Raw genomic sequence first — 144,179 nt, forward strand, 5'->3', positions numbered from 1 at the left:
TCGATCAAAGTTCAATGTCCAATCACTGCTGTTAACCCCTTAAATGCCGACAGCAATCTTTGACAGTGGCAGGTAAGGGGGGTGAACCTTTGCATATGCCCATCGGTTCCCTGTGACGCGATCGCTGGGCGCTGATGGGTTACCAGTGCCTGTACCCCTGCGAAGCCCGTCTGTATACTGCAATACTCCTGTATTTAATTAGTTTGCTTCCTGATATAGCGCCATCAGTTCCACATCACTCTACTGACATCACCTTGTATTGCAGTATATCAGACAATTGCAAAAAAAAAGACTAATCCTACCAATTGTTTTCCCTCATTAAAACATGCATGGCATGGGAGGGACTTCATCACTGCAGGACCATTGGACCGGGGGAGTATCAGCCCCACAGCAGGGACTGTAGCGGTGGTCTCACATATTACACACTGCTGCGTCATAGGGGACTGTAGGACCCCCGTCCTCGGGATAACTGGAGGGATTCTCCGCGGTACAAGCATACATTTATGATGATAAACCCTGATATAGGCAATCACCATAGTAGCTGCCCAGAAAACCACACTGCTCTGCCAATAAAGGAATCATTAATCTATAATGTAAATGTCCTGTGTGAGTGACCCCGGGGTGAGCGCTTCTCCCACGGCCCCCTCCCCCGGTCCCTATCTCTGCACCCCTCCCCTGACCCCGTCTTCTCCCTCTCCTGTCCCTCCTGTGCCCCTCACCCCTCCCCCTGTCCCGGCTCGGAGCTCCCCCAGCCTCACACAGCCCAGAGCCTGTAATTACTTGGCCATGCGGGGAGGGAGCGGGCAGCCCCAGCCGGTGCCGAGGCTTTTCCTGCCGCAGCTGCAGTACAGGGATGTGTGCACCGCGCCGCCGCCCCCCCGGGCTCATCCTGCTGCTCATCCTGCTGTGCCGGAGCCCCGGAGCCTCCACCTCTAAGGTAACAGCCTCCTGCAGTGCCCGCCCGCCCGGCCGCCGGAGCTGGTACCCGGCACGGAGGAGGGCAGAGTCCCCGCTCCTACTGCCCCGCAGTCCGGCGATGGGGGGACACAAGAGGCACCTGGCGGTATACAGGACGTGACAGCAGGGGTGACTGTATCCCACCCCATCCATGGCCACAGGGGCAACTATACAGCTCCATGTCTGCCTGCCTGTCATCTATCTATCTATCTATCTATCTATCTATCTATCTATCTATCTATCTATAATCTATCTATTATCTATCTATATATGGATATATCTATCTATCCAATATCTATCATTTATCTATTATCTATCTGTTATCTGTTATGTCTATATTTTGTCTGTATTTCTGTTCATCTCTCTGTAGTGGACATGTCTACAAGAATGGCACAATGAGTAGATATAGGGTCTACAGCTGAGGACGGCTCATCACAAGCAGAATATGACATGATATATTATAAAGCACATGCTGGGTGTTATTTATATAGCCATGTGTCTGCTCAGTAAGTGCCTAGAATGATCTGGCCGTATATATAGTACACTGACTCTATATCTGTATAGTATGTAATTATATCAGGCCACACTATCTAGCCAACTATACTTATTTTCTATCTATCTAATCTATCTATCTATCTATCTATCTATCTATCTATCTATCTATCTATCTATCTATCATCTATCTATTATCAATCATCTATCTATCTATCTATCTATCTATCTATCTATCTATCTATCTATCTATCTATCTATCTATCTATCTATCTATCATCTATCTATTATCAATCATCTATCTATCATCTATCTATTATCTATCTGATTTATTCAAACATGTATTTTCTAGAGAATCTGCCTTATGAGAGTAGTGTTTGGGTTTCTATGGTGGATGTCCAGATTGAGCCGCTGCTGTAAATATTATATCCACATTAATAAAATTGATCATGGCATTATATAGGGAATAAGAACGCTGCTTTTTATGTTACTGAGATGGGACAATTGTTTTTTCTAAGATTCTATGTAGAAGGGAGGTGGGAGGAGCTCTGCCTGTAGCTCCTCCCTTCTCTCTTCCCATCTGCATAGATTCTTATCAGCACCAACTGTCATCTCCTATCTCAGTCATGTCACCACCTGCCTTCACTCAATACAGATTTTACCTAGGAATTGAGAATTTTGAAAATTATCCAGGGTGAGAAAGATGTAGATTTGTCTGATAAGATATATTTCAAAGGTGCTGATTTTCTTTCAGGTGTGCTATTGATTTATAAAATGAAAATAATCTCTTTAAAGAGCAACCATCACTTTAATTTTTATTTCATAAATCAGTAGCACACCAGTAAATGAGAAAGTTTGTAATATATATTATCAGACATATCCAATTCGTTCTCCTCCTGGACGGAGTTTTGATTCTTCATTCACAGGTAAAATGTTTCTTCAGTGAACGCAGATTTTCCCATTACTGAAATAGGAGATGACAGTTGGTGCTGATAAAGTTCCATGGAGAACAGTAACGGTGTCGGCCTCTAGCTCCTCCCATCCACATCGAATTTTATAAGCTCCAACTGTCATCTCCTATCTCAGTATTGTCAAAATGTGATTTCACTGGACACAAATTTTACCCATGAATTGAGCATGAAATAATAATTCAGGAAGAGAAAAAAAAAGCACATTTGACTAATAAGATATATTTTAGAGAGTCATATTTTTACGTGAACTATTGTTTCATGAAAAAAAAAAATTTAGAGGAGGATTACTCTTTAAGAGGTGTGCACCTTTTAATGAATTTAGTGCACTTTTTAGCAGTGATTTGTCACCGCAAGAAATATTCTAGTTAGGGAGCGGTGGACATTGTTCTTGTTATTTACGCCAATATTTTGGCTTATGTTATGATGAATTTGTTGGCCGTGATTGGTCACGCTCCCTCTTAGCTAAAATCTGCCCTCTTTTTATAAAGTTGGCAAACCTGTCTAGGACTGGAGGCTGAAAGACAAAAGTGGCAAAAAATATTGCGCAATTATGAGTTGAGGCAAAATTTTAGGACATTTCAAGCAGTTTTACACCAGAAAATTGGCCCAAACTGTTTGATGAATGAGGGACTAAGTCTGCATACAGCTGATTACTGTATTGCGTGGTTTTTGGATAGCTTTATCGTTGGTCACTAGGGCCACTCTTTAGCTTTTCCATGTGAAATCTATGAAAATAAGTACCGTAACCTATTATTTCCACGGTGCATTTTTTTCAGCAGCACAGATGAATGTCCATGCTGAGATGTTCCAGTGCATGTGACCGGGGTTGCAGAAAGCCATTCACATACATAGGATACATAATGCCGTCTTATTTTCATGCGGAAATGAAATCTGAGGTGTGAACGGGGCCTTATAGCATCACCAAAATCAATGGCTTTTCTGGTGTAGTACTGCCCTACTCTCGGAGTCTCCATAGATTCCATGAGTCAAATACTTTGATAATATCAATGAGTTGCTTGTACTAATAATTTAGTAGAACTTCATAACTTTAAAAGTAGTTTTTTATATGACTCCAGATAAGACCCTTGTTCTGAACAGTACAATGGGCAAAGGGAATCTGTCAGCAGATTTTTGCTATGTAATCCGAGGGCAGCATGAGGTAGGGTCCGAGACAATAAACTCGGTGATGTGTCACTTATTAGGCTGTGTGGTATTCTTTCAATACAATAACTGTTTAAGGGGTTGTCCACTACTAGGACAACCTCTTCTTGATCTAAATGTTTGGCCCCCATAAAATAATAAAGCTGATACTCACCTCCCGTGCCGGAGCCATTCCTGCGGTGTCGGCATTCGCGGTCCTTGGACTCTCTTGCGGATGTTGCGACACGTGACCCTGGCAACCAATCAGCGCTGGTGCCACTGTCCCCGCCTTTTGCCAGATTGAACGTGAAGAGGAAGTCCAGGCTGCAGCTGATCTCTGACTTCCTGTGGGAATATGACATTCTATGGGGCTGTGCACATGTCTGATTTATTCCTCGGACGGAGTGGTCCACGGAGAAAATCGGAGATATGTCCAATTTTGATCCAATCAAAATCAGCAATGCGAGTCTATGGGGCAGTGAAAAACATCGGACTGCACTCGGATGACATTCGAGTTCGCTCTGATATTCATGGACTGACAGAACTGAGAAGGTGGAGAAACTTTTTTTTTCTCTCCACGTCCTTAAAAAACTGATGCCACGCTGATCAAACTCTGATCCGAATAAGTGGACCATTTTTCTCGGATGTGGAGAAGACGGCCGTGGGACCCTACCCTTACTGTCACTCTTATAGACAATTAATATTGAGGCAGGGTGTATGTGCGACCTGACGCTCCATATAAAACTCATTGAGAGTAAAACATCGCGCATATTGGATGTCAGCATGCCTGATCCTATTTCTCCCTGACATCTGCTGAATTAACATTAGATGGTCGGCTGTTCCATCTAAAATTTGGATAATGTTAGTAGAAACAGCTGTGTTCACACTCAGCATGAATGATGCATTTTGTTTCTGCTGCTTTTTATCCCCATGTTTTCAGCAGGTGTTTGTACCAAAATACATAATAATAATAATAATCTTTATTTATATAGCGCCAACATATTCCGCAGCGCTTTACAGTTTCAAAAACAACAGTCATAAGAAACAACGTTGGCAATACAATAATTAATTAATACAATTAATTAATTAATAATTAAAGCGAATTAAGACGACGCTGCTCGTGAGAGCTTACAATCTGCAATGAGGTGGGGAGATACAAAGTACAGGTGTGTATTTACAATGATGGTCCAGCCATCTTCCGGGGGTGGGGGTAGATGGAGATAGCGAATGGGCTAAACACACACACAAACATAAAATGAGTTTGATTAGGGAACGTGATAGGCCGCTCTGTACAAATGAGTTTTGAGCGAGCGCCTAAAACTATGCAAGTTGTGGATGGTCCTAATATCTTGGGGCAGAGCATTCCAGAGGATTGGCGCAGCACGGGAGAAGTCTTGGAGTCGGGAGTGGGAGGTACGGATTAGAGCAGAGGTTAGTCTAAAGTCGTTTGCAGAGCGCAGCGGTCGGCTAGGCCGATAGACAGAAATGAGGGAGGAGATGTAAGGGGGTGCCGCACTGTGGAGAGCTTTGTGGGTGAGAACAAGTACTTTGAATTGTATCCTGTAATGAATGGGCAGCCAGTGTAATGACTGGCAAAGAGCGGACAAGTCCGAGTAATGATTAGCCAGATGGACGACCCTGGCTGCTGCATTAAGGATAGACTGGAGAGGGGAAAGTCGAGTGAGGGGGAGGCCAATTAATAGAGAATTGCAGTAGTCCAGGTGGGAGTCGATCAGGGCGACAGTGAGGGTTTTCGTTGTTTCCATGGTGAGAAAAGGGCGGATTCTAGAGATGTTCTTTAGATGTAAGCGGCACGAGCGGGCAAGAGATTGTATGTGGGAGGTGAAGGAGAGATCAGAGTCAAACATAACACCCAGACAGCGTGCCTGCTGCCGGGGTGTTATTATGGTGCCACCCACGGAGAGGGAAATGTCAGATTTAGGGAGGTTAGTAGATGGCGGGAGCAGCAGAAGTTCAGTTTTGGAGAGGTTGAGTTTCAGATAGAGAGCGGACATGATGTCGGAGACTGCAGACAGACAGTCAGTGGTGTTCTGTAGTACAGCAGGGGTAAGGTCAGGGGATGACGTGTATAGTTGTGTGTCATCAGCATAAAGATGGTACTGAAAACCAAATCTGCTGATGGTCTGTCCAATTGGGACCGTGTAGAGGGAGAAGAGAAGGGGGCCAAGGACTGAGCCCTGAGGTACCCCGACAGTGAGAGGAAGAGGAGACGAAGTGGAGCCGGAGAACAGAACACTGAAGGAGCGATCAGAAAGATAGGAGGAGAACCAGGAGAGAGCAGTGTCCTTAATGCCTAGTGACTGGAGCCTAGAGAGTAGGAGAGGGTGGTCAACAGTGTCGAAAGCTGCAGAAAGGTGGAGAAGAATGAGCAGAGAGTGGTCACCGTTACATTTTGCTGTCAGAAGGTCATTGGTCACTTTGATGAGTGCAGATTCTGTCGAATGTAGGGGGTGGAAACCAGACTGTGAAGGGCCTAGGAGGGAGTGAGTGGAGAGGTAACGGGTAAGGCAGGAGTATATCATGCGCTCCAAGAGTTTAGAGATGAAGGGGAGATTGGAGACCGGTCTGTAGTTGTTTGTGCAGGATGGGTCGATGGCGGGTTTCTTTAGTAATGGAGTAATGATAGAGTGTTTGAAGGAGGAGGGGAAAATGCCTGAGGAGAGGAAGAGATTAAAGATTGTAGTTAGATGAGTTGTGATGACTGGAGAGAGAGACTGGAGGAGGTGTGAGGGAATGGGGTCGGTGGTGCATATAGTCGGAGGAGAGGAGCTTGGAGACTTCTTCTTCTGTAATGGGATCGAATGTAGAGAGTGAGCCAGGGGAGATGCAGGGAGGGATGGGAGTCATTGCACTTGGTGTCTGGGAGCGGATTTCCTGATGGATATTGTCTATTTTCTCCATAAAGTTGGAGGCCAGGTCATCAGCACAAATGTCTGTGATAGGGGCTTGTGCTTTTGGCCTGAGGAGGGAGTGAAAGGTGTCAAAAAGTTTCTTGGGGTTGTTGGATAGTGAGGAGATCAGGGTGGTGAAGTAGGTCTGTTTGGCGAGGTGATGGGCATTGATTATTACTAGTGATGAGCAAATATACTCGTTACTCGGGTTTTCCCGAGCACGCTCGGGTGGTCTCCAAGTATTTGTAACTGCTCGGAGATTTAGTTTTCATTGCGGCAGCTGAATGATTTACAGCTACTAGGCAGGTTGAGTACATGTCTCATGTGGGGATCCCCTAGCAACCAGGCAACCCCCACATGTGTGGTAGTCGAGAAAACCCGAGCAACAAGTACACTCGCTCATCACTAATTATTACATTTTTGCTACTTCTTTTTCATGTGCTTTCCCGGTAATTTTACACATTTTTGGTGCAGATTTCAAGCAGTTTTTTTTAGTACAGAAAAGCTTTAATTCTGCACTTATAAATGCAACTTTGTTTTCTACATGTCTTTGTTTCCCGTCGAAGCCTATAGAAAAAAATTCAGTTTTTTTGGGGAGGGTTTTCATGAAATCGGATCCACTGTACTTAGATGCGCTATTTATGCTATGTGGTATTTTTTAAAATATTTTTGGGAATTTGAATTTTTTTGTATTATTTTTTGGGGGCTTTTATTATTAATAATAATACTACTACTACTACTACTAATAATAATAATAGGGGCTTTTCTTTCTTATGCTCGAATTACTCTTAACCCCTCTCTGGATGATCACACTTCACCTGTTTCTTGCACAGAAGTAATGGGATTCTATCCTCAAATGACAACACTAATCCCTTCGGTGCAGTATGTACTTCTATTCCTCAGAAACCATGTAAATTACATTCATTAAAAGAGAAAAAATGACTCACTTGGCCCGGGGGGCAGCAATGTTTTAGGTTCTGCACTATTGAGCCACGTGATATTCATTCTTATATGTTGTGCAAAATCATGATGGAATTTGCAAAATCAGTGGTTTGTGAATTGCGAGACCTCAGGTTACCCCTGGCATAGAAGTCACATGACTTTTTCTTTTTTTTTGCAGACCCCCGCCTCCCCCCCTTCGATTTCAGCTACTTTGCACTGAAGATGCATGCATTAACTCTTTCTCATTTTCTAACATGCAATATTTCACTTTTCTTCATTATTTTGGAAGGAGCACCCATAATCCAGCTGTGGCATCGGTGCTTCATCTGTCAGCATTTACTAAGCATCTTTTTCAGTTTTTTTTTCTCATCCCCCCATCTATCACTTCACACCATCTTCTTAATCCTTTCCTTCTGCTCTTGCCCCTCCAGCACTCCAGGGGTGGAACCTCTAACTCTGCTGGCGTCCCTTTTAAGTAGGAGATCAAACGCTTTTGCTAGAGGAGAGGTTTACAGCTTCTAGCACCACCAGGCCTGGGGGTAGTGGAGGAAGAGAAGAGGGAGAAGACAGATGACCTACACTTAGCTGGCTTTTCTCCTTACCTCTAAAACAAATCTTAATATTATGTTCTTTCTGGGAATCCTGTGTTCTATACGTCTCTCAGCCCCCTATAATTGTTTTCTAAATTCTTGGCATGTCTTATGGATGTCTCAGTTCCTTCCCACCATGAAAGCAGCGGAAGAAAAGAGGTAGAGGTTGGGTTGGGTTCTTTGTGAGGGTCTCCATCCAAGAGCTATAACAATGGTTTGTTACAGTCCCTACTTGGATTATGAAGTTACTTTGTGATCTCAAACTGGAAAGTATCATTGAAAGTTTTCAGTAGGTCAGATGAATAAAACGATGGGTGAATTCATGTAGGGGTCTATTTGAAATGGCTTTATGTGTAGAGGTGCAAATTAAAGACGGTGCTGGTGAAATTCTTTCTTCTTAGACACGTTAATGTCTTGAGGGAAACTGGAACCTTCAACTGTTGCAATCAAGAACTGACCCTTGTCTGCGTCAGTCGTTCACATTGGTTTTATCGTTGGATACCAGTCAATAGCTGTTCTGCATTATCCATATGGCATGGAGGGCAGATAGAAGAACCAATGGGTGCCAATATGGCCGCCCCTATAACATACAAAGTGATGTATACAATATGGATTAAGTTCTTCAATGCTGTTCCAACTTTTTATTTTGTATTGCAACCCATGCGGAATAAGGCATGTTATTGTTTATAAGATGGTACTAGGGGTCTCTTAGTGTTCAGGACCCCAGTGTACAGTAGGTACATAGGATAAGTCTAATCTTGTGTGGAATGAACATGTAACTTCAAGTTTTTTAAATTGAGAGTCTAAGGGGGAGCGTTTCTCCTGGCGGAAACAAGCTGTTGTTCGTAGGGTTGTTCAGCACAATTCTCTTGTGCCCGATGGGGAGTCACTGCTGCACATCAGGCAGGACAATTAATAGGACCACTATCTGGCACCCATCAGGTGTCCTGCGTTTGTCTTATTAATCAAAATAGAATATGTGTAGGATACCCATGATTACCTCTGCAACTGTCCCCTGCATATTGCAGTGACTCCCCACAATCGTTGTGGAGCACCATTCACTTGCTTCTGATGGGTTGTCAGTGCTGCACATCAGGTGGGACATTTGCTGGGACAACTCTCTGGCACTCGTCTGATATTGTGTATGTGTCTTGTTACAAGTAGTTTGTGGGTGACCGGCGTTGCTGATGTGGAGTCAGAATCAGGCCAAAGTATTGGTACTGCAGTTTATTTTCGACGCGTTTGTGAAGTATTCCAACTTCTTCAGGGGAACCACAGGAGAACCTAAAGAAGAAGCTGGAATACCTCGAAACGCATAGAGAATAAACTACACTACCAATAGTTTTACCTGATTCTGACTCCTTGATTGGATATGGAGCGGCCCCCAGACGCAGGACGACGGGGTACTCGAATCCGGGTCTCTCGGTTCTGGGGATGTCACGGTGGCCCGACCCGGTCCGTGGTCCTGCTAAGGGGCGCCCAATAAAAGGTGTAGGTGGTGGTGTAGGTCGCAGTAAATAACGAGGACACAAGGTTGCAGTCTCTTTACCTTTGTACTGAAGGCTTCGGCATCCGCAATCCAGAGCACTGCTAACAGGGCTGGCTGAGACCGGCCAGTCCGAAGGCACATCCAGAGTTCCCTTTACAGGTGGAAATCAGTAGCCTACCTACTAGCGCCTGGGTGTTGTAGTACCTCCCTGCTGAGCACCACGGGATAGTCCTCACAACTGTCGTGTATGTTTCTGTTCTTTCTCTTCGTCCCCCAGATGATATGGATAGGACGCACCCGTATGACGGGGGTAGGCCTGGAGTTATTTTATAGGGACCCTAGAGACGCCCCTCTCCCACAATTGCCTCCGTTGTCTTCATTAGGTGATTTAGGTGAGGCAGCCAACCTAAAATTAACTGCCCGGCCGTAGTTCAAAGTAATGCGTAGAGTCTCTTACTTCCTCGGCGTTCCGGCCGCCGGCTACGCGCCTCAGAAGGATGTTGCTGATCTTGAGGCACGACTCCTACTGGTTCTATCTCCTTTGTGCTGTGATCCCGTTTCTCACTTCTCCACAATATGCTTCGCTTCGTGTCCTTTCTTAGGAGTCTGCCGCTATAAGGCACAGCCACGGCTCCGTAACGATCTGTCCTTTTCTAGAGCTCTGTCGGGATCCCACCCCTGACAGGTCCTCTCTCGAGCTCTCCCCAGCTACTTTCTCCCTGACTTCCTATCCAACCCCCAGTTTTACCCATGTGTGAGGAGTGGCCTAGTAGATAGGACCTTTTGCTCCCCCTGGCGGGCGGAGTTTGAAGTGTAATGTGTGTCTGTGATACCTGCAAGGTGAACTCTTTTAGTGCAATCAGACGTACCATCACTCCCCTTAGTGGCGGAGCGACAGTACTGCAACGACCAGGACTCTGGGGCGCTGCAGATATACACCAGCAGCGCAGGTCACCCCCTATCTCCAAACTACCTGCATTACCACGTTGGACATACCAACCAGCAGCAGCAGCTGGAACCATGTTGATACCATTTACAGTAAGTGTTGTGTCTCACGCAACCCCACCAGGTGAACGGAACTGCCTTTTATCACCACCTTGATCTGGATAAAGCTCAATTTGTTTGTTCCATTAGCCAATTCCTTATGGGTCTTATTAATGAAGATTGGTTATGTGTATGATACCTTGGCATCTCATGGTCACCTCTGCATGTGCGGTGACTCCACAGCCAATGTCAGGTCAGGTGGAAGAGAGAGCCGCTGCAAAAACCCCTTAAGATGTTTGACAGCAGCTTCACTCTCTCACTATTGGAATATATTGTGCAGGTTTGTGGCAAAGTTTTACTAAACTTCATTGCAAAACAATGGATTGGACATATTAAAATTGAAGACAAAACATGTCCAACCTTCTTTTTTCGATGATTTGCCCATGTATATTGGCTGACATTTTAGAAATGTTTATGGAGTGACTTGGTCTTATGGGATCATAGTATGAATTAATTTTTGTATGGGACTCCTGTTATTTTTCTGTGGGAAATGCTGACTTTTAGAAAGGTCAGGTGATGAAGCGGGAAGTCCTGTTGGGGGCGCAACTCCCCTGCATCACTGTGGCACTGTATTCTGCTGAAACATTGTATTGTGCTGACAGATCTGCAAGGAGTTTGGTATTTTCGCCACTGTCCTGTATTTATACAAGATGGCTACGATCTAATAATAAGAATATACCAGCTGCATTTTGCAGTCTTGGAATATTAAAAAGTGTGTTACTTTGTATTCTTTTCATTACTTTTGTATAATAAAATACCACAGAAATATAAAGATTGAGCTACATTCTAATCAGGTAACTGATGAAGTCAGCGGAATTAGATCTACTGCAAATTGGAAATGTTCTTTTAAAAGATGAAGACTATAAAAGAACAGTCATAAAAAATGTATATACGGTATTTCACAATTACACAAAAAAAACCACAATTTGTTATATCACACTTTTAATAATAATAATAATAATAATAATAATAATAATAATCTTTATTTTTATATAAAAAAATGTCATTATAAATTACTTAATAGTAACAAACAATTAATAATTTTGTAGTGTAGCGTGGCTGTTCTCTTTGCTGACGTTCTCTGGTCTTGTCAGGACAGCAGTGAGGTGTGGGATGAAGATGTGACCGAATGGTGGGGAGAATGGAGTTCGTGGTCCACGTGCTCTCGAACCTGTGGAGGTGGAGTAATGTCTCGAGAAAGGCACTGCTTACGTCAGCGGTAGGTGATCTTACATTAGTACTCTAGTTATATTTACAATGCTGCCTCCATATAATAGATTTTGGTTGCTATTTTAATTAAAAAAAAATGTTTTCTTTCTCTTAAAGAGAACCTGTCATCAAGATTTTGCTAAGATAACTACAGGCATTGTCAGGTTGGCGCTGTTATTCTGATTAAAATTATACCTGGGTTGAAGAAGTCCGTCTTGTGGTTCTTGTTTAATCTGTGTTTGAAGTTTTGAGTTAATGATATGCTCTTCTTTGGGGGCGGCCTGTGGGCAGGTCTTTTTTTTGGTGCTCTGGCCACCGACTTTGTAGGGTGGAATTGGCCCCCTGGGACAGAAGTATCCCACAGCGTGGATACCAGAAAGGAGATCCAGGGGATGGCGCTATCTTTGCTACCAAGTGAGATCAAGGTGCAGGAACTTCAGATTCTGAATCTGAAGTTCCTTTCTGGCAACATAAACAGTGGAATAACAAGAGTCCGATGGGCCCCGATGCATAATTTGGATTTGGGCCCCCACCAGTGTGTTGACCAGATGTACGGACAATTGTAACTTTTTTGATCTTATAAAGACATATGTGCCCCCCCCCAATTTAAAAAAAGGCTATACATGAAATATATAAATCTCATAAAAACACAACAATAAGATCATTTACCAAGTAATACTTGTAAATAGTAGTCATACAGTTACAAAATAAGAAATATTGCCATATTGTATAACAAAACTAATGCACTGACGAGCAAAATGGTAACAATGTTTTGAACTTTTGACTTTCAGGCTCCATACCTCACCATCCACTACTGCCTCGAACGTAAGACTACTATCATTTTATAGACAATCTTCTTGGATATCGCATACATTAATTTGACTTGTAACTATTTAGCATATGATTCGTTAGATTCTTGTCATATCAGTGGATTGTTACTGTTTTGCTCCTGGTGGTGGAAAAATATTCGTTCTGAATACTACAAAATACAACCTGTTCTCACATTCCCCAATAGCTCAGTGTGTTATTAGGTTGCTTCCCAACCGAAAGGTCACTGGTTTGAATCGAGGAGCAGCCATGAAGACGATTTCCCAAGAAAAGAGAAACAGCATCATGCAGCTCATCGATAGCGTTTTTCGGCCAAGAAAATTGCCAAACTGCATCATGTGAGTGCCATGACAGACAAAAGAATACAACATTAAGTCTGTCCATCCATTCAAAAGCCAAGAGGTGGACATCCAGGCAAAATATCGGGAGTCAACAAGTCGGCTCTTCCCCAGGGTTTATCAGTTCAGGCGGGAAAAAAATGGCAGTGGAGGTGGCTCGTGCAAGGGTTAATCACAGTTTACTGCATTGTAGGAGATTTGTGATGTGATATTTGATCTGGCCAATAGAGGACAGCAGCAAGAGGCCAGCGTTGGAGCGTGGGGATTTTTGGCGGCTGGTGGACAGGTGGGAGGAGTTGAAGGGGAGTCTGGTGGAAGTGAAGCTGCACATCCTTGGAGAAAGTCTGGATAAGGTGGAGTGACTCTGGATCTGTTGTTGGTGACTCTTAGACACGTTGCTTCATTTGACATGAGCCATCTCGGTGAGGATAACCTAGTACACAGCATCTTGGGCTAGGCCACGTGAGGCCTTATCGCTAAGGACTTAGGGAAGCCCTGCGTTGGAGAGATCGGCATTCCCTAAGATCTTCAAGACAGCGTTTCTGATTATTCGGGACTCAGCCAAGCAAGGACCCTTCTACTTCAGTTTCAGGACGTACCGCTATCATCTTACATCTGAATATATATGTGCATATATAAATAGCCTTATAGAGGTCCAGTTATGTAGGAGAAAAGGCCTCTTCTGTAAAAGACACCACGAAAACTGCTGAGTATGCGATTACTAAAGTACTTGCACAATACTGTAGTTTTGTTGATTTATGCATAGAAAGGTATAATTGTGTTGTATTTTTCTCGCATATAACAGTTAATTCTGCTTAAGTGTACCTGCATATACTCTTAGTCGGTGTTATTGAGAGTAACTGCTGACATTGTATTTGTTACTTATACTCTGTATACCTACCATCCTTTCCTTTGTTTTATAATCTGGTTAGTAAATATTCATATAAAATTATCTAATTTTCGTACGTATCTGCTGATTGTTGCTATACCCCGAGTCCTGTGGCCATCCCTCATCCACATTTCAACTCATATGCTTCATAATAGTGAGAAGTCCAAGCAAGCACCGTGCGATGCACATAACACTAGTCTGGAGCGGTGGCCGGAAAAAAAGTGAAGAAGCCTCGATTTCAATATTGTCATAAATAGTGTAAGCTCAAGTTTGCAAAAAGTATAAAAAGTGGACATTAGAAGATTAAAACCAGGAGATGTGGAGCGATGACACCAAAGTCAGTAGACTAGGCTCTGATGGGTGCAAATGGGTCTCAAATAAACAAGGTAAAAAGGGGCTAACAGATCGAGAATTGTCAAGTTCGGTGCAGGAAGCCTGATGAGATGGGGTTGTTTCACAGCCAAAGGCGTTGAATACTTAACCCGGATCGATGGTGGTCTCAATGCTGAGATATATGTGAGTATCCTACAAGATGAATTACTTCCTACACTCGAGTACTATGGGTAAGAAAAGGATGAAATAGTGTCCAACAGAACAACACGAAGCATATGTCGAAATTGGTGAAGAAATGGTTCAATGACAATGAAGTAGAGGTGCTGGACTGGCCTCCACAGTCCCCAGACCTTAATCCCATCAAACACTTGTGGGTAGAATTGAAGAAAAATCTGTATACATACCCAAGTGAGTCAATCGGTATGCACAAACTTTGGAAATGTGTAGAAGAGACCTGAGATCAAATTTTGATTGACACATGTTTGAAACTGATCGAGAACAAGACCACCAGGATTTAGGCAGTGATGAAAGCCAAAGGTGGATTTACAAAATACTAACAAAATAATAAAAACTAAGATATAGATTTTTAGGCGCAAAACAGTAACAATGCAGTGACATGACAAGACTCCGCAAAACTAAGCATGTGCTAAATAGTTGCAAGTCAAATTTATGTATGAGATAGCCAAGATGATTGACATACAAAGGAAAAATATCGCCACACTGTGATCGGACCATATATAACCACCACATAGTAACTATATAATAGCACAATACTGATCATTATCAAAACCACAGTGCTAACACTAATATTACCACCAATGACATTGTACACAAGGGTTCTGTATATCATATAATGTACGTGGTAAATCCAGTGTCTTACCAGTAATGCCTCCAATTGATGTCATTTATTTTCACTTTTCTTATTCATCCAGCACCGACTGTTGTGATTTCTTGCAGCCATGACTCATCTCTGCAGAAAATAACACATACATCTATGATTGTTCACTTCTACATCATCAACACTTTTCCCCCCACTTCTACGCTGCACCAGATGAAGAAGAAACTTGCACAGTAACAGTACTTCCCACGGTATCCGCAAACATAAAATCCATTACAGTAGTGATATCTCCCTTTGTGACCCCCTCACAGTAGAATTGTCCCTCTCTATGGCCCCTATACAATATTAATGCATATGTTCCCTTTTTGTGGCCCCTGTGCAATAGTAAAATTCCTTTTTATGCCCTGATATCAAAATAATCTATTTTTGTGCTCAAATACAACAGTAATGCCCCTTCCCGATTGGCAACAATACATTAGTAATGTACACCATTTCTGCTCCTACGCAGTAATAGCATTCACCTTTGTTGCCTTGATACAGTTGTAATATTCCATATTTTGTCTCCATAAATTTATAATCCTTGGACCACAATGTGGAATATTATTAATGTCTTCCATTGTGAAGTAATAGTGTCCTCCATTCTGGCCTCCATACAGTAATATTGTCCCACAATTGTCCCCATAGAGTAATATTGTTCCCCAATTGGCCTCCTGCTATGTGCCACACTTAGTACCATAAAACTAACAAGGTTTATTCCTCAATCTGGCCAACCATACAGTAATTACATCCCCATCCTGTAATAATGTCCCTGTCCTGGCCCCATTCTATAATAATATCCCCATCCTGTACTAATGACCCCTTTTCTGGCCCCATCCTGTAATAATGTCCCCAGTCTTGTCTCCTTTTTTTTAATATTTTCCGAGGGTGCACATCCAGTTGAAGTTTGGACTGGCGTCGGCGGGCCCCCACCCGCACGGACCCGGTCGCAGGCTCAACATCTGAGACCGCAGTCGTTACCCACCTGACGGGAGGAATACAATTCATTTCCTCCCGGCAGTGGAGGTCTAAGTTCCGGGCAGGTCCACAACGCTATTAACTTACAGATTAACCCCATATCTGCAGGTCAATAGCGTTTTTTCATGTGGCAGGTTCCCTTTAAACAATTCTCTCACATGTCCCCGCTCTCAGATAACATAAAGCTGGTGACAGATTCCCTTTAAGTTACCCGTAAGTGAATGAGGAAAACCTGCAATCCCCAAACAAGAGTGGTGTATTTCTGAAAGTAAAAAGAAAAATAAACCCAAAAAATTCTCTAAACTAATGCAATGGCTTTAAATACTATAATGTAGACCAGAAAATAAAGCTGGACGCTCGTGCGTAAGTGCTACAGGTGCGTATAGATACATTGCATTGGTACCTCTGGGACTGTGATGACAATCACAAACTGACCAGGGCGTTCTGCTGCATTCTTTATTAATATATTGTATGTTAATTACTATACTGTCATCTAACCTGATCAAAGACATTATAGAATCATCAATCAAAAATGTCCCCATAGTTTAAACTGTCGGCCAAATGTTCATTCAGCAGCCGCTACCTCTGCCGACTCCACCATACTCATGAGTTCTCGGCTCAGCCGAGCGTTCCTGTGGAAAGTGGAGAAAGCTGCTGTCAGACTCCTCTGGCAGGGGCATTCTTTCCCCGGAGACAGAAGAAAGGATCGGGGGGTTGAAATTCTGAGTGCACAACACTTCTCCCCTCCAACATTATCTGTTGGGGGAGAGTCCTGAGGCCCCCATACATACATGCCACAACACATGCAGAGATTACCTGCTTGTTAGGCCATGCCTGCATGTGTCGAACAGCCACGGGACGTGCCGCCACGGGGACTGGAACATATTTTTCGAGCACGCCGAATACAGTCGGTTAGCACCCGAGCATGCTCAGATAACACCTTATTTCTCATCACTATTGCTTATGTTTGTGGTCTGAAGATGTCTCTTATCTTCCACAGACTCCAGACAGTTGCAGGACTGGATAACACTGTATGCCGGGGTCAGGCCAAACAATATCAGCTGTGTCAGAAACAGGTAAGCAACAGACATTCATTAATTGACAAAGATTATGGCAGAAATCATTCTATAGACTTCTGAGCGCAGATTCCTGTGCATTTATCTGTTTCTTCCTAGAACTGGGACTTGTTAGTTGAATTCTGGAAAGTGTTCTCTTACATCAGCCACATGTACTCACATGTAAAGCGCCATGGAATAAATGGCGCTATAATAATAAATAATAATAATAATAATAATAATAATTAGCCACTGCACAGCAATCAGATGTCGAAAAATCCTAGAAGCTCAGCTATATGGAAGAAAAGTGTCTGTATATGTGATCAATCATTAATCCAACATCTAATAATTGTGAAGGCAGTTCTGTAAATTAATAATCTGACATGTCACTTAAAATCAATATGAGATTGGTAGCACCGCTATTATACTGTTATGGTTTTGATTTTTTTTTATAATCTTCTCTTTTATTAGATTAAAACACAATAACAAACCGGCTTTTTACAGATTTCTTATTCTTATTATATTTCTTTATTTGGCATTTAATAGCAATGCATAGTGGAGTCCTATATTGATTTAATTGTGGTTTTATGGACGTAATATATACATTGTGATTGATCGGCTCACTGGGCTGCACACAAAGGTAGACAAGGGAACACTGCAGCTGTAAGGTGCCCTTGGTTTATTAGATACGGCATAAACCAAGTTTAAGCACAAAATAAACATGGCCCACTGGGTAGAACAGCAAAACAAAATGGTAGCACTAGGTACAGAACTTACATTAGTGGGAATCAGCCCACTTAGGGTAAGCAAGACCCACGGTTTAGGCATAAACAAAAGCACAAAACAATTGTCGGGAGTGTTCCTCTCCCGACACTGAACACTGCTGCCTTTGTAGGCCAGCTACTTAAGCTCCAGACCACACCCTGGGGTGGAGATAAGATGGACATCCTCCCACCTGCTCTATGGATGTCCACGTAAATCCGGATCCGCCCGCCTAGGAAACAAAACAAAAAGAAGGTTAAACTTTCCTTATCATCAAACACAGCTCTGGAGCTCTGATCACCAGACACCCCCAACACTGGATGAGTCAGAAGGCTGTGTATTTACCGTCTGGCCTCCACACTGGGGTGTAGATATGCTGAACAGCCTCCTACCCACTCTTCGGCTGTTCACTAAACCTAGCCCTAAACATGGCCAATTAACCCCTCTCAGCACTTAGTGTGCTGGAGCGTTTTCTTAGGTTCATATCACTGAAGCTAATAACCTCAGTGATACATTTCTCCCCTACAGTACTTTCCCAGTGACTTTATCACAATATACACAGTCAAACCAGAAGATTGCATACACTGTTTAAAAAGATACATATGCATGTTTTACTGAATATCTGACTTGAAATGAGAATAAACCTTTTCTGTTTTAGGTCAATTAGGATTACCATAATTATTAATATTTGCCAAATTAAAGAATAATGAGGGAGAGAATGTTTTAAGTCATTTTCATTACTTACTGCAAAGTCAAAATTTTATATACACTAAGATTACTATGCCTTTAAACAATTCTGAACTGCCCATATAATGATGCCATGTGTTTGGCAGCTTCTGGTAGGTTTTTTGGCACCATCTCAGTTATTAAGAGACACACTTGGATGCATTTTAATGCACACATGAAGCATACTGCTTTGTGTAGCATCATGGCATATCTAAAGAAATCGGCCAAGATATCAGGAAGAGAATTGTGCACTTGCACAAGTCTGGCTCATCCTTGGGTACAATTTCAAGATACCTGAAGGTGCCTCATTCATTTGTACAAACAATTATGTGCAAGTACAAACAAGATGGGAATTTCCAGCCATCATACTGCTCAGGAAGGAGACGGGTACTGTGTCCCAGAGGTGAACGTGCTTTCGTCCGACATGGGCATATCAACCCAAGGACAAAAGCAAAAGAGCTTGTGAAGATGATGGCAGAAGCTGGTAAGATTATGTCAATATCCACAGTGAAACGAGTACTGTATCAACATGGACTGAAAGACCACTCTGCCAGGAAGAAGTCATTACTCCAAAAGAAACATTTAAAATCCAGATTAATGTTTGCAAACATACACAGGAACAAAGACCTTAATTTTTGGAGACATGTCTTGTGGTCTGATGGAATTAAATTGAACTTTTGGGGCATAATGACCATTGTTACGTTTGGAGGAAAAAGGGAGAAACTTGGAAGCCAAAGAACACCATCCCAACTGTCAAACATGGGGGCAGCAGTATCATATTGTGGGGTTGTTTTGCTGTAGGAGGGATGGGGCACTTCACAAAATAGATAGCATCATGAGAAAAGAAGATTGTGTGGCAATACTGAAACAACATCTGAAGGCATACTGCCAAAATGGTAACAAAGTGGCTTAAGGATAACAAAGTCAATGTTTTGGAGCAGCCATCACGAAACCCTGATCTCAATCCAATTGAAAATTTATGGGCAAAACTGAAAAGGCCGGTGCGAAAAAGGGGACCTACAAACCAGGATCAGTTAAACCAGTTTTTTTTCAGGAGGAATGGGCCCAAATTCTGACCAACTACTGTGACAAGCTTGTGGAAAGACATCCCAAACGTTAGACCCAAGTCATTCAGTTTAAGGAAAATGGTACCACATACTAAAGAAATGTATGTAAACTTTTGACTTTGCAGGAAGTAATAAAAATGACTTAAAACATTCTCTCTCATTATTCTGGCATTTTGCAATTATTAATAAATATGGTAATGCTAATTGACCTAAAACGGGAAAGGTTTATTCTGATTTCTTGTGAGATATTGAAAAAAACATGCAGATGTGTCTTTTTATATAGTGAATGTAAACTTCTGGTTTCAACTGTATATATATTGTGTGTATATATATATATATATATATATATATATATATATATATATATATATATATATATATTTGTATAATAGTCATACCTCGTGAACTTTTCTACATTTTTTCATGTTACACTAGCAAACGTATCTGTATTTTATTGGGATTTATGTGATATGCCAACACAAAGTAGCAAGCATTTGTGAATTGAAAAGGTAATGATCCATGGTTTTCTTAATATTTTAAAAATATTAGTCTGAAAGTTGCAGCTTGTGTTTCTTTTCAGCCCCCTACAGTCTGAGTGACTAATTGCCTCCAGTAGTCACAAAATTAGTAAATCAAGGAACACACCAGACAGGTCAGGGATAAAGTTGTGGAGAAGAGAAAAGCATGGTTAGGTTATTAAAAAATAGCCCAAACTCTGAATATCTCCCAGAGTTTTGTTCAATCCATCATCCAAAAATGGAAGACATATGGCACCACTTAAAACCTACCAAGACATGGCCGTCCACCTAAACTGACTTCCCAAGCAAGTAGATCAGTTATTAAAGAAGCAGCTAAGAGGCCCATTGTCACTCTGGAGGGGCTGCAAATATCCAGCGCTCGGGTGGGAGGATCTATCCACAATACAATTATTAGTTATATACTCCACAAATCTGGCCTTTATGGAAGAGCACCATGAAGAAAGGCATTTTTGAAAGCAAGCCATATGAAGTCCCATTTGCAGTTTCCAAAAAGCAATGTATGTGATACAGCTAGCATGTGGAAGAAGGTGCCCTGGTCAGATGAGACCCACATAGAAGTTTTTGGGCTAAATTCAAAACGCTATGCGTGGTGGAATACTAACACTGCAACTCACCCTGAAAACACCATCCCCACCATCAATCATGGTGGTGGCAGCATTATGCTGTGGGGATGATTTTCTTCTGCAGGGACAGCCAAGTTAGTCAGCGTTAATGGGAAGATGGATGGAACTAAATACAGGGCAATCCTGGAGAAAAAACCTGTTACAGTCTGCAAAAGACTTGAGACTGGGGCGTAAGTTCATCTTCTAGCAGGACACGGACCCTAAACATACTGCCAGACCTACAATAGAAGGTTTAGATCAAAGCATATTCATGTGTGTATGGTTCAGTCACAGTCCGTACCTAATTCCCATTGAGAATCTGTTGTAAAATTGCTGTTAACAGACGCTCTGCATCCAATCTCACTGAGCTAGCGCTGGTGTGCAAATAAGAATGCGCCAAACATATAACTTCTAGATGTGTAAAGCTGGTAGAGACATGCTCCAAAAGGTTTGCAGCAGTAGTTGCATCGAAAGGTGGTCCTACAAATTAATGACTCAGGGGGGGCTCAGGGGGAGTGAATACAAATGCACATCACAATTTTCAGTTTTATATTTTTAAACTATGTAGAAAACCATGTATCATTTTATTTACACGTCACAGATACTTGCTGCTTTGTGTTGTTATATCGCATAACATCCCAATGAAATGCATTTAAGTCTGTGGGTGTAATGTGAAAAAATGTGAAAAAGTTCACAGGGTATGAATACTTTATAAATATATAGCTGCCTTCTTCCAAAAACAGCATGGCACCTGTCCACAGGGTGGATGTCATATTGTAGCTCCACGCCATTCTCTGTAATGAAGCCGGGCTGCAATACCAAACACAAACTGGTGGGGTGCTGTTTCTAAAAGACATCTCTTTAAAAAAAAAAAAAAAAAATGACAATAGCAAAAAGTTAGTTAAAAATGATGTACTTTACCCATTTGTGGAATTTGTTTGTGACATGCTGTTGTGTAGTAATTTTAGGGACTTTAAATTTTGTTGTGCAAAAACAGCCGAATTGCAGACAGGTGGCATGCGAGTTCTGCGGCAGACGTAACGCAGTAGGTGGTAGGTCACAATTTGACCCCATTGGCAATCATCGTAATTGATCTTTGCTGGTGTGATTTTTATTTATTGATCTATTTAGTTATTGAATCTATTATCTCCTCCATTCTCCGCCCTCCTCTCTACCCTCCGATCTCTCGTGCTCTCTTTTGCTTTCGCCCATTATTGCGCCCACCAGTTCAGTGGTAATAGTGTCTCTTTAAAACATAGAAAATGCCTATGGATTCTGACAGTCATGTGCCCCTTTATAGTATCTCTGTACTTGTTTTATGACCCCTCCGACCACATATAAACTATACATAGCGTGGGCTGCATTCCTGGTCACCCAAAACAGAGTTATTTTTGTAAGTGCCAAACTTTTCTGCAGAGTAGTGTTTTGGAAGTTGGGTGGTTATATTGAAATGTGAGAGATATTACAGTGCAGGAGTTACATATATATCACTAAATAAGCAAACAGTCTGGGTCCAATGTGCACTGCAGACAGCTATTAGTACATGATCATTGTAACCCGGTACAATGAATGGGCCAATGGAATGTGATTGTTACCCATTACACTTACTACAGAGCTGTGATGCGGAAACCTGTAATTATCCACACATCGCCCTGTCCTTACTCCACGTAAAGCATGTAATTACCCTCATAGGATCCTGCCAGACTCATATATCATTCTTCGGACACCACATAACTACGGCTAGCTCATTCACAAGCATGTGTAGCCTGAAGGCGCGCCATACGTTTCTGCAGGGTCTTTGAAGTGGACTATGTTTTGTATTAATTCCCCCATTTTACAGAATAGCAAACTGTGCGGTACCAAAACCCGTATAATGGTGGTAGCATGTCTGCTTTGCCTTTTTTGCATGCATTAGGTTTTTTTTGTTTTTTTTTATAAATATCCACCTTTTAATCTATAGGGCATATTTATTAAGCAAAATGGTGTCATTTGTTCGAAAAAAATGTGCTTTTACCATATTTATGGTGTCTTTTAAACACTTTTTATGGCTTGTCCCACTAGCGGGCGTGACCTCAATGAAAAGTGGCATGGCTTAATTTGTAACATAATGAGTAAAAAAAAAATACACCAAAATTTTGGCAGCCATCTCTGGTACAAAGTCAATAGATGGTGCAAATTTATACTAGATTGACTGATTTTTCCTGCAGGATATAGGATTATGATGCACGGTATTTTTCAGGCTGTAAGATGCACTTTTTCCTCAAAAAGTTTGGAGGAAACTGTGTGTGGGGGGGTCTTATAGTCCGTCTGCGGCCGTGGGGGGTGGGAGAGCGGCAGGCATATGTAGCTAGTATATGATTGTTATTGGGCTGTATAAATACCAATCTCCCTACAAAATGGTCTTAAGGCTGTGGGATAAGAGTTACCCAGTTTTGATAAATATGCCCCAATTGTTTCTTTTTTGTGCTGTTTAATTTCTTGATTTGTTTTTGCTATGGCCAGAGCTTTACAGTGTTCCAAATTTTGGGCATAGTATTCCCCAATATTCAGAAATTTAATAATTTAAATATTAAAATGTGCCTGTCATTTTAGATGACTTTTAAAAATAGGTTGTTATGCGTGGTTACATAAGGAACACCACTATTTCTGGCCATACAAGCCTGTATTTTGTCTTTTTGTACCAGTTTTTCTTTCTGTAGGCTTTATCTCTAATTTGCTTCTGAGCTAGAGAGAGGACACTAGCTGCTATGATGTCTCCCATACACAGCACACACATGATTCCTCATATCCTGTATTTATGTAGCAGATAATCAGAAGCAGCAGCAACATGGAGGACATTATACAGCAGTACTGAGCAGTGCAACTGTGAATCCAGCTTTAGGGTGAAATAAAACACATACAAGAAAGGAGAATGGGTCTATGTGTTTGTGCCTCTTCCTTTCAATCCGCTTTTCACTCGGTTTTTCTCCATAAACTTCAATAGCCAGCTGTAAACTAAAAGAAAGAACAGAAGTCTGGGATCGTATTAGGACTAAAATGGATTTTATATGTTTTTGAAGCATGGTGAATGGAGAAAAAAGTCATATTTCTCTTATAAGATATTACAAAGTTTTTATATTACTATGGTTTTTATTTGTACATGGTGTTGTTAAAAAGACAGTGACAATTTAAGAAACCATGAAAATGGGACTGCTACTCAATACAGTGAAGGCAAAGAAATTAACTACTGCCAGGTATGAATGACTGGGACACTTTTGAGATGCATGGCGACAAACTGGACGTTGCAAAGGACTTTCACCAATTCAATACCTAGTCAATAGGAGAATAGCTATGGACAAATAAACAGTGAAGTCACTGGACAAGGCCTTCAAATCAAGGAACATTTCACTGGCGATGAAGAGATGGCTCCTACATAGTTTGGTCTTTTCTGTGGCAACGTATGGATGCTGTAGCTGGACGATAAAGAAACAAGACAGATGAAGAATCGAGTCCTTTGAAATGTGGTATTGAAGAAGGATGTTATCAATACCATGAGGAACAAACAAATCAGTTTTGGATCAAATCTGGCCCGACATGTCACTCGAAGCAAGAATGACCAAGCTACGACCTGCTGACTTTGGGCATATTGTCACGATTTTGCCTATCAGTGTGTCTGGATGCAGCAAGTGACAGTTCAGCTGTCCAGTCTAGGCGTATTGGGCTGTTAGTATGGTGATGAACAGCTCAGCTGTCCAATCGGGCTGGGATGTGCTGAGCTGTCATTGTGTTGGGTGACAGTTCAGTCATCCAATCAGGGCCAGGGCGTGTCTGGGTTTCCGATATGTTTCTCCTGTTCAGAGTAATTACCTAGCTATTTAGCTGTCTCTCTGCCTCCAATTACTGCCAGTTGTAGCTTAGCTTAAGTGGTGTGCTCTTGCTGTGTACTGTTTGTTCCTGTATTTGCTCTTTGGTGTCTGACCTTGGACCTTGCCTTTGACCATCCGTTTACCTTGCTCCTTTATCTTGATCTGCTACCTTTCTGGAATTCTGACCTCATACTGTGACAAGACTACACCTTTACCTTATCCCTTTGTTTATGATGAGCCCTCTTGGTATCTGACCCTGGTATTCTTGACTACCCTGCCTCACAGCTTGTCCTTGAGTAGAGACTAGCGTCACACACATCATACGAAGAGAGGAATCACTTGAGAAGGACATCATGGTTGGAAGAGTAGGAGGAACAAAGTGAAGAGGTAGACCAGCAACCCGATGGCTTGATACTATCAAGATAATGGTGGAGAAGGTCCCTGGTGGACCTATCTAGGCTTGGGCAAGATTGATCTTCCTACAGATCATTCATCAAGTCATTATGGCTCGGGACCGAGCTGAAGGCCATTTAATAAATAAAATAAAATTCTGCGTAAGCTAGGAAATTAGTTCACAGGACTAAAATTAAAAACTATAAATCAGCTGAACTTTGCCAGTGGCCAGGTTTCATTGTGAAAGTAAATTCTATGTCCCTAATACTCAAGGAAATTTTCTGATTTGGTATGATATACTGTACATTTGAAAAAAGTCTTATTTCATCTGTCATCAACTTCTTGCATTTTTCTCCTAACTAATATGTCCAGCTTATTTTTATTTGTCATATGTACTCATTAGATAAATAGATTATAACTTTATCAAAAGAATATTGTACTTTATTTTTTGTAAGAATCTCTGAATATAAAGGTCCAGATGTCTGTAATGACAACATAGAGCTAAAAAATATTTTGTTCTTTCTCTTCAGTTTTGTCCAGCTGGATCTGCCAGTTTCAAACAGTATCAGTGCTCAGCATTTAATGCTAAGGCATTTGGGAAAATGTATCACCGTTGGATACCACTATACCCTGGTAAGTAAACGGGAACACTTCAATGGGTATGTTTCATGGTCTGAGTTTGGACTCAATGCTCGTATTGGCCAATGATCTCCTTACCTGAACTATCAGCCTTGTAGGCATATACTTGTATATATAGCTAGAAGTTAAGGTCCGAGCATTCCCAGTTGGACCGGCATTGTAGTATGTATAGGGAGCTTAACCTGTTTTCATAAAGTATTACATATTTATGAATGCATTTCTACATAAAAGTCAGAAAAAGTTGCATTCTCTAGACAGGCCATAGCTGTCTTAAAAAGGTATAGAACAAATATATTTATTTTTATTTATATATTTATATTTGTTTTTACAAATTTATTTTTAATATGCATAAAAAAAAAATCACAATTTGTGGATTTCTGGGTCTTATCGGACATTGGGAAGTGTATAACTATTCTTGAAAAGTTCGATTTGAGCAATTTATGCCAAATTTATAAGTAAGGTGCGGCAGTGGGGGAGTTGAAGTGAGTACACTTAGGATTTGCAGAAAATTACCGTACATCATGTTTGACAAATGTTGGCTATTATGTATAATAATTGATATAAAGACAAATTTGTATTATTGCTAATTATGAGTTTCGGGCAAAAATTACTTTTATCTGCAGCACTTGTTCCTTCTATTACATAATGATAGTTAGATCCTAGTACTGGTGGATAGATCTTGGTGGAGTCTTTCTTGATGTTATTTTCCAGTTAATATTTTACCCACTAAAATTCAGTTGCAGTTTTTATTGGTAATCACTTTAATTGGCAGAATCTTAATAATGTAATTTTCTCTTTATTAGATGATTACACCAGCATTTCCAGTAAGCCTTGTGATCTTCAGTGCACCAGTACAACCAGAGAGAGGCAACTCTTGGTACCGGCCCATGATGGAACTAGCTGTAGAGACAGGACATATCAGGGAGTTTGTATCAACGGCAAATGTGAGGTACCTCTGTGGCTGTATATATCACATGTATACTTTGTAAATGATCATTCTTGTACTATACATCCATATAGTACAACCTGTCTGTATATTGAATGTTTATGAAGATTCCAATATTTTAAAATTGGCACAAAAGCTTTTCAAGTAATTTTCAGACCGGACAGTGCATCCTATATACTCAGCTCTGCTTGTATCCTTACTGTTGGCACATAGTCCACAAGCCCTTACACAGGCCAGATATTTGATGTGTATTTCTTTATCATAATTGGTTCGTCTCTTGATTAGCTGAATCTGGTGTTTGAGACAACATCTATTTTACAAATTTGCAGTGGTTTTAGGGATTTATTCAGGGCGGTGAATATTTCTGAGACTGATAGTAAGTGGTAATATATGTGACTCCATGTTGATCAGTTGGTGCTCGAGTAGGGTGCCAATCCGTGTACATACATATATGAAAAACTCGGCACTCAAAGAGATAACGTAAAGTAAAGAAATATTTATTAGTTCAATCCAGAAAAATATTATTTAACGTTGCGACCCTGAATCTGGACTGTGACGCTGAGTCACTTCTCACGGACAAGCCATTAGTCGGGATACTCATGGAGTCTGAGGTCAAAATCCAGGAGGGTATGTCATAAACAGAGGGAAGAGACAAAGGTATAGTCAGGTAACGGTTCAAGGTCAAAATACCAAGAGGATAGTGGATCAGAACAAAGGAATTAAACAGACTGAGAGCCAGAACGAGGTCCAAGGTCAGGCAATGAAAGATCATCAAACATAACACTAGGCACAGAGAAAACTAACCACACTTAGCTGAAGCTACATCTAACAGCTGCGGCTAACAGCCCAGCTAAAAAGCTGGACAATCACCTGGGGCAATAAACACCTGGAGACAGACAGCACCTCCCAGTCTCAGATTGGATGGCTAAGCCGTCAATCAAAATGCCAACAAATCAGCACACACCTGCACCAGACTGGACACCCTGTCTGTTAATCACAGTACTGACAACTTCACTTTGTCCCTGTACCAGATTGTACGGCTGAGCCGTCAGTAACTGCATTCCATACACACTGAGGGATGGAACCCTGACATGGACCTTCATCAGAATGGTGCTGTAAATATAACTACGTATAAGTGAAAAGCTGTATACTTAATAGAACAAGAACAAAAAAGAAAAAAACAATGAAAACAATGTAATCCTTTAAGAAACAAAAAGATTTGTCATTTGTTTTGTTTCTTAAAGTATTCCATTGTTTTCCTTTTTTTTTTGTTCTATTTTGTATCTATCTATGCACTTACATGTTTGTTCTACATTTTATTCAGTACCATTCTGATGAAGGCCCAGTTTCAGGGTCGAAACGTTAAATAATATGCTGGATATATTTTCTGGATTGCATGAATCATATAAATTTTTTGCTCTTCAAGTGCCAAGTTATATATATATTTATTCTGAGACTGCAGTAGTCAATTAAAAGTGTTATTTTGTGTTGAATCTGTAGATGCCTGTTGTTTTATTAGTTTTGTTGAGCAATTTAAATAGTTTTTGTTTGACTGGTTTACTGAAAACAGCAGAAGGTTTGTAATATTTTACTAGTAAACCTAACTTGCAATAGGGGTTGAATAATTTTAATTGCAACTGTAGGTGAGACGTGTAAATGTGCAGTGCAAAAATGAACTTACTGCATAGATATGGTGTCATAAACAAGTCTAGAACATAGATGAAGCAATGGCACCAAGTTGTACCAACTAGCAATTGTTCCCAGACAGGCCGTACACATTCGTCAGTGACAGCCACAATATATTTATACATTTACAAATCCAAATGACCCTCAAAGGGTCGGGGATTGTAAAATATTTTAAACTCTGTACCAAAGCTGATTTCTATATTTTAGGTGTATTGCTCTATATTCTTGTCAATATTAGGCTATTTATGGTTTTCTTGCCTCCAATAAATGTATATTTTTATTTGCAGCCAGTAGGATGTGATGGAAATCTGTATTCATCCAGATCACCAGACAGATGTGGTGTTTGCGGTGGTGATGATAGTACATGCTATAGGGTATCTGGAAGCTTCAGGAAATGTGTTTTGGGTAAGTTTTGTAATCATGTCACCATAAAGTAGTAGTTCAAGAGAATCTGTCAGCAGGTTTTGGCTCCCTCATCTGAGAGCAGCCTGATGTAGGCAAAGAGAAGCTGAATCCAACCATGTATCACTTAGTTTTCTGGGTGCTGACGTTCTGATGCAATCGGAGTTTTTAGATTAAGCAATGCAGCAGAGCTGAGGAAGCTAACCCCGCCCACACCACAGCTAACCCCGCCCACACCAGACTCTGTATATACAATGTCCATAGACAATGAGGTGCCATAGAGCTTGATAAGAGGCATCGCTGAAATCTGCGTTTTAACCCCTACCTCATTCTGCTTTCAGATTACATAGCAAACACCTGCCTACAGATTCCCTTTAAGGGCTGTGATGTAGTAATACTTTTGGCACATTAGTTCTGATCTAGACTTTCACTCCTAAGTAGGACGTTTCCTTGAATATCTATTTCTAGTCTTACTAGCATGTTTTCTTATACAAAGCCCCAAATCTCCTCCATAGACATAATGTTAAAGGGGCGAACCACGTTTTTAAAACTGATGATCTATCCTTAGAATAAATCACTACTATTATATTAGATCATTGCAAGTTTGATAGATGGTTCTCCAACGGATCATCCTCAGTGCTGAGTTATATCACCACCAATCTGATAGGCAATCAACTTAAACAAAAAATCTAGATGAACCCTTTAAAATATTAAAATCTCTCTGCTTTCAACCACAAAAATTGCACTTTGAGGAGCTAACTACGTACTGTTCTGTTTGTAAATGTAATGGGATCAGCAAAAATTAGGCTACACAGATATATATGTCACATGACTTATTTTTCGCATTGCTGGCTCATACAGGGGTCTATGTGAGAGCTGGAATACCCTGTTACAATGTAAGCCTACGAGGACTCGTTTTCAGGCAAAAAATATTGTTAGAGTCAATGATACACTCAAAAGTAAGAATGTGATGGTATAGCTGACTGCAGAAAAATGCTTTTTTTCTCCACTTAAAAACTCTTCCCCCTCCCTCCTGCACTATTCACTTTGCCTAAACTTCCTGATCTATACACAGAAGTTCATACATGGAAGGATCAGATTAGAGGTGATGCCCATAGATTCTATTGGGAGGGAAAAGGGGAGGAAGAGGGAGATACTACAGTAGAGAGACAGAGGCAGAGACATTCACGCAGATGCTGCTACTAGTTATAAGTGTTTTATCTTGGCGCAACAGATAGATTCACAGCTAGACTGCTCAGTACTGTTGCTTAATGTCATCGGTTCTATTGCTCTTCTCAGGGTGTGTTACAGAGAAATAGGGGAGCAAGCTTTTCTTTATTTCTTTGTGTGCCGTTTATGGGGGATATCATAGAATCTTGTCTCTGCCTACTTTGGAGCCACGCTCAGGGACAGATGATAGTCATAGATTTCAGAGAGGTAAAAGTGCTAACTAAAAATGCAGAATACAAGTCATACAATGTTAAGGGTAAGTTCACACAGGGCGTTTTTGCGGCGTTTTTTATGCTAATTTTCAGCTGCTTTTTACAGTACCAGCAAAGCCTATGAGAAATCTCATGCACACACATTGGTTTTTTGTGTGATCAGTATTTTGTGCTTTGCTGCGGTTTTTTGGACATAGAGCATGTCACTTCTTTCAGCGTTTTTGCTGCGTTTTTTCACCCATTGACTTGAATGGATGTTGAAAAAAACGCAGCAAAAACGCAGGTATCATTATTTGCTGTGTTTTTGCTGCTGAAATCCAAGGACATTAGCATGGACAAAGAGAAAAAAAAATGCACAAAAAAATGCACCAAATACGCAACAAAAAACTCACCAAATACGCAACAAAAAACTCACCAAATACGCACCTAAACATGCATTTTTGTCGCAGCTTCTTTCCTGCCAAGAAGATCAGGTTTTTGCTGCAGAAAAAAAAAGCAGCAAAAACGCCCTGTGTGAACTTACCCTAAGAAAGGTTTTTTGTTTTTTTCTTCCTTTAAACATACATGCCATCTCATTCTATTTATGTCATTTTTTTTTCTCATAAATTCCAGGTTATGCACTTATCACAACAATTCCCACAAAGGCGTTTGACATCCTTATCACAGAAAAAAGAAATACTGAAAATATTCTAGGTGAGAATGAGAAACTACAGTCCTTTGCTCATTTCCTAACAGTGTGATCTGTCAAATAATAATAAAAAGTCTTTTGCGCATTCTGGCTGCATCTTTTTAGTATGCATATTGATATCTCCTTACCTGAAAAATAGTAAAAATGTAGAGAAATGATGTTTCTCCTATACAGATTTATAGCTATGTATGAACCATCCAATTATCGGTGTGGTGCGTCCTATATCACATTTTGTGATTAAACTGATAATATTTTTGTATTTTATATCAGTATTTATAAGCCAAATTTCTGAGTTAACATTTTGATCAGAATGTGTAAGCCCGCTGCTATATTACAGTGGGTCCCTAACCTGGCAGACCTCTGGGATAGGTGATAGGTTACCGATTAGTGACAATCCAATTTCTGGAAAATGAACTGATCGGCAGATTGGGGATTTTTTTCTCCCAACAGGACACTTTTATCCCCATTACTAACTGGAGCGGCAAGTTAGATGCCCAACTGCTTCTTCATTCATTCATTCTACCTCATAGGGAATAAATGGAGCTGTGGTCGAGCATTAGCACTGCTGCTGCATTCTAATGGGGATAAAAGTGCCCCATTCTGGTACCTGATGTTGGGACCCCACTGATCAATAAGGTATTATCTATCCTATTTATAGGTGATAACTTGTTTTAACTGGGCAAGACCTTTAAATTAATGTCCTTGAAAAACCCCCATAATCCTAAATGTGCATCACAGGATAAACTCTGAGCCGGTACATGGGTGGGTGTAATCATACCACATTACAGTCACTGATTCTTTTTTTTGTAACACATATATTTTTCCCATTTTTATTCTATTTCATATCCTTTTTATTTCTCCCTAGCTCTTGCAGACTCCGCCGGGAATTTCTACATTAATGGAAACATGATGATGGATAATCCTCAGAACTTTCGTGTTGCAGGGACCTTGGTCAAGTATCGACGACCCCCAAATGTCCACAGCGAGGGACTGGAATACCTAACTACGCCTGGACCTACCAACCAGTCCCTCAGTGTCATGGTGTGTGTGTGAGACCCCAGCCCATCTGCATGCCTATACATACATAGTTATTAAGGTTGAAGGAAGACTTTAAGTCCATCTAGTTCAACCTATAGCCTAACCTAACATGCCCTAACATGTTGATCCAGAGGAAGGCAAAAAAAACCCATGTGGCAAAGAGCTTCACATTGGGGGAAAAAATTCCTTCCCGACCCCACATACGGCAATCAGACTAGTTCCCTGGATCAACGCCCTATCAAGGAATCTAGTGTATATACCCTGTAACATTATACTTTTCCAGAAAGGTATCCAGTCCCCTCTTAAATTTAAGTAATGATGAATCACTCATTACAACATCATACGGCAGAGAGTTCCATAGTCTCACTGCTCTTACAGTAAAGAATCCGCGTCTGTTATTATGCTTAAACCTTCTTTCCTCCAGACATGATAAACATCATGTAGTTATCTACTATATAATTGTCTAAGGGTCACTTCCGTCTTTCTGTTTGTCTGTCAGTCTGTCCTTCTGTCTGTCACGGATATTCATTGGTCGCGGCCTCTGTCTGTCATGGAATCCAAGTCGCTGATTGGTCGTGGCAAAACGTCCACGACCATTGCCACGACCAATCAGCGACACGCACAATCCGGAAGAAAATGGCCGCTCCTTACTCCCCGCACTCAGTGCCCGGCGCCCGCATACACCCCTCTGGTCACCGCTCACACAGGGTTAATGCTGGCGGTAACAGACCGCGTTATGCCGCGGGTAACGCACTCCGTTACAGCCGCTATTAACCCTGTGTGACCAAGTTTTTACTATTGACGCAGCCTATGCAGCGTCAATAGTAAAAACATCTAATGTTAAAAAAACTAAGAATGAAAAATCATTAGATGCTCACCTTCCGCCGCCTTTCCCGCTCCTTGTGATGCTCCGGCCGGTCCATGCAAGCGGCACGTTCCGGTGGCAAGGATGGTCTGGGAGAAGGACCTGCCATGACGTCACGGTCATGTGACCGCGACGTCATCACAAGTCCTGCGCGCCTGCGCGAGAAGGACCTGCCGTGACGTCGCGGTCATGTGACCGTGACACGGTCATGTGACCGCGACATCATCACAGGTCCTGCGCGAAAAGGACCTGCCATGACGTCACGGTCACGTGACCACGACGTCATCACACCCTGGGACCGGAAGCTGCCGCCTGCACCCCACACAGGCGACAGAACTACAACGCACCTGCGGAAGGTGAGTATATGTTTATTTTTTACTTTTTTTAATCTGTGACATACGTGGCTGGGCAATATACCACGTAGCTGGGCAATATACTACGTGACTGCCCAATATACTACGTGGCTGGGCAATATACTACGTGGCTCTGTGCTGTATACTACGTCACTGGGCAATATACTACGTAACTGGGCAATATACTACATGGCTGGGCAATATACTACGTCGCTGTGCAATATACTACGTCACTGGGCAATATACTACGTGGCTGGGCAATATACTACATGGCTCTTTGCTGTATACTACGTAACTGGGCAATATACTACGTCACTGGGCAATATACTACGTCACTGGGCAATATACTACGTCGCTGGGCAATATACTACGTCAATGGGCAATATACTTCGTCACTGGGCAATATACTACGTCACTGGGCAATATACTACGTCACTGGGCAATATACTACGTGGCTGGGCAATATACTACGTTGCTGGGCAATAAACTACGTTGCTGGGCAATATACTACGTCGCTGGGCAATATACTATGTCCCTGGGCAATATACTACGTGGCTGGGCAATATACTACGTGGACATACAGTGGGGCAAAAAAGTCAGTCAGCAATAGTGCAAGTTCCACCACTTAAAAAGATCAGAGGCGTCTGTAATTTACGGTACATCATAGGTAGACCTCAACTATGGGAGACAAACTGAGACAAAAAAATCCAGAAAATCACATTGTCTGTTTTTTTATCATTTTTTTTGCATTTTATGGTGGAAAATAAGTATTTGGTCAGAAACAAAATTTCATCTCAATACTTTGTAATAAATCCTTTGTAGGCAATGACAGAGGTCAAACGTTTTCTGTAAGTCTTCACAAGGTTGCCACACACTGTTGTTGGTATTTTGGCCCATTCCTCCATGCAGATCTCCTCTAGAGCAGTGATGTTTTGGGCTTTTCGCTTGGCAACACGGACTTTCAACTCCCTCCAAAGGCTTTCTATAGGGTTGAGATCTGGAGACTGGCTAGGCCACTCCAGGACCTTGAAATGCTTCTTACGAAACCACTCCTTCGTTGCCCTGGCGGTGTGCTTTGGATCATTGTCATGTTGAAAGACCCAGCCACGTTTCAACTTCAATGCCCTTGCTGATGGAAGGAGGTTTGCACTCAAAATCTCACGATACATGGCCCCATTCATTCTTTCATGTACCCGGATCAGTCGTCCTGGCCCCTTTGCAGAGAAACAGCCCCAAAGCATGATGTTTCCACCACCATGCTTTACAGTAGGTATGGTGTTTGATGGATGCAACTCAGTATTCTTTTTCCTCCAAACACGACAAGTTGTGTTTCTACCAAACAGTTCCAGTTTGGTTTCATTAGACCATAGGACATTCTCCCAAAACTCCTCTGGATCATCCAAATGCTCTCTAGCAAACTTCAGATGGGCCCGGACATGTACTGGCTTAAGCAGTGGGACACGTCTGGCACTGCAGGATCTGAGTCCATGGTGGCGTAGTGTGTTACTTATGGTAGGCCTTGTTACATTGGTCCCAGCTCTCTGCAGTTCATTCACTAGGTCCCCCCGCGTGGTTCTGGGATTTTTGCTCACCGTTCTTGTGATCATTCTGACCCCAAGGGGTGGGATTTTGCGTGGAGCCCCAGATCGAGGGAGATTATCAGTGGTCTTGTATGTCTTCCATTTTCTAATTATTGCTCCCACTGTTGATTTCTTCACTCCAAGCTGGTTGGCTATTGCAGATTCAGTCTTCCCAGCCTGGTGCAGGCCTACAATTTTGTTTCTGGTGTCCTTTGACAGCTCTTTGGTCTTCACCATAGTGGAGTTTGGAGTCAGACTGTTTGAGGGTGTGCACAGGTGTCTTTTTATACTGATAACAAGTTTAAACAGGTGCCATTACTACAGGTAATGAGTGGAGGAAAGAGGAGACTCTTAAAGAAGAAGTTACAGGTCTGTGAGAGCCAGAAATCTTGATTGTTTGTTTCTGACCAAATACTTATTTTCCACCATAAAATGCAAATAAAATGATAAAAAAACAGACAATGTGATTTTCTGGATTTTTTTGTCTCAGTTTGTCTCCCATAGTTGAGGTCTACCTATGATGTAAATTACAGACGCCTCTCATCTTTTTAAGTGGTGGAACTTGCACTATTGCTGACTGACTAAATACTTTTTTGCCCCACTGTATATATTCTAGAATACCCGATGCGTAAGAATTGGGCCACCATCTAGTACATTTATAAATACACTACATCACAGGTAGCCCAGGATTAAAGGGCATAATGATAAATCTTAGTGGGCCTACGTTGTCTTGTATATTATGGACATAAATGGTTATTTTCTTGGTACTAACTTTTTTACAAACTGCAGAACATTCAAAAAAGGTCATCTATGCTCCCCCCACAGCACACAGATTAATTTCTAACTTTTCTGGGTGCTTCAATAAGTGTTAAAGTTTGTGAACCTCCTTGTGATATCAGAAAAATTAGTTATTAAAATAATTTGCATTCTTTTATGTTGATGCTGCGAGCGAGTAATGGCGACATTTATCAAAACAGAGTAAAGCTGGCTTTGTTTCCCATAGCAACCAATCACAGAGCAGCTTTCATTTTCCCAGAGCAGTTAAGAAATGAAAGCCTAACTGTGATTGGTTGCTATGGGCAACAAAGCCAGTTTTACTCTTAGACACTTTGCATAGAAGTGGCCTTAAAAAGAACTGAACTTATCAGTGCCGTAATTAAGAATTGACAGTTGGTGCTCTTAGGCTTTGGTATTCTGTCAGTAGAAAGTAAACTGAGTAGGGTCACACTGCTACTACTGTATCCATAAAGTTGTATTAGTGTGCTGTTTTTGTGCTTTCTTTATATACGGTAGTTTTGTGTCTTGTTAGATATCTTAGATTTATACTGTATATATGTTGATTTTAGAATTTGTGTCATAAAACAGATAGAAAAAATATACATGTAGCATATACAAACGGGTCATATCACAACTATGGGCCTGATTCATTGTTGCATTTGTGCCTGTTTTTTTTCTGCAAAATTTTTTAGTGTTTTGTGCCTTTTGTTTTGTTTGCGCCATATTAATTTTTTCAATTTGCACCTTTTTTTAAGGGCTATTTAATATGTAGTGTTCTTTTTATGTTCACCACTGTGGACATAGTTTAGGGTTTCTGCTTGATTCATTATTAATGACTTTTTCAAAAATGTATCACAAATGTACTTTAGTCCTCCCATGAAGTTATCTTATATACATCAGATATTTTGGCACAATGTTTACCCCATTTATTGAAATGTGAGACTGTTTCTGCTAAAAATCACCAAACAGGTCAAAGACAAAAATAAATATATCTTTTTTTGTCTGTGTGCAAAATTCATGAAGCCATTTTGAAGAATTTGGTGCCTAAAACTACAATGAATACCACAAGACAAAACAGAAAAGTGACTTAAAAAAATGGCAAATCATGAATCTGGGACTATGAGTTTTGCAACTAAGTAATAACTTTAGTGTTGGACTATGGACATCTTGCATACCAGAGGAAATGATTCTGAGCTCCCAACCAAAACAGTTTTTTGGAGATCAACCCATAAAGAATCCTCTGGTGCCTCTCTGGTGTCACTTGGCTCCATAGATTTTGAAAGATGCAAAAAAAAGAAACAAATCATAAAGTTAAAAACAAACAAATTGCTTCACTGCAAACTCCTGTTGTTGTCTACAGGCCACCTGTGATGACATGACATATCAGTAAATATAACGTCTGACCAATGAGGCAAGTGATTGGTTGCAGCGGTCAAATATCGGTACAGTATGTTATCCCTGGCAGCCTATAAATGAGGAATGGCAGTTGACCATTGGAACACTTGCGTTAGGCCAGGGTCAGATGAGCATATAAAAACATCATCCAATTTTCAGGTCGGTTCATTACAAGGTCTATCAGTTCAGGTGCGACAAACACGGCATTGGAGACGGCTCGTATACTTCATAATAGTGAGATCACAGATGTCAATGCAAGCACCGTGTGACGCACATTTCACAAGTCTGGAATGGTGGCACGAAAAAAAGGTGATGAAACCTCAACTTCAATATCGTCATAAGAAGCGTCAGTTCGAGTTTGCACACAAGTATAAAAATGGACATTCGAAGATTTGAAAAGAGTGAGTTGGAGCGATGAGACGAAAGTCAGTAGGCTAGGCTCTGATAGGTGCTAATGGGTCTTTAAGAAACAAGGGTAAAAGGGGCTAACGGATCGACAAATTGAAGGAAATGTCAAGTTCAGTGGAGGAAGCCTGATATGAGCTTGTTTCACAGTCAAAGGCATTGGAAACTTGATCAAGATCGATGGTGGACTCAATGCTGAGATATATGTGAGTATCCTACAAGATGAGTTACTTCATACACTCAAGTACTATGGGTATGAAAAGAACGACGGTAGTGTTCCAACAGGACAATTACACAAAGCATATGTCGAGATTGGCAAAGAAATGGTTCAATGACAGTGAAGTAGAGGTGCTGGACTGGCCCACACAGTCCCCAGATCTCAACCCAATTGAAAACTTGTGGGTACAATCGAAGAAAAATCGGTATACATACCCAATTGAGTTGACCAGTATCCACCAACCGTGGGAACGTGTAGAAGAGACCTGAGATCATATTTTGATCTATACATGTTTAAATCTGATTGCGAACAGAGGATTCAGAAAGTGTTGAAAGCCAAAGGTGGATTTACAAAATACTAACAAAGTAATAAAAATTAAATTTAGATCTTTAGGAGCAAAACAGTAACAATGCAGTGACATGGCAAGAATCTGCATAACTAATCATATGCTAAATAGTTGCAAGTCAAATTCATGTATGAGATGGCCAAGATGATTGTCTATAAAGTAATGGTAGTCTCAAGTTCAAAGCTGAAGTGGATAATGAGATTTGGAGCCTGAAAGTCAAAAGTTCAAAACGTTGTTACCCTTTTGCTCTTCACTGTATGTTTTAATACAGTTTCCTAGGTTAATAATGGCAATCTATCCATAAAAATCAGATACCATAAGGAAGGCTCCATATGGGATAAAAAAAAATGTGCGCACCCATAGACTTAAATAGTCAAGTCTTGTCCGAGATACAGAAAAGAGTAGTGCATGTAGAGAAAATATTTTTCACCTGGTGAATTACAGTTGTCAGTGTGCTGACCTTAGCAGACTTTTTCTCCTGACTCCTCCATGCTTTTTCAATGAGGAGAGAGGAGAAAGCTGTCACAAGACTTCTGGCGGTGGCTTATCTCCTCTTAAAGAATTGGCTGTTGAAATTCCAACTGCCCCATTCTTCATACCCTCAACATCATCTGTCAGGGGAGAGTCGGGAGACCCCCATACACATCAAATAGAAGTCAGTGGGTTCGGGATAATTTAATGTACAGTATATGGGGGTATTGAGATTGGTGAGGGGCTGAAGAGTTCAGTACTGTTTTTGTGCTTCTTATTTGTTTTTGTTTTTTTACACTCTCTTATAATCCCTTATAAATTGTTGGTTTAGCCAAGCACGTATAGTCATATAGGGATAGGTGGTATCAATTGCTATGTAAAATATAAAAAATTGGAGTCCGGCTCAACAGGACTGGATTTTCCATTTATTTTTATTTTTCAAAAGAAAATATGGTGCATACAAAAGAAAAATGTACATGGTCGACATGACATGACCCAGTCGATGCTTTTTGTTTTCTTACTCATGAGTAAGACTGCCTAGTGCAGTCGAAACGCGTCGACTGGGTCATGTCGGCCATGTCAACTTTTCTTTTGTATGCACCATATATTCTTTTGAAAAAGAAAAGGAAAATCCAGTCCCGTTGAGCCAGACTCCAATTTTGTCTATTATCCTTGGCCGAGGCCGGTGTCTGAGCCCCAGGTGTATGAGCATAGAGCAACTAGGTGAGCTGGAATCAAGTTTCTATAACTGCTATGTAAAATATGGCTGTAGGTTTGCATCTCAAATAATCAATGACAAGGTCCAGCCCGCACTTCTCTGTAACTTGATTGTGTCATCGTAGAATCATCGAATGTTAGAGTTGGATGGGACCTCCAGGGTCATTGTATCCGCCCCCTGCTCAATATCTTGTAGTAGAAAAACAAATGTGCTTGACAAATGTTTGCTACCATCAATGCTCTTAAAAAAAATTATTAATTATGCTATTTTTTTTTAGTATTATAATTTCAACGGAAAGATCCCACACATTACCTATGAATACACAGTACCTCGTGCCCCAGAAGCACCGCTGCCTCTTCTTTCCGAACCAATACAACCTATTCTTCAAGCTCCAAGTAATATGCAAAGTGGAGCTCAGATTGAGTCTATGGACACTTTTAACTGGGGAAATGCTGAGGACACAGAAAGATCCTTTGTACCCCAAGATGGCGCTGCAAAAGAACAAGTGATTGTAGAAGACCAAACAGACAGTAAGCTCAATGTCCATTGATCCTTCAGTGGTGCTATAATGGAGAATGTAGATGTTTCTGGAGATTGCTAAACCTGGAGATATTGGAATTAAAATAGGAACATAGATTTTCTCGATTTGTTGTCTGTTACCTAATTGATGAACCCTCTAGTTTGGATTGAGTAAATTATTATCAAACTGGTGCTAAATGGAAAAAATAGATTAAAATTGATTCAATTCATCTTCAGCAGAACTATATAATATGTATAGGGGCGTCAAAACTATCTCCTGACATATAATGTTAGGACAGAGAAGGATTAGTCATGTTGATTTACACCACCAGATCCTTTTCCCAGAAGATAAACTTAGTGCCAGAAATGTAGCCCATTAAAAACAAATGCATGCTCAGCCGGGCTGAATGTTTATGCATATAGGGGACTCAGGAACCATGGCTGTGGTGTATAGACAAATTAAGGGGGTTGTCCATGAATAAAGTACGGTACATAGATCTTGAAATAATAATACGTTTCACAATTAGATGTGTTAAAAAAAATGTTCCTGTATTGGGTTAATCTTATTAATAGACCGCTACTATATACTGTGTAATGGACATGTCTGACCATGCAGAGCTGCTCCAGTTCATGGCTGGCTCATATAACAGCTCCTACTCGACTAGCTCGACTACTGCAACACCCTCCTCTGTGGCCTCCCCGCTAACTCTCTTGCACCACTCCAGTCTGTCCTCAACTCTGCTGCCCGGCTAATCCACCTCTCTCCTCGCTACTCCCCTGCTTCTCCCCTCTGCAAATTTCTTCACTGGCTCCCAATTCCCCAACGAATCCAGTTCAAACTACTAACACTGATCTACAAAGCCGTCCACAACCTGTCCCCTCCCTATATCTCTGAACTAATCTCCCAATATCTTCCCTCATGTAATCTCCGATCCTCCCAAGGCCTCCTACTCTCTTCCACACTTATTCGTACCTCACACAACCGCCTCCAAGATTTCTCCCGAATATCCCCCATCCTCTGGAATTCCATGCCTCAACACGTCCGACTATCCACCACCCTCAGATCCTTCAGACGGAACCTGAAAACCCATCTCTTCAAGAAAGCCTACAGCCTGCAATAACCATTCTGCCGCCTCGCCATCGCCAGAGCCGCCGCATCGCCATCGCCTCGCCCCCTACCTTCTGTCTCTTCCACACTATCCCATAGAATGTAAGTCCGCAAGGACAGGGTCCTCTCCCTTTTGTACCAGTCTGTCACTGTAAATGTGTTTACTGTAAACTATATCTGTAACTCTGTATGTAACCCTTTTCTCATGTACAGCACCATGGAACTAATGGTGCTATATAAATAAATAATAATAATAGTAGTAGTCAGGAGAGGAAGCATAAGTCACTTATGATAAGTGAGTATACAGCCAAAATAGCAGGGACTCGCAGCTGCTCCCCTCTGAGGTAAAACATTTCCCTGCCTGTTTTTTCACAGTGAGTGTTTCTGCCATGTGACTAATATTGTGAGCTCCTCATAAATCAAGTCAGTGACATATAAGCTCAGTGGTCACTGGAGTGACTATGTCACTACTTTCATTTATGATGAGCTTAAAGGGCCGTAGAGAGGTGGCAGAAACACTCTCTCCTGTGATAAAACAGGCAGGAAAATGTGTTACCTCAGGCAGGAAAATGAATTACCTCAAAAAGCATCAGCAGCAAGCCCCTGCTATTTTGTCTGTATACTCACTTATCATTAGCGACTTATGCCTCCCCCTGTCCAGAAGTTGTGGTATTTTAACTACCATGTACTGGAGCAGCTCTGCATGGTAAGACACAGCCATTACACAGTTCATATCAGGGGCACATTTATAAGATTATCTCAACACAGAAAAACATTTAACACATCAAATTGTGGTGTCCATCCTATCCAGGAAGACACAATAGGGTAATAAACTGCATTATTGAGTCCGTCTGACAAGACGGACACCACCAGAATGCAGATGAAACATAGTTCAAAGTTTTATGCTTTGGAGTTCGTTTAACTGAATCATCTCAATGACTCCATCTTGGTCACATGTTATTTTGGGGGGGATTTACAACAGAAACCCCAAATTGAGTCATCAATGGGCTGCAGATTGACTTGCTATACCATTGATCAGCTCGTTGATCATCTCTCGTTGCGGGTAACTTATCTGCCCGTGTACAAGGACCCACATACAAATTTCTGGGTTGAGCAATGCAAATCAAGCCTCATATGCCTTGTAAGACATTGCTCAAATGAAGCATTTTCAACATGCTGCCACTTCAAGTGAGATCTTTTCTGACTGATTGTTAAGTGAGGACTAAGTTCTTGCAGCAATGCTATTATAAATACATCCACATGTTTATCTGCAAGCCCAACCATATTGTGTATCTCAGCTCCTCTGCAAGAAATAAAACACACATGCTGATACATTTGCGTAGTCAAACACATTTTGCTTTAAGACGTCAGCTTTACAGTTCTTGGGTTTTTAATTTTTTTTTTTTGCGGAATGATTCACCCTTCTCCATATGCAATGTCAAATGTTGTGTAAATGTCATCACTACTCCATTTCCCTGTTTCAGGCCTCCAGCCCAGCACAGATGCTCCTCAGGGATTACTGCCGAGTGAATTATGGAGAATTTGTGATCAACATAGCCACTCTGTTCTCTGCCAGTCTCTCTTTGGTGGCAGTCCTGGGGGTCCGACCCTTGCAGAGTCCACACAGGAAGCAGAACAACTCAGGGACAGTTTGATGTTGCCAGCTGCTTATGAACATCTTGGATCAGTTTCCATGACACAGCCGCTCCAAGCACCCGGGTTCAGCAGGTACGCCTCTGTGCACTGTGTACTTGGACACAAATTTGTATTCTCTTAATTATTTATTGTTTTCTGCTGTTAATCAACTCCGTATTAAAGGTACTACCTAGGGATGGAGAGGAAATTAAATAAGAGCAGCAAAAGCTGGTCATTTTTGATCTGGAGAGAGGTCCTCTTTAAGGTCTACTTCCGTTGCTCAATATGTGTTTTGCAATGTAGGACAGAGGCAAGTGTAAAGAATTGCGGTGATGGAGGTGGCAGTGACGATTGAGTTCTTTAGCCCGCCTTTGTAGCCACATGAAAGCGCCAGTAAAGTAATAACTTGTATAATTCAGTCATTTTTTATTAGAGTTGGGTTACCAAATTCTTCTCATAATTTGGGATTAGATATTGTCCCATTTTAAGTATAACGTAGGAAGATGTGACCTGTGGTAGAGCGGTTGTCCACTCCCAAATGATGGACGGCTACCGGCATAAACAGATTTCAGTTTAAAAAATTTACAATACATTACAAGGATGTAACAAGCTTCATGGTCTGACCTCCATATATATTTTTAATTGCAGTGATTTATTATCAAGTCATGACGTCAGCCGGGCCGATATGTATCGTTGGAAGGTTTCTGCCTATTCACCGTGCAGCTCCACTTGCAGCTCAGGTAATGTTGGATTAACTCTTTATTGAAATGAGTTTCCTTGGTATAAAACACAAACATTGGAATCACCAAGGCAAAACTTCTAATTGCCCTAAGTCTGAATTTGGGGGTGAGGAGAATTTTTTTTTTATATTACAAATATACAACACCTTTTGATTTAAGCCAGTAACATTACTGACTCATTTACAGGCTTTTCTGTACCCTACGCTTTATTGAAACAGTTTGCATTATTTCTTTTTGCAGGTCTCAGTTCTACATATGCTTTATGCATCCGTTATGATGGAAGGGAAGTAGATGAGTCACATTGTGACCCGGTGATGAGGCCAGAACCTACTCAGGAATTCTGTGCAGGGCGAGATTGTATGCCAAGGTATGAGAGAAGGGCATGCTGTACTTTGCCATTCACTTTGGATTAAATAAAGTTTATGTGTGAAAAATAAATCATATTTCTCACTTGGCTAGGAAAAATAATAGTGTAGTTACTCGTGAAAGTCACAATGTTCAAATAACTTGGATCTCAAAGCTGATGGATCAGTAAACTAGAGGATGCTGGTGCTAGAAGGAACATTTACAATTATAACATCCCATCATGGAACATTGGCCTGCCTGTTAATATTTCCTGGAACTTCAAGTCTCATCTATAGAGGTGGATCCTCAAAGCCCTTGGTCTGTAATGCAGCACGGACAAGAGACGCTGGTGCAGGAAGACAATTTAGGTGGAACAACTAGAATTGTGGAAAAGCTGGAACAACGGCAAGAGGAGGTGAAATGGAACAGCTGAGGTGACCCAGCGATGTAGCAAAGTTGACTCGTAGAAGAGGAAATGGTGTAGTAGAGCTGAGTTCATACAGTGATGAAGCAGAGTTGAGAGAGGTCTTGGGAGCTTCCGTATAGTAGGCTGATTACACGGAGGTTAGATGCCACTGTTGGGTGCCAGTCCTGCCAGTGAGCACAATCGTAGTGGGAGAAGGAGAAGGACTTGTTTCGGCACTCCAAACAGGTTTGACTAAGTGTACAACTACCGCGCCAGAAACGCGTCAGCTTTTTTAAAATTTTTGTTTGTCTTTTAAAATAGGTTAAATAAATTTTGGATATTTTACCTGTTTGGAGTGCCGAAGCAGGGTTGACCCATCAATGAGGAATTAGTGTAGTAGAGCAGAATTTGCAATGGAACATCAACGTAGCAGACACAGCACAATGTTGTAACAATGTTGAGACAGCAATAAGGGATGGCTGTAGCAGAGTTGAATTTGTAAGGGAGGCGTGCTGGAACCACAAAATAGCAGAGTTGTACAGCAAACTCTGGCAAAATGCAGCTGTGCTGGAACCATTGAAAATCGAGCTTGGACAGTGGGGTTTCATATACTGTTTCTACAACATGAAGACCCGAATAGCAGAGTTTGCAGATGTGATGCAGTGCAGCAGCAGGAAAATCCAACTAGATGGATATGAAATGATGTGAGTAGAGTACATCATCATAACACTTTGGCAGAAAACAGGACTGGCTGGCCACGCTTTTGTTTCTCTTATTGAGAGCGTTGATCTTCTTTCATTTGGCTAAAATGCCACCAAAACAGTTCTTTCTTTTTTGATGATTGACATTAGAGCAATTGGACAAAGCCATTCCATCTTATCGGCTTCTTCCCTTCTATCCCACTTTCCATTTTCTCAGTTTCCAATCTTCCTTCTGCCTCAAATATGACACCGGACTGCACCATATTGATAATCCAAGTTTCCTTCCATCGTAGTGGAGATGTCTAGCTGTGAAACCCAGATGTAGTCCTTTGGTTTATAAAGTATGCTTTCTTTCTAACTACAGTGAATGTTTGCCTTATATTCTGGTCTCTTATTCTTTCTCGGAGATGGGAGTCAAGTGGTTGGAGCGAGTGCTCGCGAACCTGTGGTCAAGGAGTCCAAGTGCGCTCTGTACGTTGTTGGAAGATGCTTGCGCCAGGCCTGGACAGTTCTGTATATGATGAACAATGTGAAGGTGCACAGCTCCAAAGACCACCACAGAAGAAAGTATGCAAGAATAAACCATGTGGACCTCAGTGGGAGTTCTCAGATTGGTCAGAGGTATGTTTAGGACCTTACATACAACTCTATTGGTGATTGATGTATTAATTCCGAAAGAAAAGACATGAATTAATACATTTTCAGTCCCTTTAACAAAGTCAGTACAAAATGAAAAGGGTTGGTGATGAGAGGACCTCTTTCTTCTTTGGTCACTAAGTTGGCATGATAGCTGGAACATGGTAGATGAGCTGTTTAGAAGTTATTTTTTCTTGTTAATTATTTCCCTTTTGGCCACTGACTCACACTCTTAATATGATTAATATGTTTTGAAATTTCGGCTTTAATCATTTCATCACTTTCTTGAGGGTTACCCTTTTCTTCGCACCTCACCATATAATATGTTTTTCCTATTTGTTCAGTGCTCTGCAGGCTGCGGAACTGAGGGAGAAATGAAAAGGGACGTAAAATGCTCGGCAGAATCCAACCAGTGTGATGAAAGTGTTAAGCCTCCGAGTGAGAAGACATGCCTGGGCCCACCCTGTGATCATCACTGGACGACAACAGAATGGGGGCCGGTGAGTGTTATTGCAGTACTGGTGGTGCATATTGTGTCTTCTTAATTTGTTTCCTACTTTGTTTTCTTGGATTTATTTACACCGAACGCAACCCTTACAATAAAACTACCCCACTAATATTGTGCAGACCCAATATGGTGCCAAGACACCATTGAACTGTTGAGCCAGGAGCACCACAAAAACGTTGAAGGTGTCCTATGGTAACTGGAACTAAGACATTGGCAGCAGAAATTTTAAGTCCTGTAAATCGTGAGGTGTGGCCTAAGTAAGATGCTTGATCAGCTTCTGATCTCAGGAATTCCACCACTGTAGCAGTGGACAGGGCTCAGCAATTGCGCTCTGACCGATCAGCACGTACTCAACAAAAAACATTGCTTTGTCTGATCTGACAGCTTTCTGTCACAGCCAGAATTAACTATTTCAGCAATTTGCGCTACCATAACCCCCCTATATAATCAGCCCAGATGTGTTAGTCTTCAATCCTCTCCTAGTAAAGTGATTTGCAAAGTTTATAATAGATAAAAAAAAAGTTTAGTTACTCTTTCCATAATAGCACTTGTCAACTTTCTGCCAGATTTCTTAAAATCTTCTACATTTCTACAAAGTCAACAATGGGTCAAATGAAACATCATTTTGGAAACAAGCCATAACAACTCGGATAAGGTGTTATCTGAGCATGCTCGGGTACTAACCGAGTGTCTTCTGCGTACTCCAAAAATATGTTCGAGTCCCCGCGGCTGCATGTCTCGCAGCTGTTTGACAGCCGCAACACATGGAGGGAGGGATTGCCTGTTTGTTAGGCTGTTCTGCATGTGTTGCGGCTGTTGAACAGCTACGATATATGCAGCCGCGAGGACTCTAATATATTTTTTGAGCACATGGTTAGCACACAACTGTGCTCGGATAATGCCTTATCCGAGCATGTTGGCTCATCACTAGTACCAAGCATTCCTGAATAAAGTACACTTCGTCAAGAAATGTCAATCTAAATCTCTATCCAAGATAAGTAACAGCATCTGGCCCCATGAAAGCTTCATAGAAACCACGTTTTCGCCTTGGAGAAAAAATTATAGCTACCCCATCTACTAAAAAAGACCACCTTTCTGCTCTTAGGAATACACATATTTTCTACATGTGTAAGGATTTTTAGACCTAACATACAGATCCTGACCAGGTGCTCTACTGCACTTACATAAGCTTAATCTCATCCCTAGTAGCACCTGCTGGAGATGGAAGTAAAGCAAGATTGGGGTCAGTAGCTCACATCTGGTCATTCTCCCCCGCAATGTAAATACTTGGGGAAGGAATAACGACAGTAATTACACAAATCTGCTTTAACACTACAGATTTGATTCAGAACTTTCCATGCCTACCGTAAATATTCTGCAGCAGGTATATGGATTTTATTCATGCCGCATTCAAATAAATAGAACAGTTGCAGAAATTTATTTGCAAATTTACTCAAATCCCATAATTTATCCCACTTTAAATATGATATGTGCTGCCAATGCGCTTATATTATTCCTTGCAGAACGTAATCTCTCTATATCACATGTGTCAAACTCTGGCCTGCGGGTCAAATCTGGCCTGGGAGATGATAACATTTGGCCAGCTACACTGGGCACTACATTGCCACCCAAAATCCTTTGCTGATCTTCAGATTTCAGGATGCCTTGCACACAGTCAAGGCACCCAGTGCCAGAGGCAGCAAAACAACCCAAAAATATATTTGAACCTCCACCATATTTGACTGAAGGTACTGTGTTATTTTCTTTGTAGACCTCATTCTGTTTTCGGTAAACAGTGGAATGATGTGCTTTACCATAAAGCTTTATTTTAGTCTCATCTGTCCAGAAGACGTTTGCCCAGAAGGATTTTGGCTTACTCGCATACATTTTTGCAAACTGCAGTCCAGCTTTTTTATATCTCTACGTCCTCCAGTGTCTCCGGCCATAGTGTTTCATTTCATTGAAATGTCAGCGGATGATTCAGGCTGATACTGATGCACCCAGAACTTGCAGGACAGCTTGAATTTCTTTGGAACTTGAATGGGGCTGCCTATCCACCATCCGGTCTATCCTGCTTTGCAACATTTTATAAATTTTTCTGTGACGGTCATGTCCACGGAGATTAACTATAGTGGCATGGGTTGTAAACTTCTTGATTATGCTGCGCACCGTGCACAAAAGAACATCAAGATATCTGGACATGGACTTGTAACTTTGAGATTGTTGATATTTTTGAACAATTTTGGTTCTCAAGTCCTCAGACAGCTCTCTTCTCTTTCTGTTCTCCATGCTTAGTGTGGCTCACACAGACAAACAATGCAAAGATTGAGTCAACTTCTCCCCTTTTTATCTGGTTTCAGGTGTGATTTTTATATTTCCCTCACCTGTTACTTGCCATGGGTGAGTTTGAACAAGCATCACATGTTTGAAACAAATATGTTTACCCACAATTTTGGAAAGGTGTCAACAATTTTGTCCAGCCTATGTTGGGTGTTTTGTGTGAAATTATGTCCAATTTGCATTTTCTCTGTTTTTTTGTGTTCTTCCAGTACACACAATGGAGATAAACATGTGTATAACCAAAAAAAAGGGGAAACTGTAATCATTTTCTGGGAGAGATACTTCATTTTCTGGAGCAGTTTCAAGGGTGCCAACACTTTCAGCCATGTCTGTATAATGTATTGACTAAATATACCCTATAGTAATGGGAGAAACAAGGTAGTAAATGTCTGAAAGATGTCAAAATATAACACTCATACCAACATAAATAGTGGGAATTAGGGGGCAAGACAACCACATGTGTTCCGTCGCTAAATGTGGCTTCTTCAGGGGGTTCACAGTCCTGGCAATATTAAAACTCAAACTGTATTTAAATAAGAATGTATATTGCTTACATGCAAATAATTTTTTTTACATACAGTGCAGTAAGACCTGTGGAGCAGGACACCAGCTTAGAGAAGTGAAATGTTACCAAGGGGACGAATTAAGCCAGGGATGTGATCAGTCTACAAAACCAGAAAGTGGACAGGTCTGCCAAGTTCATTCATGTCCAACCGAAGCCCCAGGTAAGAAGCCTTGCTATAATTCTCTAGATATTGTAAGAAGCATGTGCACGTATGATTGTGCACAGATATTCTGCTCTGGCCAAATGAATATTTTTTTGCTTAATCAGGACTCCTCAGCCCTCCCGACCTGTCCGCATTAGTAAATACTTACATTTCTTATGAAATAACAGTTCTGGAAAAATCTTTTCTTAGAACTCTATTTTTGCCATTTCTTCTGTACGCGTGTGAATTAATTGAAAATTAAGTGCTACTATTCATCTTGTTGGCTATTTTCTGTGATACTGTCTTAATTCATGCTGACAGTGTCAGCGAGCGCAGGGCCATACTTTATTAACAAGAGCAATGGTAATATGTAGCCGTCAATGTTTTCCGACATATACAGGAGGAGTAACAAAGGAACGGCACGATAAAGAGTTGTACAACAGAACCACCAATGTTGTTATTTCACAGGGAGTACAAGAATTTACTAAAGCAAACATGTCCGGAATAGAGTTGAGCAAAACGATTTACATGATTGTGGTCCAGTGGCCAATTCAGTATTCCGCGGGCACTGGACGGGAACCCTGCGAGATGCCTCCTACTTGCCAGTATTCCTGGCGCCTCTTCTTATTTGTAGGCTTGGCGCAAAGTCATGTTTGTAGCGTCACGCAGGGAATATTGCGGCAGATTTTTGAAAATTGCATAATTTTTAGATGATGTCTAAAAATTAGTCAACGTTATCTCAGTAGCTTGTGCAGTTTGATACACTTGGCTAATCTTTAGACATGTTTGTCTAGCTTTACATTTTAGTTGTATATGTCACCTAGAAATGTTAGCAGCTAGCCATTGGGTCAATGTAAATAAATCCATTTTAGTGGGATTATTTTGTGGCAGTAATTACATATATTCCCATTTCGTTAGGTTACATTTCCTTGTCCCACGAGACAGAAAACATGCTGTTGCATGGGTTGTATGTAAGAATTGTCACAGAATTCATTAAGACTGGGGTTTTACATGCCAGTTTTGATGAAGAGTGATCTTGAGTAAGATGCACCAAATCCATTAAAGCGTTGTCCAAGCCACTTACAGTGGACAAGTGCTTTACCGCAAGTATGTGATTTGCCTACATTCGGTCACATGCCGACTAGACGTGCACGGTCTCACTCAATACAGTGAGTCTGGACACGTCTAGTTGGGTTGTGATTGGAAATATGCAAATCATATACGCACACTCACATGACTGCCGCTCCTGGTGCCGGCACTGGAGAATCCTGAGAGCATGCACTGTGCATGCTGTAAGGATTGACAAGTCTTCAGTCACATATAATGACTGCAAACTTGAACCCCAAGCCTGGACAACCCCTTTTAGATGCGCACGCTTTTTAATGAATTTGGTACATCTTTCAGCTACTGTCTAGTCAGGGACTGTATTATATTTCTGTCGTAATTTATGCCAATTTTGTTGCCATTTTGGCCCCATACCCTGTTGCTGAAGCTTTGCCTACTCTGCACTACATAACGCCAAAGGTTGCAAAACTTGCGATATGTGAAGCAGTTTTACAGCAGGAAGTTGACGTACACTTCTTGAATAATTGACACGCTAAAGGAAACCTGTGAGCATCAAAATATCTCCTTTCTTTACAAAAGCATATAAAATTGCAGAGCTAATAGCTTTTGCAAAACAAATAGAGGGAGATTTACAAAATTAAAGAGATCCTGTCAGCAGGATTTATCAGTATAAAGTACAGGTTTGCCCATAATGGCGCTATTACACTGATTAAATTGATGCCTTTGTTAAAGGAAGTTTTCTTCTGATGGCTTCTTCTGTGCCTATATGGCCTTCTATTTCATGTATCTACTGTAAATCTAATTTTGTTAGCCAAGAGGGTGTGGTTATCAACTCTTCTCTGTGAGTGTCTTCTTGATGGTCCCACCCAGTTGCCTAAATAGACTAGATACAGGGAAGAGGAGACCATATCTCAGGAACAGAGAGGTACAAAAACAAAATAAGGATAACATGAGATTCAGGAGAATGGTGGGATTTATAACAGTTAAAAAACAATTACACATTTATAGCAATTGACAGGTGCTCTTTAAATGGGTCGGAGCTGCAATACTTGACTCCCCTATAGACAAAAGTGGTGCTGTTTCTTGAAGAGGCAGAGATGTCCTACAACCCACATCACAAGTATAGGGGGGATAAGCCCTAGGCAGAGCCTGGTGGGAGATGTATGTAAACGTACACCCACTCAGAACCAGAAGAAACACAGTACCAGTAACCAGACCTGATGGCTTTACATCACTGTAGACAGGAGATAAGGTAAACAGTTTGTATACTGATAATGTGGGCAGAAAGCATCCAAACATACTGACATGAGAAATCCCAGAGGGAATACAACACGTGGATCAGTTATACGCCTGTATGCTCAGCATCTTCGTCTTCAGGCACACTGCTCTGTCCTTCTCTGATCTTCATTTGTATTGATGTACTGTAGTCTTACATGCCTGCAGTTCTTTTCCTTTCGCTTATCTTTTAGCTCATCAGTCTCTATTCATCACCTTTAAATCTCACCCATCAGATAATGTGGGAACAGAAGGATGAGGCATGCTGAATATAGACATTTAATTCTTCTATATATCTCTGTAAAGATAATGTCACTGTTTCATATCTGACTGTGGCCTATGGACTCCTTGAGTGCCAGCTAAGCCGCACTATGAGATCTGTAGTGTGCTGGACTGTCGGTTTTGTGAGTGCCGGTCCAGTCATTCAGTCTGATCCTGTTGCATGCTGGGCTGTCAGCATTTTGATTGACAGTCCTGCTGCTCAATCTGGTCTAGCCTGCTGGCATTTCCCCAGGTGTCTCTGGTATTTCATTATTTTTAAGCTATTTAGCTGAGTTGCTGTCTGTAGTCCAGTGTCAGTTGTAGCTTTGCTTCAGTTAAGTGTGTGTGCTAGCTCTGTGTCTGTCTTCTTGATCTTGCTGCTAACCACAGATTTGTTGTGACTATTCTTGTGGATTATCCCTTTTGCTTTTGATGCTCTTTAACTTTAGGTATCTGACCCCAGACTTGGCCTCTAACTATCCGTTTGTCATACTCCTTGGTCTTGACTAGAGATGGGTGGACCCCTGGCTGTTCGGGTCCGGTAGCTTTGGCTTAACAGTTAATAAAAAGTCCAGGTTTGGATTCAGGTCTGGGTACTGTTCTGGTACCCGAACCTGAACAGTACACGGACCTGAACCCGAACACAGACCCCATTCACTTGAATGGGGAACCCGAACATACAGTGTTTGCCACGCTGTCATGTACACTTTTACTTTTTTATTTAAAAATAACAAACACTGTTATATTCACCTAACGCCCATTCCATTGAATCCCCCACTCGTCCATCAAGGCTGGGAACCACTGGGAAATGAGCTGCTGCGAGTGTAGCATCAGAGACTAGCAGTGACGTCATCAAGGTTACCGCCGATCACTGAGGCTGTGTTCCCAACCGGGCCCCTGAACTGCGGTGACCTCGGTGAGATCCCTGCTAGCACAGTAAGCCTTTTTCTCACTGTGCAAGTGGTGATCTCACCGAGGTCACCGCAGTTCTAACCCGGCTGGGAATGCAGCCTCAGTGTCCTGCGGTAACCTCAATGATGTCACCAGCAGCTCATTCCCCAGTGGTTCTCAGCCTTGACAGACGCATTTTGGCACCGTCCAGGTTTTAAACTGCTTATACCCAGATGTGTGACAGAACGTCGGACAGGTGAGGGATATGGTTGTTTTTTATTTTCGTTTTATTACAGGAGAAAAGGGATTCAGTGGAGTGGGTGTTAGGTGAGTATAACAGTGTTTGTTATTTTAAATAAAAAAGTAAAAGTGGGCGGCTGCGGGCTGCTATTTTTAGGCTGGAAGAACAATGTCCATGGCTCCTTACCAGCCTGAGAATACCAGCCCCCAGCTGTCTGCTTTAGCTTGGCTGGTTGTCAAAAATGGGGGTGACCCCACATTTTTTTAAAAAATATTTATTTAAATAATGTAAAAAATCGGAGCGGGGAGCCCTCTATTCTTGATAACCAGCCTTGCTAATGCTGACTGCTGAGGGTTGCAATCCCCAGCTGTGAGTTTTGCCTGGGTGGTTATCAAAAATACAGAGGAACCCACACCGTTTTTTTAAATTATTTATTTAGAGAGCAGGTGTCGGCTGATGAATAATACCATCAGCAGCTGCCTGCTCTCGCTGTTATTAGCGGCAGCAGGAGTAGGCTGATGGGAGCAGTAGTCCCATCCCATCAGCTGACGCCAGTGACTGGAGGTAAAAGTTTTACCTCAGCTCACTGCTGCTGGCTCACGCTGTCTGACCGGCGGTAATGATTTTACCACCGATCAGAAGTAGTGTTTGCTGTGCTGTCATGCACATGACAGCACGTCAAACACCCAGTGTTTGGGAGTCCAACCCGAACAGTAAAACGGACTACCTGGTGAAGTCCATGCTTGGTGTCCGTGACTGAGCAGTAGGTGTTCGGTACAGATGCGGAACTTTACTTTTCGGGTTCGCCCATCTCTAGTCTTGACGTACCCTCCTGGAATTTGACCCTGGACTGTTACCTGACCACACGTTTGTCTTACCCCTCTGTATTATGAGCACTCCTGGCATCTGACCTCGGACCTCCTGACTACCTTGTCTCACAGCTTGAATATTAGTAGTGACTCAGAGTCACAGATAAGCTTCTTGCAGAGGTGTTTGTTGGATGCTCACTCCTCTCCCCCCATAGAGAGTGCATGCCCGCTTGGCTAAAAATGCTTTTGTATGTAGTAGAGATGCACAGAAATGTTTTAGTCGCCCAAGTGTTTGGCTGACAGCTTTCTTATGTGTACAGCCGCCTTGTAGGTCTTATGCTCATAAGCAAAGCAGTGTCCATGGATCTTATGGAGCTGTCATACAGTCATGTGATTGGGTAATATTTTTTGTAGACCATCTGCTACTCAATAAAAGGCCATATTTTTTATGCAGTTTTTGTAGTCAGGGGTCATCATGCAACATTTTATCAGTAAATCTCTTATATGTTTAATTTATGTTTCTTATGTAGCACCGACATATTCCACTGTGCTATACACACATTTTTATCAATCCCCATTCCATGCCGGATCACAATCTAAATTCAGTATGGTTAGAAACCAGTACGAGCAATGGGAAAGCAGACACACTCCATGCTGTTTAATATGCCTTTCCTGGGAAAGGATGTGTTAAAAAAGAATGGAATTCACAATTCTCCTGGTGGCTGTTGTCAAACTTGACAACTGATAACCCTCTAGCACCTTAGGCTCTGTTCAGACTTCTGCTGTGTTGTTCCCTTGGATTCAGTGGTTTTGAGAACAAATGTATCCTTTAGCCTTTCTAGATAGGGTGTGTGGCAACTAGGGATTTGTTAAGTTGGGTAATTAGTTATGAAGCAGTGAGATATATGATATATATATATATATATATATATATATATATATATATATATATATATATATATATATATATATATATATGGTCCAGAGCAAAAGTTTGGACACACCTTCTCATTTAAATATTTTTCTGTATTTTCATGACTATGAAAATTGTAAATTCACACTGAAGGCATCAAAACTATGAATTAACACATGTGGAATTATATACTTAACAAAAAAGTGTGAAGCAACAGAAAATATGTCTTATATTCTAGGTTCTTCACAGTAGCCACCTTTTGCTTTGATGACTGCTTTGCACACTCTTGGCATTCTCTTGATGAGCTTCAAGAGGTAGTCACCGGGAATGGTCTTCCAACAATCTTGAAGGAGTTCCCAGAGATGCTTAGCACTTGTTGGCCCTTTTGCCTTCACTCTGCGGTCCAGCTCACCCCAAACCATCTCGATTGGGTTCAGGTCTGGTGACTGTGGAGGCCAGGTCATCTGGCCTAGCACCCCATCACTCTCCTTCTTGGTCAAATAGCCCTTCCACAGCCTGGAGGTGTGTTTGGGGTCATTGTCCTGTTGAAAAATAAATGATGGTCCAACTAAACGCAAACCGGATGGAATAGCATGCCGCTGCAAGATGCTGTGGTAGCCATGCTGGTTCAGTATGCCTTCAATTTTGAATAAATCCCCAGCAGTGTCACCAGCAAAGCACCCCCACACCATCACACCTCCTCCTCCATGCTTCACGGTGGGAACCAGGCATGTAGAGTCCATCCGTTCACCTTTTCTGCGTTGCACAAAGACACGGTGGTTGGAACCAAAGATCTCAAATTTGGACTCATCAGACCAAAGCACAGATTTCCACTGGTCTAATGTCCATTCCTTGGGTTCTTTAGCCCAAACACATCTCTTCTGCTTGTTTCCTGTCTTTAGCAGTGGTTTCCTAGCACCTATTTTACCATGAAGGCCTGCTGCACAAAGTCTCCTCTTAACAGTTGTAGAGATGTGTCTGCTGCTAGAACTCTGTGTGGCATTGACCTGGTCTCTAATCTCAGCTGCTGTTAACCTGCAATTTCTGAGGCTGGTGACTCGGATAAACTTATCCTCAGAAGCAGAGGTGACTCTTGGTCTTCCTTTTCTGGGGTAGTCCTCATGTGAGCCAGTTTCTTTGTAGCACTTGATGGTTTTTGCAACTGCACTTGGGGACACTTTCAAAGTTTTCCCAATTTTACAGACTGACTGACCTTCATTTCTTAAAGTAATGATGGCCACTCGTTTTTCTTTACTTAGCTGCTTTTTTCTTGCCATAACACAAATTCTAACAGTCTATTCAGTAGGACTATCAGCTGTGGATCCACCAGACCTCTGCTCAACACAACTGATGGTCCCAACCCCATTTTTAAGGCAATAAATCCCACTTATTAAACCTGACATGGCACACCTGTGAAGTGAAAACAATTTCCGGTGACTACCTCTTGAAGCTCATCAAGAGAATGCCAAGAGTGTGCAAAGCAGTCATCAAAGCAAAAGGTGGCTACTTTGAAGAACCTAGAACATAAGACATATTTTCAGTTGTTTCACACTTGTTTGTTAAGTATATAATTCCGCATGTGTTAATTCATAGTTTTGATGCCTTCAGTGTGTATTTACAATTTTCATAGTCATGAAAATACAGAAAAATCTTTAAATGAGAAGGTGTGTCCAAACATTTGCTCTTTTCTATATATATATATACACTGCTCAAAAAAATAAAGTGAACACTTAAACAACAGAATCTAACTCCAAGTGAATCAAATTTCTGTGAAATCAAACTGTCCACTTAGGAAGCAACACTGATTGACAATCAATTTCACATTCTGTTGTGCAAATGGAATAGACAACAGATGGAAATTATTGTCAATTATCAAGACACCCTCAATAAAGGAGTAGTTCTGCGGGTGGGGACCACAAACCACATCTCAGTACCAATGCTTTCTGGCTGATGTTTTGGTCACTTTTGAATGTTGGTTGTGCTTTCACACTCGTAGTATCATGAAACGAACTCTACAACACACACAAGTGGCTCAGGTAGTACAGCTCATCCAGGATGGCACATCAATGTGAGCTGTGGCAAGAAGGTTTGCTGTGTCTGTCAGCGTAGTGTCCAGAGGCTGGAGGTGCTACCAGGAGACAGGCCAGTACACCAGGAGATGAGGAGGGAGCCGTAGGAGGGCAACAACCCAGCAGCAGGACTTCTACCTCTGTGCAAGGTTTGAAACTGACTCCATGATGATGGTCTGAGGGCCCGATGTCCAGAGATGGGGGTTGTGCTCACAGCCCAACACCGTGCAGGATGCTTAGCATTTGCCACAGAACATCAGGGTTGGCAAATTCGCCACTGGCGCTCTGTGCTCTTCACAGATGAAAGCAGGTTCACACTGAGCACATGTGACAGAATTTGGAGATGCCATGGAGAGCGATCTGCCTGCAACATCCTTCAGCATGACCGGTTTGGCAGTGGGTCAGTAATGGTGCTGGGTGGCATTTTTTTGGAGGGCCGCACAGCCCTCGATGTTCTCGCCAGAGGTAGCTTGACTGCCATTAGGTACCGAGATGAGATCCTCAGTCCCCTTGTGAGACCATATGCTGGTGCGTTTGGCCCTTGGTTCTTCCTAATGCAGGACTGTGTCAGACCTCATGTGGCTGGAGTGTGTCAGCAAGATGAAGGCATTGAAGCTATGGACTGGCCCGCCCATTCCCCAGACCTGAATCCGATTGAACATATCTGGGACTTCAATGTCTCGCTCTATCCACCAACGTCACGTTGCACCACAGACTGTCCAGGAGTTGGCGGATGCTTTAGGCCAGGTCTGGGTGGAGATCCCTCAGGAGACCATGACCCCGCCTCATCAGGAGCATTCCCAGGCGTTGTAGGGAGGTTATACAGGCACGTGGAGGCCACACACAATACTGAGCATCTTTTCCTTGTCATGAGGCATTTCCACTGAAATTGGATCATCCTGTAATTTGATTTTTCACTTTGATTTTGAGTATCATTCCAACTCCAGACCTCCATGGGATATTCATTTTGATTTACATTGATAATTGCTATGTTTTATTGTTATGAACATATTCCACTATGCAATGAATACAAATTTGCAACTGGAATATTTCATTCAGAGATATCTAGGATGTGGTATTTTAGTGTTCCCTTTATTTTTTTGAGCAGTGTATATATATATATATATATATATATATATATATATATATATATATACATATTTAAAGAGAGAGAAGAAAGACAAAAAGCAGCGGAAAAAAAAAAGATTGTTGGGTGCAAAAGCATCCCAGGCATATACCAAACTTTGTAAATAAATCCAAAAAATGAAGGCAGCACACCAGTAGATAAGGATTCACGTGCAATTTAATGGCCCATCATCGATGTTTCGGTCCAAGATGTAGACGGTTTTCAAGCAATCCAAAAGTGCAAGTGCATGGTATTTATGCCAACCAAATTACATAGGTATTTAACAGCAATTACAACAGTTCTATGCTATATATAAATCATATACATAAGGCATAGACATAATGTGATAATAATCCATAGTATGTGCTATAGTGCATAATTTATAAGACATACAGTACATACACATAAGTAAATATTAGCATCAACAACATAATTGGTGATCTGTGACAGCTGTAAACAAATGATCTGAGTAGTAGTAAGAGAAGGCAGAGGTTATGTCCTTGTGTAGAGACAATAATGTGGATCCAGACCTAACTTGTTATTTTACTGATGTCATAGTTTCCCTTACACCATACAGAACCTAGTTCAATGTGTAGGGCTGGAATAATGCACATTCTACAAGAAAATGTTGATTAGGCTTTTTCTGTTGTATCCTAAAAGCTCTTGTGACATTACAAGAATATGAGTATTTTACTTTCGCACCATATAAATGATAATTAGAGATTGGAGGCAGTACACAGTGTAGGAGATAACATTGCAGACTGTTGTTTGGCCATCGGCCATCTTTCACAACTCCTCCAATGTTCCTGTATTCACTATGATAGAGCCAGTGCCAGACTCTACCGCTATAGGCGGGTTCAGACTACTTTAGTCTAATGTGTATGGGGGCTTTAATGGGGAAGACCCCTCGGACTGCTTAGTAAGAATGACTGAGCGTACTCTAAAGAGTTATCCTCGTCTCAATTAGTCAGGAATAACTAAGTCCAGCTCTGAGCACTTAAGCTGAGCCTAAGAAAACGGCTGAGCTACTTAGAAGTTATGGTAACAGAATACCGCAATGTGCTCAATACGCTACTCTATTTCTCATTCATGTTAATCCCCATTCATTTCTATGGGAGTTATAGAACCAGTGTAGTTCGTCTGATTGCTAGGCTCTGGCGAGAGTTAACCTGTTTCCAATAGGCATAAGGTAGAAAGACGAAGGTAGAAGAACATAGAATAGCACCTAAACACAACAAATGTAAACTCTACAGTAAATCCCTCCCAAAGATACAACTATCAGGCCAATAGAAAAAAAAGTTTTAGCACCCAAAAATGTTCCCATATTTAAAATATACTTCCTGACAGAAGTTATGACGCTTATCCATGTTATGTAAATAAACGCTTATAACCTGACGTTAAATTCATCCATTGGTTGTATAAATTATTCTTTTGCAAGCCGAAACCCCCCGAAATGTGGTTTAGGTTAAGAAAATAAATTGGCATCAATGCAATGAAATATTGATCATTTAATGGACACAGAATGGTCAGATTTTGGCAAATCTGTTTTGTTGCCTGGTCATATAATGCACCCAATTCTAATTTACATCCTCACCTGTGCTCAGTAAATGATCGGTTAATTAGTGTGTGTATAAAAAGAAAACCAGCTCCCCAGACCTTCACTTGAACTATAACTTGAGCTCTGACAACATGCCAAAAATCCACCCTGCAACCAAAGCCTGGATTATCAAGAGGCTGAAGACCAGATCCACTGCAGAGGTGGCACCTTTAATGTGTCTCAGCGTCAAGTTCAAAGAATTAAAAACAAATTTGAAGAGACTGGAGATGTGTTTGACAATCCCAGGTCCGGCAGACCCCGCAAGACAACTGCTCAGGAGGAACGTTTGTTGGTTAGAAAATCCAAAGCAAGCCCCGCTTCCACTGCAGCAGAGCTCCAACAGGCCTGGTCACCTCAAGTCCCTGTGTCAACTAGAACAGTTTGTAGGATTCTGTCTCGAAATGGCCTCTATGGTCGAATCAGTGCCCAGAAGCCAGCACTAAACAAAAGGCAAATGAAAAACCGTGTGGCATTTGCAAAGTCCCACAACCTGCTAAACAGATGGACGCTGGAAAAGTGGCCGAAGGTGGATTTCTCTGATGAATCTTCAGTAGAATTACACCACAGCTGCCGCAAATACTACAGGAGACCTACTGGAGCCCGAATGGATCCAAACTACACCCAGAAAACAGTTAAATTTGGTGGTGAAAAGATCATGGTCTGGGGTTACATTCAGTATGGGGGGTGCGAAACATTTGCAAGGTGGAAGGCAATATCAATAGCCTAAAATATCAAGAAGTATTAGCTACCTCCTTATATTCCAAATCATAAAAGGGGTCAAATTCTGCAGCAGGATGGTGCTCCATCTCATACATCCATCTCTACAACAAAGTTCCTCCAGGCAAAAAAGATCAAGGTGCTCAAGAACTGGCCAGCCCAGTCACCAGACATGAGCATCATTGAGCATGTTTGGGGTAGGATGAAAGAGGAAGCTTGGAAGACAAAACCAAAGAATCTAGATGAACTCTGGGAGGCATGTAAGACTGCATTCTTTGCTATTCCTGATGGCTTCATTAATAAATTGTATGAATCATTGTTGAACCGCGTGGATGCAGTCCTTCAAGCTTCAAGTCACACAAAATGTTAAATATGACTCTAATAGCACCAAAACTTCATTCACCAATGTTATGCAACATATATTTGTATTTTAAGTTAATTCTTTGTTTGAATATAACATTACTCTGTGGGCAACAAAACTTTTGTCTTGCCAAAATCTGACCATTCTGTGTCCATTAAATGATCAATATTTCTGCATTGATGCCAATTTATTTTCTTAACGTAAACCACATTTTGAAGGGTTTCAGCTTTCAAAAGAATAATTTATACAATCAATGAATGAATTTAACATCAGGTTATAACCTTTTATTTATATAACATAGATAAGCGACATAACTTCGGTCAGGGAGTGTAATTGTCCAGAACTACAAAAAAAAAATCAGCTTCTTTTCCATGATCAGCACTGCAATGCGTTTCCAATGGGAAAAGTAAAGGATCAGACATTGACATTGTATTTCCGTGATTCGTCTCTTCCCCCACATCATCTGTTGGGGGAGAGTCAGAAGACCCCCATACACATCAGGTTGGTGGGCCGTTCCCAATGAAATTGGCATCTAATGTGGTTGGGGGTCTTTAAGAATGTCCTGTTCACTTAAAAAGTTAATATTAACATTCTATTACGTCCTAACCGATTTTCTTGTTTCCATCCAGATGAAAACTGTGAAGACAAGGCGACCGCTAACTGCTCCCTGGTGTTAAAGGTGAAGCTGTGCTCCCACTGGTATTACCGGAAGGCCTGCTGCCGAGCCTGCGGGGGGAAAGCTTCCTGACTAACGTTTCTTACTGTGTTTGCCCCTTACATTTGTAAATTCTGTACATTATGGATGGTGCCAAGTGCTTCTATTTTGATAGCCCTCCTGTCACACTTTCGGGGTGTATTAGATGGTAGTACAAGGTGTGTTTGGCAAAGGTTATTTTTTTACCTCTTTATTTTAACAGAATTTTATGGTGCGCAGTCACCAGCCTGCTGTTATGTGAATACGATGCCTCTATTGCACTAGATCCTCCATATCTGTATCTCTTCACCTCTCCGTGTGCTGGTCAGGAGCTCAGGAGACCGACAGATTGCCCACGGCGGCTCTTTACCCCGGCGGAGTCGATAAGCAGCTGCATTATCTTGACCGTATTGAAGGTGCTATTCTAACAAAAATGCTGCATTTACATGTTATTTTTCTATTATTACGGGCATTATAGGCTATAGCAGGCACAGAGACATTGCTAGCTCCTAGTCCGCCCCTTGGAGTGTGCACGAGTTCTTCCTAATTCATCCAATGGGGTGATGGATGGAGACAGACACTAGTCATTACCGGGTCTTGTAGAGCTACGAGAGTGAGGCCACGTTCAGTATTTGGGCAATATTTCACATCAGTATTTGTAAGCAAAACTCCTGGTCGGTGAAAAATGCTGCAAAAACGCAATGTGTGAACATACCCTAAAGCCACGCTCACACGTTCACTAACCCTAAGCCAAAACCAACAGTCAGTGATAAATCCCGAAGCGGTGACGTGGTTCTATTATCCTTCTCTTCTGATTGTTCCTCCTGGTTTTGTCTTACAAATACTGATGGAAAATACTGAACGTGGCCTAAAAATGTTCTTTTTTCTTCTTAAAAGCCAATCATTATCGCTATGTAATTGGTTTTTATACATGTTTTCTCCATGTATCTGATCTTTAACTCCATGTGTCATCTGGATCTGGTCCTTAGAAACCAGAAAATACACAAATGCCAAATTGATCACGTTCTCCAATGATGGCCACAATGTGTGCCGATGGTTTAGACGGAATTTTCCGATTTGTTCGTAACAGTTTTTGTTCTATAGCAATAATAACTGTATAATAAAGAAGCGCTGCTGGGGTGAAGCCGTTAGCCCCTTGTCATGATGCCTAGTCGCCTGACACCAAGAGCTCATGTGTGTCTGGGACTCCTCTCCCTGCAGAAACGTTCTGGTGGGCCCCTACTCACGTGCACACGGGGGCCCTATAGATGAGGGGCGCACGTCATGTGACTGCGGAGTTCACAAGTGAGCCGCTTTTATCTTTGTGATCCCCTGTGCTGCATTATGAGTAAGGCATTAAAAATGCCCAATTTGTACAAACACTGCCTGGGTAAGATTTCCAACTCTTCATTTTGGGGCACATGACATGGATCAGTGGGTAAGTTACAAGAACGGGCTGTTTTACATATTAGCCTGTGTTATCAACCTGTATGTCATCAGCTTACTAATATGTCTTTATTAAAAGCTCTGGAAAATGTGTTTTGACGGTTCCTGAAGTTATCATTCCTTTTTCAGCAAATTTTCTGTCCTTAAAGGGTCTATCCACTTTCAGGAAAGTGGGCTCCAGACTTGTGCCAATCGCAGTAGGTACTCATCCTCCTCCCTGGGTCCAGCGCTGTTGCTGCTGCGGTCTCTATGTTTTGGATACAGCATGTATCACCACTGCAGCTAATCACTGAGCTCAGCAGCAGTGCCACGGTTAACGGCATGTGCCGCTGAGCTCAGTGATTGGCTAGAGCAGTGACGCATGGTGTTGATGCGTCGTTACCCCTGCAGCCAAAATACCGTCAGGGAGTCAGCACTGGAGGGCGAGTACCTGCTGACTTTGCTATTTTAGCTCTGCTACAGAGTTTGAGGTCCACATTCCTGAAAGTGGACAATCCCTTTAAATAGCTGATGACGGAGGAGCGTGTGATGTGATCTGTCCATCGGCACTTCCCAGTAATACACAATGCACCTGTGCTAGTCTCCAGCACTAACAGAACCAGAACATGCGCACGTGTAAATATTGAACCAAATTGTGCTGGCGCTAGTCCTGGACCCATTACATTTCAACGGGAGGTACAAATGGACAGATCTTGTCTCCATCTGCGGTCATTTTAGGATGTGAGCGCCCTGAAGTCGGGATGGAAAACTTGGTTAGAAGGGAGTGTGACTTTTGGAAACTGTCAAAACACATTTGACAAGATTGTAAAGCCACCAATGCCTTGAAGTATATATAATCAAGATCTCAAACAGCATCTAAGATGTAGAAAAAGAAAAATAACCCCTCCGACAAAACAATGTCCCCCCAAAATAACTATTTAGGTCCTTCCCTCCTCCTGTTTCCTGCATTTGCCATTCCCTACTAGTTAATGCATCATTGGAGGATCACAGATCACATCTCTCCCAGTGATCCCTGAAAATATAGCAGCAGATATCACTCACCATCCCTTCACTAGTGTAGTAGAAACCTGTTACGTGGACGCCTTTGGATGTTATTCTGTTGATTAAATGCTTATATTTTGGGTTAAAATTCATTTGTGCATCTGGGTTTCATTAAACATTCTGTACTGTTTGACTTCTGGAGCTTCTGCAAATTCCTGGCTGCAGAATGAGTTAACTGAGGATCTGGCAGTGAGCTCATTCTGATGGGAAAGCTTATAACGTTTATTGTTCCTTCTTTTCTCAGCTGGTTTATGATCACAAAAAAAATTGGGTTGAACGTCATAATAATAAATTACTTGAGATGAGCTCAGAAGAGGGTAAATAAGAATTATAAAATCTTCCATCAGGATAAGCTCTCTAGGAGATCCTCAGTTAACTCATTCTGCAGCCAGCACAGAGGCTCTAGAAGGCGAATAGTGCAACATTTGTAATGAAACCTAATTGTAAAAATCAGTTTTAGCCAAAAATACATCAATTTAGGCAAAGAAAATAAATAACTCCAAGGGTTTCCGCTAACATTTTTTTAGCCTGAATGGAGAAGTGTTTAGGTTCTGCAGCTTCTTGTGCTGTATACAGACCACTGACTGGCCCCTCACGGGAGAGGACTAGCCCATCACGGGAGAGGACTAGGCCCTCATGGGAGAGGACTAGCCCCTCATGGGGGAGGACTAGCCCCTCATGGGAGAAGAGTAGCCCCTCATGGGAGAGGAGTAGCCCCTCAGGGGGGAGGAGTAGCTTCTCATGGGAGAGGACTAGCCCCTCATGGGGGAGGACTAGCCCCTCATGGGAGACGAGTAGCCCCTCATGGGGGAGGTCTAGCCCCTCATGGGAGAGGACTAGGCCCTGATGGGAGAAAACTAGCCCCTCATGGGGGAGGAGTAGCTTCTCATGGGAGTGGACTAGCCCCTCATGGGGGAGGACTAGCCCCTCATAGGGGATGACTACCCTCACAAGGGAGATACACATTCTATTCAGGTGGACTATCTACAAATCTCTAACAGAGGCGACAATGTGAGCACAAAGCCTTCTTGCTCCATCATCTTATTGTATAGCCCACGGCAGAATGTAATTTTATATTCCTGAGACAATGGCTCCTGCTATAATGACAATGGCTGTAAGAGATGTATTTTATTATTCTAAATAAAAGAAACAAACTGAAGATTGGGATTTATTTCATGTGTTGGTTGTTTTCACCCTAAGACCATATTTCCTGTTATAGGTTGCCGTATGGTGCGCAGATGAGCCGTACCGCAGCCGTGATACACAGTTGTCGCACATCGTCCAGAGAGAAATAGTTGTAGAAAGTTTCCAGATTAGTATTGATTGCAGCACCCAGATAACTCAGAGCAATCAATAGAATCTCTTAGCCATCTGACCACATTTTGCACCCCTGGTGGTCTATGAAGAGACCCCTGGTGGTCTATGAAGAATTGATGGTCTATTGTACTTAAAGGGTTTCTCCTTTTTTTCTTACTTGTATGTATTTAGAGGTAAAAATCATTTTCATGACAATAGTGGAGCAGGGAGCCCTCAGCTCCCAGCTCCACTGTTCAGCTTGTGCATCGGTCTGGTGTGAATACATCACTAGGTCATGCCTGCCGATCAAAGCCCACTATTTCTGTGTGGATGCGCAAAGAGGATCGGAAGGGGCTAAAGGGGTGTGTTAGCATAACAAAATTTTGACTTTTGCAATGGAGTACCATGATTTCTATGCACACCCCTGTGTAAAGGTCGGCTGCTGATCTATACTTCTTCTTTGACCTATTTCTGTATGGTGCCTTATACACTGTGTAGCGACTTGTGCACATACACTTATGGGCATATTGGCTTCTGGCCTCCCTTCTTGTTTGCTTGAGACACAAGTATACTAGCGCTGACCTTTTTCTTTATATGTGTTGTTTGCCTGTCGGTTACCACCTTGCCACCTTGTTTTGGTGTGTTCCCTGTCATTTCCCTGTGCTTTTTATTAGTATTTGTTATTTGTTTTACTCAATGAAATTGATATTTTCTTATAATACTTGGTTCTTTTGTTGCTTTTTCCTTTTTTTGGTTTTCCTATATGTATGCACTGAACCGTTTCATATCCTGGCACCCCGTTAACCTCTTGGTGAGGGTGTGTATTGTTGGTTTGGAATTTATGATTTACCCTCGATAATCAGCTGTTGCTTGTTTCACAGGGATCTGGAAATCCACAGTGTGCAGACCCAGCACAACACAGATTCCTACAGTGCTTAGTGGCCATTCTCGGTACTGCACCCCTGCTCCTATTGAAGCTACATCAATAGGTTGGTGGTGCTCATGTCTAGGGAAGGCGTCCCATGTGAAATCAAAGGTAGAAAGACCGGCACTCACAAAGTTAAAGAAGTTTGAAAGGTTTATTCCATCAGTAGAGTTCAATACAATATAATCAATGACGCATTTCGGGTCTAACTGAGCCTTTTTCAAACTTAATGTTTTCACAAGTGACACAAACATATGGGGTCTTTCTACCTTTGAGCCCCCCCCCCATTGAATTGAATGGCCGCTGAGCTGCAGCACCTGAAAATGACCACTACACAGTGTATGGCGCTTGTAATCTTGTGATTTTCCAGGAATATAATATTGATGGCCGGCTGTGATATTAATATTAGATTGGTGGGGACTGACGCCCAGCACTTCTGCCATTCTGAATAAAAAGACTGTGGCACTTCAGTAATGCTATGCCCTTCATTACCCAGACAATAGGACAGAGCTGCAATACCGGGCGCAGCCACTAGACAATGCATGGCGCTGTACTTGGTAAACAAAGAAGGGGTCAATCAGATGATCAACTGATATTGATGAACTATCCAAAGTACAGGCATGGATATTATAGTCCTAGAAAAATCACTGTAACTTACAAATGTGCAACAAAATGACATGTTATTTCCAACGTTGTGCTCCCTGTAATACTTTTTCACTTCTGGAGGAAACTACTACCATTCCTTCCCCAAAGAAGTGACCAGTCTGGGTTTTCTGCCATTTCGGTAAAAGTGACAGCTCTTCCCGCCGCTGACTACAGATGTAGGAAACCCTTGTTGGAAATCATTGGCATGAGCTAACCACAAACCATTGATTGAAGTATTTTAAGTGCCGCAGTAACACATGTTCCAATGTTCTTCTCCGGTTGCTCGCTGATCAATGGATAGTTAGGATGTCACTCGTGTCACTATGACCGCTAACGTCAATAGGTCTCCTGGCTCCGAGATGACTTTATCCGTTATGTCTCAGGTTCAGAAATCAGAGGTCTGCGCGGAAGATCATGCGGTTTATGCAGAAGAGAGATCGGAGAATGGGCTGTATTCTGTTGGTCTCATAGGGGATTGCAGAGGAAGTCCAGGCTGACATGCTCGGTGTGCTGATCCGGAATCTATAAGAAGGGCAGATCATGTACGGACGCGGCTCCTTCAGACCAGAGCTCATTAAATCCCTTATGACTGATAGCCCCCTTGGGACAGACCACCTGTCTAACCGGTCTACAAATCTACACGTTATGAAAAGGAAGATTGAAAAGTCACAACTCTCAAAATGAGGTGACGAAACTACGAAAAAAAACAATGTGTCCTCGAAACCCAAAATACCATCAAAGGGTTAAGGGCATGATTGGATCATTTGGACATTGTATGGTTATATCGTTCAGGCACTGCATATGATTACTTTATACTCACTGTATGGTGGTATTGCGCAGTCACAGTATGGCTGCATTATTTATTCTGTCTATAGTTACACAGAAATGGCTGCTAATCAAACACTGGATGTTGGTATTTTTTTAGCCACTATAGAATTGTATTATGAAATCACCATATAGAGATATAATGTGGTCACTACATGGTGGTAATATTTGGGGAGCGGTGGTCGATCATCTGCACCTCCGCTCCATTTATTCTTTATGGGACCACCAAAGATAGCCAAGCGCAGCTTTCAGCTGGTCCACAGCATTCCCATAAGAATGAATGTAGCGGCAGTGCACATTATCAACTACTGCCCCAGTCATATTGGGCTCTTCAGAACCCTGGTTCTGGGGATCATTGGGGATCCCAGTGTTTGGATCCCCAGCAATAGGGACGTTATCTGCTATCCTACTCCATTAAAGGGGTACCTAAATGTATAAAATGTATAAATATATAGCCTTATATCCTAACCCTTTGTAATTTGCTTTATTACACAATACCCTACACTTTTCCCTGTCCAGCTAATCTCTCTGTACTTCCTATGGCGGTTTGTTTGAGAGGAGTCCCAAATTTGACTTCACAGGAAGCTGGGGCTGCATTCACTCCCTGTAGTGTCCATCGCTCTTCCTGGAACACGGCGCAGTGCTGCAATTACTCACAAGTTTCTTGCATCGCTTCCCCCTCTGAAGATGTTCTGAATCCTAAGTGATGGACTTTGGGTGAGATGTGAGTGCAGCTCCAGAACTTTGCTTCTATCTCAGCCGCCACGGTGGCTTCAAACTGTGAAAGACATTTTTAGAGGGCGGAGATAGAAGCAGAGTGACACCAGCTGCACACATTTAGGGATTAGATAGATAGGGAAACTAAACAATCCCTATCTATCTAATCCCTAAATGTGTTTCTTTTTACTGTACTTCCTGTGACATAACAGGAGGCTGGGGCTGCACTCGCTTCCTGCAGCATCACTCGCCCCTCCTGTAACAGGCCATTACAGGGGGCAGCGCTGCAGTTACTTAGTAGTTTCTTGCACTTCTGCCCCCTCTGAAGACATCCTGGGTGATGGACCTGTGGCAGATGTGAGTGCAGCGCTGGCATTCTGTTTTTGTCGCCGCCGTAGCTTCTAACTGAAAGAAGACATTGTCAAGGGGAGGAGATAGATGCAGTAAGTGACACCAGCACCACCATACTGCTTCTAGCACCATCCTTAAATTAATTGTCATCAGGGATTAGCAATGGTGTCACTCACTGCTTCTATCACCACCCCTTGATAACAACTCATATGAGGGCGGTGCTAGAAGCTGTAATGCGCCTCTGGTGTCACTCTGTGCGCAAAAGCCTTGATAAACTAAACATTCCCCAAGCGTAGAGCATTGTGTAATAAAGCAAATTACAAAAGCAGTGATTGTGGCAAAGAAATAAGTATAAAAAATTGCATTGCTATACTGTATTACCATCTACACATAGAATGTCTATCCAGCCCATGAGGCACAAAGTAACAGAATATGATCTTTGGGCCCAGATTAGAGGGACTATGTCAGCAGGTTTGTGTTATGTAATCTGAGAGCAGAATGATGTACCTATCGATATGTCACTTAGTGGTCTGCGTGGTGTCGTTGAGAAAATATATCCCATAAAGGCACACTGGCTACCTACTTCAAGGGGGTTTAGATTTCCAGAAAAATCATCTTTTCTTTTGTAAAGTATACTGTGCATTATAGCAAAAAAAGAGTTCATGGGAAATGTTTAGTTTACCAAGGCTTTTGCGCTCAGCGTTTGTGTGTGAAAAAAAAGGACTTTTTACTATTTGACAGCACTCTTGACACTTAAAAAGCGGATGGGAAAGTAGTCGTGGTGACTTTTTTAAAAAGAGTTGCAAAAAGTTGAGAATCCAGAGGGGAAGGAGGTTTGACATTGAAAACAACTCTCTAGATGGAAGTTTTATATTCAGTGATGAGTCAAAATTATTTAACATTCTGCGACACCATGATAAATATTTAGCAAATAACGGTAACGCAGCCTCATGAAAAACTAAAAAATTCCCTCGTGATAAACCTCCCTCATTAGCTCCTTTATATGTACTGAAATAGAGTGGAACAAAAATACATAAAACAAGTAGATAATATTAATTCATCAGCTTGTATCGAATTAGCGAAAACTGAATAAAACTATGTAGGAATGGGAATTTAAAATGTATTTATTCGTGTATTCTCATAGTAAATAATCTCTGAAAACCAATACATTTAAATGTCATTTATTCCTATTTTAAAATATCGTCTACCACTAAATTATTGGAACCTGCAAAATACTCCATATACCCCTTTATGATAAAATTTTTCTTTCTGTTTTTTTTTGTTGTTGCTCCTTTCACAGTTTGATACAGGCCAGATGGTGACTGTGTCTGCAAGACATTTCTCTGGAAGCTGAAATCACAAACTTAATTATGTGCATTAAGTGCAACAGAAGAAGAAAATCACATGAATTTTACATAAGTCAAATTGGGTGAATTGAAATGCAGTCTCCAAGCCCTCGTGGACATCACCATATCACAGCTTGGTATGATCTCCAAAACATATGGAGCCCTTAGAGGGCAACTCTAGGCTATTGGAGCGCCACTGCTCCTCCACATGTCTAGCAATTAAAGGGTTATTCTCAAGGTAGGAAATTATTCACTAGCTGTGGGATGGAGGATATCCCCACTGATACTGAAAATGAGAATCTGGAACCAGTATCTGGGCTCTGTAGAGCCATGTCTTGAATGGAGTGGAGAGGTACATGATCCACCTCCACTACAGTCATTGTCTATGGGACTGGTTTAAATAGTCTGATATGCTCTGCCTTCTCCAGAAGTCCCCTATACAATGATTAGAACCAATGTTGAGCTTGTCAATTTTCACTCCAATCAAGATGACACCCTGTGTAGCTCCATTCTTAAGGTTCTGGAGTGCAGTCTTGAGGTTCTGGAGTGCAGTCTTGAGGTTCTGGAGTGCAGTCTTGCGGTAATGGAGTTTAGTTCTCAAGCAGATCCCCAGTGATCCTGTAAGATACCCCCTAGGGGCAGGAGAGGACAAACCATTGGTTCAGCCTATGCAGTTGGAGGGGGGCCCAAGAGGTAAGGGGTCCCTCTTCCCCTTCCAATGCAGCTTCTGTCACATTGGATTGCAAAGGACCCGTATTCTGTTTTTGCACCGGAGCCGACATCTGTCTGTATCCGCTCCTGGATATGGGAAAACTTACTACCTTGGGACTAATGTTTAATTTCAAAATCAGAAGTAATAAAGTTTTGTGCATTCTTTAGCCACTGAAAGGAGGTAACCTACAAAATCCAATGCAAAGGATTAGTGATAAATGTATAACTGCTGGGATTCCCATCGCTGGGACTCGCGCCACACCAAGTCTAAGCCATCTAGAATAAAATATTGGAATCAAAACATGTGATTTTGGGACATTGCTCAGACATGAATTGATTTGGTGCTATTGAAATATCTAAAAATGTTCTTACCAATCTTCTGTCACTTCTGATCTGACGTGTCCTAGGTCCTCCTGCACTTCCTGCTCAGTCTGGATGGATATGTAAATGCTGCAGGATGGTCGAGGATCGGACAATGGTATTACTTAAACTAATGATATTATTAAGGGTTGTAGATTAATTTATCAAATGTAGGAAAAGTATTATAATAATTGAGTATGACTGTGCCTCGTTCAGCTGCTTTTTCAGACCGGTTTTGTCCCTCGTATGCTCTCTCCACAAGAAGTTTTATAGTTCAGACCCCCGATGTAGGCTTTCTCTACTAACATCAGACCCATGGTGGAGGCTTTCTCTACTAACATCAGACCTCGGTGGAGGCTTTCTCTACTAACATCAGACCCCGGTGGAGGCTTTCTCTACTAACATCAGACCCCGGTGGAGGCTTTCTCTACTAACATCAGACCTCGGTGGAGGCTTTCTCTACTAACGTCAGACCCCGGTGGAGGCTTTCTCTACTAACGTCAGACCCTGGTGGAGGCTTTATCTACTAACATCAGACCCCATTGTAAGCTTTCTCTAATACCATCAGACCCCAGTGGAGGCTTTCTCTAACTTCAGACCCCCGGTGGAGGCTTTCTCTACTAATGTCAGACCCCAGTGGAGGCTTTCTCTACTAACATCAGACCCCGATGGAGGCTTTCTCTAATAACATCAGACCCCGGTGGAGGCTTTCTCTACTAACATCAGACCCCGGTGGAGGCTTTCTCTAATACCATCAGACCCCGGTGGAGGCTTTCTCTAACGTCAGACCCCCGGTGGAGGCTTTCTCTACTAACGTCAGACCCCAGTGGAGGCTTTCTCTAACGTCAGACCCTGGTGGAGGCTTTCTCTAATAACATCAGACCCCGGTGGAGGCTTTCTCTAATGTCAGACCACTGGTGGAGGTTTTCTCTACTAACATCAGACCCCGGTGGAGGCTTTCTCTACTAACATCAGACCTCGGTAGAGACTTTCTTTACTAACATCAGACCCCGGTGGAGGCTTTCTCCAGTAACATCAGACCCGGTGGAGGCTTTCTCTGATAACGTCAGACCCCGGTGGAGGCTTTCTCTACTAACATCAGTCCCCGGTGGAGGCTTTCTCTACTAACATCAGACCCCGGTGGAGGCTTTCTCTACTAATGTCCGACCTCGGTAGAGACTTTCTCTACTAACATCAGACCCCGGTGGAGGCTTTCTCTAATACCATCAGACCCCGGTGGAGGCTTTCTCTAACGTCAGACCCCCGGTGGAGGCTTTCTCTACTAACATCAGACCTCGGTAGAGACTTTCTTTACTAACATCAGACCCCGGTGGAGGCTTTCTCCAGTAACATCAGACCCGGTGGAGGCTTTCTCTGATAACGTCAGACCCCGGTGGAGGCTTTCTCTACTAACATCAGTCCCCGGTGGAGGCTTTCTCTACTAACATCAGACCTCGGTAGAGACTTTCTTTACTAACATCAGACCCCGGTGGAGGCTTTCTCCAGTAACATCAGACCCGGTGGAGGCTTTCTCTACTAACATCAGACCCCGGTGGAGGCTTTCTCTACTAACATCAGACCCCGGTGGAGGCTTTCTCTACTAACATCAGACCCCGGTGGAGGCTTTCTCTACTAATGTCCGACCTCGGTAGAGACTTTCTCTACTAACATCAGACCCCGGTGGAGGCTTTCTCTACTAACGTGAGACCCCCGGTGGAGGCCTTTTCTATTAACGTCAGATTCCCGGTGGAGGTTTTCTTTGCTAATGTCAGACCCCCAGTGGAGACTTTCTCTACTAACGTCAGACCCCGGTGGACTCTTTTTCTTCTCTGTTCTGATACTTGGTCATGGCCAGCACAAACTTTTAAAGTCTAGATAACTTACAAAAAGTCTCTATATTATTCCATATGATATTCGTGTACACCCGCAATAATGTCGAATTAAACCCCCCATAAATATTGTATTTTATTTTCCTCTTTTCTTCCATGAAAAAATAAAGTCAAACACAAGCTGGTGGTGAAATACATCTTGCTCAAGCAAAGGCATCATCCCCCATTCTTCTCCGCCATCGAATTGATCTCCGGCATGATCACAATACCGCTCTTACAATAAACACGTCGATATGTACATTTACCATTTTTTGTTTTTTTACAGGTTATGTTGTAAAGATTTTTGTTCCAAAACGGTTCAGGGAACGCCCATGAATAAAAATGGCTGGCTTGCATGGATCCACAGTAGTGGTGTAAAATCCTTGGCAGGTTTAGAACTTCTCAGGGTTGTGTTGGTCATTTCCAGTTCATACCTGGGTACTGAGAGCGTGCAGTCCCCTAGAGAGGCTTGGGGTACCCCCCATCACAAGAAGGGGTCCTGCTTCTGTGTAGTGAGGTGGAGTGTATGAATCTCTCTCTCTTCCATTGCACATGGTATCCGCAGTCCGTATGATATATGGGGAGCCGTATGGAGAGTAGGCTGGAGCTGTATACGGAGGGAACCCTCCATCCAGGTGGGATGAAGAGCAGTCATGGCAAGGGAAGTGTGAGTGAGGCTGGTGGCCGGAGTCCTCCTCTGCCTCCCCATTTAGGTCATCTTTCTTACAGCAGTAATACTGTATGGAAAATAGTTTTTTATTAATATATTAAATATAAAAAAATAATAATACTTATCAATGCTACAAGACATTAATATTTGATCATCTAGTCCTCGGGTTATACTCTCACCTGAAGTCTGCAGTAGCACAGTACGCCGATGATGCATAGAAGTATCACAGTTGCTAGGATTCCTCCTGTGATCACAACAGTTCCAGCTGTCATCCGAACAATCCCCCATCAAACCTAAAAAAAATGAAAAATGAATATTTAACGATATACCTAACCTACATTATCCATAGCATTCTGGGAGATGGTGGAAGACAAAGGAGAAGCAGCATGTCTCTGCCGAATTAGTGGTGCGATGTTAATGTTAAATCACCGGCAACAAAAAAAGGATGATTTCATGTAATGGACAAATTTGCAGCTTCACTGCAGGAGTTGGGAAGGCAATTTACATGGCTGCTCTTTGATACGGTAATTTACACTCTCAACATTCAGAGCGGGAGCGTTATCGCAGCGGGGATCTACCGAGACAGAGCCCCAACTACTTCTGTATGAGAGGTATGTGGCGAGGGCAACGCTTTGGTGCTCAGTGGGTGAAAATTTACAGAAAACAGCGAGGCAGGAAATATTATCAGAACGGAATAATTAATTTACCCAATATAATTTAATCTTTATTTTTCAGAATTATTTTTATTAGGAATATCTTTATTTTTCTACTTATGCTTTTTCGATCAAGATAGCATTAACTAAGTACCTATGTAATATACATGTGCTATTGATATTTCCTTATTTATTTCCTGTAGGGTATAGGCTCATTTTGTTTTTTTTTCTTGGGTTTTGTCTGTGAAATGGCCACAGTGTGAACGTGATCTTACACATTGCACGTATATCAACTTATGCTCCTGCTCATTTCTTTGGTTTTGCTGTAATATCTTCTACTTTTTACAAAAAAGGGGTGTGCCCCCCTTGCTGAGCTAATTATTTAATCTATATACCTACCCATAAATGGGTGTTTAAGTCGGGGCACCATCCTGCTCTACCCTTATTCATATTGAAGTTGTTTGACACATGATAAGGGTTTAATACTAGAGAGAGGTTAGGACCATCCCCATGGGTACATCTTGTGTTAGAAAGGTTAGGACCATTCCGATGGGTACACCTTGTGGTGGAAAGGTTAGGACCATCTCCATGGGAACACCTTGTGGTGGAAAGGTTAGGACCGTCTCCATGGGAACACCTTGTGGTGGAAAGGTTAGGACCATCCCAATGGGAACACCTTGTGGTGGAAAGGTTAGGACCGTCTCCATGGGTACACCTTGTGGTGGAAAGCTTAGGACCATCCCAATGGGTACACCTTGTGGTGGAAAGGTTAGGACCATCCCCATGGGTACACCTTGTGGTGGAAAGGTTAGGACCGTCTCCGTGGGTACACCTTGTGATGGAAAGGTTAGGACCATCCTGATGGGTACACCTTGTCTTGATAGGATGGCTTTTATGTTTTTTTTAAATCAAAATAACATTAACTAAGTACCCTATGCTATTTACATGTAGTATTACTATTTACTCATTTATTTATAGTATAGTATATGCTCATTTCTTTTTGTTTTATGAGTTCCCCAATTTACAGTATATATTCGCCCCTGGAGGTGCCAGGTGGAAGCTATTGTCACCATGTTTCTTATCACAATTTTATCTTTCTATAAAGACAAAACATGGTATGTATGGTATCATCTATCAGACGATATTAAGTTGGTGGGGTTAGAATGGCCTTACGGTGATGTGAGTGAATGTGTTCTGTTCATACCTTCGCTACGATGATGAAAATATTTGTACCATAAATCTCTGATCAATGCAAATCCCAATATTTATAACTGGACATAGGAGACAGAGTGTTTAACTGCAATTGTCAAGTTTTTCTTTGAAGAGAGGAAGCTTCTTCCTTGGAACAAAGGAAGCCCCTGCAATTATCTGCCTGTGTGTAAACAGATCTCAGACTGGTTGTCTTCTTCCTAGCAAATCTCCTTGCTGTAATTATCTAATCACCGCAGGAGGCCCCTACTTCAATGGAGTTTGAAGTGCTAGCTCTCTCTCTACTTCCCCTGCTTTAATTAGTCCCTCTGTTCCTGGGTCTAATAATCCCATATGTTCAATGTGACGATCTTCTTCAATGGAGGTTGAAATGTCAGTTCTTCTTTTTTCTAAAGGTGCCTTTATGGATTTTATTTTTTCTATATGACATTAATGGAGTACTCAGAGTTTTGTGACTTTCAAAGGTGCACATGGGGCTTTATCACTTTCTAGGGGCAAAATGTGGACGCTATTTTTTAGGGCACTTGCACAGGGCATTGATATTTTCTAGGGGACAATTTTACCATCTAGAGGGCACAAAGGAGGCATTATTACTATGTAAGGGCACAGTGGTGGCATTATTATGTGTGGCAGTAAGAGGAGCACGGTTTTGGTACCACACAGTAGGTGAGTAATACGGACACATATGGCAGCGGGGGCTCAGTATTTGGGTATTAGCAGGATGAGGAGTTTGTGCAGGTTGGGAATAGATGGGGACAGTGCCTGAAATGTGAGAAGTCAGATGTGTCTTTGTTGTAATCTCTGCAGACTAGTCCTGGCTGGAAGAAATTGTCATGTTGGTATGGAAAAGAGGGGAAAAGTGAACGATTCCATCAGAAAGAACTTCCTCTGTAATTCACCATCTACAACTGTGCATTAATCTCTTACATGTTCTGTAGGACTGATATCTACCACAATATGGTCACTATATGGCGGTAATATCAGTGTTGGTCTTCGAGTAGAGATTTATTTTTGGTAACAGCGTGATCATCTGCTGAGGTTCCCCTATACCCACATTTAGGGAGCGCCACTATAGTTTAAATCAGGGTTACCTGGTTAGGGGCCCACTCATGTTTTGCCCCCCCAAGCTGAACCGCTAGCTGCACCTCTGCCATGTAGTGTATCAAATGTGCAAAGGTACTCATACATGTATTAAATGTTTAAATCTTTCTCTTTTTTGTTGAGCTCCTTATGTGACTTAACAGTAATACACATTTGGGATGCATTATAATGATTGGTATAAGAAATAAAAGTATTTTAAAATCCCCCAAAATAATATCTAAATCTGGCCATATAATGTCTGGAATTTCTGGGGAATAAGTGGATTGTTGCTGAATCAAGAGTATGAGCACTGTAACCGGCTGGAGATAATTCTTATCTACATCACTAATACTGGAAAGTTCAAACACATCCTGAATAGTATTTCTCTACTATGGTCTACCCTATGGTCTAGGATTATACTAAACTGTAATTCCTATTAAATGTCCATTAAGAAGGATCACTAAGTCACAACATATTAGATGAGATTAAAACATTATGGATGAGTCACATGTATAAGCACATTGTGGCCAATCAGAATTTATGAATCATCTGAAGATTGGTATATTGCAATGGTGCCATCTGGTGAATTTAGACCATCTATTATCTATCATCTTCATCTGTCTGTCTGTCTATCCAATCAATTCATATTTACATAGTTTTTAAAATAATTCAGATTTCAGGTATGCTTAAACCACACGCAGTTACCTGTAACACGCAAGAGGATGAATAATAAATTTTGCTTTCATGAGTTTGTCATCATTAATCAGATTATACAGTTCTCAAGTTTATGAAATAGGCAGACCTGTGGATAGCTGAGTGCAAGAAGAGCTGAGGACAACAAAGTTCATGAAGAACTGGGGACAACAAAATGCATGAATAGCTGAGGACAACAAAGTGCCTGAAGAACTGGGGACAACAAAATGCATGAAGAGCTGAGGACAACAAAGTGCATGAATAGCTGAGGACAATAAAGTGCATGAAGAACTGAGGACAAAGTGCATGAAGAGCTGAGGGCAACAAAGTTCATGAAGAGCTGAGGAGAACTGAGTGCATGAAGAGCTGAGGACAACAAAATTCACAAAGAACTGAGGAAAACAAAGTTCAAGAAGAGCTGAGGACAACAAAATGCATGAAGAGCTGAGGAGAACTGAGTGCAAGAAGAAATGAAGACAACAAAGTGCATGAAGATCTGAGGACATCAAAGTGCATGAAGAGCTGAGGACATCAAAGTGCATGAAGAACTGAGGACAACAAAGTTCATGAAGAGCTGAGGACAGCAAAATGCATGAAGAACTGAGGACAACAAAGTTCATGAAGAGCTGAGGGCAGCAAAGTTCATGAAGAACTGAGGACAACAAAGTGCAAGAAGAGCTGAGGACAACAAAGTTCATAAAGAGCTGAGGACAACAAAATTCAAGAAGAGCTGAGGAGAACTGAGTGCATGAAGAGCTGAGGACAACAAAATGCACAAAGAACTGAGGACAATAAAATGCACAAAGAACTGAGGAAAACAAAGTTCAAGAAGAGCTGAGGACAACAAAATGCATGAAGAGCTGAGGAGAACTGAGTGCAAGAAGAAATGAAGACACCAAAGTGCATGAAGATCTGAGGACAAGAAAGTGCATGAAGAGCTGAGGACATCAAAGTGCATGAAGAACTGAGGAGAACAAAGTTCATGAAGAGCCGAGGACAGCAAAATGCATAAAGAACTGAGGACAACAAAGTTCATGAAGAGCTGAGGGCAGCAAAGTTCATGAAGAACTGAGGACAACAAAGTGCATGAAGAGCTGAGGACAACAAAATGCATGAGCTGAGGACAACAAAGTGCATGAATAGCCGAGGACATCAAAGTGCATGAAGAACTGAGGACAACAAAATGCATTGAAGAGCTGAGGACAACAAAGTGCATGAAAAACTGAGGACAACAAAGTGCATGAAGAGCTTCTGGCAACAAAGATCATGAAGAGCTGAGGACAACAAAGTGCACAAAGAGCTGAGGACAACAAAGTGCATGAAGAACTGAGGACAACAAAGTTCATGAAGAGCTGAGGGCAACAAAGTTCATGAAGAACTGAAGACAACAAAGTGCATGAAGAGCTGAGGACAACAAAGTTCATGAAGAACTGCAAACAACAAAGTACATGAAGAGCTGAGGACAACAAAGTGCATGAAGAACTGAGGACAACAAAGTGCATGGAGAACTGAGGACAACAAAATGCATGAAGAGCTGAGGACAACAAAGTGCATGAATAGCTGAGGACAACAAAGTGCATGAAGAACTGAGGACAACAAAATGCATGAAGAGCTGAGGACAACAAAGTTCTTGAAGAGCTGAGGACAACAAAGTGCATGAAGAGCAGAGGACAACAAAGTGCATGAAGAACTGAGGACAACAAAATGCATGAATAGTCGAGGACAGCGAAGTGCAAAAAGAACTAAGGACAACAAAGTGCATGAAGAGCTGAGGACAACAAAGTGCATGAAGAGCTGAGGACAATAAAGTGCAAGAAGAGCTGAGGACAAGAAAGTTCATGAAGAGCTGAGGAGAACTAAGTGCATGAAGAGCTGAGGACAACAAAATGCACAAAGAACTGAGGACAACAAAGTTCATGAAGAGCTGAGGACAACAAAATGCATGAAGAGCTGAGGACAACAAAGTGCATGAAGAGCTGAAGACAACAAAGTGCATGAAGAGCTGAGGACAACAAAGTGCATGAAGAGTTGAGGACAAAAAAGTGCATGAAGAGCTGAGGAGAACTGAGTGCATGAAGAGCTGAAAGCATCTGAGTGAATAAAGACTCCAGAGCAACGGAGTGCATGCAGACAAGCGGACGTTTTTTTTTTTACATTTCCAGGATTTTCTCACTATAATGTATATGTGGTGGTGTGTATTTCATTAACTGCTTATATTGCAATTTTGAGAAATGCATAATTTGTTAGCATCTATGAAGATGTTCCTGACAACACAGCTGCCATGTTCAAGGACAACTGCAGTCTTCCCACTTCTCCTCTCCATGCAGTCTCACCCTCCTCCAGGTTATGTGAATTAACAAATGTTAACAAATGTCATTATGTCCCATAATCCAAGATGTAGATTTTCTCCGTGGCTTCACAGATTTGGCCTCACTGTGTGGTTTGCATTCTCACTACCAGATTGTCTAAGGAAGAGCAGAACATGCTGTCCCTGTTAGGGTTAAACATGTCAGTGCAATAAACACTGGATAATTGCATTGTACCATAATAAAGATACATGATAGTTGCTGCAGAAATGAGTCATACCACAGATACTGCAGGTCAAGGTACAGCAGATGGGTTGGGTCTCCGATGTAGCGGACGTGGAGCAATTAGATTTTCTTGGGTTACGTAAAACATCTGCTGAATTCAGATATCCAGGTGTGTTCTGTGAATCAGTATAAAAGCTTTGTGTTACAACAACGTGACAAATACATCTCAGCTACTTCTATGGTCTATGATGTGAGGTATCTGTCCCATCAGTCTCAGTGTCAATGGACCCACAATATAGCTACAGTTGTGGCCAAAAGTATTGACACCCCTGCAATTCTGTCAGATAATACTCAGTTTCTTCCTGAAAATGATTGCAAACACAAATTCTTTGTTATTATTATCTTCATTTAATTTGTCTTAAATGAAAAAACACAAAAGAGAATTGTCCTAAAGCCAAATTGGATATAATTCCACACCAAACATAAAAAAGGGGGTGGACAAAAGTATTGGCACTGTTCAAAAAATCACGTGATGCTTCTCTAATTTGTGTAATTAACAGCACCTGTAACTTACCTGTGGCACCTAACAGGTGTTGGCAATAACTAAATCACACTTGCAGCCAGTTGACATGGATTAAAGTTGACTCAACCTCTGTCCTGTGTCCTTGTGTGTACCACATTGAGCATGGAGAAAAGAAAGAAGACCAAAGAACTGTCTGAGGACTTGAGAAACCAAATTGTGAGGAAGCATGACCAATCTCAAAAGTCCATCTCCAAAGACCTGAATGTTCCTGTGTCTACCGTGCGCAGTGTCATCAAGAAGTGTAAAGCCCATGGCACTGTGGCTAACCTCCCTAGATGTGGACGGAAAAGTAAAATTGACAAGAGATTTCAATGCAAGATTGAGCGGATGTTGGATAAAGAACCTCGACTAACATCCAAACAAGTTCAAGCTGCCCTGCAGTCCGAGGATACAACAGTGTCAACCCCTACTATCCGTCGGCATCTGAATGAAAAGGGACTGTGTGGTAGGAGACCCAGGAAGACCCCACTTCTTACCCCGAGACATAAAAAAGCCAGACTGGAGTTTGCCAAAACTTACCTGAAAAAGCCTAAAATGTTTTGGAAGAATGTTCTCTAGTCAGATGAGACGAAAGTAGAGCTTTTTGGGCAAAGGCATCAACATAGAGTTTACAGGAGAAAAAAGAGGCATTCAAAGAAAAGAACACGGTCCCTACAGTCAAACATGGCGGAGGTTCCCTGATGTTTTGGGGTTGCTTTGCTGCCTCTGGCACTGGACTGCTTGACCGTGTGCATGGCATTATGAAGTCTGAAGACTACCAACAAATTTTGCAGCATAATCTAGGGCCCAGCGTGAGAAAGCTGGGTCTCCCTCAGAGGTCATGGGTCTTCCAGCAGGACAATGACCCAAAACACACTTCAAAAAGCACTAGAAAATGGTTTGAGAGAAAGCACTGGAGACTTCTAAGGTGGCCAGCAATGAGTCCAGACCTGAATCCCATAGAACATCTGTGGAGAGATCTAAAAATGGCAGTTGGGAGAAGGCACCCTTCAAATATCAGGGACCTGGAGCAGTTTGCCAAAGAAGAATGGTCTAAAATTCCAGCAGAGGATTGTAGGCAACTCATTGATGGTTATCGGAAGCGGTTGGTCGCAGTTATTTTGGCTAAAGGTTGTGCAAACAAGTATTAGGCTGAGGGTGCCAATACTTTTGTCTGGCCCATTTTTGGAGTTTTGTGTGAAATGATCAATGTTTTGCTTTTTGCTTCATTCTCTTTTGTGTTTTTTTCATTTAAGACAAATTAAATGAAGATAATAATACCAAAGAATTTGTGTTTGCAATCATTTTCAGGAAGAAACTGAGTATTATCTGACAGAATTGCAGGGGTGTCAATGCTTTTGGCCACAACTGTATATCACACATTAGGGGACAATTTTCTTATATTTTTGCAGTCTAGGAGGAAACCAGGGTCCCGGAGTGAGACCCCCACATACACAGGGAGAACATACAAACTCCTCGCAGATTTGTCCTTAGATTCAAAACAGGGTTCTACACGCAAACAACGAACCACGCGGCTGCCCCCCCCAACTTCCATTACCTGTGTCATACCTTTTTGTATACTTTATTACTGTATAATGTAATATGTGACTTATTGTAATGTCTCCATGTGTCGCTGTATAGCCTGCCCAGAGCTCTGCAGTGCGGATGAGTCCTAAGAACAATGCCCCATTGTTCACATACAGTATATAAGAGAGAAGTAAACTGAAATATCTGTTTACCTGGCATACAATAATGGATATGACACAATGTTTTTCTGTGCAAGTGTCCATGTTAAGTATTAGCTAACAATAATAATGTAGATATCAGGATTTTTCCATATTAGTGATCAGTGCCCTATGTATTCTATCACTAAACAGGCAGATGACCGGAGTATAAGATCTGGGCTAATGGCCCCGTCTCACTAAGCGATTTACCAACGATCACGACCAGCGATATGACCTGGCCGTGATCGTTGGTAAGTCGCTGTGTGGTCGCTGGGGAGCTGTCACACAGACCGCTCTCCCCAGCGACCAACGATCAGGGGAACGACTTCGGCATCGTTGAAACTGTCTTCAACGATGCCGAAGTCCCCCTGCAGCACCCGGGTAACCAGGGTAAACATCGGGTTACTAAGCGCAGGGCCGCGCTTAGTAACCCGATGTTTACCCTGGTTACCAAAAAAAACAAACACTACATACTCGCCTTTCGGTGTCCAGGTCCCTTGCCGTCTGCTTCCTGCTCTGACTGAGCCGCCGTACACTGAGAGCAGAGCGCAGCGGTGACGTCACTGCTGTGCTCTCACTTCTCACTGTACGGCCGGCAGTCAGTGAGAGCAGGAAGCAGACGGCAAGGGACCTGGACACCGAAAGGCGAGTATGTACTGTTTGTTTTTTTTGGTAACCAGGGTAAACATCGGGTTACTAAGCGCGGCCCTGCGCTTAGTAACCCGATGTTTACCCTGGTTACCAGTGAAGACATCGCTGGATCGGTGTCACACACACCGATTCAGCGATGTCAGCGGGGCCTCAACGACCAAAAAAAGGTCCAGGCCATTCTGACACGACCAGCGATCTCGCAGCAGGGGCCTGATCGCTGGTACGTGTCACACATAGCGAGATCGCTATGGAGGTCGCTGTTGCGTCACAAAACTTGTGACTCAGCAGCGATCTCGCTAGCGATCTCGCTATGTGAGACGGGGCCTTAAAAGAAAGTCTATAGGACCTTGTGCCTGACACAATATATCAATATCACACCTTAGTTTAGACCAGAAATACAGTGAATGATGCTTTGCAGCTCTGATGCATGAACAGTATCTTACTGTGACTTTCCCCTTCTATAAAGAGTTAAAACTGCATTTAGCGCTATCTATCCCCTTTAGGGCTCACTCACACCACTGTATTTTCCGTGCGATCTGACAAAACATCGGATAGCCCTCGGACCAATGTTATTCTACACATCCATCTTTCTGCTCGGACCGAGCATGTCCGATTTTGATCCAATATTCGGATTGAAAGTCAATGAGTGCATGGAAACCATCAGGATGCACTCAGATGACATCTGAGTGCAGTCCAAGTTCTGCGGCCTCAAAGAATGAAGAAGGAGAATTTCTTTTCCCTACATTCTCCTCATCTGAGAGAATTGGATCACACTACGCTGACACTCTGATCAGAGTTTTATCAGAATGTCATTTACATTATCAACCCGACTTTCTCAGATGAGAGAATACACGGACGTGTACACCTGCGCGTATGGTCCTATGAGGGAACCATAGATGTGTGGCTGAAGGATAATGTAAATTGTTGTCTGGTGTAGAGGTGTTATCACCTATCGTCAGCTAAGGGGGATAACTTATAGATTGGTGGGAGTCCGACTGCTGGGACCATGCCGATCGGTAAAAAAGGGGGACTTTTACCCTTATTAAAATGGAGTGGCAGTGCGCACGCTCCACTGCTTCAACATTCATGGGGCTGTTAGAAAAAAACTGAGTGCACCTTGGGATCGGTGATAACTTACTTTCACATCCGCTATGGAAAACAGGATGATGACATTGCAATGTCCAGATCCTTGTCTCCCCCAACATCATCTATCTGGGAATTAACCCCCATACACAATAAATGGTTAACCAGTTCGGCCAAAATTGGCGGGTTCAGCTAACATCTAATCTGTGTGGGGTCCTAAGATTCACAGGTCTAATGTATCGATTTTACCCTTTCCAAAAACATAAAAACACACATTGTTTTCTCATCTTTGCTTTAAGACAAATGTAAGAGAAATGCTTGTATATTCTCTGATCGCGTCCATTGTAGGCTACTGCTGCATCCCCTCAATGACCTTCCCGCTAACAGCAATCCTTCCCAGCGCATGCATGGTTAATGCACTTCTCCTCCAATTCCTCCACTGGCTGCCAGCCCCTTTTCTTCTGCAGTGCAGTTCTCTTCTCCATAGAAGCAGATCTGGGAACATTTCTATGTGACCTGCAGCCAGAGATAACCGGAAGCCATGTTTTTATATTCAAGCGATCTGTTATAATTATTTATTAAATAAATGTTTTTTGTTGGAAGGAGAAAACCTCTTCCAGCTCTCCCCTCCATGTGGCACAATGTCAGGCATCCAACTAACATCATTAATCACCTTTCGACAGTGCTGTATACAGTATGATCACTGAGATCCAACCAGTGGAATTCCCAATGATCACAAGAAGCTTGTGATGGAGTGAAAGTTCACAGAAGCCCACCTAACGTTTCATTTAAGGCTAAGTTCACATTAGCGTTGTGCGACGCAGCGTCGGGCGCCGCTGCGTCGCCGCATGCGTCATGCACCCCTATATTTAACATGGGGGCGCATGGACATGCGTTGTGCTGCGTTTTGCGACGCATGGCCACAAGCGTTGGGCGCAGAGAACGCAACAAGTTGCATTTTTTTTGCGTCCAACTTTCGGCCAAAAAGGACGCATGCGTCGCAAAACGCAGCGTTTTAGTGTGCGTTTTGCTGCGTTTTTGTTTGCGTTGTGCGTTGCGTCGCCGACGCTGCGGCGCACAACGCAAATGTGAACGTAGCCTAATAGGTTCTCTTGGACACCGTCATATGTGACCACCACTTCCTTGGATAGAACAGTGGTCATGCATGTACACTACTGCTTTGATACTTGTAAGTGGCACAAGACCCTCATTCTCATGGACGGTGGAGTCCCAGATGTCAGGCCTCCAGTGGTAGGTGATGACTGTCGCTGGAGGATAACGCTTTTAAAGGGGTTGTCCAGTCCAAATCAATGTCTACCATCACTGTGACTGCAGACTTATGACTCCCCAACGCGGACGCACTGTGCGCTGCTTGGATGTGTCAGTTTCTGTGCCAGTACCGGAGGGTATGTATGAGTTATGCATACTCCTGGCCAGTGGGAGCGGCCTTGCTTTCATACACTTGTGTATAAGTGTATGGAGTGAGACTATAGGATAGGGTTTAAGACCCTATAGGTTAGGGTTTAGGACTCAGAGTAGCGTACAATGTCCAGTGCATACTGTTAGAAGATAGTGACTGTAGTTATGGAGGTGAAAGGTTATGTCTCCCCATGAACAAACTGCTGGGGCAAATAGAGTAAAGACAGTCAATGCTTTGCACTAGCCCACAATTTGCAGGGAGCAAGTGGGACAAAAAGAGAATGACTTCCTGTTTTTCTGAGTGAGAATGAGAGATTAGATTCAGAGAAGAGATAGCAGCAGTTCAAAGACAGAGGGCTGAAGGGCATGAAGAGCACGGAAGGGTTAGCAGCAGTGATGAGCGAATATACTCGTGACTCAAGATTTCCCGAGCACGCTCGGGTGTCCTCCGAGCATTTTTTAGTGCTTGGAGATTTAGTTTTTCTTGCCGCAGCTGAATGATTTACATCTGTTAGCCAGCATAAGTACATGTGGGGGTTGCCTGGTTGCTAGGGAATCCCAACATGTAATCAAGCTGGCTAACAGATGTAAAGCATTCAGCTGCGGCAATAAAAACTAAAACTCCGAGCACTAAAAAATACTTGGAGGACACCCGAGCATGCTCAGGAAATCTAGAGTAACGAGTATATTCGTTCATCACTAGTTAGCAGCATTAAAGCTTCAGCCACAAATTTCAGTGGATATTCCTGGATGTACAGGGCCTACAGCCCATCAGAGGTACTGAGAAGCGTGCCTCGTTATCTTTCTCGGAGAGGAAGCCAGAGTGGGAATCGCATAAGGGAGTTGGGACTGGACTCATGGAAGCTGCGGGGAGTATCCCAGTGACCAGAGATGCCAGTGAGGGAAGTGATAGGGAAGGGCGAGCGAACAGCGGATATAAAAATGGGCTGTGCTATGGACTATGAAAATTGAAAGGTTTTTGACCAATCCTTTTTGCTCAAGAACTGGAGGCAGCAGAGACCTGCAACCAAAACGTGAGTGTTATGCATCATAAGTATAGAACAGGAGAATCGGGACACTATTTTAATGTAGAGTGCCAGGGTGTGGTAACACAGCGGGCCCTCGCCCATGACTACCGCCTTGCCTCCAAGAAATTAATTTCCTGGATTACAAGAAGTTGGTTTACATTAAGTCAAAATATCTCTTAGTCAGCACATCCATAATATAGCAAATTATAAAAAGCCGTGCAATCCACATGAAGTTTTAGCTAAAAGGGACATCCAGGACTTTTATTATTTTTGTTTAAGGGGCTAAGAGCAAGCAGGTAGTTGTTTACTATGTGCCTGTTCTGTATGGAGATGATCTCTGCTGGCTCAGCCTGCGATTCTACTGCTTCATTTCACCTTTTGTCAACAGAGCAGATCTTCCTCTCCCGAGCTGCTCTGTTGATGGGGCATCATTGCAGACGTCATGTTCATTGACAGCTGGCTCTCCACACTTAGGCAGCGGGGAGCTGGCTGTCAATCATCATGATATCGACAGAGCAGAGCAGAAGAGAAAATGCTGCTCTGTCCTCATGACATTAACAGAAGCAGGAAAATCGCAGGAGCCATCCATGACCTCTCTGAGCTGACAGAAATTGCTGCACGGCAGAACAGGCAGGTAGGTAAAAACTTCCTGCCTGCCAGTTCTTAACTCCATACGGAAGGATTGATCTCTGGGAAGCTGGACTAACTCTGAGTCCACTAATTTGCATATGCATAGTGGATTAAAAGTTCACTTTTAAAGGATAGAAACCTTAGTGCGGCATAATTTTTAAAATGTTGTTGGGAAAAAAACTGCCTGAGTGAACCGATATGTTATTTTTCCTATTTAAATCAAGAGAAAATTTACTTAAAAAATTTTTAAAACAGTTTTTGATGTGGAATTTGCTGCAGAATTTGTTCCAAAATTGGCTTAAAAAACTGTGTAAGCATATCTATGAATACATGGATAATACACACAGTGATATCACAGTAAAAGGTAATAAACCATGCCATGTAGCAGGGATCATTTATGCAGTAATGGCACAGCACAGGAGTAATGCTCATAGTGATGTCACTATAAAGGGGTAATAAACACATATCTATTATATAATTGTCTAAGGGTCACTTCCGTCTTTCTGTCTGTCACGGATATTCATTGGTCGCGGCCTCTGTCTGTCATGGAAATCCAAGTCGCTGATTGGTCGTGGCAAAACACCCATGACCATTGCCATGACCAATCAGCGACGGCCATAGTCTGGCAGGGAAATGGCCGCTGCTTTACTGCCCTGCAGTCAGCGCTGAGCACTCACACAGGGTAAATGCCAGTGTTAAAGGACCGAGGTGTAACGCACTCCGTTAACGCAGCTATTAACCCTGTGTGACCAACTTTTTACTATTGATGCTGCGTATGCAGCATCAATAGTAAAAAGATCTAATGTTACAAATAATAATAATAAAAAAAAAGGTTATTCTCACCTTCCGACGTCGCGCGCTGTCCTTGGCAGTGCAAGCGGCAGGTTCCGGGGCCAGGATGCTATGCGAGAAGGACCTGCCATGACGTCACGGTCATGTGACCGCAACATCATCACAGGTCCTGCGCTCATACCAACCCTGGGACCGGAAGCTGCCGCGTGCACCGCACACAGGCGCCAGGACTTCATCGGGCCACCATCTAGTATCATATAACAGGGATCATTCATGCAGTAATGTCACGACTCAGGAGTAATGCACAAGGTTATATAACAATACAAAGTGCAGTTACAGTCCAGGGACGACACGCTGCTATTCTGCAGTAGTTCAGCTTTTGACTTCGCTCACATTCTAGGGCTTTGGTGCAAGTACAACCTTTGTAACCCAACGGATGTTGGCATAAATGGTTAACTATTGAATTTCTTTTTTTTTAAGGGAGTACGTGTAGAAAATGGGTATTTCTCATTGTTGGACTGATGGCAGGATCAGCAATAGAGCTGGCTGTCAGTGCTGGAGGCACAGTTACCTCTCTCTATACACAGAGCGGCAACTGAGCCCTCACTGTTGTTATCCCTATGGCTAAAACTTGACTGCCACTGAGGGGGAATAAAGTTAATTTTCTTCCTGCTGTGGGGGTCTAAGTGTGAGCACCGTGCAGGTTCAGAACACTATTAACCTGCAGATTAACCCCATATCTGCAAGATAATAAAGTTTTTTTCACATGACAGGTGCCCTTTAAAAGTAGTGACGTAATACAGAACATGTGCACAGCAATGCCTTCTTGCTGCGCATTATTTCATGGGGCACTTTGTGCGGCACTTTTTCAGGAGGGTTTTATGCGGAAGCCACCTGAAGAAGACGTCATCTACAAATCTGCTAAAGGAGCAAAAGATATCAGGGGTTGCTGATAAATTGCACCTCCCTGCACGATACGACTCCCCATGCTTAAAATTTAAAAAAGTCCTTTACATCGATAATGACGTTTTACGCCTTGATTCTGTTTAGCTTTTCGGTTCCATGTAATAACACTTTTGGCACTTGTACATTTCGGTACAAGTTTTTCTTTGCCCTGTGTAATGCGGCTCAGGTAACTGGTCCGCAAAATAGAAAATCTTTGTCAATTCTAAAGCACAATCTAAGCATTTCTGCATGGTCATTTAAGGATCTGCAGCGTATCACCGCTCCAATATGTACTGGTCTACAAATCCCAGCGCGGATGTAAAAAAAAATGTAAGAGCTATGGTAGCCTAGCGTGGAAAATTAACCATGATGTTTTTGAAAGCTTGCAAAGAAATTCTTAAATGATTGTTCGGTCTCTGGTGAGCTCCGAGCGGGGGCAAGTCGAAGAAGAGGATTGAGAAAGCAGTCAGGCACATGATAGGAAGTGAAAGGTACAAATGCCAGCACTCCTATAACATCAATCAAGGGCTCGTCTTGTGTCTGGGGACTTGTACCAGCGCTTTGTTGTAAAGGAGCGATAGCGGAAAGAGGTCAAGATCATCCAATCAAAATACTCTCGTTATCCAACAAGCCAGGGTCATCAAAGTGGAATTCTCACTATGTAACTATTCCAGAACTTTAATTATGTCAACAACTTTAATAATCTATATCATTTCTGTAATTGGATCCTGTATTGTATTTAGCTAATTATATTTGTGCCAAAAAAACACATGAAAACAGAGATATCCAAGGTATTAACCTCTCAATAACCGTTTGTCAGCTTTTCACGTGTGATAGTTTTCCCCTTATATGTATGGGGGTAGCTGTTGTGAATTTGGTTTTTGGGCTCCCCCGGTGGTCACTGGTGGTACTGGACTTGTGTGCTTCACTTTCTCTGTTCACCTGTTTCCATCAGGATATGGGAGTATCCTATTTAGCCTTGCTGCTCAGTCATTCCAGTGCCGGCCATCAATGTAACCAGAGCCTTTCTGTTGCATGTTCCTGCTCCTAGTCTACTGATCAGCTAAGTTGGACTCTTAGTCCTAAGTTTGTTTTGCATTTTTGTTCCAGTTCACAGTTATGTTATTTTTCTGTAGCTGGAAGCTCTTGTGGGCTGAAATTACCACTCCGGTGTCATGAGTTGACACATGAGTCTTAAAGTAATTTCAGGATGGTATTTTAAAAAGGGTTTTCAGCTGACCGTGAAGTTCCCTTTTGTATTTTCCTACTATCTAGTAAGCGGACCTCGCTTTGCTGAACCTACCTTCATACTGCGTATGTCTTTTCCTCTGAATTCACCGTCAATATATGTGGGGGGCTTCTGTCTCCTTTTTGGGGGAATTTCTCTAGAGGTAAGCCAGGTCTGTTTTTCCTCTATTAGGGTTATTTAGTCCTCCGGCTGGCGCGAGGCGTCTAGGGATAAAACGTAGGTACGCCCCCCCGGCCACTATTAGTTGTGTGGTAGGTTTAGCTCACGGTCAGCTCGAGATTCCATCACCCAAGAGCTAGTCCTTTATTTATGTTTCCTGAAGTTCTCCTGCCATTGGGAACCATGACAGGTAGCCAAGTGATTTTTTTTGTGTGTTTTTTTGCATCAGTTGATTTTTTTGCTCCCAGGTTTAGCTGTATTGTCATGCAATGTTTAACGATTGTACGAGGCTCCGAGCATCAGGACGTTCGCCAATAGGCTTCAGTTACGTAAATCTGGCCGTGCACACTGATGTACAGGGAGTGCAGGAAAAACCTGAGATGATTCCAAAATACAATGATTTCCAGGGCCAGCAGCACTTCTAGCTGTGTTTGGTATTGCAGCACAGCCCCATGTACTTAAAGGGGTTGTACGGTCTTAGGCTACAAGTCTGCAGTTACTAAGTGACTGCAACCTTGTGACTCCTCACATCGCGCACTGTGAGGAGTCACAAGGATATTAGGACTAAATACTCAATTGATTCCTATATTATCCCAGCATCAAGGATACTACTGTGCCAAAACGAATATTGTACATATATCAAACAAGCACTCAGTGAACAGTAGACCACAGTCACTGGTGCTCGAGAGGATAAACTATGGGCACAGTTATATGGTGAGCCCGAGGATGGTATAACAGCACAGACACAGCCCTATAAAAGTAACGCATGCAAAAATACAATGGTGATGCTTCAAGGGAAACATCTAGAACCTGCATGGTAGCGACGGCTCACCCTGATGCGCGTTTCGCATTCCGCTTCCTTCCTTACCTCTGTCATCATTTTTGAATGTTTTCCACACATGATTAAAACACTATTGTTGGGTCTATATTATAGAAGTAGAAATAAAATTCCACTATCCATTTTTTAATTTTTAGCCTATTCTGACCTGACCTAATTATTCTGACTAATATCATGTGTAGAAACTATCATTTAATGTGGGAATAAATGTATGATATTAGCTTATGTCTGACACTCTCTTTTATATGTATTTTTATCCTTATCATATGTTTATATTTGAGTCATAAAAAAATGACATTTTACAAAGAGATTTTGGCTAGCACTCCTGTATAACTATAGGTTTTATGTATTCTTGGGAGAGCCCTTAATTTTGGTCTTTTTTGGGTACTAGGGCAGCATACAGACTTTTTATTTTTACATTACAATTTCAATGGGTTGAAATTACAAATAGGATATACAATAGTTATTTTTTCAGATACATCATCGCTCGTGCCCATTTTCGGTGTTTGTTTGGCAAAGTAGCTCATCCTCGTACACTTGTATAGAACTGAGCTGTATTGATCCCTTCACCTTCTTTTTTCCATTTTTTTTGTATTTTCCTCCCTTTCTTCCAAGAGCCATAATTTTATTATTTTTCCCTCCTCATATCCATATGAGGGCTTTTTTTGAGTTTCTGGTTACTATTTTTCCTTCTGAGCACGATATTTAAAGATGGACCTAGGTCTTTTTTCAACCTATGTAAGTCTTTACATTTATACCTCTATATGGTAAAACTGACCTGGTAGTACGATTCTCCAGGTCATTACATTTACGCAGATACCAAATATATATACCCTACTGTTCAAAAGTTTAGGGTCACTTAGAAATTTCCTTATTTTTGAAAGATAAGCACAGTTTTTTCCAATGAAGCTAGCATTAAATGATTCAGAAATACACTCTATACATTGTTGTTGTGGTAAATGACTGTTTTAGCTGCAAACATCTGGTTTGTAATGCAATATCTTCATAGGTGTAGAGGACCATTTCCAACAACCATCACTCCAGTGTTCTTATGGTACTTTGTGTTTGCTAACTGTGTAAGAAGGCTAATGGATGGTTAGAATACCCTTGAAAACCCTTGTGCAAGTATGTTAGCACAGCTGAAAACAGTTTGGCTGATTAGACCTATAAACCTGACCTTCCTTTGAGCTAGTTGAGAATCTGGAGCATTATATTTATTGGTTCCATTAAACTCTCAAAATGGCCAGAAAAAAAGAACTTTCATGTGAAACTCTACAGTTTTTCTTGTTCTTAGAAATGAAGGGTATTCCATGCAAGAAATTGCCAAGAAACTGAAGATTTCCTACAACGGTGTGTACTACTCCCTTCAGAGGAGAGCACAAAAAGGTTCTAACCAGAGTAGAAAGAGAAGTGGGAGGCCCCGCTGCACAACTGAGCAACAAGACAAGTACATTAGAGTCTGTAGTTTGAGAAATCGACGCCTCACAGGTCCTCAACTGGCAGCGTCCTTAAATAGTACACCAAAACATCAGTGTCAATGTCTACAGTGAAGAGGCGACTCCAGGATGCTGGCCTTCAGGGCAGAGTGGCAAAGAAAAACCCATATCTGAAACTGGCTAATAAAAGGAGAAGATTAATATGTGCAAAAGAACACAGACATTGGACAGAGGAAGATTGGAAAAAAGTGATATGGACAGATGGATCCAAGTTTGAGGTGTTTGGATCATACAGAAGAACCTTTGTGAGATGCAGAACAACTGAAAAGATGCCGAAAGAGTGCCTGATGCCATCTGTCAAGCATGGTGGAGGTAATGTGATGGTCTGGGGTTGCTTTGTTGCTGGTAAAGTGGGAGATTTGTACAAGGTAAAAGGGATTGTGAATGAGGAAGGCTATCACTCCATTTTGCAATGCCATGCCATACCCTGTGGACAGTGCTTGATTGGAGCCAATTTCATCCTACAACAGGACAATGACACGAAGCACACCTCCAAATTATGCAGGAACTATTTAGGGAAGAAGCCGGCATCTGGTATTCTATCTGTAATGGAGTGGCCAGTGCAGTCACCAGATCTCAGCCCCATTGAGCTGTTGTGGGAGCAGCTTGACCGCATGGTACAAGCAAAAAGCGCCTATCAAGCCCAACCAACTTGTGGAGGGGCTTCTGGAAGCATGGGGGTAAACTTCTCCAGATTACCTCAGCAAATTAACTGCTAGAATGCCAAAGGTCTGCAATGCTGTAATTGCTGCAAAGGGAGCATTCTTTTACGGAAGCAAAGTTTGAAGGAGAAAATTATTTCAAATAAAAATCTTTGTTTCAAACCTTGGCAATGTCTGGACTAGATTTTCAATTCATTTGACAACTCATTTGATTAATAAAAGTATGAGTTATCATGGAAAACACAAAATTGTCTGGGTGACCCTAAACTTTTGAATGGTAGTGTATGGTAGTTGTTTGTTTTTTTTATTTAAGTGTTGAAAATTTTGGGGGAAATTCGTAAAAAGACATTTTTGCTTATGCCACCATTTTCCATTCCTAGGCCCGTAGCATCTCCATTTTTTGGCTCGAATAATATGTTTGAATGGAGTGAAAAAAAACAGCCAGAAAATGACAGTAAAAAAACACCACATCATAAAAAAAGCCTCCAAAAAAACGTTAGTGACAAAAAAATTGCAAAAAACTCTCAGAAAACCATCCAAGAAACAAACAAAAAACGCCAGTTTCCTGAAGCGACTCCTGCTTCAAAAAACTTGGCAGGTTTAATTTAAAAGACGTCATGTAGACATACCCAAAAGGCGCACATAAAAAAAACATAGCGAAACCTAAAAACTTTCCTAGAAGACTCAGAATGAGCTCACTCACGGATAAGTTAACTCATTCTGCTACCAGCAATAGACTGTAAAATAGAAAGTCCATTTAAAGGCAAACTGTGCAACATTTTTAATAAAACCCAATTGCAAAAATATTTTTTTTTACCTTCAAACAGATATTTAAAGTGTAACCGCCGTTTTTATTTTTTATTTAATTAAGTAATATAATAAATCATGAGGATAAGTAACTTTGTAATAATATTTCTGATTCTTTCACTCTGAATTCATGGGTAAAAATAACAAAATCTTTTATAGAGTATTTTTCCATTACTAAGATTGGAGACGATAGTTGGTATTCTTAAGATTCTATGGAGAGAGGAGGGAAGAGCTGGAGGCAGACAGAAATGATGCTGCAAAATCTTACAGTTCTCCATAGAACGTTACGAGCACTAACTGTCACTTCCTTCCTGTCTCTGTAATGAGACTGAAAACAGACATTACCCATGAGTTGAGAATTTTGAGGAGGACAAAGAAGTGGATCTCCCTGATAAGATATATTATAACGTTTCTTATTTTCACGTTCACTATTGAGTTATAAAAAAAATAAAAAAAAAATAAAAACAATTGTTTAAGGGCCACATACGCAATTCTTATTTTCCAGCAGGCCTAGCAGGCTTATACGTGTACAAGCAGAGATGGCGGCACTTGTACATTGTTTTAATCAGCAGAGAAGAGTGAACACTGGGAACTGATTAAACTGCTGTAAGCTGCATTGGGCTGTGGACGGAGTGTGTGGGAGATAAGAGCGTGTTCTGCTCGGTGATATGAATGAACATCTCTGTACATCATGTGTGACGAGGGCACTCAGATCTTCGCCCACAGGCTCCAGCTACACAAATCTGCCCAGTGTAAGATGACCCCCATTTTAAAGGGTGCTATGACCCCTACTCCTACTTTAACCCCTTATCACAGTGAGCAAAAAATGATTCATTGGTCTATAAGGAAGGAAAAGGAAAATCAATGTCTTCTCATCCTTGCTGGAAGCAAGGGGGCAAATAATAACTAGAGACGTTGCTTTTCTTGGAATCACTTTTCCTTTTGTATTACTGATCATTTAGAGATACACGATGTTGGCCTCTCCTTACATCAGTGATGGGTGGGAATCAGCCCACGGGACTCGCAACGTTTTTTCGCAAAATTTTCAAAATTCCAACATTTTGCCAAACAGCGCAGCGTATCCGTGCATGCGGCAGCGCCTGATCCTGCAGCTCATGTCCTTGTAAGTATCAAAATAGGGTAAAATTATAGAATAGATAAAGAAAAATATAAAAACCTGACTTGTGGATGTAACTTTCTTATGAAAACATCTATTGATGAGCAACTTATTTGCCTAAACATCTAATGTTTTGGAGATCTTTAGCCATTACTGATTGAATTATGATTCACCAACATTGGGATTATAAATTGGCAGAATATTTTGCTCAAGTAACAGCTAAAAATGCGAGTCTTATAAGATATAGCCATTTTTGTTGCTTAATTGTATTTGTATGCATTTTGGGCTATAAATAATTTTTGCAAATTGGTTCCATTCAAAATTTGCCATCGTTTGGCTTACTGGGCTGTTTGTTTCCTTGCTCATTGGCAGCTGCAGAATGAGATAACTAAGAATCCATCAGTGAGCTCGCTTGTCACTCTTTTACTTGTTTTCTGAGCTCCTTTTAGCTGATTTATGACCACGCGAATGTTCAACTCTCCTTTGATGTGGTCTATGGTCATAAATAAATTGAAGGGAACTCAGTAACAGGGCTTGTGCACACGAACGATTATACCAGATGAGTGCTACCTTTTGCTCCATGGATAGCACTCGCACCTATGATATTCTATGGGGCTGTGCACCTCTGATATTTGAAGACATGTCCGAATTATATCTGAGTATTGGATCAAAAGTCATCAATGTAAGTCTATGGGTCCATGGAAAACATCAGACTGCACTTGGATGACATCCGAGTGCAGTCTGATTTTCACGGACTGTTAGGAGAAACTTTTTTTTTTATTTCCACCTCTGAGAAAAACTGATGCCACTCCGATCAAACTCTGATCAGAATAATCAGACCGTTTTTCTCAGATGGTTGTGTGCAAATACTCCAAGGCAAATAAGAGAGTTACAAACGCAGAAAGAGCTCACTGACAGATTGTCAGTAAATCTTATTCAGCGTCGCTTATTCAGCGTCGGTTCACAATTTTTAATAAAACCCATTTGAAAAAAATAAATATTTTTAATCCCATTATACATGGATTTAAAGAGTAATCATCATTTTATTTATTTATTTATTTTTATAAATCAATAGTACATGTGAAAATAAGAACATTTTGTAATACATCCTATTAGCAAAATCTACTTTCTCCTCCTGGACTGATCATTTATTCTCAAAATTTTTTTACTCAGATTTTCCCCATTACAGGAGATTTTCTCCTGGGATTGGAGATGGCGATTGGTGCTTATAAAGTTCTATGGAGAACTGTAGCTGTCATTTCAGGTGAGCTTGCAGCAGAATGTGTCTGTCTCCAGCTCCGCCCCTCTCCACTCCATAGAAGTTCACAAGCACTAACTGTCATCTCTTGTCTCAGTAATAGGATTTTATCCATGAATTGAGGATGAAAGATTAATCCAGAAGGTGAAAGAAACAGATTTCTCTGATAAGATATATTACAAAGTTGCTTATTCTAATATATATGGTTGATTTATAAAATAAAAATTAATAGAATGTTTACTCTTAAAGTAAAATAAATAAATAAACAAATAATTACCCCTGAAAGTGTCTGTATTTCTGCAATAAAGAAAAGCCCAGAATGTGCTTTTCATTTCGGTTCATGGTGTTTCCTTTATCACACTTAAATTAAATCTGCACGAAAGAAACCAGAGGAATAAGGAAGAATGTGAAAAACGAAGACGAGCTCCACACTCTGGAGGCATGGGTGCCATTAATTCCTGACGCCCGGACCCTGCTTCCTCCTCTCTCCTTTGCACACGCTTCCTTTGTATCAATCTTTTCTACAACGTCTACACTCCACAACTCTTATTTGTCATACACATCCATCAAGTTTCATCCAGAAATCACAATAATGACTTTTCTTTTTTTGTTGTTGTTGCTTTACCATTTCACAAATTAAGTAGATTAATTATTAATTTGGAGAAGGCACAAGCTCCTAAGCTGCACACATATGATCCAGAAGCATAGGTGCAAGGGGAGGGTGGGCTGCCATAATGCTGCATATCCATGTAACAAGGGTCTGGTGAATGCATGAAGCCAGATGTGAATGGTTGATGTCACTATCGGTGCTCGGTTATAATGGAAGCTGGGATGACATGATGGTGGAAGAAACAAGCAGAGACGAATGAACTCACTCAGGGCCTCAGCATCCTCCTGAGATGTGGTCCTCACCTGCATCTGTAGAATGTCTGCTGCTTCTCTTCTTGCCAGGGAGGTGAGAGCAACCTCCTGTATACAGCTGCTTCCACATCCACTGGAGACAGAAACCTGGGAATGTGCTGTTTCCACCCCTCCCCCAACATTAGGATTTGTCCAATGAAGTGAAATAATATTAGAAACGCCGAGAGATCTTCCTCTTCCTCTGAGCCAGGCCTTCAATCATCCTATCACAAGCGACCAACCTAATCATCAATACACAAACCCGGGGACGTACGCCAGCATTTCACGTGTACATAAACCAGACCCCTCTCTATCACACTGGGGTTTGCATCATTGGTCGGTCAGACATCGAGGCGGATTTTCTGCAGCGTAATCACTTCCACATAATGAATATTATGCCTGCAAGCCTTATTATTACCCATGTACAGACTATCCGCTGCGTCTGCTGTCCGCGGTGCTGAAAGGTCCCCGAGCGATTCCTGGATTGATACGTGTAATTCTGTCCTACTCCCTGATCCAAGCCAAATGATGCATGAGATTTATATGATGAGATCATTTGGTTTCTCCCTCCAGGCGGAATGGGTGTAATAGTATGGCTCTAATATGTTGTAGCTGTTACCATGATGTGGAACTCACATTGTTTCCTTGTAGTTTAGAGTCAGCGAATCCTCCAAAAGAGTCGGGAAAGTGGGATGAGCGACTTCTTTACAGATTAAAATAACATAAATAATTACGCAATTGTGTAAAGTTCTTTCCTGAATGTTTGGACAATTGGGATTAGCAGGGATAGATTAGGTCTTTCGGGGCGTACTGAATTATGCATTGTGGTTGTACACAGTGGCGTAATTAGAGTCCAATAGGCGCTGGTGCAAAATTTGGACCTGTTCTGGTATAATATTCGCAATTCTGGTATAATATCCCCCATTCTGGTATAATATCCCCCATTCTGGTATAATGTTCCCATCCTGGTATAATGTTCCCATCCTGTTATAATGTTCCCATCCTGGTATAATGTTCCCATCCTGTTATTATGCCCCTCATCCCAGGCTCCTTCCATTCTTTTCCAGCACATTTAAAAAAAGAAAGAAACGATTCTACTCACCTTCCCCTGCACCCAGACCATGTAGCTTTCTTCTCTGTAGCAGGCACAGGAGCCAGCAGCAGACTTTGGCACAGGCGGCGCATGATGTTGCTGCCATGTTTTGCGCAACACTGGTAAGCTGCCGGCCTCTGATTGTCTGGCAGAGTGTATTGCAGCACAGTGATCCGGTGGGTCTCTGCTTCGTAATACATATCACTTGAACATGTGTCTGAGGGTTATCCACATCTGATATTCCCTTATTACCATGTTCGAGGCTATCCACCCACATTGCCACTCCCTCGGATCCAAATAAATAGTCTATGCGAGAGAGAGAACGTCTGGTGGATGAGTGACAGGTATATCCTTTTATCTCAGGGTGGCGTATTCTCCACAAATCCAGCCATCCACTTCCCTCCATAAATAAAGCCAATTGGGATGGAGCCTGAGAGGGGGGCTCTCCAACTATCTCATCACCCAATCTCAGTCTATCAAGGCGTTTATCCATAACTAGATTAAAATTCCCCATACAAATGAGATTTGCGTCTGGGATGTTCAGGGCAAAACCCATTGCCATCCAAAGAACTGATATATTAGCTGGAGGAGGGTTATAAACACACAATATTACGTATTCACGAGAGTTAATGCATGTACAAAAACGAAACGACCTTCAGAGTCCCTCCAGGCCTCCCTAACTTTCCATCTAACGTCTCTATGAATTAGCAATGAAACCCCTCTCGAGTAGCTAGTGTGAAACGCGTGAATAGACCATTGTACCCATGGTTTCTGTACACATCGGGCCGTGTCTCTAGTCAAATGTGTCTCTACCAACGCTACGACATGAGGATGATAGCATTTGATCTGTGAAAATACCTTGATTTTTTTCCGGGGAGATTTGATGCCCCGCACATTCCAGGTCATACATACTATTTCAGATCCCATACTTACATGTCAAAATATGGTATACATTAGTGTCTGGGCAGAGTCTAGGGACATCATGCAGAGGACAAGAGAACTGTTGGCGGTGATTTCTATCTAAATAGCAAATAGAACAAACATAAAAGAAAAAACAGAGCAAAAACCAAACCATATGAGAGTGAAGTCCTGTGCTCCTATTACTAAGTGAAAATGGGGTTCAGCGTCCGGTATTGTTGTTGGGTTGGACGCCCACACAGATAGCTCCATTATACAGTTATCAGAAAAAGAAAAAAAAAAGAATTCTGGTAGTATCATAAATACATTAGGATTTCTTTGCATTGAACACCCTGTGGGTCCGAAGCCATTCAGCCGCTTCCTCCGGATCAGTGAAAAATATAGAAGAACCCTCATGAACAATTCATAGTCGAGCTAGATAAATCATGGAGTACATAACATTTTGGTCTCTGAGTTGTTTCTTTATATCCATGAACCGCGCCCGCTGTTTCTGAAGCTCCATTGAAAAATCCAGAAAAATCGAGATTGTGGCGTTATGAAATTTGATAGGGTTTTTCTGCCGTGCCAGTCATAAAATAGCGTCTCTATCCTTGCAGTTGAGAAGATGCGCCAAAAAAGGTCTCCACGGAGCTCCAGGAGGGAGAGGTCTTGTGGGAACCCTGTGGGCACTCTCTACAGAGAATGTTGAGGAGAATTCATCTCCTAGAGAGGTCTTAAGCCAGCTCTCTAAAAATTGCTCAGGTTGCTGGCCCTCTGAGCGTTCCAGCAGACCAATAATTCGGATATTATTCTGACGCAGTCTGTTCTCCAAATCATCTGCTTTTTGTTTCCAGGCGTTTATAGAGTCAGCCACCTTGTCAACTTAGCCTCCATGGGCGTGATGGTGTTTCTACTATTTGTGACACTCTCGTTTCCACCTCTGTGATACGTCCTCTCATGGCTTGCATATCCTGCCTTAGACGGCCCACCTCAGTGTGCACATCTTCTATTTTTTCAGTAAGAGATGATCTGGTTAAGGAGATAGCTTGCATTAATTGTTCAGATGCATGTTTGAGGGTTAGTTCTTGTTCCCCCTCCTCATTACTATCAGAAGGGCGGCTTTTGCGCTGAGCCTGCGAGGGATTATTTCTATGGGTTCGCATACCATCCGAGGGGTCATCTCTGGCATATCTTTTCAATCTGTCAGCAGCACCTGATCCCTTGGAGTGCTGCATAGCTGACAGAAGTGAGAGGTAGCAAAATAACTGAAGTTATATTATGGAATAATGCCAAGTTCCAGTCACAGAGATAGCAGGGCTGGTGTAAAGTATTTATATTATATTATGAGGCGGCACTAAATGGGTGAGGTGCTCAGAGTAATAAATGCAACAGTTCCCAGTCTGCACTAGAGCTCCATGCACCAGGGGGGGCCACAGCACCTGCAGAGGCAACAGCAAGGAGGGGGGCCAAACCCTCCAAAGTAATAGTGCAGCACCCCAGGGTCCTGGTTGTCGCAGTGGTATTGCTTTCCTCTCGGGGAGATTGATGCTGCATTTGGAGGCAAAGGATAACTGCATCCAGGTATCACAAACATGCAACACATTTCACACTCCAGACCACCAGGGGGGAGCTTCTGCTCCTATTTATTAGGTCACTCCCCATATATATATAACTGGTAGTCTGTAGGGAAAGTTAGTGAGCTCCAGACAGTAGTCTGAGGTGGACAGAGGGTCCAAAGGAGCAGTGCATGCCCTCAGAGCTGCAGCTCCCAGAAAGAGACATTCAGAAGGCAGAACTCTATTGCAGCGAGCGTGAAGGAAGTCGTAGAAAAGGAGAGGATACCAGAAGGGGACCAGCCCCACACAGGTTGCCTCCTTCTGAGGCGCAGAATCCCGGTAGCCAGAACACCGAGGGAGTAAGGGCCTTTATGCTTTGCTCCAGAGACCGGCAGGACAGCTAATTGCAAGTTACCTGTCCGCCCTACACCCAGGAGGCACGGTGGCAACCCATGGAGGCCGGGGCGTGCTAGAGTCCCTATAAACAGCCTCAAGCCACCAGTCATACGGGTATTGTCCTATCCTATACGGGGGACAAAGAGAGAGACCACTTCTGTGAGACCCTTATATGAAGCCATAGGCAGTAAGGGACTACACCACTGCAGCGCAAGGGAAGGTTACTGATTTCCACCTGGACAAGGGGACTCTGGACTTGCTCCAAACTGGCCGGACTCTGCCTGCCCTGTGATCTAGTGCCCTGGACTGTGGATGCTGAAGTCTTCAGTAAAGGTAAAGAGACTGCATCCTTGTGTCCTCGTTCTCCGCGCCTCTCACCATCCACCATCTACACACCAGGAAGTCCTGGGGATATACTTCACCTGTGGGAAGGTATACCATCTAGCCAGGGCCGGCGTCAGCACCCGGCGCACCCGGGCAAGTGCCGGGACCCTGGCAAGACAGGGGGGCCCACTCACGCTGTCTGGGATACAGCGTGCGCAGACTACTTGGTGACTGTCCGCCGGACAGGTGGAGGAGGAGAGCGCTGAAGCTGGAGACACTGGGAAAAGGGCAGGAGGATCATGAAGTTGGTTGGAAATGTGCAGAGAGCCGCACTCGGGAGCAGAGTGTCTGCCCGCAGGCACTGTTCATGATCCTCCTGCCCATTTCCCGGTTTCTCCAGCTTCAGCGCTCTCCTCCACCTGACATCACACAGTCCTGCGGAAGGTCACCACGTACTCTGAGCACGCTGTATCCCAGACAGCGTGAGTGGGCCCCCCGTCTCTCCACTGCAATGAAGACGGTTGGAAACGTGCAGAGAGCCGCACTCGGGAGCCCGCCGGCACTGCCTGCACACCAGCCGACCTGCCGGGAGCCATCCGCAAAGTTTGCCAGTGAGAGGAGGAGAGGCCTGGTAGGTACCAGCTTCTATGAGCTCAGTGCTGAGCGTTCATCTCCCCAGTCTGCCTTCTTTTATATCAACTTTATATATTATTCTGTCTACTCTGTATCTTTCTCCATCACCTATTTATCTGTCTCCATACAACCTGCATCCCAGGAGCCACCAGTGAAGGCTGCTGCCATGTCACTAGTTGGCACATTGCAGTCACTGACCTGTTGAATATTGTGCCATGTGATGTTGCTATATGGCCCCACTGCACACCTGTTATATGGCCCCACTGCACACCTGTTATATGGCCCCACTGCACACCTGTTATATGGCCCCCTGCACACCTGTTATATGCCCACTGCACACCTGCGATATGGCCCCCTGCACACCTGTTATATGCCCCCTGCACACCTGTTATATGCCCCCTGCACACCTGTGATATGGTCCCACTGCACACCTGTGATATGGTTCCCCTGCAAAATGCGTGTACTGCATCCAGCTCTGTGGCGGTGCCTGGCTGGGAGTGTCGCGCTATCACAGTTGCTATGCACATAGGTTGCAGTAGTTTCGCCCCTATAGCTCTGTGTAATTATACAAGAAACTCCAGTTTGAAGTTAGGTAATTGCTTAACTAACAATTCCATAATGCAGATTTATTGCCTGAAATCCTCCCTTTACTATCTGTAGACACAAATAAAGGCCCTTTAAATACTCCTGTGCATGGTATTGACATCTGGATGGTAGCTGGTGACAGTAGCTTTCTTATTTTAAGGAACTGACATGAATGCAATTTTTTTTAAAGGGTTCATAGTATTAAAACTTAAAGGGATTTTGTAGGTATATAAAAAAGAAACACAAAAAAACACAATCTCGCTGGTGATTGCAGCATAACAACATGCCACGGGTCAGGCATAGCTTGTAATTAGCAGCTTTGGCCATGAGTCTGTTCAGCACGTCGTCACAAACCAGCAGAGGAGCGCCGGCTATGAAGCCCCACTCATGTAGTGTAAGAAGTGAAATCTGGCATTGGACTATACCGATATTTCTCTGCTGTATCTGTGCATCATGAATCGTGGTAGGTGTTAAAGGGGAGGGCTCACTAACACTCTTTCGCCCGGGGCCCTCAAAAACCTGGAGCCGGTCCTGCATCTAGCTGCCATAACATCACCCCAGCGGACCCCTTAAAGCAGCGTCAGTCACCCTGACCGAGTACCGCAGGTGGCGTCACGAACACGAACATTCCCCTTAAAGACCTTTCCCTTTAATACGGACGTCCCAGGGCCACGGAGCGGGTCAGCCACTGTGACATCCCCCTGTGAACCGAAGGACCCGGTACTGAGTACCCCACGGCCCCATGGGGGCGATCCAACTTTGGCATCAAGAACAGGATCTACTCAAGTCCGCAAATCGGGTCATGTGCGCCTAAAGATTGTGCCAGAATTGTGCCTGAACTGTGATTTATTGAAAGACTGTGTATTGCAAAATACCGCCAAAATTGCCGCCAAAACCGCTGCCATTACAGCGCCACGAGGAGCGCTGGAGAAGAAGGGTGTGCCATCGTGGGCGGGTCCAGCAGAGCGGCGCGAAAAATATGCCCGCCTCCTGCCAAGACTGTGATGTGAGGAAGGAGGGAGGTGAGCGGACCCCGGAGCGTGGGATGGAGCGCAAGGACTCTCCCAGCCAGGGCCTGCAAAAACTGCACCCTTCACCGACGATGAATCTGGACCTCCTGCGGAAAGAAGAGGAAGAACGCCCCTGTCATCTCATGCGCCAGGAGCTGGAAGCTGTGGCCGGGTGGAAGAAGACCTCCATCGGGAGCCTCACCAGACGCCCGTCGGCATCCTCGTCTGGTCCGGACCAAGAAAGAAGTTCCAGCGCTCCGAAGCCAGAAAGCAAGGCCCTGCCAGAAAGCAAGATGCTGCAAACAGAGATGACAATGCTGCAGCACAAGTGTTATGACCCCAATGGCAGAGGGTCTCAGGAATAATTACTAAGTCTGCAAACATAGAAAACCAGCTCATAGGGCAGTGGTAACTGGGCTGACCATATATCTAATCCTAGCACCACAAATACCAGCAGCCGGGGAACGTGCCTACGTTGATCCTAGACGTCTCGCGCCAGCCGGAGAACTAACTAACCCTAGAAGGGAAAAGACAGACCTTTCTTGCCTCCAGAGAAAATACCCCAAAAGTTGGATAGAAGCCCCCAACAAATAATAACGGTGAGGTAAGAGGAAAAGACAAACATAAGAATGAGCTAGGTATTTAGCAAAGAGAGGCCCACTAGCTAATAGCAGAATATAGAAAGATAACTTATATGGTCAGCAAAAATCCTATCAAAAATATCCACACTGGAAATTCAAGAACCCCCGAACCGTCTAACGGCCCGGGGGGAGAACACCAGCCCCCTAGAGCTTCCAGCAAGGTCAGGAATCACATTTAGTATAAACTGGACAAAAATGAGAGCAAGCAAATAACCCAAAAAACAAAGAAGCAGACTTAGCTTAATTTTGCACGAACCAGGACCAGCAGATAGGAGCAAACAGAATGTGTCTGATTACAACGATGCCAGGCACTGGACTAAGGTTCCAGGAGGTTTATATAGCAACACCCCTGAACTAACGATGCAGCTGGGTGCAAACTGAGGGAAGAAAATCCCAGAGTCATATCACAAGTAACCACAAGAGGGAGACAAAAAGTCTAATTCACAACAGTACACCCCCCTTAAGGAGGGGTCACCGAACCCTCACCAAGACCACCAGGGCGATCAGGATGAGCAGCGTGAAAGGCACGAACTAAATCGGCCGCATGCACATCAGAGGCAACCACCCAGGAATTATCCTCCTGACCATAGCCCTTCCACTTGACCAAATACTGAAGCCTCCGTCTGGAGAGACGAGAATCCAAGATCTTCTCCACCACGTACTCCAACTCGCCCTCAACCAACACCGGAGCAGGAGGCTCAGCAGAAGGAACCACAGGCACAACGTAGCGTCGTAACAAAGACCTATGGAACACGTTGTGAATGGCAAACGAAACCGGAAGATCCAAGCGAAAGGACACTGGATTAAGAATTTCCAATATCTTGTAAGGACCGATGAAGCGAGGCTTAAATTTAGGAGAGGAGACCTTCATAGGAACAAAGCGAGAAGACAGCCACACCAAATCCCCAACGCGAAGTCGCGGACCCACACCGCGGCGGCGGTTGGCAAAACGCTGAGCCTTCTCCTGTGACAACTTCAAGTTGTCCACCACATGATCCCAAATCCGCTGCAACCTATCCACCACAGAATCCACCCCAGGACAGTCAGAAGGCTCCACATGTCCCGAGGAAAAACGAGGATGGAAACCAGAGTTGCAAAAAATAGGCGAAACCAAAGTAGCGGAACTAGCCCGATTATTAAGGGCAAACTCAGCCAACGGCAAGAAGGTCACCCAATCATCCTGATCTGCCGAAACAAAACACCTCAAGTAAGCCTCCAGAGTCTGATTAGTTCGCTCAGTTTGTCCATTAGTCTGAGGATGAAAGGCAGACGAGAACGACAAATCAATGCCCATCCTAGCACAAAAGGATCGCCAGAACCTGGAAACGAACTGGGATCCTCTGTCAGACACAATATTCTCAGGAATGCCGTGTAAACGATCCACATTCTGAAGGAACACAGGAACCAGATCGGAAGAGGAAGGCAGCTTAGGCAAAGGCACCAAATGGACCATTTTTGAAAAGCGATCACATACCACCCAGATGACAGACATACCCCGAGACACCGGGAGATCAGAAATGAAATCCATGGAAATATGTGTCCAAGGCCTCTTCGGGACAGGCAAGGGCAAGAGCAACCCGCTGGCACGAGAACAGCAAGGCTTAGCTCGAGCACAAGTCCCACAGGACTGCACAAATGACCGTACATCCCGTGACAAGGAAGGCCACCAAAATGACCTAGCCACCAGATCTCTGGTGCCAAAAATTCCCGGATGACCTGCCAACACCGAGGAATGAACCTCGGAAATGACTCTGCTGGTCCACTTATCAGGAACAAACAGTCTGTCAGGTGGACAAGAGTCAGGTCTACCAGCCTGAAATCTCTGCAACACACGTCGCAAATCAGGAGAAATGGCTGACAAGATAACTCCCTCTTTAAGAATACCAACAGGTTCTGTGACTCCAGGAGAGTCAGGCACAAAGCTCCTTGAAAGAGCATCAGCTTTCACATTCTTTGAACCTGGTAAATATGAAACCACAAAGTCAAAACGGGAGAAAAACAATGACCAGCGGGCCTGTCTAGGATTCAGGCGTTTAGCAGACTCGAGATACATCAAATTTTTGTGATCAGTCAAGACCACCACACGATGCTTAGCACCCTCGAGCCAATGACGCCACTCCTCAAATGCCCACTTCATGGCCAGCAACTCCCAATTGCCAACATCATAATTCCGCTCAGCAGGCGAAAACTTCCTAGAGAAGAAAGCACATGGTCTCATTACCGAGCAACCAGGGCCTCTCTGTGACAAAACGGCCCCTGCCCCAATCTCAGAAGCATCCACCTCGACCTGAAAGGGAAGTGAGACATCAGGCTGACACAAAACAGGCGCCGAAGTAAACCGGCGCTTCAACTCCTGGAACGCCTCCACGGCTGCAGGAGCCCAGTTAGCAACATCAGAACCTTTCTTGGTCATATCCGTCAAAGGTTTAACAACGCTAGAAAAATTAGCAATAAAACGACGGTAGAAGTTAGCAAAACCCAAGAACTTCTGAAGACTCTTAACTGACGTGGGTTGAGTCCACTCATGAATAGCTCGGACCTTGACTGGGTCCATCTCCACAGCAGAAGGGGAAAAAATAAACCCCAAAAAAGGAACCTTCTGTACTCCAAAGAGGCACTTTGAGCCTTTAACAAACAAAGCATTCTCACGCAAGACCTGAAACACCATCCTGACCTGCTCCACATGTGAGTCCCAATCTTCAGAGAAAACCAGAATATCATCCAGATAAACAATCATAAATTTATCCAGATACTTCCGGAAAATATCATGCATAAAGGACTGAAACACTGAGGGAGCATTAGAAAGCCCAAAAGGCATCACCAAGTACTCAAAATGACCTTCGGGCGTATTAAATGCAGTCTTCCATTCATCACCTTGCTTAATGCGCACAAGGTTGTACGCACCACGAAGATCTCTTGGTGAACCACTTGGCACCTTTAATCCGGGCAAACAAGTCCGACAACAAAGGCAAAGGATACTGAAATTTTACAGTGATTTTATTCAGAAGCCGATAGTCAATACAAGGTCTCAAAGATCCGTCCTTCTTGGCCACAAAAAAGAATCCCGCACCAAGAGGGGAAGAGGATGGACGGATATGCCCCTTCTCCAGAGACTCCTTGATATACGAACGCATTGCGGCATGCTCAGGTACAGACAGATTAAATAATCTTCCCTTAGGAAATTTACTACCTGGAATCAAATCTATGGCGCAGTCACAGTCCCTATGAGGAGGCAGAGCACTGGATCTGGACTCGCTGAATACATCCTGATAATCAGACAAATACTCAGGAACTTCCGAAGGAGTAGAGGAAGCAATAGACACCGGCGGGGAATCAGCATGAATTCCCTGACAGCCCCAACTTGACACAGACATTGCCTTCCAATCCAAGACTGGATTGTGGGTCTGTAACCATGGCAGACCCAAAACGACCAAATCATGCATTTTATGCAGAACAAGAAAACGAATCACCTCCCGATGTTCAGGAGTCATGCACATGGTTACCTGCGTCCAAAACTGCGGTTTATTTTCTGCCAATGGCGTAGCATCAATACCTCTAAGAGGAATAGGATTTACTAATGGTTCAAGAACAAAACCACAGCGCTTGGCAAATGACAGATCCATAAGACTCAGGGCAGCACCTGAATCCACAAACGCCATAACAGGGTAAGAAGACAAAGAGCAAATTAAAGTCACAGACAAAATAAATTTAGGTTGCAAATTACCAATGGCGACAGGACTAACAACCCTTGTTAGGCATTTAGAGCATGCTGATATAACATGTGTAGAATCACCACAGTAAAAACACAACCCATTCTGACGTCTATGATTTTTCCGTTCATTTCTAGTCTGAATTCCATCACATTGCATTAAATCAGGTGTTTGTTCCGACAACACCACCAGAGGATTAGCGGTTTTGCACTCCCGCAAACGCCGGTCAATTTGAATAGCAAGCGCCATAGAATCATTCAGACTTGTAGGAATGGGGAAACCCACCATCACATTCTTAATGGCTTCAGAAAGGCCATTTCTGAAATTTGCGGCCAGAGCACACTCATTCCACTGAGTAAGCACGGACAATTTCTGAAATTTTTGGCAATACACTTCAGCTTCATCCTGACCCTGAGAAATAGCCAGCAAGGCTTTTTCTGCCTGAATTTCAAGATTGGGTTCCTCGTAAAGCAATCCGAGCGCCAGAAAAAACGCATCAATATTTGCCAATGCCGGATCTCCTGGCGCTAATGAGAAAGCCCAATCCTGAGGGTCGCCCCGCAAAAAAGAAATAACAATTTTAACTTGCTGAGCAGAATCTCCAGATGAACGGGGTCTCAGAGAAAGAAACAATTTACAATTATTCATGAAATTCCTAAACCTAAATCGGTCTCCAGAAAATAATTCCGGAATAGGTATCTTAGGTTCAGACATAGGACTACTGGTAACAAAATCTTGTATGCTCTGCACACGAGCTGCCAGCTGGTCTACACTTGTAATCAAGGTCTGGACATTCATGTCTGCAGCAAGCACAAGCCACTCAAAGGTAAAGGGGAGGAAGAGAGGAAGGAAAAAAAAAAAACTCAGAATTTCCTTTCTTATTATCCCACTTCTGCAATGCATTAAACATTCAATGTTGGCCTGGCATACTGTTATGACCCCAATGGCAGAGGGTCTCAGGAATAATTACTAAGTCTGCAAACATAGAAAACCAGCTCATAGGGCAGTGGTAACTGGGCTGACCATATACCTAATCCTAGCACCACAAATACCAGCAGCCGGGGAACGTGCCTACGTTGATCCTAGACGTCTCGCGCCAGCCGGAGAACTAACTAACCCTAGAAGGGAAAAGACAGACCTTTCTTGCCTCCAGAGAAAATACCCCAAAAGTTGGATAGAAGCCCCCAACAAATAATAACGGTGAGGTAAGAGGAAAAGACAAACATAAGAATGAGCTAGGTATTTAGCAAAGAGAGGCCCACTCGCTAATAGCAGAATATAGAAAGATAACTTATATGGTCAGCAAAAATCCTATCAAAAATATCCACACTGGAAATTCAAGAACCCCCGAACCGTCTAACGGCCCGGGGGGAGAACACCAGCCCCCTAGAGCTTCCAGCAAGGTCAGGAATCACATTTAGTATAAACTGGACAAAAATGAGAGCAAGCAAATAACCCAAAAAACAAAGAAGCAGACTTAGCTTAATTTTGCACGAACCAGGACCAGCAGATAGGAGCAAACAGAATGTGTCTGATTACAACGATGCCAGGCACTGGACTAAGGTTCCAGGAGGTTTATATAGCAACACCCCTGAACTAACGATGCAGCTGGGTGCAAACTGAGGGAAGAAAATCCCAGAGTCATATCACAAGTAACCACAAGAGGGAGCCAAAAAGTCTAATTCACAAGACACAAGGCCCTGCAACCAGTGTTCCAGACCCCAGCGGAGGCGGAGCTGACTGGCACCGGAGGGACCGCATCTGAAGCAGGTATGAGGAACGACCCTGCCCCGGAGACCGACCCTGCTCCTACAGCTGCTCCTGCCACAGCTACTGACCCCACTCCAGTGACTGATCTCACTGCGGCCCCTGACTGTGCCACACTGCAGGCCAACGAGTCGCTGGTAGGCTCGCTCCAAGCATAAGAGAAAGTAAAAGAAGAATCTGAAAATGACTGTGTATAGTTAACTGCTAACTTTTTGCTTCTACCGTTTACAAGTTCATAATCCCAACCAGGGTGTCTTCTTAAAGGGGTCCCACGTTTAAAGGGATCCTGTATTTTGCACAGTTACCTTCCATTTAAAGAACATTGGAGTCATGGACAGTGAATGATTTACAAACTGTCTTGTAAATAGTTTGCACCTTCTTAAGGGTGCTTCCTACTGGTTTTACAAGAGGAAACATTTACAGAGACTGCTTCTATAAAGACTGTTCTAATGTTGCTAGAAAGTGTTTTGTTTTACAGAGACCTGAAGAAAAACCCGTTGGTGTGGCAGAATTCCGGGTCAGGATACATGCCTTGTAGCCCACCCAAGCCAACGTTGAGGGTTAATGACGGGTCCCTTGCTTCGTTTCTGCTGTTACAACGTTATTAATTGACTTGAGTATTGGTACATTTGCACTACCTCAAAAGGAAAAGGACTTGAATATAGTTTGCACCCATAAAGGGGACGTTTATTTGTTGCACTTTCTTAAAGTGGTAATGTGTTATATAGCCGTTAGTTAGATAGTCTGATATGGTAATGAACCTTGAATAAAATGAAGAGAAAATATAGTGAGCCCGTGGGGGTTGATATGAAGTTCTGCACTTGAATAAAGAATGTGTTTGTTCTAGATAGAGTTGGGTGCAGATAGCGAATGTAATGGAAGTTTTACACTCTGAAGTTCTAAGATAGTATACCCGTCTGGGGAATCGTATATCATCGTTAGTTAATTGCTGCACTGTTCCATTAAGTTGTTTCATGTTTAGAAGTGGATCCACAATGTAAATATGTTTTGTTGCGCAACGTTTAAGAGTCCTCACCTCCCATAAAGGGAAGCTTATAAATAATATTAATTTGCTTTATAGCATTTCAAAAATTTGTATATCTTTTGCTATCCTGCAACTGTTGTTTCTTTTCCCAGTCCGGGACTCGGGAGTACTGGATTTAGCGGGGGGGGGGGGGGTACTGGTCATCGCAGTGGTATTGCTTTCCTCTCGGGGAGAGTGATGCTACGTTTGGAGGCAACGGATAACTGCATCCAGGTATCACAAACATCCAACACATTTCACACTCCAGACCACCAGGGGGAGCTTCTGCTCCTATTTATTAGGTCACTCCCCATATATATAACTGGTAGTCTGTAGGGAAAGATAGTGAGTTCCAGACAGTAGTCTGAGGTGGACAGAGGGTCCAAAGGAGCAGTGCTTGCCCTCAGAGCTGCAGCTCCCAGAAAGAGACATTCAGAAGGCAGAACTGTATTGCAGCGAGCGTGAAGGAAGTCGTAGCAAAGGAGAGGATACCAGAAGGGGGCAGCCCTACACAGGCGCAGAATCCCGGTAGACAGAATACCGAGGGAGTAAGGACCTTTATGCTTTGCTCCAGAGACCGGCAGGACAGCTAATTGCAAGTTACCTGTCCGTTCTACACCCAGAAGGCACGGTGGCAACCCATGGAGGCCGGGGCGTGCTAGAGTCCCTATAAACAGCCTCAAGCCACCAGTCAAACAGGTATTGTCCTATCCTATACGGGGGACAGAGAGAGAGACACACACATCTGTGAGACCCTTATGTGAAGCCATAGGCAGTAAGGGACTACAACACTGCAGCGCAAGGGAAGGCTACTGATTTCCACCTGGACAAGAGGACTCTGGACTTGCCTCCAAACCGGCCGGACTCTGCCTGCCCTGTGATCTAGTGCCCTGGACTGTGGATGCTGAAGTCTTCAGTAAAGGTAAAGAGACTGCAACCTTGTGTCCTCGTTCTTCTCTGCACCTCTCAACATCAAACCATCTACACACCGGGAAGCCCTGGGGATATACTTCACCTGTGAGAAGGTATACCATCTAGCTGCCATAACATTACCCCAGCTGACCCCTTAAAGCAGCGTCGGTCACCCTGACCGAGTACCACAAGTGTGTCACAAACACGAACATTGCCCTTAAAGACCTTTCCCTTTAATACGGACGTCCCAGGGCCACGGACTGGGTCAGCCACCATGACATCCCCTTGTGAACCGAAGGACCCGGTACCGAGTACCCCACGGCCCCATGAGGGAGATCCAATTGCACCGGTAGGGTAAGTGTCTTGCTGATAGGGGAGCACGGGGTCCAATTTTCCAGAGCACTCACCACCCATCCCCTTAATAGAGTTTAGAATGCATGCTCACCTCCTAGACAGCGCTGCAATTATGGTGATCAGCCTCGCGTCTCCTCCTGTCAGAGCACGCGCTTGTGTAGTGACCGTCGCCTCACACCGGCACCATCGTCCGAGTCCCTCCAGCTCCCAGTGCACCAGAGCCCCGCCGCACTCACCCACAGGTACCAGGGATTTCCCAAGGCTCAGGGGGTAGTCCCGGCACCAGCAGAAGTTGGCGCCGCTTTGTAGAATGTTAGAGCGTGCGCTTGTAAAATGGCCGCCGCATCACATGAATCCCACCGACCGTGCAGACTCCCTCGGTTCCCGGCGTCTCACAGGTCCTCACAGCGCTCCCTGCAGCAGCCGCACACCCTCCAGGGTCCAACGGGTCTCAGACCCGACAGGTAGCCCACACCACACTTAGAAGGGGTCTTAATAGCAGGATGTAGTCAGGATATTAGGTGCTCTCCCAGGGTGCGTCCTCTCTCTTCAGCTACATAGCCACACCCCAGGGTTATCCACATCTGACGTACATCCAGGTAAAATTGGTGTTAATGCCCCCGCCCCTTCCTCCAGGCCCAGTCACGCCCTCTGTGACCGCGATTGTTATGCACCTGATTGTATATATACCCCATCCTCTGTAGCAACTCCTAACCCTCGGTTGGACATATATCTTTTAAAATCTGTATTAATTTTGTAACTGTATAACATTTACTTATGGCGTAGTTTAGGGCACAGTCAGATGGCCATCAAAATCTTACCAAGATTGGACCACAATGCTCGGACTGGCCGGTGGCTCTCCTGACCTGAGCATGACAGCTGCATAGAAACATATAAAGCTGTAACGCTTGGGTCGGGATTTATAGAAATCTCATTCCCATTTTTTGTTTTTTTCACTCAGCGTAAACTGATCTACGGTGCGAGTTTTAAATCCGCAACATGTCAATTTCTCTTGCAGGTGCACTGAGTTTTTTGTGCAGATGTTCCCCATACACTTGCATTAGATGCGGAAATTCCACAGGTAAATAACACTCGTGATTTTAGCACGTTTCCAGGGTGAAATCGCAGAAAAAGCGCATGGAATCCGCACATGACTGTATCAATAAAATGTTGTCAAAGCCAAATAGCAGGAGGTATCAAAAACAAAGCAGCTACAATTATAACATGACATAGCCTGAGAGAGAGCTGCAAAATAATGTCAGTTATCACTTTCAGGTATCTGTAAGCAATTCATGGCAATTATTATTCTGAGGCCTTAAAGGGGTTGTCAAGTCTAAGTTGATAAGTCTGCAGACATTCTGTTTACTACAGATTTTTGAATTCCCTCAGTGCACGCACTGTGCTCTGCGAGGATTCGTCAATTTCTGAGCCGGGAATGGCAGTGATGTATGCGATATGCACACTCTTGGGCAAGAAGCAGCGTAGTGAGTATGGCCTTGCCCCATACAAGTTTACGGAGCGAGGGCATGGTTGTCTAATGGGCACAGCTGTCTAGAGGGTGCCGCCGTCCAGTGGGCACAACCGTCTAGTGGGCGTGGCTGTTCAGTGGGCATGGCCAACCAGTGGGTGTGGCTGTCTAGTGAGTAAGGCCATCCGGTGGGCATGGCCATTTAGTGGGCGCCGCCATCCAGTGGGCACGGCCGTTTAGTGGGCATGGCTGTCCAGTAGATATGGCTATCTAGTGGGCATGGCCATCCAGTGGGCATGGCCTTCAAGTGGGCGTGGCACCCAGTGGGTATGACTGTCTAGTGAGCATGGCCATACAGTGGGCGTTGCCGTCCAGTGGGTATGGCTATCTAGTGGGGACGGCCATCTAGTGGGCAAGGCCATCTAGTGGGCGTGGTTGTGCAGTGGGCATGGCCGTCTAGTGGGTATGGCCATCTAGTGGGCCTGGTCGATTAGTGGGCTGTCCCGTGGGCATGGCCTTGCTCAATAAACTTTGAGTCTGCTAGTCGGCATCTCCCGGGAGTGTGCATATCGTATACATCACAGCCGTTGCCGGCTCAGAAATCGGCGAATCCTCGCAGCTCACAGTGCGTGCGCTGGGGGGACTCAATAGTCTGCAGTCACACAGAGTGACTTCAGACTTATCATCTTACACTGGACAACCCCTTTAAATAATGCAGTGGCTATAATAGTATGCGCTTTCAATGCATACGTAATGACGCTGGATATTAAATTAAGGCATGTGCTGTAATTACAGAGATCCTGGATAGACTCGAGCCCCAGCTGTGTACTGTGCAGTGTAATTAGCTTTTTGCTTTGGGGAGGTAACAGAAATTAGATTGGGAAGCTAATGTGTACTGGCTGAAATGTTGTGTGTTGTGCCGAGCGGACTCCATGTATACGGTCTGGTCTGCAATCTCCTCCCGACCTGCAAAATCAATTATAGTATCAGCACTTGCAATATATAATTCACCAAGTCTGCAGGATACGCTCAGATAGTCATCGTTTTTTTTTACTTGTAAATAGTGAAAATCTGCAGAGCACCCAAAATATAATTTAATTTTACTGTTTATACTGTAAATTACTCAGCCACGGTAATCCAAAGAAAATCCCCTGATATTTCTGCCTCGGCTTATTAAAAGAAGAGCATTGTGAAGCATTTTATCAACACTTGTAAGGGGGAGTTTAATTTTATGAAAACACAGAGAAAAAAGTGTGTATGAAGAGCGTAAATTATGGCACATTGTTTAAATAAATCCTACAGGACTAAGCAATGGAAAACTTTAGGATATGTTCACATTTAGTAAAAATTGACTAGGATCTCAAGCAGAAACCACTTTAGGAACCACAGGCTTTTGTTCTGAAGAACTTTTGTTAATGTTTCCTGAAGGGTTTTGTCAATGTTTTTTGGGGACATTTTCACATAACCTTTTTGCATGTACGGTACTTTTGAGCATTTTTGGGGAGATTTTCTCACATTTTTTCACATTTATAATGCAATAAATAAAATGGTAGCATTTTTGTTTTACAAAAATCCTCACAAGATGCTCAAAAAGATGCCCAGACATCATCCGGGTGTTCTTTTTGACCTTCCCATTAACATCTATTGTAAAGTATGGAGTGGCTTCGTAGCAGAAAATGCCTGACAAATGGTCCGCTCGCTTCTTTTAACCTCTTGGTGTTTTTGGAAACCTGAAGTGGTTAAGAAAACCCTAAAATACCGGAAAGTATTAACAGGAATGAGGATTTACAATAGAAGTAATAGTTACCATTTTCCTGGGACAGTCCTTTGACCTTGATCGGAAAAGAGTAGAACCATGCCACAAGGTGGGCATTCTAGGGGCATCCAGGTATTGCATTCCCCCCCCTTAGCTGTCTCTATAAGACTGGCAGGAAAAAGCATGTTAGAAATGTACAAAAATATAAGATGACACAAATAAATCATACTCTCAGTCTGAACAAGGCCTTCCCAATATCTTCGCTGTTTGACACATACGTAAAACCAAAATTCTGGTCAGTTACTGGTAGTCATTCTCATATTCCATCTATTATCTGGTTGTTGTAACTAGAAATTGCCAAATAAAAGTGCTGATTGTGATTTCAGTCTAAAATTTTAGGATGGCTTACATAATTCTCTTGAAATCCAATATTGTTGCACATTATTTTTGCAAAGTCTTAGCTGTTAGTAAAGAGTATGCTAAAAAGGTTGTCTGGAAATCAGTAGCATTTCAATGTGGCTCTGGATGAGTAAGAAACAAGAAATCTAATACAAAGAGCATGTGTATGGAGCGGGCTCAGGAGCTGATCCTGCACCGTGCCCAGCAGATGATGGCTGTGTTATACAGGCATCATCTACTGTACCTCTTATAGCAGTAATTAGAGCTGAGCTTGTCCTGCTGCTCTTAACTTGTTAAATACAGCTGTCAAACTATCAATCGCTGATAGCGGCATTTACAACACGCTACACAGGGGCACAATGTTCTGTTTCCCCCCGCCGTGACATGATTGCAGGGTGCCGATGACTGCTGAAGACCCCATGCCTGTCATAACGGCGCTCTTATGAATGGCAGCCTGCGACCGGCACTCATAGAAGACAGTGATTTGCAGTTTGCTGTATAACTGACCATAGACGATCGCACGTACCCAAAAGTAAAAAAAAGTTAAAAAATATGAAAAAAAGCCTAAATATTCAAATCACCAACCAATTAATAGTAAAGATATTAAAAACAATAAACTTATGTGGTATTGCCTTGTCTGTGAAAGTGGGATCTATCAAAATATGTAACCAGATAGGGAAAAGCCATAAGGAAAAAAACAAATGAAAACATCAGAAGTGCCATTTTTCAGTTTGTAATTCTGCAAAAAATGCCATATGAAGCGATGTAAACATCATATCTACTGCAAATGGTATCAACAAATATGTCAGCTCGCCACACAAAAGACCAAGTCCTCACACATTGCTGTCGTCTGAAAAATGTGAACTTCTTGTTGACACAGGAACATTTTTTTTTGTCTTCGAATTTGAGTTTTCTTTTCACCACTGAAATAAAAAAATATAAATATCCAAGTTTGCTATCGACGCAGTCATACTGATAGGGCGAATAATAATGCAAGGTCGTTTTTAACACACAATAAATGCCATAAAAAGGAACCCCCAAAACAATTGCTGTATATTATTCCAATCTCACTGCACCTAGACACTCTCATGTAGATAAGGAAGCCTGTCCAACTGATTGGGAGATTTCAATCGGGCGTGTCTGATTTTGTGCTGCCGAATTCTTTGTTCCCCTGGATATAAGCGGCCAGAAGACGTATCAGTCAGCAGCTTTCTCACAGAGAACACAGGAGTCTATGTACGCACCTTTGTACTCTCGATTGGCCACAACATTGTTTGGCCGGCAGGCATCTAATGTTTATGGAGGCCTTTAAACTTCACTTAGACGTCCGTCTTTCACATACTTGTTGAATCCTCGTTTTTCACAGAAAGATCGGCCTTCCATTATAATCTAGAGGTCCAATTTTTTGGTGTCTGAAAAAGAAAATACCGATCACACTAAACCATACAAATCTATGGGTCGATATAAAAGTCGGATTGTACATGGCCGCCATCCTAGTTGCATCGTAGTGGTATCGGTTGTACTCCAGTTGTATGACAGAAGAAGCTAGGAAACCTAAGACATATTTATTTTTACATACAAGAAGAATTGAAAAAACACTGATGGTAAAAATCGATCCACAACACTGATGAAAATTGGTAATTTTTTTACATAAAATGTGAACTTCCAAATTGCTGCATCTAGCATCTGGGTGAATAAACTCCAATTCACTTTAACTCATGGAGTGCAGTTTTTTCTTTAGATTTCAAATGACACAAAAAATCAAATCTGTATGTGAACAAACCCTTAAAGGTAATTTGTTGGGACGATCCACCTCCCAAATTGTTTACATGGTCATGATGCTCTCTGAAAAGATAATGTCATTCATGGCTTTAGTTCCGCAATCTGTGGCTCCCTGACTGAAATATCACTGTTTTATTTAATATGCAAATGAGACTAAAGTGCTCTGGGCTTGTCAAAGCACTTTCCATCCTCAACTCTATTATATTTGTTAATCATTTTTGGAGTAGAAGATACTTTATTCTTATAAACTGGAGTCTTTCTTGTCCTGCCGTAAGCAAGAACTAGAGTCTTTCTTGTCCTGCCGTAAGCAAGGTTTTCCAAAAGCTGGAAGTATACAGTCACCTGGGAAGAGTGCCCCAGATAGATCATCACACACACATGCAAGGGAACCATTTTAACTGGTGTTTAGGGTTGTTGATGTGATCCTCGGCCCATGAGACCATTACACCAGCACAGATTAGTTCTTTTTTTGGTTTTGTTTGACGTATCTTCTGCTATCTGGTCCACCTTGTTCCTGCTTTTGTCTCCCAGCCAGTTAATGGAATCTAGTGTCCTGGTTCTTGTTTCCATGTTCCTGGTTGCTCATTATTTTGACTTCCTTACGTAGACTTTCTATGTCTGATTAATTGCTCCAGTTTGTTCCCCCAGGGTTCTAATCCTTGGTTTCATCATTGACTTTTCTAACCTCCATTTCTGGACAGTTTCTCCTGCCTGCTCTCCTGGTACAAACCTCAACTCTGTTCTTGACCTTTAACTAGTTCTGCATTTTCTGCTCTGTTGAGCTGTCAATGGGTGACTATTCTGAGAACCTGCAATGTAAAGAAAATCTGCAAGAAAAGTCTGTACCTAAATGAGGTGATTAGTAGTGAAAACCAGTGGATCATCACAGGAATGGGGACATCAACACAGTACATCGAACAGTGCGGTACCAAGCAAAATTGAGTCCTAGAAGTCACAAGAAAGGCAAGTAAGGCTTCTTTCACACTAGCGTCGGGCTCGGCCCGTCGCAGTGCGTCGGGCCGAGGTTACCGACGCTAGCGTTGTATACACCGCACAACGGGGGCAGCGGATGCATTTCTCCAGCGCATCCGCCGCCCCATTGTGAGGTGCGGGGAGGTGGGGGCGGACCGTCGGCAGCAAAAAACGTTACATGTAGCGTTTTTTTGTGCCGACGGTCCGCCAAAGCACAACGCATCCGTCGCACGACGGATGCGACGTGTGGCAATCCATCGCAATGCGTCGCGTAATGTTAGTCAATGGAGAAAAAACGCATCCTGCAAGCACTTTTGCAGGATGCCTTTTTTCTGCAAAACGACGCATTGTGACGGATTGCAGTTAACGCTAGTGTGAAAGTAGCCTAAAACATTATTTTTAATTTTACGTGCTAACTCAGCAGCACGATCTGTATCAAAATCTGCACAAATAGGTAAGTAGTTACAGAATGTACAGTGTTGATAAATCTGCCTCCATGTTCTTGATGCTATAACGGTAGGCTCACATATGATGCTTTTTCTGCTTCCGTTTTTTTTTAAAGTGCAGCAAAACGCATCCCCACGGGCAAAAGATATAAATCCACCCCTCTATTTTGGATATGATAATTAATGCATGCAATGCCCAACAGCCGTCCACTGTCTCTTATCCTTTTGTTTCTGCAAGGTGAAATCAGGATAGATTTGTTTGTCATAAAGGCGACATTTGGAGTCAGTAGGTAAAGGTAATATTATTTCATGTGTATTGTAATTAGCGTCCAGGAAGCTGACACAATTTGCCTGCTGGATTTCGATGTGAAGTGCCACTTACCCACGTTGGCACAATTCTGTTTCTGCTCATTGCCAGAAAGTGTAAGTGATTATCCAGGTTGTACAGGGTGGTGGACATGGCCGGGAGCTGAGGGCCAAGCCTGGCTTCTTTCATCCTAATAGGATGCAACACAGATTAGGACTTTGGGTCAGAGAAAGGTCAGAAGAAGGAAGCGAATCGAGTCTATATGTAATTGGTACATTCAGAATCTAGCCATTCGCTGCACTTAGCCTTCACTTCCATCCAATGGGGCATGAAATACAATCAATCAATCAAAATGTTGTCCTGGAAATCCTACAGTAAAGCCGTTTTTGACAGTGCAATGTTTACAGGAACAGTTTTTGATTTGGTTGTCCCGTAAACAAAATATTTCACATATTTACAGCATAAATGATTAATGCCTAATTTCTAGAGGTCAGGCATCGGAGTCTAAAGTTCCTTGTGCAAATAGAGCATTACAGAGCCTGCATGACTGGGCATAGACATGGCTGACCTACATTATATATAGGATACATTATAAATTGCGGATCAGTGGGGATCAGACACCGGCACCCCTACGATCAGATGTTATTTGCTCCAGTGGAGGTCGGATGCTAAGAGCAGGATCGTGCAAAGTGTAGCAGCCGCTGCCGGTTACTGCAGCACACTAGCTGTTCTGCAGTACCTGGCAGCTGCTTCTACATTTTTAATCCCGTAACTACATGTGATGTACTGGTATGTCATATGTCGGCTCCCTGACTTTGAAGCGGACGTTAAAAAAACCAAAAAAAAAAACAGAAAATGGCCCGAAGGTGAAGCATCACTCAACAGCTCTGTACATAGTGTTTACATCCAGCCACCACTTGAGCAAATGACAGCTGATCACTGGGGGTGCCCAATGTTGAACCTCACTGAGCTACTATTGATCAATACCTGACAACCCCTTTAATAAAGCACATTGTACATCTTCATTAATTGTTCATGCAAACAGGGGAATTTAGGACCATTCTCGCGACCAGTGATGGCCCAATGGTTGGAGCACCAGCTATCATGCATTAATCAAATTAAAGGAAAGGGAAGGAGGATAGTTGCTCACCAGAATATGCTAGAGACCGTCCGTGCCTGGAATTCAGTGGCTGACTACCACGTATAAGCACATGTAGAAACAAAGGATTTTTCCGGCACGGGAGTCCTTTTCTTAAAAAATAATTTTCTTTATTCAGACATCTTCATCAGTAAAAACAGTACATACGGGGAGGACCCCCAACACCTGACACATTTCAGGCCTTTGAGAAAGGAGCATTTTTAATGGGTCCGAAACGCGTCAGGCGTTGGGGGTCCCCCCGTATGTACTGTTTTTACTGATGAAGATGTCTGAATAAAGAAAATTATTTTTTAAGAAAAGGACTCCTGTGCTGGAAAAATCCTTTGTTTCTACATCATGCATTAATCATCCGTCCTGTGCATAGAGAATATATAAATTTTTATGAGACAAGACCTTTACATTTTCAGGACCATTGTTTAGTTTGTGGATTATTGCAATTGTAGCAAACTTTTCCCTGGAAGTTAGGAAACCTTTGCACCAAAGTAGACAGGATGACTGCTCGCCATTTATCAAATAAAATTCTAGCACATGGAAAAAAAAATACCGGCACGGCCAGCGTCCATCCGAGCTGGAATATGATGAGCCAAATTCATTGAGAATCATGCACTTCTTATAATGAATTGGTGCATCTTTTTGATGTCATGTACTATCGCAAGAGATGCACTCAAATCAGAGGCTAAGGCCGGGGTCACACTTGTGAGTGTGATGAGAGAAACTCGCACGAGTCTCTCGCATCAATACCGGTTACTGCCACCGACACTTGGACCGGAGCGTTCAGCTGCATAGAAATACATGCATCCGCATGCTCTGGTCCCGAATGCAGGCAGCAGTGCGGGGTATTAACACGAGAGACTCACGCGAGTTTCTCGCATCGCACCTGAGTCGCCCGCCTGGGCCGTGGGGTACTCAGTACTGGGTGTGGTACTTAAAGGGATGTGTCATGGCGGCAACCCGGTCCGTGGCCCTTGGCGCCCATGTTAAAAGGAAGGTCTTTAAAGGGTTTTTTGAAATAAAGAAAGTTCGTGACGCCACCTGTGGTATTCGGTCAGAGGTGACCAATGCTGCTTAAAGGGGTCCTCTGGGGTGATGTTATGGCAGCCAGATGGTATAACTTCTCACAAGTAAGTCCCCAGGGCTCCCGGTGAATAGATGGAAGATGGTTAGTGGTGCAGTAAAGAACGAAGGACGCAGTTGGGCAGTCTTGTTACCTGGTTTACTGATGGTAAAAGGCAGCCACAGTCCAGGGTACCAGATCACTGGACTTGTGGTGTCTTGTTTCATTTTCTCTTTACCTATCGGATAGCTAATGTAGCAATCGGCGCGAAACGGCCATCGTCCTCCTCTCACTCCCCGCACCCCTTCGTATACCAGCGGCCTCTCCACGTTATGTCCTTATTGCCATAAGGATGAATAAAGGACATTGAATTATAGCAGAAACTGGGTGAGTGCCACGTCTCTCTTTATTTTTTCTACATACCGGTATATTTATGTTTTCATTTAAAAAAAAATGTTTAAATTTTTTTTATTTTTGTCATATTTTTAAAAACTTTTTTAAATAATTATTATGTAAAATAACATCATTTTAAATAATAATAACAACTAAAAAATAGTTTTTAAAAATGAATCTCCTATGAAGCTCACCTTCCCAAGGAAGACAACTATGGCAGCAGTAGGGGTCTTCAGAAGGCTTCGGCTGCCATGGCAAGCTATCAATTTCCCGGTATCACATTTTGGTGAGACGATGGGAGGCGGTACACCGGTGATTGTGTAATTTAAATGCCGCCATTAATGATTGATAGCGGTCTTTAAATAGTAAAGCAGGAAAAATTGGTGATTATTCTGTCCGCTGTTGTTACAGGAAGATGTTGGGTATTTAAAACAGCCGCCATCTCCCTGGCATCGTGCCATCTCAATGCCTGGACTTGGTCCTTACTAGTGATAAGCGAGTGTACTTGTTGCTTGGGTTTTCCCGAGCACGCTGGGGTGACCTCCCAGTATTTGTTAGTGTTCGGAGATTTAGTTTTCATCGCCACAGCGGAGTGATTTACAGCTACTAGCCAGCTTGATTACATGTGAGGATTCCCTAGCAACCAGGCAACCCTCACATGTACTCAGGCTGGCAAGTAGCTGTAAATCATTCAGCTGAGGCGATGAAAGCTTAATCTCCGAACACTAACAAATACTCGGAGGTCACCCAAGCGTGCTCGGGAAAACCCCAGCAACAAGTACACTCGCTCATCACTAGTCCTTACACAAAGACCCCGTCATGTGATGTGCTATTACGTGGCATGGCAGAAAGGCGCTATTTGCCTGTGGAATGAGTTACACATAAAAAAAGTGTTTTCTGTACAATAGTGCCATAAGTTTGCTCTGTTCTCAAGGAGTTACCTGGGTACTGTATAAGAGTCAGCAGCTGAGTGGCACAAAGTGGTGCCTGAGTAACGGGGACCTGAGATAACAAGAAGATCAGGACCTGATGCAGGAACGAGAAGGTGACTGAAAACCTACTGAGACTGTGAGAAACCAGATAAGGAGTGATCTTGTGTCATGCTGTGTGGACCAAGGATACAGGCGGTGATCCAAGTCTGCACACTGCAATTTTGTGTACGGAGACTGATATTTGCCATATGGCAGTGAATGGAGACTTATGGCTTTGTCTTAAATGTTAAAGTGAACCTCTTATCTAATTCGTACTTTCCAAACCACAGACAGCAAGAATCAGATTCTGGCTGCATGATTGCAGCCAGGTATATTTTTTTCTGAAATGCTTCAGTGTTTCAGAGCAATTATATTTAGAGGATCTGCCCATGATCACCGCAGAGGGTGTCCTGCCTATCAGCTGTAGCCGCACTAGGGATGCAGTAAGGGGCTGCACGTCTACCAGCCAGAGGCAGCACTGAAATAATCTCATCTACTGTCATGGTCCCCAGCCGGATCTTTAAAGTATATTTTCTCTGAAATGCTGGAGTATTCAGAGAATACACCTGGCAGAAACCGTTTGAGCAGCAGGACTTGCCCGACAGGTTCCCTCTAAACGGTGGACACCTGGAGGAAGCCTCACAGGCCCGGCCAGATTGGACAGCTGTCATTCACAATACTGACTGCCCAGTACACCCTTGATCCTACAGCGCGGCTGAGCTGTCACTCTCAGTGTCCTTAGGACACCATGAGTGTTGGAATCGTGATACTTGCACTTCAGAATTCTTCATCTCACTACAGTCCAGCAAACTCTTATGGGAAACTCCGTCTTCCCCTGTGGAGGCTGCACGGGTCGAGGTGTAACTCTATGGCTGCTGACCGTTCCTTTCAGTTCTCAACTATCTAATGAGGACCACACTGCTTAAGGTATATCGGTACAACTTCTCACAAGATCCTTGAAAGTCCACTGTAGGAGAATTTGCAGCGCCCCAGAGTCCTGGTCGTTGCAGTACTGTGGCTCCGCCACTATGGGGAGCCATGGTGCGTCCGATGGCACTGAAGGAGTTCATCTGATCAGGTATCACAGACACCAATAGATTTCACAGCTGGGCCTCCGGGGGGAGCTAAGGGTTCTATTCATTAGGCCACTCCCCACCATAGTGGGTAAACTGGGGGTCAGGCAGGAAGTTAGATCAGAAAGCTGACTGGATTGGACGAAGCAACACCTGGTGGCAGAGGGTGTTGTGGAGGAAGAGACAGTAGGGTCTCTGTCAGGGGTGGGATCCTGACAGAGGCTTGGCATTGAAAAGAACGTAACGGGTCCGCGCCAGCTCCGGGAAGCGGCGGGACCCAAGAAAGGATTAGAAGCGAGATAGATTGTGCTGAGTGAGAAACGAGATCAAGCGATAGGAGAATACCAGTAGGGGTCGTGCTGTAAGACCGGAGCAACATCCTACTGAGGCGCACTACCGGTGGCCGGAACGCCGAGGGAGTATTACAATAACCAGCTTCAAGCAATACTCTAAACAGCGGCAGGACAGTCAGTCTCAGGCGGGCTGTCTCACCTAAATCACCTATGAAGTCTTGGGAGGCAATTGCGGGAGAGGGGCGTCTCTAGGGTCCCGGAAGAACTCCAGGCCTATCCGACAAACGGGTGCCGTTCCAACCGTAACATCAGGGAGGGACGGAGGATTAGAAGAACATCATTTAATCGAGTTGTGAGGGAACACGAGAAACAGACACAACAGTTGTGGGGTACTTTCCGTAAGCACAGCAGGGAAGGACTACAACACATAGCGCTAAGAAGGAAGGCACCGATTTCCACCTGTGAAGTGAACTCTGTAGGTGCCATTGGACCGGCCGGACTTGCGCAGCCTGGTGAACCATATTCTGGACTGAGGACTCAGAGATCTCCAGTAAAAAGGTAAAGAGACTGCAACCTGGTGTCCTCGTTATTTACTGCACCGCACCACCACCACTATCCACACCGATCCTTCACTGTGCGCCCCACGGCAGGGTCTCGGACCGGGGCCTAGCCGCCGTGACAACCCCAGAGCAGAGACTTAGAGGCCCGGTACCGGGTACCCCTCGGCCCTGCGGCAGTGGGGGCGCTACAACTTGGCGTCACGAACAGGATCTACTTAAGCCTGAATAATCAGGTCATGTGTGCCTTGGAACTGTGATTTATTGTGCTTTGACTGTGCTTTATTACGAAGACTGTGTTGCGCCATTTACCGCCAAAATCCGCCGCCATTGCAGCGCTGAAGAGAGAAGGGGCGTGAAGTAGGCGTAGACAAGCTGGAGAGCGCGAACAGCGATGGCCGCCCAGTCTAAGTATTTCTGTGTCCTGAGGACGTGCCCGTCAACAGCCGAGGTCCGCCTCCTGATCCTGGTTGGAGGGTGGAGACCATGGGGACGGGGCCGCCCACGAAAGAGACCGCGGGAAGAAGACATTGGAGAAAAGGCCAAGATGGCGACACCAGGAGCACCACGCGGGGCTGACCCGGTCCGGCCTGAGGCTGCGCAACCTGACATAGCCCCAGAAACGCCGACGCTGCGGGGTCTGACCCTCACAGGGTCACCGATGGGCCGACCCCCTCTGCCGCTGTCTGAGGAATGTGTGGCTGCAGCCGAGGCCCGACAGCTAGCCCGCAGGCTGGAGGCTGATGCCCGCGTGCTCACTCGGCTGGGCCAGCCTACGGAGATCCGTTTATCCCCAGTGTCCCCTGCTCCCTCCCACCTGGCCGCGGCTGAAGGTACGCTACAGACGCCGGGCCTGAAGATCATGCCGGACGCCGAACATCTACGGCGTCTGATGGCAGCGTGGCGGAGCCGGCCCCAGCCTGCAGAGCAGGTTGATTTAATTAGCACCCCGGAGATCCCGCCATCACACTGGGGTGTAGTGGTGGCCTTTAACCCTCAGTATGGACGCGGGGTTATCCAAGAAATCGGGGAGCCGCTACAGATCCACGTGGATCGGGAGGAGGTGGAGCCCTGCAGCGGAAGATTTCCCCGCGACCTGGAGCCAGGCGATGCGGTGACTTACACCAGATGGAGGAGGGCTGCGGGAGAGTCTGGCTGGATGGCACGAGGTGTGCAACGATGCATTGCCCTCCAGGCTGCTGCCGGAACACCGGAAGATGATCCCAAGGGGAAAGCAGCAGAGCCCGGCCCCGCGGAATCTCGAGGAGCCCGTCCTCGCCGTGCTCCGGAGGAACGTGTGCACCTACCCGTGAGAAGGGCGTCCCGGCGAGGGATTTTATCACTGCTGGGACCGGAACCGCTTCCTGGCGCACCAGTGCGATCCGTTGGCCTGGTGATGCCAGACCGGAGACCACCACAGTAAGATTCTACTGTACTTTGTTACTTGTAAAATAGTTACTGTTTTATTGCCTTTTATGATTGCTAAAACCCGTTCAGGGTAAACTTTTAGGGGGATCCTTCTATGGACCCGGGATCTCTATTGTTTTTTGGTTATTTTTCTATTTTTCTATGTTATTCAAAAACTGTTGAAATCATGAACAGTGCATGATCCGAACTTCTTGTAAATAGTTGCGCCTTATTAAAGGCGCTCCCTACTGGTTTTACTTAAAGACTCTTTGCGAAGATACCGCACTGGAACCTTTGCTGAGCATGGACTGGTAGTCTGAGAAGACGAACTACCTCAGAAAGACTTGATCCCCTCTTAAAGGGGATGTTCATTTATCGCATTTCAATAGTAAAATTGCTTAAGATAAATAGCAATAATGTCAATGAGAGAAGAGTGATGATAATGTTTGTACAAGAGAGTTATATGTGTTTAATTAGTTAAATGTGAAGGAATACTGATGATGTGCTCTGAGAAGTAAAAGGTGAAAGATAGAAGAAGGATGCAGTGGGCCCGTAGAAATAGATGTGGTGTCCAGCATGCAAGAAAGGAAGAAAGATAATGAGAAGGCTTAATGTTCGATAGAAAATGTTTAGATAATGTTGATAGATAGTTAGGATAGAAGGTAAACCCTGAGTCCTCATAGGAGTCATGTAGAGATGACTTAGTGCTCTTAAACTGAAAGTAATGTTATGTTCTATACTGTGTATAGTAGTTGAAAAGGCAGTAGGCCCTGGCTGAACGGGGCGGTCCTGTAACACAGAGGTCCCCAACCGCCGGTCCGCAGACCAGGACCGGGCCGTTGGGGTTTTTCAGCCGGTCCGCGGCGCCCCTGTTCAGCGGTCACGTGGGACCGCTCATTAGAGAAATGAATAGGCTGCTCCACCTCCCATAGGGGCGGAGCCGCATAATTCATTCCTCTAATGACGGTGCCGGTGACCGCTGACAGAGGAAGAGGCTGCGGCACCGAAGACCAGCTGTCCGGGGGAAGGAGCGTGACGCCGGGAGCAGGTAAGTATTACATATTCACCTGTCCGCGTTCCACACGCCGGGCGCTGTCTCCATCTTCCCCGCATCTCTCCACACTGACTGTTCAGGCAGAGGGCGCGATGACGCATATAGTGTGCGCGCCGCCCTCTGCCTGATTAGTCAGTGCAGAGAGACGCCGGGAAGATGGCGCCGAGGAGCTGCAAGCAAGAGAGGTGAGTATGTGTTTTATTATTTTTATTGCAGCAGCAGCACAGCTATGGGGCAATAATGGACGGTGCAGAGCACTATATGGCACAGCTATGGGGCAATAATGGTGCAGAGCACTGTATGGCACAGCTATGGGGCAATAATGGTGCAGAGCACTGTATGGCACAGCTATGGGGCAATAATGGTGCAGAGCACTGTATGGCACAGCTATGGGGCAATAATGGTGCAGAGCACTGTATGGCACAGCTATGGGGCAATAATGGTGCAGAGCACTGTATGGCACAGCTATGGGGCAATAATGGTGCAGAGCACTATATGGCACAGCTATGGGGCAATAATGGTGCAGAGCACTATATGGCACAGCTATGGGGCAATTATGAACGGTGCAGAGCACTATATGGCACAGCTATGGGGCAATTATGAACGGTGCAGAGCACTATATGGCACAGCTATGGGGCAATTATGAACGGTGCAGAGCACTGTATGGCACAGCTATGGGGCAATAATAAACGGTGCAGAGCACTGTATGGCACAGCTATGGGGCAATAATAAACAGTGCAGAGCACTGTATGGCACAGCTATGGGGCAATAATGGTGCAGAGCACTATATGGCACAGCTATGGGGCAATAATGGTGCAGAGCACCAGGGAAACAAGCATGGTGCTCCCACTCATTCTGAACCTATGGTAAGTTGAATCACATTCTCATTATAAATGTCATAATTATATGATAAGTATGCACTAAGCTCCATCCCTCCATAACCCCACCCCCATATGACCAAAGCCCCGCCCCTGCCCCACCCCCACCGGGCCATGGAAAACTGGTCTTGCTTAAAGCCGGTCCCTGGTGCAAAAAAGGTTGGGGACCTCTGCTGTAACAGAAAGGAGAGGCAGTAGGTCTGGTGCCGATAGGACAGGCGGTCCTGCAGATTTAAAGAAGGCGAATGGGAAAGTTAAAATACCTTATAATGTGATTATAGGAAGGTCTTTAGTGGATTTAGAGTGTGAGTCCTTAAAGGCAATGTTAAATTATTGTTCAACAATTTTGTACTTAGTAGAATACCCGGTTGGGTAACAGGAGTTATTTATAGCCTGTAATTTATAATGTTAACCATGTTTGTAACGTTCAAGTGTCCTCACCTCCCATAAAGGGAAGCTCTGTTCAAGTATACTTATTATTATTTGCACTCAACAAAAATTGTATGTCTTTTTGCTAACCTGTATTGTTGTTTTCTTCCCAGTCCCGGAGTACTGTGTTTAACCAGGGGGGAGTGCAGCGCCCCAGAGTCCTGGTCGTTGCAGTACTGTGGCTCCGCCACTATGGGGAGCCATGGTGCGTCCGATGGCACTGAAGGAGTTCATCTGATCAGGTATCACAGACACCAATAGATTTCACAGCTGGGCCTCCGGGGGGAGCTAAGGGTTCTATTCATTAGGCCACTCCCCACCATAGTGGGTAAACTGGGGGTCAGGCAGGAAGTTAGATCAGAAAGCTGACTGGATTGGACGAAGCAACACCTGGTGGCAGAGGGTGTTGTGGAGGAAGAGACAGTAGGGTCTCTGTCAGGGGTGGGATCCTGACAGAGGCTTGGCATTGAAAAGAACGTAACGGGTCCGCGCCAGCTCCGGGAAGCGGCGGGACCCAAGAAAGGATTAGAAGCGAGATAGATTGTGCTGAGTGAGAAACGAGATCAAGCGATAGGAGAATACCAGTAGGGGTCGTGCTGTAAGACCGGAGCAACATCCTACTGAGGCGCACTACCGGTGGCCGGAACGCCGAGGGAGTATTACAATAACCAGCTTCAAGCAATACTCTAAACAGCGGCAGGACAGTCAGTCTCAGGCGGGCTGTCTCACCTAAATCACCTATGAAGTCTTGGGAGGAAATTGCGGGAGAGGGGCGTCTCTAGGGTCCCGGAAGAACTCCAGGCCTATCCGACAAACGGGTGCCGTTCCAACCGTAACATCAGGGAGGGACGGAGGATTAGAAGAACATCATTTAATCGAGTTGTGAGGGAACACGAGAAACAGACACAACAGTTGTGGGGTACTTTCCGTAAGCACAGCAGGGAAGGACTACAACACATAGCGCTAAGAAGGAAGGCACCGATTTCCACCTGTGAAGTGAACTCTGTAGGTGCCATTGGACCGGCCGGACTTGCGCAGCCTGGTGAACCATATTCTGGACTGAGGACTCAGAGATCTCCAGTAAAAAGGTAAAGAGACTGCAACCTGGTGTCCTCGTTATTTACTGCACCGCACCACCACCACTATCCACACCGATCCTTCACTGTGCGCCCCACGGCAGGGTCTCGGACCGGGGCCTAGCCGCCGTGACAACCCCAGAGCAGAGACTTAGAGGCCCGGTACCGGGTACCCCTCGGCCCTGCGGCAGTGGAGGCGCTACAAATTCATGTCCTAATATGTCAACCATAGCTGCCTTTCAATGTAGGCAATTGTTCATGTGACGCCCGGGAGACCGAGGTACCCAGCACCAGATTAATGAGGTCTGTCTCTTAAGGGGGATGTCACTAGTGGCTTGACCCGGTGCTGTGGCCTCAGGCGATGCACAGTGTAAGGGATATCATGAAGGAACAGACACTTACTTGGTCAGCAGCAGGTCTTCTCAGCTATGATGGCCCCGATCCTGGACCGATGGTTATTGTCCAAATGAAAGACTGAGGCGTTGAAACGTTTAACCAATTTACTTCAACATAAAGGGATTTGCCACCAATACTGTCACCGGAGTCTGTATAAGAACCCTGAATTACTTTGACCCTGTCAGGATTTCCACCTCTTATTATGCGCAGTTTCTGTATGGTCCTGCTGCTGTTTGTGAACTGGCTGCCGACCCAATCTGTCTCTTCTGTGCTCTGGTTCGACGGGCGACCCGAGTCCCTTTTTGTCGGCTTACCCCCTCTGGGAGTACTGCTGAACTCTGTGTCTGTTGCTGCGTCTTACCCTGGTGAAGCTGATATCACCTCCCTTCCGGTTGCTGTATTATATATAATGAATATAGCCACGGATCCGGTATCCGTCTCTGCGCCTATTCTGGGTAGACGTTATTACTAACCGGTTCTCACAATGTCCTTTTTCTCTATTCCTCTTTTCCTACTATCGGTATTACGGTCCTATAATCCGTCATAGGGCTGTTAGGAGCTCAGTTATACGACCTCACACTTCCAGCTCCTCAACCCAACTGCCAATCTTTTTCTCAGACCAGAATAGATCAAGGGGAATCTCTGGAGCTCCCCCTTCTGGCCGGAGATGGTAGTGCAGTCTTGCTATTTTAACATTTATTTGTGTCAATAACTATTTTTGTGGCAAATACCCCTAGGGGCGCCACATTCCCCCTTAGTTAAGAACAGTACTCCGGGACTGTGGGACGATAACATTTTGAAATAACAATTGATATATACAGAGTCTTAAAAATGAAAAGTTACAAAAACCACTCAAAAAAACAAAAAAAATGGAATTCTGTAAAAAGTCACTTCAAATAGCGTCCATTAATACAGTTCTATCCTTGAAGGTACTAGGAAGCAAAGTTCACAAAGCAGTCTTTCCAGAGCTTTGATTTAGTGTTTCCGGGCTGATAAAAAGTTCAAGAATATGCAAGAAGTTCATAAAGGTGAGTCTCTGTAGGTACTGGGCTTAAACGTTACAGAACAATAACAATGACTATAGTCTTATAGTTGGTAATCCGCATACCTGGCCGGTAATTGACCCTGGGTACTACGCTGGGATCTACGTAATAGCGGTGTCTCTTTATGTGGTGTATTACTGTCTACTGCGGATATAGTATCTGCCCTCTCTGCTAAAGATAATTCCCCCACTATGGGGTTGGCAAGTCCACCGTGAATGGGATCACTCTGATCAGGAATCTGTTCTTCCTGACCTGGAACCTCTTGTAGTACGGGGTCAGCCTCTTCCTGTCTTGGGACTTCTAATATTGGATTCGGTGTTGGATAAAAGGCCACCATGGGAACCACTACTGCACCATGGTATGTTAGTAGGGTTTTGGGAAAGTCTCCTATAGAGGTGTGATACATTTCCTCCTCTTTTTCCTTTACTGGTTGAACCTGTATGGGTTGAATAACTTCTGATTCTGGCTGGACAACTTCTGGCTCTTTCAACGTTTCCGGACATAATTTAAGATTGTCTCTTGACACTAGTACAGATGTTAAACCTCCGTTTTTGCTAATGAGACACATTTTAGGATTATCCATTCTTGTTGGTAAAACTGTGTAGGGTACGGCTTCCCATTGATTATCCAGTTTATTGGTTCGACGATTCCTCTTGAGTACTTGGTCACCCGGTCTCAATGGAGTTGCTAGAGCATTCTGATTGAAAGTTCGCTCTTGTCTTTCTCTGGTTTGCTTGAGGCTTCTTTCCACACTCTCTTGCACTTGGCGATACTGCTTTTGCCGTACGACATCCCAATTGGAGTCTTGAACTTCTGCGTCTGGTTTCAGTATTCCCATTTCTAGATCGATTGGTAATTGGCCGGGTCTTGCACGCATAAGATAAGCTGGGGTGCAGTTGGTAGAGCTCACCGGGACATGATTATACAGATCCACCAAGTCAGGCAATTTCTCTGGCCATTGATTCCTTTCTGTTTCAGGTAAAGTCTTTAGTAGGTCTATCACAATATGGTTAATCTTCTCACATAAGCCGTTTGTTTGCGGATGATAGGCCGTCGTCCGGATCTTTTTGCAACCATACATATTACAGAATTCTCTGAAGATCTCTGATTCAAAGGCTGTACCCTGGTCAGTGAGAACCTGTTCCGGATATCCATGGGGTCTACAAAAGTACGTTTGGAACGCTTTGGCTGCTGTTTTTGCAGTCAGATCTTTTACAGGTACTACTACCAAGAAGCGCGAATAATGGTCCACGATGGTCAAGGCATAGACGTAACCGGACCGGCTCGGTGTCAACTTCACGTGGTCCATGGTTACCAGTTCGAGTGGTTGTTTGGTGATTATGGGCTGCAGTGGTGCTCTTTGGCTCTTTTGATCGTTCCTTCTGAGGTTGCACGGGCCACAGTTTCTACACCACTGTTCGATTGATTTTCTCATCCCGGCCCAATAAAATCTCTCTCTCAGAAGTACTTCTAGCTTTTTCCAACCAAAGTGACCAGCACCATTGTGGTAAGCCTCGAGGACCATCCTCACATCTTGTTTAGGCACGATAATCTGCCAGACCAATTCATGTGTTTTCGGATTGGTGTATCTTCTACAGAGTTTCCCTTGATACAGGAACATTTTGCCTCTCTCTTTCCAGAGTTGATGCGTCTCTTCTGGGGCATCCTCATCGGGATATGCACTTTGCTCCATCAATAGTTCCTTCACTATCTTCACAGCCGGATTGCTATCTTGGGTGTCAGCCCATCTATGGTGTGCTAACGGATTAAAATTCACTTCTTGTTGTTTCTGATAGGTATTTGACTGACGATGTTTTGCCTTGGGCTGATGAAAGGCTGGTAGTTCAATTTCTTCAAGCTCAACCTGTTTCTTCTTCTACATCTCTCACGTGTGGCATCCGGGATAGGGCATCGGCATTTCCATTCTTGCGACCTGCTCGATACTTGATCACGAAGTTGTAATTAGATAACCGGGCTATCCATCGCTGTTCTAACGCACCTAATTTAGCCGTGTCTAGGTGGGTCAATGGATTGTTGTCAGTATAGACAATAAATTCTGCACCGGTCAAATAGTGTTTGAAACGTTCAGTCACAGCCCAAACTACTGCCAGTAGCTCCAATTTGAAGGAACTATAATTTTCAAAATTTCTTTCAGTAGGCCGGAGTTTTCTACTTGCAAAGGCGATGACTTTCTCCCGACCTTCTTGCTTTTGTGACAGCACCGCTCCCAATCCCACATTACTGGCATCGGTGTAGAGGATGAAAGGTTGATGGTAATCTGGGTACGCCAGAACTTCTTCTCCGGTTAGTGCCTTCTTTAGTTGTTCAAAGGAGTCTTCTCTTTCGTCGTTCCACTGAAAAGGAGAGTTTCGGTTTGAAGGTTTCTTCGTCTGCCCTATCAAAGTATCTTGCAAGGGCGCTGCCAATTTGGTAAATCCTTTTATAAATCTACGATAGTAACCCACTAATCCCAAGAATTGCCTCACTTCTTTTGCGTTGGTAGGTCTTGGCCAATCCCTTATGGCAGTTATTTTCTCGGGATCCGGTGCTACTCCCTCCGAACTCACGATGTGCCCTAAGTATTGTACCTTTGGCTTGAGAAGGTGACATTTGGATGGTTTGATTTTCATACCATACTTGGATAAGGCTTCGAACACCTCTGCCAGGTCTGTTAAGTGCTGTTCGTAAGTCTTTGAGTAGACGATCACATCATCTAGGTACAGGAGGACGGTCTCGAAGTTCTTGTTTCCGAGGCAGCATTCCATCAGTCGCTGGAAAGTACCGGATGCGTTGCAGAGTCCGAACGGCATGCGATTAAATTCGCTTAAACCCATTGGTGTGGTGAATGCTGTTTTTTCTTTAACTCTCTCAACCACAGGGACTTGCCAATACCCGCTTGTTAAGTCTAAGGTGGAAAAATAATTAGCAGATTTCAAAGCAGTCAAGGACTCTTCTATCCTAGGCAAGGGATAGGCGTCTTTATGGGTGATGTTATTAATCCGCCGGTAGTCTACGCACATTCTCATGGTTCCGTCCTTTTTTTTGACAATCACCAGAGGGGCCGCCCAAGGGCTACAACTATCTCTTATTACCCCGGCCTGTTTCATCTCTCTCAGCATGTCCTTCGCGCATTGATAGTGAGCGGGTGGTATGGGCCTATATCTTTCTTTTATCGGGGGATGGTCACCGGTGGGGATTGTATGTTCCACCCCTTCTATCCGTCCGAAGTCCAATGGGTGTTTACTGAAGACCTGTTCATATTCCGTCACTAATCTATATACCCCTTGTCTTTGATGGGTAGGTGTTGAATCTACACCCACGTCTAGCTGTTGGCACCAATCCTCCGATTCTCCATCTGAGCCGTTATTTTCCACCTGACAGGTCGATTCTAAGGGCTCAACGGTTGTGATGGCATTGTTGTCAACAGTATATAACTTTGCCACTGTAGCGTACCTTGGCAAAGTGACCTCTTCCTCTCCACAGTTCAAAAGTCGTACCGGCACCCGTCCCCGGTGTACCTCGACCACCCCTCGTGCCGTAAGTATAGTGGGTCTGCTGTCGGTGTATGATGGTTCTATTAAGGCTTGATAGTCTCGTCCTTTAGTACCAATGGCCGCTCTACACCATACCAGCATTTCTGTTTTTGGTGGGATTACAATAGACGTTGGATCACTCACCCTCACACTGCCGATTTCTCCACCTGCAACTTCTATCTGTTGCCTTAACATTAATACTTTTATTTCCCTCCGGAGAACTCTCTGCTGGCAGGATCGGGCAGTTTCAGCAATTTGTTGTAAGACAGAAATAACTTCGGAAAAGCAGTTCTCTAACACATTCATTCCTATCAATACAGTTGGTTCACAGTTCTGTCGGTCAACATCAACAACAATTATACCCTGTTTCTTCAATTCTGCTTTACCAATCTTTATGGTCATCTCCCTGAATCCTAGTTTCGGTACCAACGTACCATTACTGGCCCATATATTTAGTTCAACATCAGAGGGTCCTTTATCAATATCTACCTCAGCCCAGTACCTCTTATAAAGGATATATGGTATAGATGAAATCTGGGAACCTGTATCCAGCAAAGCGTTGAGGGGAATTCCGTCCAGCACGATAGGGATGATAGGTCGTCCTCCGATGTACCTGTCGTGCCAGGGTGTTGGGCCTTGAAAATTCATTCCTGCGAAGCGGCCCGCATTCCCAGGGGATTCCCGTTTAAATCACAATTTTGTGCGAAGTGGCCTGGCTGCTGACAACGGCGGCAAATGGGCTGTCCATCCGGTTGGTAGCGGTCACGGGGTCGTCCTCTCCATGTCGGGTATCTCCGGGACCTCATCCATGGAACATCCTCTCTACGGTTTTCCAACTCCATCTTGGGTTCTCTCATCTCCTGCATGGTTTTAGCCATCGAAGCAACAACATCAGTTAAAGAGTCAAGCTTTTGCTGAAGAGCCTCATTAGTAATGGGCCCCAGGGACTTAGCACTGGCACCGGACGTAGCTGATGCCACTAGCATTCCCCGTTGCTGAAGTACATCTGCCATGGGTTGTGTGAGATCCTGATCCCGAGGTGCCTCTGCCAGCTGGAGACGTATAGCACTCTCCTTTAATTGGGCAAATGTCAATTCAGGGTTCTTAAAAACAAGCATACTCACATGCCCCCGGTGAGAAGGGGCATAGAGTCCCTCAATAAATTGATCTCTTAACAGTTTATCGGCTCCTGTGTTAAAAATGGGTTCAGCCAGTGTAAGTGATTTATGTTGTGAATTTGGATTCTGGGCTCCCCCGGTGGCTACTGGTGGAATTGAACTTGTGTCATCATCTTCCCTGTTCACCTGTTCTCATCAGATCTGGGTGTCGCTATATAACCTGGCTTCTCTGTTAGTTGCTTGCCGGTCAACAATGTTATCAGAAGCCTCTCTGTGCTTGTTCCTGCTCCCAGACATCTACTAGATAAGTTGGACTTTCGTCCTTGTTTGTTTTTGTTTTTTGGTTCCAGTTCACAGCTGCAGTTTCGTTACTGTGTCTGGAAAGCTCTTGTTGATCAGGAATTGCCACTCTGGTATTATGAGTTAATGCCAGAGTCCTAAAGTAATTTCTGGATGGTGTTTTGTTAGGGTTTTCTGCTGACCATGAAAGTGTGCTTTCTGTCTTCTGCTATCTAGAAAGCGGACCTCAAATTTGCTAAAACTATTTTCCTGCTGCGTTTGTTATTTCATCTAAAATCACCGCCAATATATGTGGGGGGCCTCTGTCTCCTTTTTGGGCATTTCTCTAGAGGTGAGTCAGGTCTTATATTTCCCTCTGCTAGCATTATTTAGTTCTCCGGCCGGCGCTGGGCATATAGGGATAAAAAGTAGGACATGCTACCTGGCTACTTCTAGTTGTGCGGTAGGTTTAGTTCATGGTCAGTACAGTTACCATCTTCCAAGAGCTTGTTCCTATATAGGCTTATGCTAGTTCTCTGGCCATGGAGATCATGACAGTTTGACCGGCCCACTAAAGGGTTAAAATCCTTGGCTGAGAAAGGAGAGAAATAAGAAGTCTGCTGAGAGTTTTTTTTTTTTTTTTTTTTTTGTGCTCTTAATTGGATCACTTGCCAGTCTGTCTATGCTGCAGTTTTTTTTTTTTTTCTCTCTCCTTCTAATCTTTGAATGGCTCTGTGTGCACCTGTCTATAATGGATCTTCAGAGTGTAACTGCAGGTTTGAATAATCTCGCCACGAAAGTACAAAGTTTGCAAGATTTTGTTGTTCATGCTCCGGTATCAGAGCCGAGAATTCCTTTGCCGGAATTCTTCTCAGGGAATAGATCTGGCTTTCAGAATTTTAGAAATAATTGCAAGTTATTTTTGTCCCTGAAATCTCGTTCTGCTGGAGACCCTGCACAGCAGGTTGGGATTGTGATTTCCTTGCTCCGCGGCGACCCTCAAGACTGGGCTTTTTCATTGGCACCAGGGGATCCTGCGTTGCGCAATGTGGATGCGTTTTTTCTGGCCTTGGGGTTGCTCTATGAGGAACCTCATTTGGAACTTCAGGCAGAAAAAACTTTGATGTCCCTATCGCAGGGGCAAGATGAAGCTGAAATTTACTGCCAAAGATTCCGTAAATGGTCTGTGCTTACTCAGTGGAATGAGTGTGCCTTGGCGGCTACTTTCAGAGAGGGTCTCTCTGATGCCATTAAGGATGTTATGGTGGGGTTCCCTGTGCCTGCGGGTCTGAATGAGTCCATGACAATGGCCATTCAGATCGATAGGCGTCTGCGGGAGCGCAAACCAGTGCACCATCTGGCGGTGTCCACTGAGAAGACGCCAGAAAGCATGCAGTGTGATAGAATTCTGTCCAGAAGCGAGCGGCAGAATTTTAGACGGAAAAATGGGTTGTGTTTCTATTGTGGGGATTCTACTCATGTTATATCAGCATGCTCTAAGCGTACTAAAAAGCTTGATAAATCCGTTTCCATTGGCACTTTACAGTCTAAATTTATTTTGTCTGTGACCCTGATTTGCTCTTTGTCATCTATTACCACGGACGCCTATATCGACTCTGGCGCCGCTTTGAGTCTTATGGATTGGTCCTTTGCCAATCGTTGTGGGTATGATTTAGAGCCTTTGGAGACTCTTATTCCTCTGAAGGGGATTGACTCCACCCCATTGGCTAATAATAAACCACAATACTGGACACAAGTAACTATGCGTATTAATCCGGATCACCAGGAGACTATTCGTTTTCTGGTGCTGTATAATCTACATGATGATTTGGTGCTAGGATTGCCATGGCTGCAGTCTCACAACCCAGTCCTTGACTGGAGAGCTATGTCTGTGTTGAGCTGGGGATGTAGGGGGACTCATGGGGACGTACCTTTGGTTTCCATTTCATCATCTATTCCCTCTGAAATCCCTGAGTTCCTGTCTGATTATCGTGACGTCTTTGAAGAACCCAAGCTGGGTTCACTACCTCCGCACCGTGAGTGCGATTGTGCTATAGATTTAATTCCGGGTAGTAAATACCCAAAGGGTCGTTTATTTAATCTGTCTGTGCCTGAACATGCTGCTATGCGAGAATATATAAAGGAGTCCTTGGAAAAGGGACATATTCGTCCATCGTCATCTCCCTTAGGAGCCGGTTTTTTCTTTGTGTCAAAAAAAGACGGCTCTTTGAGACCATGTATTGATTATCGGCTTTTGAATAAAATCACGGTTAAATATCAATACCCATTGCCGTTGCTGACTGATTTGTTTGCTCGCATAAAGGGGGCCAAGTGGTTCTCTAAGATTGATCTCCGTGGGGCGTATAATTTGGTGCGGATCAGGCAGGGGGATGAGTGGAAAACCGCATTTAATACGCCCGAGGGCCACTTTGAGTATTTGGTGATGCCTTTTGGTCTTTCTAATGCCCCTTCAGTCTTCCAGTCCTTTATGCATGATATTTTCCGCGATTTTTTGGATAAATTTATGATAGTGTATCTGGATGATATTCTGATTTTTTCGGATGACTGGGACTCTCATGTCCAGCAAGTTAAGAGGGTTTTTCAGGTTTTGCGGTCTAATTCTCTGTGTGTCAAGGGTTCTAAGTGCGTATTTGGGGTTCAGAGAATTTCCTTTTTGGGATATATTTTTTCTCCCTCTTCCATTGAGATGGATCCTGTCAAGGTTCAAGCTATTTGTGATTGGACGCAGCCCTCTTCTCTTAAAAGTCTTCAGAAATTTTTGGGCTTTGCCAACTTTTATCGTCGATTTATTTCTGGTTTTTCGGATGTCGTTAAGCCATTGACCGATTTGACTAGACAGGGTGCTGATGTTGCTAATTGGTCCCCTGATGCTGTGGAGGCCTTTCAGGAGCTTAAGCGCCGTTTTTCTTCTGCCCCTGTGTTGCGTCAGCCTGATGTGGCTCTTCCTTTTCAGGTTGAGGTCGACGCTTCTGAGATCGGAGCTGGGGCAGTGTTGTCGCAGAAAAGTTCTGACTGCTCCGTGATGAGGCCTTGTGCCTTCTTTTCCCGTAAATTTTCGCCCGCTGAGCGGAATTATGATGTTGGGAATCGGGAGCTTTTGGCCATGAAGTGGGCGTTTGAGGAGTGGCGCCATTGGCTTGAGGGGGCCAGACATCAGGTGGTGGTATTGACTGACCACAAAAATTTGATTTATCTTGAGACCGCCAGGCGCCTGAATCCTAGACAGGCGCGCTGGTCATTATTTTTTTCTCGGTTTAATTTTGTGGTGTCATACCTACCGGGTTCTAAGAATGTTAAGGCGGATGCCCTTTCTAGGAGTTTTGAGCCTGATTCACCCGGCAACTCTGAGCCCACAGGTATCCTTAAGGATGGAGTTATTTTGTCAGCCGTTTCTCCAGACCTGCGGCGGGCCTTGCAGGAGTTTCAGGCGGATAGACCGGATCGTTGTCCGCCTGATAGGCTGTTTGTTCCTGATGATTGGACCAGTAGAGTCATCTCTGAGGTGCATTCTTCTGCATTGGCAGGTCATCCTGGAATTTTTGGTACCAGGGATTTGGTGGCAAGATCCTTCTGGTGGCCTTCCCTGTCACGAGATGTGCGAGGCTTTGTGCAGTCTTGTGACGTTTGTGCTCGGGCCAAGCCTTGTTGTTCTCGGGCTAGTGGATTATTGTTGCCCTTGTCTATTCCTAAGAGGCCTTGGACGCACATCTCGATGGATTTTATTTCAGATCTGCCTGTTTCTCAGAAGATGTCTGTCATCTGGGTGGTGTGTGACCGTTTTTCTAAGATGGTCCATTTGGTTCCCCTGCCCAAATTGCCTTCTTCTTCCGAGTTGGTTCCCCTGTTTTTTCAAAATGTTGTTCGTTTGCATGGTATTCCTGAGAATATCGTTTCTGACAGAGGAACCCAATTTGTGTCTAGATTTTGGCGGGCATTCTGTGCTAGGATGGGCATAGATTTGTCTTTTTCGTCTGCTTTTCACCCTCAGACTAATGGCCAGACCGAGCGGACTAATCAGACCCTGGAGACATATCTGAGGTGTTTTGTGTCTGCTGACCAGGATGATTGGGTTGCTTTTTTGCCATTGGCGGAGTTCGCCCTCAATAATCGGGCCAGCTCTGCCACCTTGGTGTCCCCGTTTTTCTGTAATTCGGGGTTCCATCCTCGATTTTCCTCCGGTCAGGTGGAATCCTCGGATTGTCCTGGAGTGGATGCGGTGGTGGAGAGATTGCATCATATCTGGGGGCAGGTGATGGACAATTTGAAGTTGTCCCAGGAGAAGACTCAGCTTTTTGCCAACCGTCACCGTCGTGTTGGTCCTCGGCTTTGTGTTGGAGATTTGGTGTGGTTGTCTTCTCGTTTTGTCCCTATGAGGGTCTCATCTCCTAAGTTTAAGCCTCGGTTCATCGGTCCGTATAAAATATTGGAGATTCTTAACCCTGTTTCCTTCCGTTTAGACCTCCCTGCATCCTTTTCTATTCATAACGTTTTTCATCGGTCGTTATTGCGCAGGTATGAGGCACCGGTTGTGCCTTCCGTTGAGCCTCCTGCTCCGGTGTTGGTTGAGGGTGAGTTGGAGTACGTTGTGGAGAAAATCCTAGACTCCCGTGTTTCCAGACGGAGACTCCAGTATCTGGTCAAGTGGAAGGGATACGGCCAGGAGGATAATTCTTGGGTCACTGCATCTGATGTTCATGCCTCCGATCTGGTTCGTGCCTTTCATAGGGCCCATCCTGATCGCCCTGGTGGTTCTGGTGAGGGTTCGGTGCCCCCTCCTTGAGGGGGGGGTACTGTTGTGAATTTGGATTCTGGGCTCCCCCGGTGGCTACTGGTGGAATTGAACTTGTGTCATCATCTTCCCTGTTCACCTGTTCTCATCAGATCTGGGTGTCGCTATATAACCTGGCTTCTCTGTTAGTTGCTTGCCGGTCAACAATGTTATCAGAAGCCTCTCTGTGCTTGTTCCTGCTCCCAGACATCTACTAGATAAGTTGGACTTTCGTCCTTGTTTGTTTTTGTTTTTTGGTTCCAGTTCACAGCTGCAGTTTCGTTACTGTGTCTGGAAAGCTCTTGTTGATCAGGAATTGCCACTCTGGTATTATGAGTTAATGCCAGAGTCCTAAAGTAATTTCTGGATGGTGTTTTGTTAGGGTTTTCTGCTGACCATGAAAGTGTGCTTTCTGTCTTCTGCTATCTAGAAAGCGGACCTCAAATTTGCTAAAACTATTTTCCTGCTGCGTTTGTTATTTCATCTAAAATCACCGCCAATATATGTGGGGGGCCTCTGTCTCCTTTTTGGGCATTTCTCTAGAGGTGAGTCAGGTCTTATATTTCCCTCTGCTAGCATTATTTAGTTCTCCGGCCGGCGCTGGGCATATAGGGATAAAAAGTAGGACATGCTACCTGGCTACTTCTAGTTGTGCGGTAGGTTTAGTTCATGGTCAGTACAGTTACCATCTTCCAAGAGCTTGTTCCTATATAGGCTTATGCTAGTTCTCTGGCCATGGAGATCATGACAGATTTAAGGGCTTCCTGCAGGTTTAAGGCAAAATCTCTCACGCCCTCATTAGCTTTTTGTTTGCAATTAAAGAATCATACTTTAGCTTTGCTGCTGGCAGTGGTTTCAAATGTAACTTTTAATCCAGCAAATATGCGTTCAACAGTACCTTTTAGATCAGTTGCCCATGCTGTGACTTCTCGCTTAGCATGGCCACTTAACTGCATCATCAGGAGACTAACACGCTGAGCTTCACCCACAGGGAACATATCAAAATGAGCCAGCATCTTTTCCCTGAAACCGTCAAGGGTATTAGGTTCACCTTCATACATTGGAAGCCACGGGCCACCCGGGGTAAATGGCATTAACACCGGCATGATGGGCACCACTCCTTGCACTGCTGCGCTGCCAGGCTCTCTATCGACACTCTGTCTTTCAGCTGCATTAGCGTCGCCGGGTGCTGCGGCATCTCCGTGCTGCGACATACTGTACCCCCTTAGTTAATCCAGACCCCTCCGGTCCCAGCTTCCGTCTAGATAATGTAGATTCGTTCCTCTGTGCAGCAGGATGACAATGACATGCCCCCTGCTGCCTCTAACTGCCGCACGCTCTGTGATGGTGGATTTTGAAGTTTTTCAGTTAGACTGGGGCTTGGGTAATGACGTAGCTCGATTAACAGTTTTGTGCCTGACAGTTATGAGATGATTACATCAGGGGATGGCAGCCATTTTTACCCCATTATAACCAATGGAGAAAAGTCACTTTCAATAGTTTTCAATGGGAAACGGGATTTTCTTTAACAAAGTCAATTTCCAAGATTTTTCTTTTCACAGTTTCAGACTCCAATTACGGCACACAATACCCGATGTACGGGCTGGCTCTATCCTGTTCGTGACGCCAGTTGTGACGCCCGGGAGACCGAGGAACCCAGCACCAGATTAATGAGGTCTGTCTCTTAAGGGGGATGTCACTAGTGGCTTGACCCGGTGCTGTGGCCTCAGGCGATGCACAGTGTAAGGGATATCATGAAGGAACAGACACTTACTTGGTCAGCAGCAGGTCTTCTCAGCTGTGATGACCCCGATCCTGGACCGATGGTTATTGTCCAAATGAAAGACTGAGGCGTTGAAACGTTTAACCAATTTACTTCAACATAAAGGGATTTGCCACCAATACTGTCACCGGAGTCTGTATAAGAACCCTGAATTACTTTGACCCTGTCAGGATTTCCACCTCTTATTATGCGCAGTTTCTGTATGGCCCTGCTGCTGTTTGTGAACTGGCTGCCGACCCAATCTGTCTCTTCTGTGCTCTGGTTCGACGGGCGACCCGAGTCCCTTTTTGTCGGCTTACCCCCTCTGGGAGTACTGCTGAACTCTGTGTCTGTTGCTGCGTCTTACCCTGGTGAAGCTGATATCACCTCCCTTCCGGTTGCTGTATTATATATAATGAATATAGCCACGGATCCGGTATCCGTCTCTGCGCCTATTCTGGGTAGAGGTTATTACTACCCTGTTCTCACAATGTCCTTTTTCTCTATTCCTCTTTTCCTACTATCGGTATTACGGTCCTATAATCCGTCATAGAGCTGTTAGGAGCTCAGTTATACGACCTCACACTTTCAGCTCATCAACCCAACTGCCAATCTTTTTCTCAGACCAGAATAGATCAAGGGGAATCTCTGGAGCTCCCCCTTCTGGCCGGAGATGGTAGTGCAGTCTTGCTATTTTAACATTTATTTGTGTCAATAACTATTTTTGTGGCAAATACCCCTAGGGGCGCCACATTCACTTGTGTCTCGCTAGTACAATTCCTTCTTTGTTTTCAATCACCTTTAAGTAGGACTTCTGCTCCTCCCTGAGCAAAGTTCCATACGGTTTAAGTGGCCTCCCTGGCCTAGGCTCCAATCTGTGAACTATTTCTTTTTGTTTCCTTGGTAAATAGGACATATTATAAGATGCCTTCCCTCTTCGCACACAACACCCTTCAACATGTAAGTCTGCAAACTATTAGAAATTAGGCCTTACGCCACTGGATGCTGGGCCCTGTATTACTCACTACCAGAAAGCTATCTCCTGTAGCCCTTACCATTCTGGGCAAGTCCCAACTATTAACTCTGTTTGTTCCCAACTATGTGCATGCAAATTACCAAACAGATACAATCACATTTAAAACAGTGGAAAGCATTTTGTAACAACATCATATCTTCAAGGGTCATGTGTGCAGGATTTAAATTTCTTTACACCATAGCAAATCGAGACGTGTAGTTTTATCTTAATTATTAAATAGTTGGTTGTATAACGTATTTTGCCTTCATTTTGCTGAACTATGAAGGGCTGGCAAAAAATTTAAAAACTAATACTCACCTCATTGCTAACCTCTGCAACACACTCTCCTCCAAACGGAACTGGACGCCTTTTCTTACAGAGACCACATGCTGAAACCCCAGGCCTCTTTACCTTGGGCCAGGACAACAGGACGTTCATCGCTACATTGTGATGTGCATTCTAGGATGGAACTTCTGGCTGCGCTCAGGTCCGAGATGTCCCCGCAAATGAGCAGGGACATCCCAGGTCTAGTCAGTCGGACGTCCCGATCTGGTATTAAGATGCCCAATGTTTCAGCATGTGGCGGTGGTATGAAGAGGCACTGAGGACCTTATGGGGGACACTGAGCAGCAGAAGTGAGGGGGTCAAATGAGTATTAGGTGATTTTTTTTGGGGGGTGGGGAGTTACATCTTACGAATATTATGCCCTGGGTTTTCTCCAGTGTGTTTCTCCAAATTTACAAATTGATATGTGTTACATTTGAGCAATTTGTGGCAACACTTGGAAACACTTGGTGACTTCTGTTCTTGGACGAAACTGCAAGCCAAGAAAACAACTCATCATTCCATTGTTGGCAATCCTACAGTTATTAATTAAATTGAAACAATCCTTTAATAAAGAAGTAAATAGTAAGGAAAACAAACAGTCGTCCATCTTCCATCGCCAGGTGTGCCACGTGCAAAGGTGTTCAGCATTTATTACCATAACTTGTGCTCACCTGTCGCTGTCAGAAATAATACCATACCGAAGCCTTTATTTCTAATTAGTGGGTATTTTAAATATCTTACCTCTTGTGACTGGTAATATGCTACGACTCATATACCACCAGGAGTTTTACAGCTTTCCCTAATGCTGAATATTGTTTAATGGCATCAATACAAGGCTAGGATTACATTGGTTTGTAATGTACATTTAATTTGTACAAAAGAAAAAAAAAAAATGTGACAAAACCAGCTCACCTACTAGGCATTTGTTGTGGGGAAGCCCGGATGACGTGCAGTCTTCACGTAAGGCAGTGGAACAAATAGAGGAGAAAATCCAGCTTCCAAAAATATCAAAATTTATTGAAGATAAAATCCAAGATCCAAAAACATGGTTCACAGGAGAAGAAGTGGCAGCATGCTACATGTTTCGAACAATAAGTTATTTTTCAAAGCTGCTCACCATGCACCAGAATGAGGTTTAAATAACAGCTGTGACACATCACAGTGAATCAATCTACCACCTGATGCAACAGTGATTATATACAATAAAAACGCAAAAGTATCACAAAAAAAACAAAACACAAAAAATA

General features: G+C 43.5%; 1 protein-coding gene and 1 long non-coding RNA gene across 2 annotated transcripts; one reads left to right on the top strand and one right to left on the bottom strand.

The window, feature by feature from the left end:
* The first annotated feature begins 792 nt into the window (after positions 1-792).
* On the top strand, positions 793-64,251 carry LOC143788493 (ADAMTS-like protein 2). The gene is made up of 16 exons (XM_077278189.1): positions 793-937; positions 11,632-11,756; positions 16,987-17,062; positions 25,506-25,608; positions 26,418-26,563; positions 28,534-28,651; positions 30,703-30,783; positions 31,644-31,819; positions 39,221-39,473; positions 42,055-42,298; positions 42,854-42,945; positions 43,186-43,312; positions 44,805-45,018; positions 45,378-45,533; positions 48,462-48,606; positions 60,543-64,251. The coding sequence occupies exons 1-16, from the start codon at positions 854-856 to the stop codon at positions 60,659-60,661; spliced, it is 2,259 nt and encodes a 752-aa protein (XP_077134304.1). The 5' UTR covers positions 793-853; the 3' UTR covers positions 60,662-64,251.
* Positions 64,252-68,958: 4,707 nt separating this feature from the next.
* On the bottom strand, positions 68,959-96,437 carry LOC143788732 (uncharacterized). The gene is made up of 5 exons (XR_013218721.1): positions 96,307-96,437; positions 79,030-79,150; positions 72,988-73,101; positions 71,681-72,875; positions 68,959-71,080 (listed from the first exon to the last, which is right to left on the bottom strand). It is a non-coding gene; the product is annotated as an uncharacterized LOC143788732 (long non-coding RNA).
* Between the last annotated feature and the right edge of the window lie 47,742 nt (positions 96,438-144,179).

Source organism: Ranitomeya variabilis, chromosome 8, assembly GCF_051348905.1.
Source record: "Ranitomeya variabilis isolate aRanVar5 chromosome 8, aRanVar5.hap1, whole genome shotgun sequence".
Classification (NCBI taxonomy): Eukaryota; Metazoa; Chordata; class Amphibia; order Anura; family Dendrobatidae; genus Ranitomeya; species Ranitomeya variabilis.

What these genes read in the sequence shown, in the direction of transcription:
- LOC143788493 (XM_077278189.1), top strand. Translation starts at nt 854, where the DNA reads ATGTGTGCACCGCGCCGCCGCCCCCCCGGGCTCATCCTGCTGCTCATC. An exon ending in CCGGAGCCTCCACCTCTAAG is followed by an intron (nt 938 to 11,631) that starts GTAACAGCCTCC and finishes TGGTCTTGTCAG; the next exon opens with GACAGCAGTGAGGTGTGGGA. An exon ending in TTGGATACCACTATACCCTG is followed by an intron (nt 25,609 to 26,417) that starts GTAAGTAAACGG and finishes TCTCTTTATTAG; the next exon opens with ATGATTACACCAGCATTTCC.